We start from the raw sequence: 134,946 nt of genomic DNA on the forward strand, positions 1-134,946 counted from the left end.
TTGTGTGGGGCAGAGGCCAAGGATGCATATATTGAGGGGCTTGTGGTGTTGGAGGGTCTCTGCAGCTGCTGCTCAGGACTGGGAGAGGAGCAAGGAGCAGGAAAACCATCCCATCTCCATGCTTATCTAGCGCAAGCAGCAGCGTCTGGGGATGCCACTGAGCTCCTGGTTCACCCGCACCTTGCACAGCTCTTCCCAGCCTGGTCCCTGCTGCTGCCTGGGAAGAGGGCAGCAAACCTTGGCAAGGTGTATCATGAGAGCCTGGGTGGGAACTGCCCTTCAAAGGCTTCCAGCTCGTTTCCCCAACAGCCATTTTTGAGTTGAAAATGCCAAACTGCTGGAATACCAACTTTTTGCAGAGCATTAGAGTGCCTTGAGATGTTTTTGTAGCAACAAAGCCCTCCACAGCTGTTGTGCATCTTGATAACCATCACTTTGCTAAGATCAGGGTGGACATCACTGGAATATTTTTGTCAGGGGTGGGGGGAGGGAAACCCTGTGACTCTGAATTTGAGCCTCATCCCCTCTCTGCTAGCCCTTTCCCAGTCCCTCAGCTCTCCCAAGAACCACCTTTGGGAACTGACAGCTGCATTTCTGATTTAAAAACAACCCCAGGGAGGGGGAAAAAAGCCTGCAGGTCACTTTGTTCAGCATTGCCACAAGGTTTTGGCTAAAAATTAAGCTAAATCTTCAACCTTGATTACTTTTCCATTTGCTTCGCTTGCTGTCACGTGTGTATTTCTCCAGATTATATTCTTTTTTGTAGCTGCTGTCTCCTGGATTAAGTGTAGCTGGTGGGAAGGATGTGTTGGCCAAGGAGCAGATGCATAAGGGCAGTGTGGCAAAGCTGCCTGTTCCTCCCAGCTGCCTGCACCTACTGGGGCTGGTTACTCCTGCCCTCACTCCTGGGGCAAATCATCCCCCAGTTTGCACCCCAAGATGTTTTGCATCCTTTTCCCACCTCCTCCAGGCTGTTTCCCACTGCTGTGGGACTGTCACTCTGCACCCATGGCACTTGCTGGGTGAGCCCTGGGCAGGATCTTGCCATTGCCATGGGGCTGTGGGGAGGATACTCTCGTGGTAGTGTCCCCAAACCAGGGACACTTGTTCCCAGGCTTGCACCAAACCAAAGCTTCCCTCTTCCCACCCCTCCCAGGTTGCACAGGGCGGGGGCAAAACCAAATAAATCTGTAAGATTTGGGCAAAGGATTGGGCTCAACTGATTTACACCAGCGAGGAGCTGGCCCTTTGATTTACCCCAGGAGGAAGCAGAGATGTTTGCATCCTGTGGGGGGGACGCAGAAGCATCTTGGTCTCTGGGCTTCCCCCTAAATCTCGGCATGGGGGCGTGGAGGGAGCAGCTAAAACCCAGCTGAGCTGTGGAGAGCTGGGGAAGAAGGGGGCTGGGTCGAGCTGCCTCCTCTCCTGAAAAGCTCTGCCTAATCAAAGGGAGAACAGAGCACGGGGTTGGTTGTTTTTAATTTTCTAAACCCCGGGGTGGCCCCCAGCCAAGGCCTCCTGGCGATGGAGGGGATAAAGTTCCCTGAGCCACCGCGAGCCTCCGCTTGCTTGCCGGTGCTCTGAACTTTGCCTTGAAGCTCGCATGGCCGCATCCGTGCTGGGCTCCCATGAGCGGATGCTTTAGACCCTGCTTAGCAAGGCCACGCTTCTCCCGAGACCCCATCAACCCAAGCCTCTGGGTGCCTTGCAAGGAGGTTGCTGGCTGGAAGAAGGTAACTTTTTTTTTGTCTTCTCCCCGTTCCGTCCCCCCCCCCCGCCCTTTTTGTCATCATTTCTTGCAAACTTGGCGTTGTGTGGGAAGCCGGGCTTAACCAACCCACGGAGTTGATTGCTCCAGGTTGTAATTGCGAGCTTCAATCTGCAGCCTGTTTGCTTATGGTGGGGCAAATCCTGCTCTGGGGGTGCAGGAGCCCCCAAAAAATTCAAGCTCTGCCCTTAAGCAGGGATTTCACCTCCCTCTTGGGAAGCAATCCTGGGGGGGCTTTTCCTGGGAGATGCTTGCTCCCCCCTAGCATCAGAAGAGCTGAGATTATGGGGTGCTTTGCCCTGAACCCCCCAGTGCTGCTTTCTGTACTGATGTATTACTTTATCAGCAGGTTTTGGTGCAATCCTGCAAACTCCTGACTTCCCCTTCTCTGGCTTGCGGGGGGGGGCTTCATGTGCAGCAGGTGCTGCTGCCTTTGCTTTGAAATGAAAGGGGGGGCGGGTCAGGAGCCTAAAAATAACCTTAAATAGCCTCCTTGGCTTAAATGTTTAAGCTGCCTTTGCTTTTAAAATGTGAAAGGGGCTTCTCCTTTGGCTTGCTGATGTGTTTATGATCTCTGTGGTGGATTTATTATCTGCAGGCTCCAGCTTTGCAGAGGAAAGGATTTGTGAAGAGCTGGCAAGGCTCCTGGGCTCTCCCTAGGGTGGTGGAGGTCGGGGTGCAGGAGGAATTTGGGGGAGAAGGGGGTTGATTTGGATGAGAACTGGCCTTGCTGTGTCTGAGCTGGGAGGAGGGAGGAAAATGCCATCTGAGCAGGATGGCTGGATGGGATGAAAAACTTCCTCTGGACCTTTCCCTGCCCCAGACAGGGGCTTTCCCGAGGGGATGAGGAGAGCCATGGGCTGGGGTGCAGCGAGTTCACCAGCCTCAGGGTTTCCTGCATGAGCTCACCAGTGCAATGAGTCTGGCGTCCTCAGTCCCCTGGGGCTGAGCCTGTCCCGGGGCGAGAGTGGGCAGTGACTTCCCGGAGCTCCCAGCCTCTGGCTGGATGGTCTGGGGCGTGCATGAGCTCCTCGGCACTTGTGTTTGGGGAACCTGGGGACAGCATGAGATCTTCACACTGGAAAAAGCTCTGCTTTTCCAGAAAGATGATCAAAGCCTTCAAAAAGCTCTGGGCAAGGGCTGGCCAGAGTATCTTTGGTGCTTGGAGGGCTCCAAAGTCACTGGTGGAGGGAAGGGATGAGGCCAACTGTCCCCTCACCCTTCCCAGCTGAACACAAGTGGCTGCAAACCAACCTTTCTCATCTTATTCTGGGACTGGGACACTGAGTTTGGTGGGCTTTGGGGGCTGAAGTCGGCTGGCTTGGCTTGTGCTGACGTGAGACCAGGCTTTGCTTCTCTGAGCATTGGCTGAAGCAGCTTAATCCACCTTTGGGAATGAGCATCTCATGAGCTGGGTCACCAGATCCTCTCTTTGCTGATGTCCTCCAAAGCCATCCCTGTGCAACCTGGCTTGGAAGGCAGCAGCCCAGCAGCGCGGCTCCTGAATGGCAATTGAATTAGAGGAGATCTCGCTTAAACAACTCTTCCCCCCTCCCCGGCCCAAGGGCTCCCTGAACAATTGTGAAATGAGATCTTTATCATTTTTATTAAAAGCTGTACACAAGGCATCACCATTAGGCTGGATGGGAGGAGGGAAGGGGGGGTAATTCCCTTATGGCTCCCCTCTTCTCTTCCCCCCCAGTTTAATTCATAGTGGTGGGATGCAAAAGCTCCCTAGAGAGTGATGGATAGTGGGAAATGAAGAATATGAAGGAGCTTTATTGAACCCATCAATCTCGGACGAGGCTGCTGCGATCAAAGGCCCAGCCTGTTTCGGCAGAGGTTATGCGGAGGAGCAGAGAGATCAGGTTTCGGGGAAACGCAGGGCACAGGGGCTGTGAAGCCGGCAAGCTCCTGGCTCAGCCCCAGCCAGAGGAGCCAGCGCCTGCCGAGCAGGGTGGAGAGCTGTGGCCTTGCCCTGGCTGGGGATGCTGATCCTGATGAGGTTTTGGCACACCTGCCTCTCCTCCTCTGGGACACTAGGATTTGCAGCCTGGGCAGGAACAGGCAGGGTTAACTCTTCCCTGCACTGTGGTGAAGCTGAAGACCCTCATCGCATGCTTCTCACCAGCTGAAATGCCCATCCCCAGTGAGGTCTCTCCAGGGCAATAAGAGACCCATTGGGGTCCAGGCTTGGATGTCCCTGCGTCACACCATCACTAAGCTGGCATTGTGCTGCCATGCTTGCCTGGTGGTGTCCAGCAGATGGGTTGGAGGCTCTGAAGCACATCTTGATTTCTCCAGACCGCTCGTGGATGGTGACCAAGACGTTGCCACTCTGCTTGGTGGACCACAAGAGGGGACTTTCCTCTGGAGGGGGACAGCATCTGTCTCATGAAGATGAGCGGGCTGGGCTGGATGATTTGAAGATCACCTGGTGCTGAGGCAGTGTGGACCCATCTTGGTCCCATACCCAGCCACAGATGGGCAGCAAAGACCTGGGGTCTGGGTGTGCATGATACTCTAAGCAAGGATGTGTTGGAAGGGGACCTAACACACCCCCTGGGGAGCTTGTTGGCTTGGCCTCGTAATGTTGCTGCCCGACATGGATTCAGGCTGCAGCTTGCCTGGCGGGGCTCCCTGACAGCTGTACATACCTCTCGCTGGGCTTTTGTCTCCTTTCCTTCCTGCTTTTCTGGAGCCACCGTGTCCCCGGGCGGCTGAAAATCAGGGCATTGGCAAGGTGGCATCTGCTGGCTTGTTTGGAGGTGCGTCATGGGGCAATGCTGCTGGGCTCGTGGGTAGGTAGATCTTGCTTTCTGCTGGTTGCCGTTCTGTGGGTGACCCCACAGGGAGGTGAGAGGGGAACGGGCAATCCCATGGTGGCTTTTGGAGCTAATTCTTCATCAGAATGCTGCTTGGCAGGGGAAACAGCATCCCTAGAGGGATGCTGCCCCATGGCAGGGCTGGCATGGCTCGCTTTACCTGCCTAAACCCCATCCCCAACTTCCAAGCCCTGCCAGCCTTCGGTGACCTCACGGGAGGTGAAAGGGGCTTGCAGATGTGTGTGTGCACTGCTGCGAACTTTACAGGCTCCTTCTACCTTTTTACGGAGTGCTACATTCCTGGGAGGTGAGGTCAGAGCTGCTTTCCCATGCAGGCAAAACCAAGGGATGGCTGGAGAGTCGATGCCTTGAGGCTAGGATAGGCTCTGGGTGGGTTGAGGATGGGGTCTGGGGTCTGTCTGAGTTGGATGCTTGCCTGGGGCTGGTGGGGTCCATCCTTCCTCTGCTGGAACCTACGCTGGTGGGGAGCGGGATGGTGGTGGCACCCTGACATGGACCAAATGCTGTGGTGGGGGCGACCTGCTTTCTAGCTGAGTTTTGGTCCTCTGGGAAGGGAGGTGAAGGTCCCAGGTGTCATGTCCTGACCTAGAGGGAGTCCCTGGAAGGGACTCAAAACCTGGCTGGGGACATGATATCCAGTCATGATATCCATGATATCCTGACATCCATCAGGCCATGGGGCAGTATGGCCGTGGTGGCAAGTGCCATTTGTCTATCCAGAGACAGGGCTGCCTGCAGGGCCACAGCCCTGATTTGGGGAATCTCTTTGAAGCTGGCATGCTATATCCATCACGGCCCCTGGTGAACACCAGCTGTACAAACAGCAGCCTGGAGCAAAGCTGCTGGCTCAGTCATTCGTCTCCTACCCATCTCCTCAGAACCACCAAGCAGTCCTGGGGGGTTTGGTGATGTCCCCGAGCTGTGGGACGAGGTGTCTGCAGGTCCTGGGCTAGTTCCTGGGGCTTGGAGGCTGTACTGAGCATCGCTGCCTGGCATTTGGGGATGTCTTTGGGGACGTCTTTAGGCACTGCCTTTCCAATAGCAATGGTAGATGAGGCATGTTGCAGCTTGTGTGATGTAGCTCTGAGACAGCAGTGGAGGGTGTGGGGCTGTCTGGGCCAAAGTCATCAAAAAATAATGGGGAGAAGGAGAAACGAGAGCTTGTTGGGTCTGGCACTGCAACAAATCCTTCTTCCTTTTTATTGCTACAAAGAGAGAGGGACTGAGGTTTTCTCCCTGGGGCTGGGGGAGGCTGGATGCTGGGGGGGGCATCTGGTGGCACAGAGGGACAATGGGGACATGGGTCATGGGCTCCCCAGCTGCAGTGAGATCTCATCCCTGCTTTGCCAGCCAGCCCATGCTGCCAAGCCCAAAACTTGACCCTTGCACCGTTTTTCGAGTCATTGGTGTAAAAGCTGTTAAACAACCCAAACAAAGGCTCCGAGTCTATCCGCATCCCATGCGGCGGGCAGGGAGCGGCCGGAGGACAATTAGGTGTGCCCTGAGCGCTTGGGGGGGGTTGAGTGGGTGTCATCCCTTCTTTCTTCCTCTGAGTCCAGATAAAAGCTGGATCCTTGGAGGTACAGCTTGATTTTGACAGCTCCTGGTGTCCCCCCCCCCCCCCCGGCTGCAGGAGTGACCTGAGAAGATAAAGCCTCTTGGCTCAGCACCTCCATCCTTGCATTTCCAAGAGCCCAGGAAGGCACACATTGGGAAAGCCTGGTTGCTTTCTGCCTCCAGCTGCCTCTCACCATCTCTCTCCAGCCTGCCGAGGTAGGAAGGAGACAGCCATGGCAGCCAACAGCTCCGGTGGGATGCATGATGCTCCGCTGGACAACGGCTTTGCCGGCACTGATGACCTCGTTTCTGACTGGTACATCTATGAAACCATGGAGCCGGCTGTGCCACAGGATGAGTAAGTGTCCAGCCTTGCTGGTGGGTGCCACATGTCCCCCTGTCCCTGCTGGGGTCACCCTTGGCAGCTGCCAGCCTCCTGCCCTGCTGCTCTGTCCTCTTTCTGTAGAGCGACGTCCCCTGAGCAGCAGAGCCAGGATTTATTCCAGGGTGAGCAGGAAGTGATTAAAAAGGCTTGTTTTGGCCCCCTAAAAAAGCTTCATTTCTTTAGGGTTCTTCTGGCAAGAGCTGGGGTAAATCCTGCAGCAGGCATCTCTGCTAGTTACACTTCCTTTTGCTTAGCCTTCCCTAAAATGCAAAGTCAAGCACGTGGTGTTAACCTGCTGCCCTGACCCTTCTGAAGCCCCCAGAGCCTTTGCTGGCCTAGAGAGGGCTGCTCTGGCTCCATGCTTCTGGGTTTGAAGACATCCTCACGACACAGCCTTGCAAATCAGTCCCCTGCCTTGATCCCACCCCAGCTCTCCACAAGCAGCTGTGCAGATTTTGGCTAGGGGTAAAGAGAGTTGGCAGCACACCCCAATCTACTGGCAGGGAGGCAGGGCTGGGATGCTCGGCCGGGTCCCTGCATGGCACCGTGACCCTGAACAGGTTTCCTACCTGCAAAATAGGGCTGAGCATGCCTGGGCTTGCATGGATGCCTTTCCCGCCCCCCCTCCCCCAAACTGGTGTATCAGTGGGTCTTGTAAAGCCTATTCCCTCTCCATCCGTGATGATCCGCTCTTTAACTGACCGTACTCCCAAGAGCAGTGCTGTTTGCCCCGAGGATGGGACCCCAGGGCCCAGCCTCGCAGCAAGGACCCAGCATTTCATGCCCTCCTAGCTGAGTGCCCTTCCCAAGGACAACAGAATTGCTATAGGGAGGGGAAACTGAGGCACGGAGCAGTGGGGCAATTTATCCAAGGTGTCCCACAAGGCTTGAAGCTGGGCATCCCAAGGCCCATCTATCAGCATCTATTGTCCCTCTGTTGACTTAGTCCTCTGTGGGTGGGTTTTACACCACTAAGTTGGCTGATACCTAATCCTGAAGGCAAGCAGGAGGAGATCCCAGCGGTAACCAGCCCAAAGGGTTCCTCCTCGTCCTTAATCTTCTGCATTGTGAAAGAGCCTTTGAAATCTCCTTGCCCAGCCCTGGTTTCCCCAGGCAAAGCTCCACCTGCATGACCCACATCTCTGCTGGAAACCTTTGGGGTATTTTCTGGGTGTCCTCCTTTGCAGCAAGCCATGGTCAGTGAAGGGATGGAGGCAGCACCGGCGGGGTTGCCCATCTGACAGCTCCTGGATGCTCTGGATTTAGATGCTGAAGCCCTGGTGATACCAAAAAGGGTTTTGGTATCCTGTGCTCTCAATCTTGTGGGTGGATGCCCTGGATTTCCAAAGCCTGGATATTTTTGGACAGCAGGAATTTTCTGGTCTATCCAAGGCCAGCCATTGGCAGAGAAAAAAAGGCAGAAATCAGAGCTTTGCTAATGGCAGCTGGTCCTGTAAAGCCTTTTCTGGCAGGTTGCTGACAGCCTTGGACATATGATGCCTGAGAAATCCTAATTTTGCTATTGGACCCTTCCCTGCAGCCTTGCTTATGGGAGTTCTGTAGCTGGTCTCCTGTCTCTGCCCTCCCCACTGGCACGGCAGGGTTTGGGAGGGCACGAGGGCTTGTGTGGGTTCCCCCCTGAGAGTTACGAGGCTCAGGGGGTTCAGCTCCCCAGCACAGGGGTTTGCTGCCCAGTGCTGGGTGAAGGTGGCTGGGGAGGATCGTGCCTGGCCTTGGGGAGAGGAGGAGGGCTGCAGCAAAGCAGAGATTAAGGGATGTAATGGAGGCCAGAGGGTGAATAAATAAAGCAAAGCCTGGCACGCCTGCCGGGCTGGCCTTGGCCGGCTGGGGGATGCGGCTCTGGGACCCCATCCCACACGCACCTACCCTGGGCAGCCATTGCCTCCACCATCTCCCAAGCTCTGGGGCTGGTCCTTCTCCCATGGGAAAGGCATTGAAACACCCTACAAGGGGTCTTCAGCCTCCCAGCTGGCATTTAATAAGTGCAGTGCCTTAGGCAGCAAGGAGAACTGCTGCTTTGCAGGCTGCATCCCTTGAAAAGACAGAGCCAGAATGGATATGGGTGTAAAAGAGGTAAAGGGGGGCTTCATCCTGCCTTGCTGATCTCCTGTTCAGCCTTGGTGTCCCTGTACGTGCAGGGAGGTCGCCCAGCCCCTGTGGGAATCGGCTTGGGAATCCGATAACTCCTGGGTGTTATCTCACTTGATCATAAAGTCATCTCGTGAGGGTGACTTCATCCCTGGTTATTGAAGGTTGTGTAACCCAGCTCTTCAAAGGTTTGCCCCTTCTCAGCATCAGACTGAAACATCCCCTGCCGCCGTGTACGTGGGCATTACCACAGTATCTTTGCTTTGCCCTTTTGGGACTAAATACAACCACGTATTATTTTTTTTTTCCCTCCCTCTTTCTAGCATGTTTCCCAGAGTAATCCCAGACTGCGACCCTACTATTTCTCCCAAACTATATCACATCTGCATGGCACCCATCTCCGTAAGTACCTGCCAAGTCCCATGGGGTGGGTTATCTGCCCCGACATTGTATTTGCTGTCCCCCAGCTTGGGTCATGCCCATCTATTCCCAAATAGCAGGTCTGGGCTCTTCAGCTTGTGCTGGAGCAAGATTAGAGCTGGGATGCTCTAACAAGGGATTTGTACATCTCCAGACTTTGTTTTGTGCCTGTAGTCAATGGAAGGCTTTGATTTATTTTTATTTTTTCCCAGCATGGTACCTCTGAGGCATTTAGAGCCCATAACTCATCAGAGCAGGTTGTGAAGCACCTGTCCCTGCTGCAACCATGGCTGGATTTAGGGTGTTGGGTGGAGATGGTGTCTCTGTGGAGGTTCCCATCACATAGCAGCAACCTCCTCCTCCAGACCCCACCTCCCCCCATGTATTTATTGCTCCCTCAATTGGGTTTCTGGCAGCTGGCTGTGCTCGTGGGCTTGTCCTTGCTGGTGAAACGCAGGCGTCTCCACCGGAGCTGCTGGAACGGCATCCCAGGACTGCTCAGGTACCCTGGCCCTGCACCCCGGTCCCCAGGGTCCCTGTCACCCTGCAGCCAAGCAGGCGGAGGGATGCTGAGGTGCAGCATGGGATAAACTAGCTCTGGAGCCAGAGGATGGTGGGGACAAGGTGCCCATGATCTGTCATCAGGCTCATTCCTTCCTTGGCTTGCAGCCCAGCCAACTTTCTGGAGGAGGAAGGCAACCGAGGGCTGGTGGCTGCAGTGTTCGGCATCCTGTTCTCCTCCCTGTGTGTGCTGGTCTTGGACAGGGACCCTCTGCCACTCATCGCCCACTCCTCCCAGAGCACCCGGGGTAAGGCGAGCACCCTCCTGGCCTATGGGCACCACATTCCTCCCCACCCAGGAGGTGTGCACCTTTGGGTGGCAACCTGAGCAGCCTGTTCACCCTGGCCCATACTGAGAGCGCTGCCTTTTCTTGCCTGTTTTGCTCTCCCTCCTGTTTTCCCACCATCCCATCTAGAGTACTGGAAGATCCTGGCTTTGCTCTACTACCCTGCCTTCTACTACCCCCTGATTGCCTGTGCCACTGTCCGGCACAGGGTCAGCTACCTTGTGGGCTGCCTGCTTTCCTGGTGCCACTGCGTGGTCCACATCTGGCAGAAGGTGGATTGTCCCCAGTCACCGAAGGTACATGTCCCACCACCTGGGAAGGGACCAAGGAGGCTGGAGTGGCCCAGGGTTGGAGGTGGCTTTCTCACCACCTCCTTGAAGTGACATTAAGGTGTTACCTGCCCAGGACCAGACCCCCAGGCTGGGGTGGACTCATATGTGACAGCTCTGCTTCTCCCCAGATATACAGGTACTACTCCATGCTGTCTTATGTCCCCATCATCCTCTGCCTTGTGCTCTTAAGCCTTTGGTATCCAGCGCTGCTCATCAGGAGCTTCACTGGGCAGGAGGAGATCTTGGATAAGGAGGTAATGAAAATCCACAGGGTGACTCGGGCAGTGGTAGCATGGGAGAACCCCTTGACGAACCTGCATGGTTTTGGGTACTCTCCTGCCCTGCAGCCCATCTGTCTGCCTGGGGAACCGGGAGAACTGCGGTGCTCCCAGGGCATGTGTTCCCCACTTTGCTCCAGCACCGGGAGCTGTCTCCCCTCCATCCCTCTGACGGCACAGGTCATGGCTCTGTTTATCTCGCTGGATTTGAAGAGGGAGTGAAAAATCCATCTTTGGAATAAACTTCTTAGTACAAGAGGCTTAAGGCATCAATGCGTCCCATTCAGACCGGGACTGGAGTTGCCTTGTTTTCCCGGTAGGCTGGATAATCCCTGGTCCTTTGGGAAATGCTGGGCTTTGTTGGAAAGAGAGGAGGAAAAACCTACTTCAAAAAAAAGCCATCAGCCCAAGTGTGGACTGAAGTGACCCCCAGGCACTTGCTGGGAGCTGGCTGGTGGGAGTGAGGGTTTTCGGCTGTCCTACCAGTGTGCCTGGTTTTGGTCTGCTTTGTTGATGGGAACAAGGCAGATTTATTTCCACCTTTGCGGTGCCGGAAGATTTGCTGCCAGCATCACTCCAACGTGTTTGTTATCCAGACGAGGGCTGGGAGCCCATCACCCGCATCCCATATGGAGGGTGCTGTGGGGCCATAGTGCTAGCGATGGGTGGGTGGATGGGGGTAGCAGAGCAAGGAGATGGCTGCTGGGTGGGATGCAGATGCTCTGGCCCCCCAAAAGGCGGAGTCACTCCTCCCTGCCCCGAATGCCTGAGCATGTCCCTGTGCTCAAATCAGGCAACTTATTACTGCTTTCCTTAAGGTTACAGGGAGAGGTTATTACAAGAAGTACCTAAAAGCTGTGCTGTCCAAACGCCCTCAGAAGGGGAGGTAAGGACGACACCTTCCTGTAGCTCTGCCTGATCAGCGAGTGCTTGTGCCAGCCCTGCCTGACTGCCTGCAATGGGGTCAGAGAGGGTCCCTGCTCCTAAGGGACATGCTTTTCACTCTCTCCTTCCTCCTCCAGCTCCACAAAGATAGAAGAGAGCCTCCTATCAAGGGTCCAGACGTATTTACGCTCCTACATCTACGCTCCTGAGGAAGGTAGGCTGCGGGCAGGCATGGGCTGCGCTCTTGGCTGCAGCAGCAGCTCAGCAGACAGGCTGCCTCCCCCTCCCTGGAGGAGAGCAAATGCCTTTCTTGGCTCCTTCCCCAAAGCATCTGTGCCGCGGCAGCTGCCGCCCGCCCCACATACGATGCCTCGGCTTTGCGCAAACTGTTGCAGTTTGGGATGGGGAGTTGGACTGCCCCCACCATGGGGGCATGGGTAGGCTGAGGCAGTGAGGTTCAGGCATGGATTGTGCTGATATTGCAGCCTGATGCTTGGTAAGGCTACAATAAGGGAATAAAACCTATAAGTGGATAAAATCCCTAACAGCCCAGGAATAGGGAACTATTCCTTGTCCCCTCTGCCCATGCAAGAAGCAGGGGCTGTCCTGGGAGGTGGCACCTCAAGGGACATGGCTCCCCACGCAGCAGGCACCCAGCTGCTGGGGCTCGGCACTGCAGGTGCACGAGGTTTTGTGGGCTTGTGGGAAAGGAGGATCAACAGGAAGGAAATCCATCTAGCCAAAGTACAGAGAAACTGCTGCCAGCTATACATCCTTGCAGGATTTCCCTGGGGAAATCGCAATTAATATTTGACCGCCCTGTTCCACTGCTCTCCCCCAGGCATTTCTTTTGCCTGCTGGGTTGGGTGGACCTGCAGCCTGCTCCACTTTTCCCCTGTGATCCCACGTCCCAGCTCCTCTCTGATACACCCCTCTGATTCTGCCTTACAGGTTTCCGGATCCCGCTGAAGCTTGTCCTGTCCATAACCACAGCCGTGATCGCTGTCTACCAGGTGATGCTGATGGTTAAATGCCAAGCAGAGCCCTCTCCCTGCCTTCTTGGCTGTGTCCTCTTGAGGCAGAGGAGCCCAGAGGTCATTGCCATGCCACAGTTTTGGCTACAGGGATGGTATTAGCATGCCTCCAGTTATTACCGTCCCTCAGCTGAGCCGCAGCAACTGGCCATGTGCTTCCAGGGATCAGCTGACCTTAAGTCTTTAAGCTAAGGCAATAGCTCAGCAGTGGGATACCATGACCTGGGGCTCACATGGCACCGCTCCCTCGCAGGTCGCCCTGCTGCTCCTGGTAGCCGTCGTCCCCACCATCCAGATTGTGCGGGCGGGGATGACGAAGGACATCGTGGTGTTGTTGGTCCAGTTTGGCTTGGTGCCCTCGGAGAGCCCGGCTGTCCCAGGTGACATGGAGAAGGAGCTCAACACTGTCAAGTACTACCTATGGTCACTGGAAGGTGGGTTCCCAGCCAGGTCCTGCATTCATAGGTGATTTTTGGAGGATTTCAGAACTTATCAGAGAGATTTCTAACCCAGAGGATGGTCCAGGAAACCAGTTGGTGATGGGGCAGCTTCCAGGGGGACTTTAAAACAGCTGCTGAAGCTGCAGCCATGCAGACATGAAAGGTGGCCACGTGAGCCTGGTGCCGTGCCAGGCATCTCTGAGTGGCTGCTGTGTGCCAAGACGGTGAGGCAGGGAGAGCCGGCAGCGCCGCGCTGCAGATGCTGCCCTTCGGCTGCAGGCTTTGATATGTGCTGGAATCGAGCAGATGGCCCCCGGAAAAAGCCCTGGATGGGGGGGTGCAGGGAAGGCAGGGGTTCCCCCCTCCCTCCACAGCACTACCTTGGGGTACCACGAGCCAAGGCGGGCCCTTTTTATGGCTTTTCCAGAGTCACCAAGACCCTCTCATCCTCTTTGTTTTTCTGACATCTCCATCTCTCCTTCCCCCCTCTTGCTTTCCCCCCAGCATCCCCTTTTCTGAGAGCATCTTCCTAGACTTTCTTCATAGCACTGCCTGCTTATCGTGGCTTGCTCACTGATTTTTCCAGCACTGAGCTAGCCTAACTGCTTGTATTTCCCCTGGCTGCTTGGCTTTTCCCTTCCTTTTCACTGTCTCACCAGCTCATGTCCACCTGGGAGATGGAAAAGGGTCTCCCTGTATCACAAAGTGGGTAGGGAGGAAAAGTGAGGCACAGAGCCCCGCCAGGGAGTACATCCATGCAGCCCCATAATTCAGGCCCTGCAATGCTCCTGAGATACACTTTACAACAAAATCCTGTTGCTGGGGCTGGCCACAGCCCTGACCCAGCCGTCTCCCCCTGCTCCTCCGCAGTCTGCTACATCTGCTCGCTCGTGTTGTGCTGCCTGCTGACCTGTGCCATGCTCCTGAGGACACTGGTGATGCACAGGTATGGTGTCCTCACTCCTCTGGCCTTGACCTTGTCACGGAGCCAGGATGCAGCTGGTCTCTCTCCCCAGGAACAACCTGAAGGCGCTGTACCAAGGGGCCGTGCTGGATGTTTTCTACAAAGCCCATATCCTCCGCCCGTCCCGACAAGCCGTTGTCTGCTGGATGAGCTTTGCCAGCTTCCAGACGGCTTTTGCCTGCCTGGGTAAAGGGTGCTGGGAGGCAGGAGGGGGCAGATGGGTAGCGGACCCCCACCTTGCACAGCCTACCCTGGGTTTAAGCATCTCTTCTCCCTTTCTTGCCCCATTTTGCAAAGGGATGACTGCAAGGCTTTTGTTCCTCTTTCCCTAAACACAATCTGTCCTTCTGCAGGGAGGACCATGCTGAACACCAAATGGTAGGGAAGAAGATGGGGGGGGGAAGAGGGGGAAACAATGACTTGTTTTGGCTCAAGCCCAAATATTCTGATCTGAGAAGCTGTCTCAGCATCTCGTGCAAAGGACTGTCTGTCTCCTCCAGTCCTGGTCTTCACATCCTGGGTGTCCCTCACTGCACGGCTTCCCCGGCACAGCCCGGGTCTCCCTGGCTGGGAGAGCTGGCCACCCCATGGATGGGTGGAGGACATCAAAGAGGCTAGAAATCCTCACCCCACCATGGTTTGGAGAAATTTTAAGGCCTCTCTGCCCCATGGGAGGTGACTCTGGGCAGCATCTGCAGTGATGCATGTGCAACACCTAACCATATCGGCATGCCAAGGCTGCGCAGGAGAGTCAAGCTGAGGGTCCAGGGGAGTGATGGAAGGACAAGGGGGTACCACCAGCTCTGTTGGCAACCACCCCTCAGGAAAGGGGACCTATTTTGCAGGCAGATTGCAGAGATCAGTGTGGAGGTAGGAGCTGGGGATCACTAGTCCTTGCACCCCTTTGCCAGTAAGGAGCAGCTTTCCTTTGGCCACCCAGTGCTTGTGCATCTGTGGCAGAGCTGGCTGCATCTCGCCGTACTGCTGTGAATCTACCTCCTGCTTAAAAATCTTGGTTTTCAAGTCATTAAAGCAAAGCAGCAGATGTGAAGCACAAACTCAAGCACAAGGAACCACAGCCGCTGCTGATCTTGGTGTGATTTATGATTAGAAATCAGAGCTTGGGCTGATTTTTATGATGAGGAATCATAGTTGCAGCCCCAAGTGATGGCTCGTCTCGGCGGGGATAATGTGGGGAGTGATAAGAAAGGCTCAACTTGTAATTAAATCCCGTGTGGAGCATTGTGTTCGGAGTGGGGGAGGCAGGTAAGGATCTTTCAGGCTTTTTATGGGATTAAAATGAAAGACATGCTCAGCAACAAGCACGGGTTTGGGGAATAAAAGCAAGAACAAGAACCACTTCTCCATCCTCCCCCACCATGGTTTCTCTCCCTGTGTCTCCCTCCCAGGTCTCCTCATCCAGCAAGTGATTTTCTTCATCTGCTCGGTGGGGTTTACCTTCTTCTTTGTCATCCCACTCCAGTCTGGCAAAAACACGCACTTCTTCAAAATGATTCAGAACATGTGGTGAGTGCTTGCAGCCCTCAGGGAGGGATGGAAGACCCAAGTGGGTGCCATGTCCATGGCTATGGTATGTGTTGGAGTACTCTGTCAAGAGGAGGCTCTATCTTGGGCCCTTTCAACTTTGCTGAAGGTTTCTGCTGTCTGGGATGGTGTCTCATGTTTGGGACCCTCCTGGTGTCCATCCTGCCTCTTCCCTCCCACCCAGGCCTTTCTGGTTGACCCTGGTTGTTGCTGTCATCGTGCAAAATCTGGCAGCTCGCTACCAATTCCTGGAGCAGCATCCCCTCCAAAAGGAGCTCACCAACAGGTATGGGGATTTGGGGGCACTTTGGGGCAGATCTGTCCCTCCCAAGGTCCAGGACCCCAGGACTGTGTTGGGTTTACATGTGCCCCTGATGTCGTGGCATCCTCTGTGCCATGAGCTCAAGGGGAAAAGCCTGTGGGTTTGAGGAGTTTAAGTGGCTCCGTACTCCCAGAGAGGTTTCTTTAGATGCTTTAGAGGGCCATGGTCCACTTACAGCCTTGATTTTGATGTGGTGAAGCTCATGAGGCCTGTGTCCTGCTCCACCACCCCCATTTGCCAGCCTCAGAGGAAGTCCAGATCCCTTAGGATCAGCTGGACTGGTTCAGATACTGTCAGCAGATGTGATCCCTCATTCACACATGGTGTGACTGCCTTATGCTGAAGACCAGGGTGACAGGTGGATCTAGGTGTCCTGCCCTGTTCAGCCAAGGCACTTCCATCACCTCCATCACTTGCCCAGCATTGCGGGGAGGCTGCTGTAGGCTCTTCTGGCCTCCACAGGAGCTGGTGTCCTCCATCCCAAACCACCATACTCATGATTTGTCTGATTTCTAAGCCTTCAAGGATAAATGGAGACCCTATGCGTGCTAGAGGCCAAGTTTTGAAGTCCTGACAGTGCACTAGTCTGTTTCTTCTCCAAGAGCCCTGAAGGGTGTTTGCTTCTCTCCATGGGATGGAGACACCTCAAACAGGGACTATGTCTGCTGGGGAGGGAGAGAAGGGCGGGAGGTTTATTTTGGCGGGAGGTTTATTTTGGCAGGGAAGGGCTGTGCTTCCCGTCTCGTGGTGTTTGTGTTCCTTACTCCTCCTTCTCTACCCGCAGGCGAGCTCTCTACATAGTGACCTACCTGCTCTTCCCCATCAATGTCCTGGTGGGTGTGCTGGCTGGGGTGTGGAGGATGGTAATTTCTGGCCTTTATAATGCTGTCCACTTCTGCCAGCTGGATATCAGCCTGCTGAACCGTGGCGTGGAGACGTTTGACCCCGGTAGGACACTGGGGAGTCCCTCTGCAGCACCTCTGTGAGCATGGGGGCCTGTCTCCCACCATCAGGCTCCTGGGGGATGCAGTCAGGGGCTCCTGCATCACCTGGAGCTGCTGGGACCGAGGGTGGCTTCAGGTCCTCGTACTCTGTGTTCAGAAACAGGCAGGTGGGACAAAAGGAGCAAGTGGCTCCTCCTGATGCCCACTTACTCCTGCTTTTCCATCCATCCCCAAGGGCAGGTGATGCCCTGCTGGGGACCCCTGGCCTTCACCAGTGGCTAGACCCTGCGCACACACAGCAGACCCTCATGTCTCCTGCACTAAAGGCAGCAGGGAGGGGACCTCAGCCCTTTCTCTGCTTTTCTGCTGCAATTTTGGGAGCAGAGCTCATCCTCAGCTCTGAAGGCAGAGCAGCTCTGGCAGGGCAGAGATGGACCCTGGCAAACAGCCCTTCTCTTTGCTCCAGGGCAGCAGGGAGGGGGGAACCATGCAGCCTGGCCCCACCACAGGTGTTTACTGTGGGCTGTGTTCTCCCAGGCTACCACACTTACTGCCACTATCTGAAAATCGAGGTCAGCCAGTCCCACCCGGTGATGAAAGCCTTTTGCTTGCTGCTTCTCCAGCTAGCCAGGACAGAGGGGCCACTGGTGGTCCAGGCCAGCAACGTGGAAGAAGGTGAGACCTTCCCACCACCAACTGGGGGATGCACAGCCATCGCCGTGGGGTGGCATTGGGGTCCCCTCTACGTGTTTGCTGCTCCTCTAGAGATGCTGTTGGTGCCTTGGGGTAAAGGGACCATTGAGGGTTGTAGTTCTGCTGCTCCCTCTGCTTTTACGCCACCTTCTCTGATGTATGACCATCTCCATCCCAGGAGCTGCCCTGTTCCTCTGCCCATGCAAGGGCAGGATGGGGATCGTCTGGTTTCACCCCAGGGTGAAATGGCATCTGGACAGTCCCAGCGTGGGGGAGCTGGGGCTGAAATCATTCCCCGCTCCCGTCTCCTTTCAGGTATCCAGCTGATGCAGCCCAAGAAGGCACTGCCAAGCAGAGCCAGGTTCAAGCAGAGCCGAGCCCGGTGGTGGCTGGCCTACACGCTCCTCAACAACCCCTCTCTGAGAGCTTGCCGGAAAACTGCCCTCTCCGACCCCACAGCCAACGGCACCCAGCTCAGCTCCCCCAAGCCCTGACCTCCAGAGAAGCCCCCCAACCTCTCTCTGCCTCCCATGCACGCTCCTGTCCTGTCCCATCCCTGTCTCCTGTTGACTCTCCTCCTGCACTGGCAGGAGTTTTGGGCACCTCTTGCCCCTCTCCAGCCTCCAGTCTCTCTCCAGTGGTGATGGGGGCTAGTTCTTAGCTCTAGGTCTGTGCTGAGCCACTACCAAGGTCCAGAGGTGAAGGCACAGCCAAGGCCAATAGGTCAGGCTCGGAGGTGACCCAGATGGAGAGGGGTTGATGAGCCAAGCTAAACCCTTCAGGCATGTCAGAAACATCTTCTTAAGAGTCACTCCTGCAATGAGCTCACCAGTTCTCAACAGTTACCTTCCCAACACATGGCAAGGCAGACACAAGTCCCCAGCACCAGGGCAGTAAGGAAAGAGGGAGAAGGTGTGTGTTTGTGTGTGTGGAGGGATCCTCAGCCAGACTGTGCACGAGGAGCTATCTGCATCTCAGCATGGTCTCCCTGTGGAGAAGGTCCCAGCTGCCAACCCCATCCCCAGCTTCCCCCTTTCAGGTCTGATCCTGGCTCTTCTCGGGCACTGTACCTAACCACAGGACTTTTTTTTTTTTTTGCTGCTTTTTCTTTTTCTCCTCCCAATACTGTGAAGGCTGAAATCTGTCTGCTCTGCTCTGGGCCATGAGGTTGCAGAGCTATCTGTTTTCTGCTCCCCATAACTCTTGTCCCCTCAGTGCCTCTTGCTGACACCCCGTTTTGTTTAAAGCCAGCGGTTCCCCAGGGCCAGTGACCCTCCAAGTGAGCTGAGCTTGAATCCATAGAAAGCAGTTTTACACCTTGCTTGGATGTGCTGAGTTGGGGAAGGTTAATAAATCACATACCTCATTCCTATGCTCAGGGTGTGCTTGGTCTCTTGGCCATTCCCGATTAAGCCAGACCTGGCAGGAGGGACATGAGGACCGTTGTAGCCATGTCTCGGGGTGGTGGTTGGGACTGACCTTGCTCAGCAGAGGCTTTGTGATAGATCTGCTTGACCTGGGGGTGATGGGACCAAATCTTTGATCCCCCTCCCCACCTTAGGGAAATTTTAACGCAAAGCTGATCAGTTTGCTTTTCCATCAAAATGTTTGGCCCCAAACCACAGCTCCCATGAAGGATGGGAACTGAAACAGGACATTTTGTGGCTAAAGCACCAAAGGTAGGTGTCCAAGGTGTTGCTGGATCGCCTCTTCCCACCATGTGTCCCTTGAAAATCCTGCCTTTGGTGGCTGGAAGGATGTGCAGCATCAGCCTGCTGTTGCAGCAGGGCTCTTGTTGTACTGGTGGCTCCTTACTCTTCCATCTCAACACCATCGCAAACACCTCAGCCTTGCTAGAGCAGGTGCCTTTGAGACTTTGCAGCCCACCCTGCACGGAGCAGGGCTGCTATGCCATCCCTCTGCTTGATGGGGTCAATGAGGTTTGAGCCCCTTGCCCCAGGGGATCTCCTTGGAGGTGAGCAGACCTGCTCTTTGCAAGCTTTCAAGGACCCCATGCCCTCCTGCTGGGGTGCTTGCAGCACCATCAGTATGGTTTGGGGGTGAGTGAGGCTGAGCCCTGTGCTTTGGAGTTTGCCTGGAGTGTCCTGGCATCTGCCCACAACATTGAAGCTCCCTGGGTGCAAGCCAGCCCCCTCCCCAGGAGCCTGACCCGCTCCCTTTCCATTCCAGCGAAGAGAGGGAGGTCCCTGCCTTCATCTGCTGCCTGCAGGCACTGCCCAAACAGCCACCCAGTGCGCTTGGATGCTCAAAGCCCTGCCACATCCGCTGCCCTGACCAACACGGTTTTAATAGTATTTGATTACTGTCTGGCACACAGTACAATGTCACCAAACTGGGTGACAGCAGTGGCACCGGAGGTAGATCTGGGTCATTTTCTTTTTAAGACGGCAGGAGCCCAAGGTGCAATTCCTGCTGCTCTCCCAGCTCTGGGCTTTGTGTCCTTGGGTTTGCATGTCTGAGCACTGGAGAGGTGCGGTGCTGGGTGTCCTGTGTGTATTGGGTGAAGAGATGCCCTAAGGCAAAGGCTGCGCCTTTCCCTTGCAGCCCATCCCAACGCATCTCCAGCCTCCGAGGCACTGGAGCTTTGAAGGCAGCCTTGGTAATCCCTGAAATCTTTTGCAGCTCTGGGCCATGGGTGGAGCTGGATTTCAGCATCTGTTTACACAGCCCTGCCCGAGGCTTCCTGGAGATGTCTTGGCAGGCAGCGGGCAGGGCCGAGGTGAGAGATGACAGCCCTGGGAGGAAGACAGGAGGTGGCTTCATTGATTTGCTTGTTTTCTTTCCCTTCTTTGACATAAGCAGGGTGCCCTGGGGGTGAACTGAGCTCCTCTTCCTCGTGCTGGCTTCTCACCTCCTCTCTAAACCCCCAACATCAGTACAGCCATGGGATAGCTCTGCCCCTGCGCATCCGCAGTCCTCTCCACACAACCTTGAACTGGTGGGGAGGAGGTTCAAGGAGCTGATGTGGCTGAAAACTGTCCTTAACAAAAAAATGCCCACGTGGGGAATGGGAATTCAGGTCTGGGTCATGCTGTGGCTTTGCAAATGCGAGGGACAGAGAGGAGCTGATGGTGGGTTGTGGAATCCCAGACTTGCACTGGCTGGTGACCATAGTGGGTCAGGATGGTGATGCCAAGTGTGGTATCACCTGCAGCATCCAACCCAGGAGCCGCATGGCAAGGTGCCCTGTCTGTTATGAATGAGAGATGCTTAATATTGCTAATAACTTACCATAAAAGCTATAAGTAAACTTGGCGAACGTGGAGGAATTCACCTTACTGGCAACAAAACAGCCATGCACCAGCAAAGCTGGGGGGAGCAGCAGCTCTGCAAGGCAAGCAGAGACTTTCAGGCATGGTTTAGGGCTGCTGGGAGCCTAAATCTTTTTTTTTTTAATTAAAAAAATAACCTGTTCCCAAACCCTGTTCCCAGCCAAGGTTGCAGGAATATGATCCTGTATGCCCCTATTCCCAGGCAGGCAGGGAGGGATAAAATTGGGATAAAATTGATGTTAAAAGTAGTATCCTATGAAATGAAACTGAAACTCTTGTTGGGGCCATGATGTTTTTCATCCCTTCTGCCTGTAATGGGAAAAATATGTGCCTGCTTGTTAGCATCAAAGGCTGTTTGTGTGAGGAGCTGCTGGCTGTTTCTGCCTTAGGACCCCCATGGAGACCTCGGCACCGCACCCGGACAGCGTTGGCCTGTGGCAGCTCCTCGGCTGCCCCTTTCCTTACCCTACAAGCCAGCTGGACACTGAATCATGGAGCTGGAGAGTTTGTGTGGTGGCTTGAGGATCCGGGACAGCTGCTTTTCAGCTGATTCTGGCATCGCTGCCTTCCACTGCCTGCTGCAGGGAGCGATGGGGGGAGTTTTAGGTACCCTATAAATGCATCCTCCCTCCAGGGTCATCAGGGAGAGATGCTACAGCATGGGGAGGGCTTGGGGAGCTGGGGGGAAAGGGGGTTGGTGATGAGTTGTGGTACTCCAGATGATGCTGGGTTGGGAGGATTTGGGGGTGTACAGAGGCAGCATGCACCAGCTTGTTTCAAAAAAAAAAAAAAAAAGGTATTTATTGCGCTTGGGACTTTGTTGTCTGTACAGCTTTGGTTATAAGGCAGGGGTGGCTGCAGGGGTCCGTCCATCTCCTGCAGGTGAGCACTGGCAGAATGCACGAGAGCCAGGCTGCCTGTGCCTCGGGGTAGGGGAGATGGAGATGCTCAGCCCCCCTGCCATAAGACAAGGGGTCCCCCAGCACCCTGGGGCAGCTGGGTATGGTATATATATCCCATGTGGAAATGCTAAAGCACTTAAAGAAAATTGTGTTTATGGCTTATAGGTCAGCTCAGCCTCTTTCTCTCTCATCTGGATTTTCCCAGTCTTTCTTCCTCCCGCTCCATCATACAGCCCCGGCTCGGTTTCCTGTCAGAGAAGAGCACTGGGGACTTATTTTGGTCTCATTGGGCTCAATCCCTCCCCGCCAGTGTCGAAGCCAGAGCGGTGCAGCTTGGTGGGTCCAGCCCAGCTGAGTGTTTTGGACCATAGGCTTCAGCAGTAAAGGGAAGGGAGTGTGGGGGGGTGGAAATCAGCTGCATCATGTCTGGGAGAGGTACTGAGGGTGGCAGGGCCTGATCCTGCAACATGCAGGGAGGGTGCAGGCACCCCGGGTGCTCCCAGCACCCAGCCAGCAGGAGCCCTTTGTGCTCCTGCAGGGACGAAGCCTGTGGAAAAGCTTCTCCTGCTCCACAAAATGGCCTGATCCAAGCCTATGGCACCATCCAATCTGTCCTACTGTACCCATCCTGTTTACAAAGCACCATCATATCCCTGTCCCCCAGAGCCCTGTGTCCTGGGACACCAGGACCCTGTGCCCAGGCTATTCCCCCATTTTCAGACTGGTCCTTCTGCTCCTGGTGCTTCACGTGAGGTTGGTGGCAGGAAGGATGCGCCTGGCTGGCCAAGGGCCCAGGCGCTGGTCATGGTAGGGATGTCATCTTTGGTGCTTCTGGGTGGATGGGATCCTCTTTGCAAGAGATCCCCTCCCTGGTCACAGCTGGCTGCTGTGGGTGGCGGAGGGCTCATGGTGGGCTCTGGGGATTGGTGATGGTCACCCTGTTGAGGGTGGACTTTAATCCTGCAGCCGTGCTTTGTTTTCAGGAGGGAGATAAGTCAGGAGGTGGCAGGTTTGGACGCCTGGAAAGCGGCAGCAGGGTGTGGATCTGCTCTGCAACACCCAAGCTTGTGTGAAGCTCTCAACTAACAGAGCCCAGCCCTGACCCCCATCTAAGGAGGGGTTGAACTACCAGCCCTGGGCCTGAGTCTTGGCCCCCTTTGACTCCTGAATGCCCGCAGTTCCCAGAAGCTCAGCGAAGGCATGGCACTATGTGAAGATAAATGCTACAGAAAGAGGGGGAATCCCCGAGGCACCGTTTCCTTCTCCCCCATTTAACAGCAGAGCATGATGCCCAAAGCCAGCAGGAGGGTCCCCAGGTGGACCTGGGGCACTGCTCCTCCAGCCCTGCTCTTCGACTCCCTTGGCATGTGATAAACGATCACCAGCTTTTCTCCGGCACCGGAGGGATCCATTTCATCCCCCTTGTAGCAGCTCCGACCCCCAAGGTGGCTGGCTTGGGGGTCATCTTGGAGCAGGTCTTCAGCTGGATTCTCCGACCCAGCCAAGGCCACGTTGACCGAGACATCCCGCATGCCCACATCGTTGACAGCGAGGCAGGTGTAGATGCCTTCATCCTCTTTGCTGAAGTTGGGGATGGCCATGGTGCCATTCTTGAAGACCAAGAAGCGCTCCTGGCTCTGCTTGACGTTTCCATCCCGTGCCACGTTGGGCCCGTTGATCTCAACATGGCGGCTGGAGGTCTGGATCTTCCACCTGATCTCTGGTGGGGGGCTGCCTGCCACACTGCAGTGCAGGGTCAGGGTGAGGCCATCGTACATGACAGTGTTGTCCAGGTTGGAGAGGTAGGTGAGCTGCACGGAGGGAGCAACACAGTGATGGTCGGGGATGTCTGTCACCGCCCTGCCCTTCAGTCTGCCGGGAGCCACACATAGGGTAGACCCCCCCTTGGTGATGGAGACGGAGGTGTTCTCAGTCCATTTCTTTAGCCAAAAGACCTTGCAGGAGCAGTTAAAGGGGTTGTTGAAGATCTGCAGCTGGGACAGGGAGGGCAAGTTGTCAAAGGTGCCCTCGGCCAGGGTGGTCAACTCGTTGTCGTTGAGCCAGAGGGAGCGCAGGTCCTTCAAGGAGTGGAAAGCATCTCGGGGCAGCCCAGCTAGGCGGTTGTTGTTCATCTTCAGGATCTGCAGATCACTGAGGTTACGGAGGTCCTGCCAGGGGAAATCCACAATCTTGTTGTGGCTCAGGTCCAGGTTCTTCAGATGCGCCAACAAGGCGAAAGCCCCTGGTTCCACTACCCCGATCTGGTTGTAGCCCAGCCACAGTGACTGCACTTCGGGAACCTCAGCAAAGGAGCCCTGCCCCAACCAGCTGATTCTGTTGGCCGACAAGGTGAGGATGGTCACGTTGGAGGACAATCCCTCGGGTACCTCCTGGAGATCCTTGTAGGCACACTCAGCCAACAGCCGCCCGTTCTTCTTGGTGGAGCAGGAGCAGGCGCTGGGACAGGCCAGGCAGGGCCCCAGGAGCATGGCTGGCCCCAGGAGCACGGCCAGCCCCAGGCAGCAGAGCAGGGGCCTCATCCTTCCTCCTGGGAACAGAGACGGAGGGGGAATGAACGGGACGAGTCTAGCCGAGATGGGGATCTGCTTTTTCTTGCTAAGTACTAAGAGGAAGCAGCAGCAGAGTGAAGCATCCATGTGATTATCCCCAGCACTTCAGCTGGAAAAAGCTGTTTGAAATATTCCCTAATCTGAAGAAGGTATTTCCTCGCCAAGAGCACAGCCTTCAACTACCTATGTGAGTGGGGAACTTCCCCCTAAACCCTTTCCTTCCCCAACTAGACCTTTTTGACCTTTGATGAAATACCAGCACCCCGGAATGCTGTTTTCCCAGGTTTTGGTATGAAAAGTGGGAGCTGGGAATTCAGAGTTAGGGGAAACAGAGCAACCACAGCTCTTTCACAACCAGCCTTCCCCTAAACCATCAAGTTGTTGGGATTTTCAGCACGCTTTCAGACCTCAGACCAACCCCCCATCTCCATATTTTTCCATGTCATGGAAAAAAACAGCTTCTCAAGTGCTTTTTCTCAGCAAGAGAGCATGGGGTCCCTGGCTGCTGGAAGTCTTTAGAGTGAAATATTTCTGAGCTAACTCCTTACTCCCCTTCTTCTTGCCTTGCAAAGGGGACTGTGCACGCTCGGTTCACAGCGTCTGGAAGCTGCATCCCACCAGGGAAGAGGTTAACTGCCGCTCTGCAAGGAGCTGGCAGCAAGACCCCTTTGTCTCTGCCTTGTAGGCAAGTTTTGCTGCTCCTTCCAGTCCCCAACCCTGTCATTTAGAGCAGGGGGGGGAGACATTTCATTGGCAATGTAGCAGCTGAATAAGACCTGCACAACAACTGGGGGGGTGGGAGTGTAAAAGAGGGACACAAAGCGTCCTGTCCTGCAGGGATAGACCACACTGGGGCTGGGGTTCAGGGGATGGGGAAGGAGTCCCGAGGGTCCTGGGGGTGATACAGGGGTGAGAACCCAGCGCGGGGAGGGGGGTGGCGGGGAGTTCTCCTTGGCTGATTCGTTTAATGTCCCTGGCTGGTGTAATGTTGGGGTGCCCCATATCTGTCCTAGCCCAATCTGCCCAGTGAGGCGTTGGTCCCGGCTTGCAGGGGCAGATCCCCATCACCCCGACCAACGCGCTGCGGGATGCAGGGGGCCCAGGGCTGGGTGTGGGATGCACCCCCAGGGCAGCACCGCCGGGGGGAGGGGGGTGTCCCGCTGGGACAGGGGGGTCCCGCGCCGCTTGAGCTCCCGGAGCACCCCTCCACCTCGACTCCCTCCCATCCCAAACCCCCCCTCCACCGCAAGCATCCCCCCGGGGGGGCCCGGCGGCGCTGCCCCCCGGAGGCGCAGTTACCTCTCCCCGCCGCCTCTCTCGCTGCCCCGCGGCCGGGGCGGGCCGAGGCAGCCCCGGGCGGTGTAAGCAGGGCCGGCACGCCGCATACCAGAGCCGTGAATAACCATCCAGCCCTCCCTCCCCGGCCCGGCCAGCCCGCTCCCCCCCCGGCCCCGGCTCTCCCTGCCGGTCCCAGGCCCCCCGCTCCCCTCCCCGACCCCTCCTGCCCCTTCACCGGCAGCTTCAGGGGGACGGAGCCCGGTCGCCCTCGCTCCTCTGGCGGGGGGGGAAACGGGACCGCCGGTTCGCTCGGCCCTCGTCGGGCTTCTCCTCCCCTCCCCGTCCCCCGGGCCCTTTTGTTTTCCATGGCACCGACCCACTCCCGCTGTCGGAAAACGGCTGCGGGGGCCCTTCCTCCGCCCGCCCGCCCTCCCCCGGGGCTGCTGCCGGAGCCCAGCCGCGCCCGGCCCCCCTTCTGCCCCCGGAGCTGGGGGAGCATCCAGACCTCTGCCTCCCGGGGCACCCCAGCCCCGCATCTCGGGGTCCATCATGTCCCCCGCCTTGTAGGGGACGTGGGGGGACAGGGCGAAGGGTGAGCGGCTTCTGGAGGACATGGGGAGGCTGCTGGCCGGTGAGTTGCCTCTGAGAGGGGGTGAAAGACTTCGGGGTCTCGGGGGCGGCAGGATGCCCCCACTGCAGGGCTGTGTGGGGCCGGAGCAGGGTGGGAAGGAGGGTGAATGGGTGGGTGCCCAGAGGCTGCATCGGGGTGGCCGGAGGAAGGAGGGTGAGCCATTGAGGTACAGGGAGGTCACCCGGAACCATCTCTCTGCCCTGCAATAAACTGCTGATAAAAGCTTTTAAAAGTAGATCATGGGTCATTCATTCTGCAGCCACTGTCCTCCCACCTGGCAGGACCACTTGGGCAGAGGTGGGCATCTAGGACCGGGATGCTGAGCGGTCCTTGCTCCCTGCCCTCCCATACTCCTCCCCTGGCCAGACTGGGGCATCTCTGGTAGGAAACCCGCCTTATGCAGGGCTGGCGTTGGAGCAAAGTGGTGTGAATCGCCTGGAGCATGGAAGCACTGAGGCGTCTGCAGAGGTACAAGGACCTCAACCCCAGCGCAAGCCAGACCCTCTTTGGAAAAGGCCCTGAGCATCATGAAGGTGGAGCCGGGGTGAGCTGGAGCTCCCCGGGAGAGCTTCAACTCCATGTATCCCAGCCGCAGCTTGCTATCTTCACACTTGGGCTGACGCCACAGTCACTGAGGCCAGGCTATTGAACAGGATTGGGGTTAAAAATAGTGTCATGCAAGGGAGAAGGGGATTGTTTTGAATCTAGAACAGTTTATCGGGCAGGCTCGCAGCGTGGCTGTTGTGGGATGTGCAGGCGTGCCAGGTGAGCTAGGGATTTTATCCATGGGGGCCAGGACCTGCTTTACAAGGCATTTGTGGGGGCTGTCACTGCCCCTCTTGGGTGTGATGCTGTCACTGGCAGGGCCAGCATGGGGGTTGTTTCCTGACCACCCACCCCCCCCCCCCCCCCCGCCATGGGTTGATATTGTTGGTGCCCATCTCCTCAGAGCAGGGCAGGCTGATGTTCGGCTGGAGGTGGATGGCCCATCAGCCCCTCATGCTGTGAAGCACATCTTGAACAGCTTCAGAGCCCATCTGGAAGGATCTGGGGGCTCTGAACCAGTGGAGGATGCAGAGCAGGGGTGACTGCAGAGGGCTAAGCCTAATTCTGCCCACTCGCACCCACGGAGCAGATGAAAGATGCCGCTCTGACCACTTCTACAGGGACCAGACTCCATCTGGTCCTGAGGCACAACCCCTTCAGCAGGTGAGGGCTGTAGTGCTGCCAGTGACCATACCATGGGGGACATGGTGATGCTCTTTTCCCTTGATTTTTTTTATCTGGGATAAGAGACAATTTGGGGACAGGGGGGATAAAAGCTTCTTTATTCTGGGGCTGTCCTGGGCAAAGGGTGCCAGACGCCTTCCCACAGTTTAGGTGACACCAGAAGTGTGTGACAGCCCAGGCTGCGTGGGCGCGAGCTTGTCATCATCATGCGTGGGCACTTCCCACTCAACCCCTGGGCTGGTGACAGGCTCTGCAGAAGGGTTGATGCCTTAGGAGGGGCTGAGCCACCCTGCGGGGATGCTTTAACCCTTTCCAGGAGAAACCCTTTCCAGGCCCCCCCTTCCCCAGACGTGGAGGGGGTGGGAGGATGCAGAGCTCCATCCCTGACCCCTTCTTGTGCCTTTGGCACTGGGTGCTAATTAGTACCCACCTGAAAAGGAGCAAATCTCAGAGAAATCCAGTGTCGGTAGGTAGCTCATCACAGTGCGATTCCCTGTAGGTATGTTAGGTGGGGAAATCTATTATTCTCTAATTAAATGGAGGCAGAAATGATTGTTCTTTTTCTATTCCTTACATGTTTCTAAGCATGAAACTCAATTATAAGTGTATCCACAGAAGGGGATTTGTCTACAAGAGGGAGTCTCTCTTTGGGGTTTTAAAAGCTGGAGCAAACACCTGGGCTGCTGTGGCAGAGCCTCAAATTCCCAGGATTTAGGGGATTTGGGTGGGCAACCCTGCCTGCCACGTCTTTGCATGCTGCCCTGCTTTGTCTGTCTCCCCCATGCTCCCTGCCGCAGGAGAAAGATGCAAAGGCTGGACTTAAAATAGAAAGCTGTCCTCTGGAGGATGGAGAAACAAATGTTTGCTTGGGGGGGGATCTGCTGGGATGCGGAGGCTGCATTTGGGGAGGGCAAGGGGCATCAGTGGGGCCTCCCGTGGGTGCCAGTGAATGGGTGACCGTCGCCACACAACAGTGGGACGCTGTGTCTCGAGCAGGGATGCTAGGAGGGCATGTGGCTTCATAGCTCCAGATAAGAAAAGCAATCAAAGACAGTCTTAAATCTTTGCCGTGTAATTGGGGGCTTAAATCATCAGCGGGACGAGAGGGGAGCGCTCCCGGCCGGGCTGGGGAGGGAGTGTAAATCTACCGGGCACCTTCTTAGCACCCCCGCTCTCAGGGCTGGGAGCATTTGGGGACCAGGGTGACACTAACCCCTGCCCAGGCAGCCCCGTCCTGCCCCTGGCATGGCTCTGCAGGGTGGCACGGTGCCGGGAATATAGTCATGTATGTACATACGTACAGGGTGTGTATATGAGATAAGCATTGGGTGTATACGTGCACGGAGAAAGACCACGTGTAGTGTAGGTATTTGTGCATATATTGAGCATACATATTGCATGTGCGTAGATACACAGAGCTTATATAAATTGTATGTATATATTGTATGTATTCTTACTGCATATGTATGTATATACTGTATGAGTATTGGTATGTGTGTAGAGAGTGTGTGTGTATGTCCTGGGGGAAAATATTGTTATTTTTCTATACAGTGAGTTTATAGAGAGTATGTCTACAGAGTATATAATATTCGGTTTATTATATTTTCACACATATGCTGTATTTATGTATATTTATATTGTGTGTATAGACTAAGTACATACAAAATGTGTGTGCATAGTGTGTGCATATAACAATTATTTGTGCATATACATAGTGCATATGTATATATATAAAATGAGTGTATACAGCATAGATGTGTATATATATAGTGTGTGTATCTATATATATAGTATGTGTGTGAATTATGTATAATATGCATATACATAAATGCATAAATATAACATATATACTGTATGTGTGCATGGTGTATGGGTAGGAAAAAAAAAAAGTATATATTTATAGGGTGTGTGTGTGAGATCCGCCTGTAGCTGCAGCGATGTGTCTCCGCGCCGTCTCCCACCTCCTCGTGGTCCCCTCGGCCGTGCCGGGCTGTACCGGGCTGTACCGGGCTGTACCGGGCAGAGTCCGGGGGCAGCGGGGGGGGCACTGGGCGCAACCTCCCCCTCGCCCCCATCAAGCACGGACCCGGCTCCACTTTCAATCCCTTTTATTGACTCTTTCACAGACAGAAGCTCGCAGGAAGGCGCCCGCGGCTCTCGCCGGCCCCGGGGCTCCCGGAGACCGGAGTGCGGGGGGGGCGGCGGCGGCGACCCCTCGCCTCCCGGGGCCGGGCCCCCCCCCGCCCGCCCGCCCGCCCGCCAGCAGCACGGGCGCGTCTACGGCACAGACACTTGGCTACAAGGCTACTCTACCCAACACACATCGAGGGGCCCCGCCGGGCCGGGGGGGTCGCGATGGGACCCGAGGCGGGGGGGGGATCGGGCCGCCACCGCCATCCTGGGGGGCGGGCGGGGGGCGCGGAGCTGTCCAGCCCCGCCGGGTGCTGAACGGCGCCGTGGGACCGGCGGGGAGCGCACCGGAGAGCGCACCGGGGAGCTGCGGGGAGCGCACCGGGGAGCTGCGGGGAGCGCACCGCGGAGCCCCGGCACCCACCGGGCAGCAGCAGGGCTCGCACCCCGACACCCACCGGGCAGCGGGGAGGGGATCGCACCGGGGAGCCCTGGCACGCACTGGGGAGCCCTGGCACTCACCAGGGAACGGAGAGCACCGCTGGGGAGCGGCAGGGACCGGCGAGCCCCGGCACTCACCGGGGAAAACAGAGATGCACCGGAGCGCGATGGGCACCCACCGGGGAGCGGCGGGAACCGGACCGAGGCGCGGCGGGGACCTACCGGGAAGCGGCGCGGAGCGGGGAGCGGGGTGGATAACGCCGAGGAGCGGTGGGAACCGCACCGGGCTGCGGCGGGGTTCGCACCGGGGCTCGGCGGGGCCGGACCGGGGAGCGGCAGGACCGGACCGCGGAGCGGAGGGGACTCACCGGGGACCGAGGGAGCGGCGGGACCGGACCGAGGAGCGGCAGGGACCCGCTGGGGACTGAATCGTTTCCAGAAAAAAAATGTTTTGGGATATCGGGCTTTTTTCTTTTACCCGTTTTTTCTCTTTTTTTCGTTTTTTTTCTTTAAGGGGAAAGAAAATACGGGGCGAGCGGAGGGCAGAGGCGGGCGGGGGACCGGGAATCGTTGCGGTGTTGCCGCCGAGGCGGGAGCGAGGACTGACGGTACCCAAAACGGAAACGAAATTGTGGGAGAAACGTCCCACCCGCATCGAGCATCCCCGGGGCGAAGTCTCTTCCCTGGTGATCTGCTGGCTGAGGAAGGAGGAAGAGGAGGAGGAGGACGGTCAGGCGGTCGTCGCTGAGGATGCTTCGGTCTTTCCTCGGAGGAAAAGCAGCGGCGGTGCCCCGGGAGGAGGCGGGGGGCTGGGGGGGCGGTGGGGACCGGGGGGGGAGCGGAGGGGGGGCAAGGAGGCTCAGCGGGGGCGCTGCCGGTAGTTGCCGTTGATCTCTTGGGAAATGGTGACCGCCTCGGCGCCCAGCGGCAGCTTGTCGCTGTACTCAGAGCGGACCTCGAACTCCTCACCATTGGCTTTGGATTGCAACTCCGCCATGGAGCTGGCTGCCACACTCTCCTCTTGCTCCAGCTCCAGAGCCCCTTCAGCTTCTCTCCTCCTCCTCCGCCTGCCTCCTTCATCGTCCTCCTCTTCCTCCTCATCTTCTTCCTCCACATCTGCTTCCCCCACCTCACTGGGATTGTAGTTCTTCTCGGACTCCAGGTAGGAGGCGCGGGGGTCGAAGTCGGCAGCCATGTGCTTCTCCATCTGGTCTGGGTTCTGGGCCTTCATGATGAGCTTGTAGGTCTTCCCTTGGTACTTGGAGAGAAGGTGGCACCACGTGGCCCCCATCAGGGGTAAGGTGGCCAGCACCAGCAAGAAGATGCTCACAACCACGATGATGATGAGTGAGGGGATCTCTTTTTTGGTGGTGAAGACCACTTGGACCTGGCAGTCCTCCCCCAGGTAGGTGAGACACACAGAGTAGTTGGTGCCGGGGTTCAAGCCCTGGAACCAGTACGAGTTCACCCCTTCCTCAATCTTGGACCACTGGACCAAGGCATGGCCCTGGCTGCTCTCCTGGCACAGGTAGAGCATCCTGAGGTGGACCTTCTCAGGCTGCATGTAGGTGGGTGTGAGCTGCACCCGGGCATCACGCTCCGACACATCTAAGGCGATCACCCCCAGGTCAAACGTGTGCTGCTTGAAGTCGCCGCTCTGGTTGAAGGCGTGGTTGGAAATGTACTTGCTGGTTTGCATGGAGCCACACTTCTTCTCAAAGGGTGGAAGCTGGAAAGGGACTTGCCCATCTCCCGTGGGCTTTGTGCCAGCTGCCAAGGATGGTTGGCTCTGCCGGGTGGGACCGAGGGGTTTGTTCCTCTCATCTGGCATGAGCACACTGTTCTTTGCTCCCTTGGCCCCAGGCTTCTTGTCACCTGGTTGTGCTTTACCCCCCAGCGGGTCCCTCCCGGGCTGCAGCGGGTATTTCTGGGTGCCCGCCACAGCCACATTGACTGAGGTCTGGTTGCTCCCCATTTCATTGGTGGCCAGGCAGGTGTAGGTGCCTTCTTCCCGCTTGCTCAGGTGGGGAATCACCAACGTGCCATTCTTGAAGACCAAGAAGCGCTCAGGGTCCTGTTTGGGGAGGTCCTTCCCAGCACTCTCCTTCGGGTTCCTGTTGAGCTCAAGGGTTTGGCTGGAGGTGCGGATCTTCCAGCTCACTTCGGGTGGTGGGGTGCCCGTCACAGCACAGTGCAGCGTCAGGGTGAAGCCGTCAAAGAGCTCCGTGGTGTCCAGGTTGGGGTAATAGGTGAGCTGCACGGTAGGCGAGGTGCACTGCACATCTGGGATCTTCCCCACCGGCACTCCTCGGAGCTGCTCTGGGAGGGCACAAGTGATGGAGTCTTTCTCAGGGATGGAGATAAGTGTGCTGTCCATCCACTTCTTCAACCACTGGAGCTTGCAGGAGCACTCGAAGGGGTTGTTGTAGATCTGCAGGTGGGAGAGGGAACTAAGCGAGTCAAAGATACCCTCTGCAAGGGTGGTGAACTTGTTGTTGTTGATGCGTAGGGACCGGAGGTCCTTCAGGGTGTGGAAAGCCCCCTGAGGCACCAGAGCCATGTGGTTATTGTTCATCTTGAGCAGCTGGAGAGCGCTGAGGTTGTAGAGGTCCTGCCAGGGGAAGTCCACAATCTGGTTGTGGCTGATGTCGAGGTTTTTCAGCTGTACCAGGATGGCGAAGGTACCGGCCTCGATGGAGCGGATCTCGTTGTGTGCCAACCAGAGGGAGGTGACCTGGGTCACCTCCAAGAAGGAACGCCGCTGCAGCGAGGTAATCTTGTTGGCCGAGAGGCTGAGGGTGGTCACATTGGAGGGCAACCCCGTGGGCACCACTTGAAGATCCTTGTAGGCGCAGTCAGCAAACTGGTGGGCGTACTTGTCCACGCAGGCGCAGGGCTCGGGGCACGCCCGGGCCAGGCCAAGCAGGGCCACCAGCCACAGGTACGGCAGCGGGGCCATCTCCCCCTGCCAAGGGACACAGGGAGCTCTCAGGGCTCCCGCCCCCTCTCCCCGCCCCGCTCCTGGCTCCGGTCCCCGCCCGGCGAGAGGCGGCGGCGGGGCCGCGCCCCATTGTCTGTGCCCGGCTCCCCCTCGCAGCCGCCCCCTCGCCCCTTCTCATCCCCTCTTCCCCCTTCCCCTCCTCGCCCCCGTTTTCCTCCCTTTCTCCTCCGGCTCTTCCCACCCTTCTCACTCTCTTTTACTTGTCTTGATTGTGTTTTTCCTTCCGCCCCCCCCCCCCCCCCAAAAAATTTCTCGTTTTCTTTCTTCTCTGCTTTAATTTCTCCTTTTTCTGTGATTTCTTTTGCTTTTCTTTTTTCTTTCTTTCTCCTTCCAGCCTTTTCTCTCTTCCTCTCCCCACTTTCCTCCCTTCCTTCTGTGTCTCCCTAGTTCTCTCCTTCCCTATTTTCCTCTCTCTTCTGAACCCCCCTTCGCCCCTGTCGTCCCGTCCCCCCCTCCGCCTCGCCGCACCGGGGGTGACCCCGCACCTTACCCGCTCCTAAGTGGCGTTAAGCAACACGCAGTCCTTCTCCTCGCCGTTACCGGTCCTCCGCATCCTCCTCCCGACCCCCGTCCCTGTGGCACGGAGGAGCCTCCGCCAGCCCGGACACGACGGTGAGGGGCGCGGCGAGGAGGGGGGGGACCCCACCCGTACCCCCGCACCTCTCCGGGCTGAGCTGCGAGCCGGAGCGGGGCCGTACGGGCACTGGGCTGCCGAGGCGAGAGCGAAGGGAGGAATTAGCATTTCTGCCAGCCTCCCCCTCCGCACGGCTGCCCCCTCCCTCCTCGCCACCCCTTTCCCATCCCAGCACCCACCCACCGCCGTCGCTCGCCAGCCTCCGGCGGGGACGAAGCCGGCTGCTTCCCGGGGCGGGCGCGGCACCCCCCCGCCCCCCCTCCAAAAATACCCATAACAAACGCCCTCCCCGCAGAGCAACGAGTACAACTCACACGCACTTGGCAGCAGCCATAATCCAGCCCCCTCTGCTCCCCGCTTTCCCTCGGGTCGCCTCCCCTTGTCTCCCCCCGGAGGGACCGGATGCCGTCGGGGCAGATACGGGACACGGCTACCCTCGCCCTCCCGGGACATCGCGGGGCCGCAGCCCTTTGGGAAGCGCTTGTGGACGGGGAACCGGTGCTCGGGACCCAGCCCAGCCCTCCCGGTCGTTCCCCTCGGTGCTGCCGACCCCCCTGCCCGGGCGATGCGGTGTTTCTGCGGGGCGATGTGCGGCGTGTGCCGCCGCCCCAGCCCGTCCCGTCGCGGGTGGTTCCCTTCTGCAGGGCGCTAATGGAATGCAAAGAGCTTTTAAGCATTTGAGCGGAGAGGGAAGGAGATGCGGGCGGGGGTAGGCACGGGGGGCTGTCAGGGGTTTCCGGGACGGGGCCGCTCTCCCTCACCTTCCTCCTGAAACCCCGTGGAAAGGCGCGGTAACGGGGAGCCCCGTCTCCCCTCCGCAATTTCGCCTCGACGTAGGGATCTGTTCTCCCCCGCCCCGGCCCTGCCCCTCTCCTCTGCCCCCGCCATGAGAACCCCGAGAAATCATTGACTTTGTGAGCGGGATCGATTCCTGTCTCCCTCCATCCCCCCGCGCCGCATCCCTCCATCTCCGCCCCACCGGCGGCTGCGCTCGGGGGCTCTGCGGGGCAGGCCGGGGCGGGCTCCGCATGGGCTCGGATGGGTCAGCCCGGTCCTCCCGGTGTCCCTGACCCGGCTTTGTCGCGACAGCCAGCGGCCCCGCCTAGAGCTGCGGCGCGGCCCTGCGGGTACCCCCGCCCCCTGCGGGGGCTGGGCACGCCCCGGGGGGTTCCAGGGGTGGGGAGCCCCGGGGGTCTTGGGGGGGGGGGGTGTTCGCCGCCTCCCTGCTTGCTCGTAGGCAGACTAAAAGTCTGGTCACCTTCTCCCTCGGGGGGAGTCCGGCTCCGCATCCCCGCCCCGAGGCCAGGGGGATGGGCGTGTTCTCCCAAGGACGAGGAGCGGGAGGTGGGGAGCGAAGGGCGGGGGTGACGGCTGGAGGGGCAGAGAGGGGAAGCTGCTTGACAGCAAAACGCCAGGTCTGATCCTCGATCCCGGCTCCAGGCACCTCCGTTCTCCCAGGAGCCGTGTCCAAAGCTCCCCCAGCCTGATGCTTGGTGCTCGGGGACCGCCTTGGCCAAAGTGGTCGGCCTCATATGTGCCTCAATTTCCCTTCAGCCCTGCGATCTGAGGGCTGGTGGGTGGCTGACACCCACGGGGTGGGCGAGGTGCTTGCGTGATGTGCGGCCACCAAAACCGCCTTGTTTCCATGCAAGCGAACCAGCACTATCTGAGTTTTGCACCGTGATCACCTACACTGCGGCTGTCACCATGGTCCCTGGCACGGTTTTGGCCCAGCCCAACTGACATCCCTCAGAAAAGCCCTGGGCATGGTCCAGGGGACTGTCCCAAGCAGATGGACAAGGCCACCTTGCTCTGGGGGGCTACCGGGGTCTGCAGAGGGGTCAAGCAGGAGGGAGGCATCACTATCTGCAGGGCAGCACTTCCATGTGTCCCTTCCCGCTGGAGCAGAGTTTGAACTGCCATGGTGCTCTCAGCATCTTCAGGGCTGAGCCATGACTCACTGCTTTCCCATCCCCACGGCTGGCTGGTCGCCCAAGCATGCCCTCACCCTTACCGTGACACTCTCCCAAGCACTAGCAATTTGCAGCTCAGGGAATTACGGCATCAAACATTTGGAGTTGTGGTTTATAGGCTTTTTTTTTTCCCCGTTCTGCTCATTCTCTGAACGCCCATGGGCTGTCAGCCTTTCCCAAGCCCCACAGCAGGGAGTCCTGTGGTCCGTGGGGGAGCACCTGGGGGCTCAGCATCTCCAAGCAAGCCAGATACGTACCCACACTGCTCCTCACCCCTCTCTGCTGTGTTTTGAGTTATTGCAAGTCCCAAGCTCTCCACGCTGCTGTGGGGCTGTGGAACCATGGGCCAGCCCTTGATGGTATTGACCCATGGCAGGGACTTGGGCTGCAGAGCTCAGGTGGGAGACACAAGGCTGCAAGACTGCAAAGTTGCTTTGAGGAGCATGAAAGTAGGTTAAAATGCCACAAGGATGTGGCCAACACGGAAAAGATGCTTGCTTTCTGGCTTGGCTGCTATCCACCGCACTACGCTGAGCTCTTCCCAAGATGCCTTCATTCATCATGTAAGAGGAAGAAACCCAAGTGTCCTAGATACAGTGGCAGCATTTTAGGAGCATTGGAGGCAGCATGTCGTGCTAGAAATGGGTCAGGGGATGAGGCATGTGTGACAGAATGGGTAACACATCCCTCCTCCTGCTCCTGAGGACCAGACCCTAACACTCTGGAGGTCATCGTAGCATGAAGCTGCATGGCGTGGGTTACATCATCCATCCACCTCCCCATTCATGACTCACCAGCGGACACAATGTGTGGGGTTCATGTCACCACTTGTGCCTCAGTTTCCTATGGGTTGAGCGCAGGGAATAACAGTACTCTGTGGTGGTTTTTCAATCCCCTCAGATGAGAGTTCCAAGAGAGGACAGTGGAGGATGGAGGCATGGATGGATGGATGGATAGGTGGCTGGATGGGTGGCTGGATGGATGGAAGAGCAGGCTCTGGGGCTGTCAAACTCTTCTTCTCACACCACACCTGCCTCAGCCCCAGGCACCCTAAGTTTCAGCATGCTCCTAAACATGTGACAAATAGAAGCTGGGCTGGGGGCCAGGTCCACAGCTGGTGTTGACCATTGCAGCTCTGGGGACACGTCTCCCACTGGTATAAATGAAGGCAGCCTCCCAGCTGGAGGAATCACTGGATCACCACTGCGGTTAATGAGGGTTTGCTGATTTACACCATTAATCTCCAACTGGTGCCTGAGGGAGGAGCCCTCCTTGCCATGCTGGTCAGGGGCATTGCCTATTTAAGGAGGAGAAGGCCAAGCCCCCAGTTTGGGCTCTCCTGGCTTTTCTAGCTTCTAGCCTCAAGCCAGGTCCTCCAAGTTCAGGTGAGTGCATCAAGCCACCACCCTGGGAGCATCCTGGCTGCACGACCTGGCTGCCTAGAGACTATGTGGCTTTTTCTTCCATCTAGACAAGGCTTCCCTCAGCTTTGCCTTGCCACTTCTCCAAATATTTAAGAGTCCTGACCACCCTGTCCTTGCTCTCGATGGTCCATGGGATACAAGCCTGTTTGGATGTTAGCAGGCTGATGGTTTTATTAGAAATATAATCCAGGTAACCTTTCTCAGGCTCATTGGGGTGAATCTTCCTCTGCCTTGGACTTCCACCGACCCTGGCTAGCCAACCTGAGTGATCGCACAGGGTGTAATCAAATGCAGAGGAACTGGCCCTTTGGCTCTAATTAGTTTTGCATGATTGCTGGGGGAAGAAATCCATTTTCATAAACAGGAAGGATTTATGCTGCTCCTTCTTGCCTTTTTTTCCCCCCTCCTGAGTCCCAAAGCACTTTGCTTGGGGCTATCAGGGAGTTGTTTTATGAATGGTTTAGATTGAGCAATGCATTATTAATAACAGCCAATCAAGCAAGCAGCATATTATATATCATTTCAGGAGATTTGCTTAATTCAGTGAAGTTACTTATTGCTCTAAAAAAAACAGAGAGACTCTGATTCTTCCTTGTATCTCTGGCTTGGAGGGGGATTTTCATGGGATGGCTGTGTGTGGAAGGGAGGTCCAAGCTGGGCTGTACCAGCCTGCGAGTGTGTAGAAGCTGCCTGTTGGAGGTGGAAGCTGGTGGGACCTTCGGGGAGCCCTCACCCCGCAGAGGTACCCCAGCTGCAGCCCTTTCATCCAGGGCTGGGGCTTGTTGGGTGCTGCTCTGCTCACCCTGCTGTGACAAACCCTTTCCTAGCCGGATGAATGAGCTTTACGGCAGCTCAGGGCGAAGAAACAGCTAATCTGGCTCCTGCAGCCCATTGACTTCGCTATTGTTTTACAAGACTTTGATGAGGCCGGTGACAGCAGACAGATGGGGTCTGCTCTCCTCCCGCTGTGCCCCTTGTAGAGGCTGCTCCCCGCACGCAACCCTGCATCAGACACCAGAGGATCACCAGGGTGAGATGGCATCGTCTGAATTTGGTGATAAGCCCTGTGTGCCACCGTGCAGTCATGGGGGCTCCTTTGGGACCGCTCCCTATGAACTGCTGTGTGGTGCCGGATGTGTCCTGATTCTTCCCTGACCCAAGGAAGGCAGCAGGCAGGGGGGAAGGCAGCCCCTTGCCTACCCCTGCCTCACTGGCCAAGACCCCACTCCAATAGTTCACAGCTGTGTCTGGGCCACTCCTTGTTCCCGGGGGGCTCCCAGAAGATGGGGGTCACATTTTCTCCCCGTCTCCCCTCAGTTTTCCAAGCCTGGCAGCTCCCACCGCACCCTCTCGGAGAGGACCTTCACCACATCTCTTTCCTGCTGGGCTTCACCCACCTCGAGCCACCCAGAGGACTTGTTCATCGCCCCCCCCGTGCCCAATACAGCAGAGCAGACGCCCCGGTGACGGCCGCAGTACCTCCCGGGTACAGGCGGGACCACCGGTAGGCTCCAGGGATGCGTGTGCGTGTGAGGCGCGTGGGTGTGCGTGTGCACAAGTGGGTGTGAGTGTGCGCGCACAAGCACGGGAGCCAGCCCTCGCACGCCCGGCCGTGTGCGGCTGTACAAAGAGGACACCTGGCGGTGTGTGTCCCTCACTGCCTTGTCGCACACAGCCCCGGCTGGGGACACCGCTGGCAACCTCTGCCTGTCACCGGGGGCCGCATCCAGGCTGCGGGGGTTTGGGTGGGGCAAGGTACCTGCTGCTGCCCGGGCAGGGCGAACAGCGCTCGGAGTATCTCCCCTCCCGCCTGGCTGGGAAAAGGAGGGGTGGAGATGCCCCCATAAATTAGGCTGCGCTGCGCTGTGTAATTTATTTTATAAAGATATTAATTGGATTGGGTGGTTTCTTCTCCCTAGAGCTGACTCAGGGTCCTGAACCTTTGAAGCCCCATGCTGGGAGTAGAGAGGGTCTGCGAGTCCCGTTTGATGCCACTGCAAGCATCCCTGCATCCCTGGCAAGCATCCCTGCATCCCTGGCGTGGTTAGCCTGAGACCTGGCCAGCTCAGCTCACCCCACAGTTGCGCTCACACCTCTTCCAACTCCCAGAGGATCAGGTTGCGGCGGGCCAGGATCTTGGCTGCCCTCCTGGTGAGCAGCTTCTCCTGCACCAGGGGCTGCAGGACGGTGTAGCTCTGCAGGTTGCAGTGGGTGAGAATCATCCCTGCATCGGCACGGCTAGGGAGCTCCAAGGCTCCCCAAAGCTCCTGCAAGGCCTTGGCCGTGGCCAGCGCACTGCCCTCATAGCATTGCTGCTGCAGGTGCCTTCTCAGCAGGTTCTTCAGCTTGTAGGAAGGGGCCTTGGGCAGTTTTTCTTTGATCAAGGACAACATATCCACGTAACCACCCACAACATGGCAGAAGTCCACTTTGCTGTCTGTGGCATCCAGGGCTTTAAAGAGAGTGGGCAGCTCCAGAGCCCAGAAGTTATAAACAATGAGGATGGGCCTGGCAAGCAGGGAGAGGTACCAGAGGAGATGCTGCATCCCCACCTCCACGGGGACACCCTGAGAGAGCAGCGCCAGCACTGACTGGGGTGTCTGAATCAGCATCTTGAAAGTGTGCTCTCCATTGGCTGCCGCTACCTCCGTGATGTGCTGGGCTGCAGAGGGGAAAGGATAGGGCTGGAGTAAGTACTTGGAGGTGCCCCTCTCTGCCCCCCAACCCCCTGTGCCCAGGAAAGGCAATGCTCACTTTTCTGGTCAACCTTCAAGCTGAGGAACACCAAGGTGCTCAGCTCTGACCCGTTGTCCCAGGGGCTCATGGGGCCAGTGTTGTGGTGGGGTGAGGTGCCTCTCCTGGACCACGTGGGGCTGGAGGGCTTCTTGCTGTCCTTGGGCTTGCTGGAAGCCTGCAAGAGATTGGAGAAGGGGGCCAAGTCCCGTCTGCCTGCTTGGATCTGGCTGGGAAGGCATGAGGAGCACCCTTGGGTGCACCATTGGCCATGGGCAAGGACCTGGTTGTATGCAATGCCATGAAACCCACAGGGTCTGATGCTCCAGCACTGCCAGGGATAGGTTGAGTGTGTGTTGTGACTCAGGAGTGGGCTGGCCATGGGGACCCCTGCTGAGAGCCCAAAACCAGGGTCTGGCCCAAGTGAGCAAGAGCAGAGCCCTGAATGCAGCTCGTCCTAAGCAGGGGGTGGGATCCAGGCAGTGGCCAGAGGGACACAACATGCAGGTCCAGGGACTTGCTGTCCCTTTCTGCACATCTCATGTGGATGCAGCTCATCCAGGGACATAAACATGGCTGAGCAACCTCACCACATAAGATAGTGCTAGACTTAAAGATCTGGTTGGTGTCTAGAGGAAAAGGGGACTGAATCGGGCCAGGAGGAGGTTTGGTGCCTCTCCAGGCTCAGCAGATCCAGTTCCTACAGCAGTGCTCCCCAAGGGTGAGTAAAAGCAGCCACACCAACCGTCCCCTGCCCAGCTTCAGCAGCGATGGACATCCACAGGGAATATCTCCCTACGGGAAGAGTAGGACAGCAATGCATTCAAGAGGCTCCAATCTTGGTTTTCCTCCCTCTTTCCCCCAGGGACCATCCCGCATCCCCAGCCTGGGCACCCTGCAGCAATGGGGCGTCCACCTGCCTCCACGCCGGCTCTCTGCACCTTGACCTGTAGACCAGGAGTGGTGGAAACATGGCTGGACCAATGTCTGCAGGCACATGAGCAAAAGTCAGTGCTCCCCAGCTCAGGGGATGTGGGATTACTTAAATGCCAGGTTAAAATTAGGTGTTTGAAGGGCAGATGGGGCTCCTCTGTCTGGGAAGGGACAGGAGAAGGATGGTACCAGTGGCTGGGTGGTGGCAGTGCCCCATGTCCCCCTCACCTGGCTGTGCCCAGAGTGACCCAGCTGGCCTGAAGGGAGTTAGATGAACCAAATTTGGCAACAAAATGTGATTGCAGATGCTCTTGTTACCCAAATTGAATTTCTGTGCAAAAAGGTTTTATTGAAGGGTTAAGCAGAGAGGAAAAACATATGGGATTTTTGGGGAGGAAAATCACCCATGCAGAGACACACGCTCGTAGCACCGCGGTGGCCATGGGCGATGGATCCAGGCAGAGCCAGGCACTGGTGATGCTCTTGTGGCTTCAGCTAAGTGTGCTGAGCATGACAGTCCCTAGGTGACCCCACAAAGGTTCCTCCCCAGCCCCAAAATCTCCTTTTAGATGTCTGAGTCTCTAGGCAGATCCTCAGCCCTTGCCCTCCACCCCCTGAAGGCTGCAGCTTCCCTGGGCTGCATCCCGCTGCCTCGTTCCATTGCTCAGCCCTTTTTCTCACTCAGCTGCTATTTCTTCCCCCTTTTCCAGGCTTTAAACTAATTTTTCCCAGCTCTCAAGGTTGCACGTTTCTAGCACCTAGTGTCCAGTGTCCGTTTCTAGTGTCCAGCACCAGACCATTGGTGAGATGTTTATACCCCTGGAACCTCTCTTTTTTCAGCCTGCACCTTTGCTATACCCTTAAATCCACATCGTACCAAAGGACAGCTGATTCACGCAGGGATTTCTCACAGCAAGCTGCTAACATCCCCAAAAGCCCCAGCCTCGGGATTTTTTCACACTAGCAGGGAGTGGGGACAGGGCTTTAGCCCCACAACTCTTTTTTTTTTTTTTTTTTCCCCTCTGTTAAGAGATGAATCAGGAGAGCAAGGAAAAACAGCAAAGGAAAAATGAATAAGGAAGCCAGCAGTGGGCTGGGATTTAATCTGGAAACAGCTTTATTGAAGAGTAAGAAGAGCTTTAGTTATTGAAGAGTAAGCTATTGAAGAGTAAGAAGAGCATTTATACAAAAAAAAAAAAGGGCTGTTAACCCCTCATTAAGCCAGTGCTGGAAAACTAACCCCTCCAGTCCCAAATTGACCATGCTCGTCTCCATTCCCAGCAGGGATCCCATGCCCTTGGTTCATCTAACCACCTCATCCAGCACCATTTGGTTGCAACACACCAGTTTGCAGCATCAATGCTGTGAAAGGTCACTGCACAGGGAGCTTGGAAATATCACTTTGGGAATACTCAGATGGTTCCTACCTGCTCTGGTGGCTCCTGGGAGCTTCTCAGCCTGTGCAGAGGCACAGGACTGATGAACTCTCTGAGCACGGATGCTACATTCAGCTCACAAACTTGATTTTTCTATGAAAATTGATTTTTTTAAGCTGAGAACAACCTTCCCAGCAAGGTGGAAAGGAAGAGGCCATAAGGACCAACTCGAAAGGGTCATCTTGGGGAATCGGCTGGTGTGGGATCCCACATCAGAGCAAATCAAGGTGGGGTTTGCTGCCTGCAAGAGAAGACCCTGGGTGCTCCAGAATATCAGGAGATACTGGCCCAGGAGGACTAGAGTTGGGATGGCCCAGATGCCCTGCCACTTGGAAGCAACTGAAGAGGAAGCGAAAGCTGCAAGCAAGTCTGGCTGATGCTAGGAAGGGAGAAGGCTTGGGTCTGAGAACCGCTTGAGGAAACAGAAAGGCAACCCAGAGATGATGGGGTGCAGCTGTCTCTTCTGCCTGCAACATCGCTTAGCAAGGAGGGAGGTCTGCCGTTAGACTCACCGCCGTGTCTTCCTCACTGTCCTCTGAGCTGCAGATGATGATGCTGGTGTTTTCTGCGGAAGGAACAGGAGGGTGCTGAAGCTTCAAGACTGTGATTTTTGGATGACACCGGTTTTCCCATGGGAGGATTGACCTTATCTCCTGGTTTTTGCAGCAGAGGGCAAACGCTTCTACCAGGACTATGAAACACCCAGCCCTTGCGTGCTCTCGGATTCACCCCAAGGGGGGGCAACCCCTCCACTGCTGCTTCACCCCCATGGACCCTGTGCCAGCCTCTCCAGAAGAGGCATTTCATCCTCCCTCCTGTTTGCAGAGCTGAGCCCAGGACCCCTTGCTGTGGGATGCTGCAGCAGGCTGGAGTGGGGCTGGGTGAGCTTGGGGAAGAAAATGTGTCTGCTAAAAACTGTAGTGTCTTTTGCCCCAGGAAAATCCAGGGCTCCTGGAGCAGGAGGCAGAGGAGTCTCTCTGCACACTTGCCCTGCTGCTATGCTCTTCCCTAGGCTTGGTTTTTGCTGCCTTGGAGGCAGGACATGGAGCTGGATGGAGCATCCACATCCACCCCTGAGCATTGCTCTCGTATGTACCCCCTGGGAACCAGCTCCCACTGTCTGCTTCTCTGACCCAGGGGAGGTTGGCCAAGGCTCTGAGTGCATGGGGGTGCACAGAGGCTGGGAAAGACGGGGGACACCCATAACAGGGGGGAAGAGTTGGGATAACGAGGAGGGCCACATCCCTGGTCCCCACCTGCATCATCAGTGTGGTTGCTGGCGGCAGGGATGCTGCTGCAGTTCTGGCTTGGCATGGAGGTGCTGGGCCCCCTTCTGCCATCCCACTGGTCTGAACTGGGGTTGCTGGGGACTGGTGTGTTGTCATACTCCAGCTTCAGTAGCTTGGGCGAGACCTGGCTGCCCCTTTCCACGCAGTGCAACCTCCGCTTGGGCCACGCAGTGATGGGGAGAGCCTGGAGACAGGGGAGCACGGGGGATGTAAGGTGCCGGGGTGGCATTTCCTGGTCCCCAAAGGCTCCTGCCTGGCTGTGGCAGTTCTTACCGGGCTCGTATGCATCTCCTCGAGGCTGATGGTGGGTGTGCTGCTCTGGCTCTCGGGCTGGACCGCCTCCTCTTGCTGCGGAGAGAGCGTGGAGCAGCATTAGGGTGAACCTCAAGACCACTGACCCCTCTGCAGGGCTGGGGTGTCCCCGAGCAGTAGGCAGAGCCAAGGGGGGCAGAAACATCCTCAGCAGGGGGGAAACTGAGGCACAGCCCGGCCCTCTGGCTTGGTTCAAGGCTTGTGCCTGAGCTGCAGGCGTTTGGCAGTGCTACAGACGGGGAGGCTACGGTTTTCCCTGCCAAAAATGAGGGATGAAGCAGCAGGCTCAGAGAAGCGGGATGGGGTAGAAACACACCCGGGTAGCAGAAAACAATGGCTACAAAGCAGGTTATTCTCTGCCCAGGCAGAAACATCCCTGGGGGTTTGTTGTTAACAAAGAAATGGGAGTGATGGCCTGGGAAGGGGAAGGCAGTCCCTTGGGAAAGGCTTGCAAAGGTGAGAGGAAGGGGGATCCACATCTCAGCTGATGCAGGAGCCCTCCCTGCATGGCAGCACGCCAAGACGAAACACGGACATCTCACCAGGTTGTTCTCCAGGGCAACCTCGACCACGGGGACAGCTTGGGAATTGGTACCTGCAAAGGAGAGAGCAGGGCTGCAATACCGAATCGGAGCCTCTGGAGCTCCCACTTAGCCCTAGCAGCAGCCAAGATGGGAAAATCCTGCCCAGCAGCTGCAGCAAGGAAGGGGCAGCTCTGGTCTCCTTCCCATTTCCCAGCCCTTTGGTTTGGGATGGCCCAAGGGGTTTAGGAGCCTCTGGGGACCCAGAAATCAGCATCACCAGAGCCTGTCAGATTGGTGGGAGACCAAAAAGGGGCTCTGGCCATATAAGCAAAGGAGCAAATCTTGGACCCAGTGGAAATAAGCACCCTACAAGAGTAAATCTGGGCTCATTTTGCTGCAGGGAAGTGGCTCTGAACCCTGCAGGACCAAGAGCTGGGTGATGGCTTTCTGAGCTGGCTCAAATCCCCGCTGCCTGTGGGGTGGCTGGATCCATCCCCGTGACAAGTCCTCACCTGGGTGCCCCATGACACGCTCCACCAGTGCCTGCAGCCTGGCTCTGCACTCAGCGAAGTTCCTGGGCTGCACTCGGTCCCCGGCCACTGGTGCCAGCTGCAGCTGCTGCAGTTCCTCCAGCGAGTCCTTGATGAAGGGCTGCATGTCCATCACCTCCTGCTCCGTGGCATAGAGGCTCATCTTCTCCACCAGCCGCTCGCCTGCCTCCATCCGCTGCAGCACCCCCTCCACACGCTGCAGCTCCCTCGCCAGCTCCTGCCGGCCCTGCTCCACCAGCCCCAGCAGCTCCTCTTCCTCCTGCTGGATCAGCCGCACCAGCTGCTCCACGCGCTGCCGGATCAGCTCCCGCATCTCCTGCTGTGCCTGCTCCAGCTGGGTGGCCTCATCCTGCAGCGCCATGTAGGTGGCCTCGAAGCTGCTTCTCTTCTGCTTCAGCTTCTGGTTCATGGTGCCCAGCTCCTCCTGCCTGCGCTGGGTCTCGCTGCGGATGTCGCAGAAGGGGGCATGCTGGCTGTCCAGCAGCGCGCACGAGCAGCACAGTGGCTTCTTGCACTTCTTGCAGTAGATGCTGGAAGGAAACAGGAGCATCTTTCAAAGCCGGTATGTGAGCAGAGGGAGAAAAGCATTTCCACTGTGCTGGGCATGATTCCCGCTCCCCAAGGGGCAGCTGAGGAGTTTAACGAGAGGGGAAACTGAGGCACAGGGCAGGAAAGGGCTTTGCCTCACATCACCAGCTGCAGATGTGGGCATGAAGCTGGGTGTTCAACCCACCATTGCTCCCCTCCCGCCTCCTGGGGACCTGCCAGCCCCGCATCATACCCTGCTTCTGCCCAGGGTCTCACCAGGGTTGCAGCAATCCCTCTCCAAAGGCAGGTGATAAAACCCCTTTATCTCTGCCCTCTTGGCAGAGTTGGTCCTGGAGCAGCAGCCCCAAAGCCCTTGGTGCAGGACCTGGGGACAAGGCATTACTCTCACCTGGAGATGTGGCCCTGGTTGGCGTGACCAGGAGTGGAGCAAAAGAGGTTGCAGGACTTTCTGGTATCTTCCAGGAACTCATGGGCTGACTCAGCACGAAGGTCCCCCACCCTCCTGGCCTCGTGGCTCCTCTTCTTGAAGAACCACTGGTGGTCCTCAAAGCACTTGGTGCAGAGGAAGTCCTCGCACTCGGAGCACCACACCGCTGCTGCTTCCTCCCGGCACCGGCTGCAGCTTGGGCCACTGCTGTCGCTGATCTTCTTGTAGACCTTGAGCCTGGCCTGCAGGTTGGTGAAGAGCAGGTTGTCCATGTCGGGGATGCCACTGGCCTGCGGGATGGCCGTCCGGCACACGGGGCACTGACCGATGGGCTTGTTCTCGCTCAGGCAATCAAGGCACAACGTGTGGAGGCAGGTGAGAAGCTTGAGGTTGGGCGATTCCTGCCGGCAGCCCTCGCAGAGGATGAACTGGAAGTCATCCTTCTCCGCAGGAGGGTGGGATGATGGGGAGCACGGGGGTGTACCCGGCTGGGGTCCTGTCTCCATCGGGGCAGCGGCACCGTCTCCGTCTGGGTAGGATGTGGGGGAAAGACCTCATTGGAGCACGTGAGATGGAGGGGGATGGGAGGCTCAGTCCCACCCGTGGGGGCCATGCAAGCCACCTGTGGGCAGCCCATTTTACCCACCCCGCTGCAGGGAAGGGGTAAGGGAGCCGCAAGGCGGGTGAGTGGGTCCTCTCCATCCCTCCTGCAGAGGGCGAGTGGGTGGCAGCACCCCGGCAATGCAAAGGGGGGTCTCCCGGGGAGGTTTTCTGCTGGCTGCAAAGGGTTGTACTCCCTCCTGCCCTCAGTGTGGGACCCTTGGAGGCTCTCCTCCCCCTTCCCCAACCTCCTTTCCTTCGGGGAATTTGGGATTTCAAAGGTCAGGGGGGAACGAAGGCTGCAAAGCGATTTTTCTTTCGTTTTGCTGCCACCACCTCTTCCTGCCCTGCGATCAGGGAGAGCAGGGGAGGGAAAGGGAGGGCAGGGGAGGGAAGGGGGGATTCTGGCGACAGTGCCCCCCGGTTCCTGCACAACCTCCCGGGCAGCACCGGGATGCTGGCACTAACCCTGTCCCCAAAGGTGTCCCCCTCCCCACCCCTCGCCCCCCCGGGCCTCCCCCAGCCTGGCAGCGCAGGCAGGAGCCCCTCGAATAAAGCAGAGATCTCCCTTACCACCTCCCCGCCATGCAATGGTTTTGCACCCTAAAAAATAACGTCCCCCACCCAAGCAGGCAATCCCCGCGGCTCCCTTTGGGGGGGCCCTGGACCAGGCTTTGCCCCCCCCCCCTCCGGAACCGCCTCCCCCTCCAGAAAAGCGGGGAGACCCCCCCTTACCTGCTGGGTGGCCGGGGCCGAGCGGGCGGGGGGCGGCGGGGCTGTCGGGCATGCGAGCGACGGGGCCTGGCAGCGGTCACCGTGGACTTTCGTTTCCCCGGCCTGCCTGGGGGAGGAACAGGAGGAGGAGCTGGCGGGAAGAAGGCGGGGAAGGCAGGGGGGTTCCCCGGGCGGGAGAGGTGCGCGGTGCCGGGGGGCTGGTGGGTGGGGAGGGAGCGAGCCGGAGCCGGGGCTCCCCGCTCCCACCCGGGCAGCGCCCTCCGCCCTGCCTGCTCCTGCCTGCTCCTGCCTTCCCTCTGCCCTGGGGTGCCGGTGGCGGAGGAAACTTCGGGGGGGCGGGGGGGGGATGCAGACACCGGAGGGGGATGCTGGCACCCGGGGGGTCGGATGGCAAAGCTCGGCTTCGGCTGCTAGACAGGACCCCCCCGAGCCGTGCTGGGGTGCATGTCTGGGTGCCGGCTTGGCTGCAAGGGCTGCTGCTGTGTCTAGGGCAGTGTCTCAGGCCCTCGCTTCAGCCACGGCGGGCTTTAAACCTGCCCCATTGCCCCCCGCCCCCCCGGCAGCGCTCTGGGCTGCTCTTTGGTCTCCGCTGCCCTTTGCAGGCCGGTGAGATGGCCGGGGGGGGGGTTGGCATGGTGAGAAGGCCACGCCGGAGCAGGAATCGCTGGGAAAAATACCTCTCCCGGTTCCCCGTGGGGCTGGGTACCCTCCGGAGCCCCCCAAGGTGTGCGTGCGATGAGGGGGACCCTGTCCTCCCCATGGCCGGCAGAGCAGTTCCCGGGCAGGGCCCCCGGTGAAACTCACCGCGCCGAGCCGTTAGCCGTCTCCTCCCTGTGCCGTCAGCAGCCACATGACGGGCGGAGCAGGAAGCGCCCGCGGCTCCCTCCTTCCCTGCCGCAGCATCCTCGCCACGGCCTCTGGTCCCCACAGCCGCGGGGCCGGTGGCCGGGGAGACCCCAGGGCTGTCGCCCGGCTCCAAGGGGGTGCGAAGCGGCGGGCGGCTGCGGGACCGCGGCTTTTGTCTCCCGGCTCGGCTCCTGCCCAGAGGGTCGCCGGGAGGATGTGAAGCCCCCAGCCCCCAGCCTGGGTGAGACCCCGGCAAGGAAACTCCCTGAAGGATTTGATTTCTTCCAGCAAGCATCCTCCGTGGTAACAGCAGGGCTTGTCAGCTCTTCTCCGGCATCTCTTTGGTTGCACGTCAGGGTGGAGAGGTTTGCAGGCAGCCGCGCAGGGACGTTGGATCGGGTCGGGGGCAGGCAGAAGCCGTGCTGGCCACAGAGGTGGCTGCGATGGCAGTGGGGAGCTGGGCTTAACGGGCTCCGAGCAGCAGGAGCAGGGTCCCGTGCGAGGCACCATCACCATGTTCAGCCGGTCGGGATACCAGGCCCTTCCCTTGGGAGACTTTGACCGCTTCCAGCAGTCCAGCATCGGGCTCTATGGTGCCCAGAAGGGCTTCTTCTCCTTCGGATCCAAGCAAGACCCTCTGGGGCCGGTCGGGAATACTGCAGGTGAGTCCCGACCTTAAAGGAGAGTTGCTGCCTTCCTCCCTATTGCCACTTTTGCTGTAGGGTGTCACACTGGCTGGGTGCCCCCCACACTGCCGGCTTCATTGGGGTGCAGGGTGTGTGGGGGGAGAGGCTCAGATGGGGGTTCACAGGCAGGGAAGCGGGTTTTGGAGCACGTACATCCCCCTTTCACCCCCCTGCAGATTCCTCCCAGGGTTGGCTGTCCTGGATCTGCCATGGGATTATCACCTCCTTGGTCTTCTTGCTCATGGTTGTCACCTTCCCCATCTCAGGATGGTTTGCCTTGAAGGTAAGGGACGAAAGCAGGCAAGAAGTAGGATGACAACCCATCCTCCGTGGCGGGTACCATTCCTGCCTGGCCCTGGTCCCATTGCTCATGGCACCGCAGGACCCAGGGTTTTGCTTCTGCCCTGGTCTAAACTTTCCCGTTCCAGGTTGTGCCCACCTACGAGCGAATGATCATCTTCCGCCTGGGCCGCATCCGGGCACCGCAGGGACCCGGCGTGGTCCTGCTGCTGCCCTTCATTGATCACTGGCAGCGAGTGGATCTGAGGACGAGGGCCTTCAACGTGCCCCCGTGCAAGGTGAGCTGCCTTGGGCCTCAGGACAGGATGGAGAGACATCTCTAAAATACCCAGAGCAGGTGGATTTTGGGATGGTCTGACCCTTGGTGCTGTGCATGGACACAACTTTCAGTTCCTCAATCCTCACAGCGAGGTGAGGGGGGGTGTAGCTGGTGCTGTGAACCCAGAGTCCTCACCTGCCTGCGGCTGAAAAGCTCCTCTTGACTTTGCACACCTTGTTCAATGCACATTCCTGGCTGGAGACATCTCAAAAACATCAATCCCTGTCCTTCCCAGATGTCTTTCAATAACAGCCCCGTGCTGGAAACTGGCCTCACCATTCAGACTAGCCCAAACTTCATCATTTGGGTTCGTTTTGTTTCTAATAAACCTCTTAATAAAGAGATCTAGAGCTGGTTGCTAGCTGGAAAAGAAGTGAATGCCTTTGCTCCTAGGCTCTATGCACAAGGGTTGGGCCATGGGGCGGAGAGTGGGAGAGATCCTGACTCCCCTCTGCTCCAGCTGACCTCCAAGGATGGGGCGGTCATCTCCATGGGCGCCGACATCCAATTCCGGGTGTGGGACCCCCTGTTGTCCGTCATGATGGTGAAGGACCTCATCGCAGCCACCCGGATGACAGCACAGAACGCTATGACCAAGACCCTGGTGAAGAAGAGCCTCCGTGAGATACAGGTGGAGAAGCTGAGGATCGGGGAGCAGCTGCTGGTGAGGACTGCCCCAGCCCTGTGCAGAGCCCCCCAAGCCACCCAAACCCTCGGGCTCTTGGTGTGGAAGCAACAGTAAGGGAAAATTGTAGCTGCTGAAAGTCCACCTGGCCATGGACCTGGCCAAGGAGGAGAGCTGGGAAGACGTGGTGATTAGTGGGGAGCAGATACCTTCAGCCTGTGGGTCTCTGGAGCTCTGTGGCTTATCTCGAATGGCTTTGGCCACACAGAAAAGCCTACATGTTGTCAGCAGGCTTAAATTCGACCTCCATCTCTCCACCAGGAAAATGTCTGGAGAGGGCTGCAGACTGGAAAAGTCTTTTGGGGAGAGAAGCAGGACAGGGCAGTGGCAGAGGAGCGATGACTAGTGCCTGCAGCCAGCCTGGGCCAGGCCAAGAGCTTGTGGGTTGAATGTCTGCAAGGGAGGATATAAAAGGCAGCTGGGGGGATATACTGGTATCTCTGGGGTGTCTGGGTAGTTTGGAGGTCAGAGAGGCTGCCTGGTGGAGAACCATGCCAGGCCATAATGCCCAGGGGAAAGCGAGGAAAGGGGCCAGCCTGGGAGGGAGCCACAGAAAGGCAGAGCCACAAGAAAGCCACAAGACAGAGCTGTCCTCCCTGTCCCGACCTCCTCCAAGCCGGGAGAGCAACTGGGCGAGCAGGGTTGAACGTGAGAGTGGACAGCTTGGAGGAGATGGACTATTGAGCCTGGTTCAACACCCTGCATTTAAAGCTGGTGGGTAGCAGAAGTATAAGCTATGGGAATGCCCATGGTTGGGGGTGCTGTGGTGGGTGGTCTCCATGGCCATACCCAGCTCTGCCTGGGTTGCCAACACCTCTCCCTTTCTTCCCGGCTCTGCAGCTGGAGATTAACGACATGACCAAGTCCTGGGGCCTGGAGGTGGACCGGGTGGAGCTGAGCATGGAGGCTGTGCTGCAGCCACCCCGGGAGAACCTGATGGGCCCTCTGGCCACCATGCCACCCATGCCCGGGCTGGAGGGTCTGGATGGCACCATTCAGCAGCTGGCTGCCCATTTCTTCAGCAACACTCTGGCTCTGGCAGGCAGTGGGACCGGCACTCCGGAGGCAGGTAACCAACTCAGAGCCACCTCTTCTCTGCTGGGGAATGTCCCTCCTGCCTGATGACCTTTGTGTCTGTTGGCTGTTTGACAGAGGAGTCAAAGTCTAGGAGATATCATGCTCCTACAAGCACAGCAAAAATAGGCTGGTAGGAAGGAGGAGAGAGGACTGCTTTGGGCACAGCTCCATATGGCACATGGCACAACACAACCTTTCTAACAAGACATTGGAGATGGGACTGGGGAGGGCAGGAGCAGAGCTGCAGGAGCCTGGGCTCAAGACCAACTCAGACCTCATCATCTCCATCAGGCAAACCCAAGCCTGAGCTTGCCAAGAGAGTCACATCTGAGTGCAACATGGATTTTTTTCCAGAAACCCTGCACCAATTTGTGCCTTGCTGTTTCTTTCAGGGATGATTTTCCACCCCCTGGTAGCAGGGGAAGAGTAACCCATGGCAGACAGAGGAGCAGGCAATAGGAACTGGCAAAACCATGTTGTCCTTTTCTTGCTTAGCTGGAAACTTGCTGGATAAGTGGGTTTCTTTGCTCTGGAGACCTTTTCTGGTGGGTCCATGCAGACCAGCAAAGCCACCACCCAAAGGTGTCCCCTCAACCCACATCTGTCCCATTGTCCCCAGCAGACAGCATGGAGACCGTGAATGAGGTGGAGCCTCCCACCACTCCCCTCCTCACTGCCGCCGGCAGCACCCAGAGGAAGCCCAGCACGGATGAGCTGCTCTCGGCGGTGGAGCCTGTCCTCTCCGAGGCCCTGGTCAGCCAGGTGGGAGCATCCTACCAGGTCAACATCGTCCTGCCCAGCGGCACCCGGGCCACCTACTTCATAGACCTCTCCTCAGGTCACCATTCTTTGGGGTTGTTGTGTCGGAGGTGGGAGGGTATTTCGTGCTCGTGCCCCCCTTGCATGCTGTGAACCCCACCGAGCTTGGTGGTAGGGGGTCCCAAACCAAGCCTGTTTGGTAGCTCTGTGAAAGGCACCCCAGGGTCCATCAGCTGAGCACTGCAGTTTGATGACTGTGGCCTTGAGACCATGCTCCCTGAAAGTCCGAAGTATAATTTGTTTTGGGTTAAAACCATGAATTTTCCTTCAGAAAGAGAGTATTGATAGAAAATTGACAGCTAGGTCTCCTCGTGGCTGGCCAAGTGGGATGGCTCAGAGACCTCAAGGTTTGTTGGCTCTTGTATGCCACCAACCCAAAGCGGTAGTGATGGAGGGACATGCATGGGCAGCACCTTGGGCCACTGCCATGCTGGAAGATGTCCTCCCAGCACCCTAATCCATTCCCCTATGGATGCTGATGGTTTTCCTGGTGGCCATGTGTGCTGGTTTTGGCTGGGATCGAGTTAATTTTCTTCACGGTAGCTAGTATGGGGCTATGTTTTGGATTTGTGCTGGAAACAGTGTTGATAAGACAGGGATGTTTTCGTTACTGCTGAGCAGTGCTTACGCAGAGTCAAGGCCTTTTCTGCTTCTCACACCACCCCACCAGCGAGTAGGTTGGAGGTGCACAAGAAGTTGGCAGGGGATGCAGCTGGGACAGCTGACCCCAGCTGACTAAAGGGATATTCCATACCATATGACGTGATGCTCAGCAATAAAAAGCTGGGGTAAGAAGGAGCAACAGGGGGGGGCATTTGGAGTGATGGCCCCATACTAGCTACTATGAAGAAAATTAACTTTATCCCAGCCAAAAGCAGCACACCATGGCAAAATTAGGGCAGGGCTTGGAGATGGACCACTGTAACAGGACATTGGTGGAGCAACACAAGAGAAATTTATCTACATAAGGAGAAGGATTCCTGTCTCCAAAATCCCCCTGCCAGGCCCTTATCTGTCATCTGGCCCAACTCAACCCATGTGAAACAGCAGGGGAAACACCAGCAGGCAAGGCTGGATCCTGAAACTTGCTGTTTCTCCCTCTCCCACCCATCATGTCCTGCAGGCACCGGGCGAACTGGCCACGGTGTGCCCGAGGGCAGCCCCGACGTCATTCTGGAGGTGGCAGAGAAAGACCTGCAGGACCTCTTCTTGGGTGACCTACGCCCCTTGAGTGCCTACATGAGCGGGAGGCTGCAGGTGAAAGGCGACCTGCACCTTGCCCTGAAGCTGGAGGAGCTCATCAAGGCGATGAAGCAACGTAGATAGAGCATGTGTGTCTGTGTGCATGTGTCTTTGTAGGTGTGCAAAAGCAGGGGACATATAGGGGTGCTGCACGGTGGAGGCCTTGCCCTGCTGGAGCTCCTGCTGCCCTCCCCATGGAAGGTGCAGAAGTTGGGTGAAGACCTGAGCAGGGAAACTGAGGCTGAGCTCCATTGCCTGTCCTTGTCCTTGGCTTTACCTCCCCTGCCCATCCTTTGCCTACAACGTTATGGGATGGGAACCATTTGGCACCCCAGCATGTGCCAGTTTGTTTCCAGGTCCCTTGGCCAATATGCCACCAGGGCATAGACTGATGTCCTGCTGCCCCTACAACAGGCTGCATGGCCAGGCATCTCAGACTGGAAGGGGCATGAGCTGAGCAGATTGGACTGGGAAGAGCTTGGGGACACTGTAGCCAAGGACGGTAGTCGTGGGGTGGGGTGGGCAGCCAAAGCGGGGCACGATGGCTGGCTGGACCAGGCTGGGATGCCTCCAGTGGGCTCGGGTTGGGGTCCAGCGTGGCACTGCTGATGGGAAGGAGCAGAGGTGGTGATTTGGGGAACGACCTTCCTGGAGGTACCTGAGCCTTCCCGACACAGCGGTTTGTAATAAGTCATTGCGCTAATTTGTGCTTCAAAGTGCTTTTGCATGCATGCTGTGAGGTCTGTCCACAAGGGGCGCGTGGACTGTATATAGGCATATATAGATATTTATTTTGTAAGCTTCCTTTCTATCAACTCTCCATGGACAATAAAGCCTTGTGCTTGGGCAGCGATGGGCTGATGAGTTCTGCAGGTAGACGGGGCTGTACCCCTTGTTGCCTCAGTTTCCACAAGGGACCCCAGGGTTCTGCATAAAGAGGCCATGTGCTGGCCAGGGCGTGGGAGCTGCTGCCAGTCAAGGAGGCTGCATGGTGTGACTCCATCTCACCGTATGGTCACGATGAACACATGAAGTCCTGCCATGGTGAGGAAGAGTTGTCAGGATGCAGCACGGCCTCTCTGGGGATGCTCAGCTCTCCTACAGCACCCAGCACTCCAGGGGCTAAGATGTCTTGGAGCTCCATGTAGCTTTACCAGCCCCCAGGATGTTTTGCTGGACCAGTGGGACAAGCCTGACCGGTTTTACTGGCCTGGCCTGGCCTTGCAAGGGGCTGCTTGCCAGGGCGGGGGCAAGGAGAACTGAAATGTTTCCAGAATTGAAATGTTTCGAATTTAAATGTTTCACGGGTGCATTTGGGCCAAACCACCTGCTGGACGTCTCCTTCAAGGCCTGGGGCTACGTGGCACCAGCCTGGGCCAAGCTTTGGAGGTCCTACAGGCATCAAAAGTCCCGAGGACAGATGACAGTAGTGCCCTACCACGCCCTCTCCTTTTGGGGCTGCCAGGCTGGGTGAACCCCAAGTGCTCCTGGTGGTCCCCTTTTTTGTGGTGGTCCCCTTTTTGTGGTGGTCCCCCTTTTGTGGTGGTCCCCCTTTCATGGTGGTCCCCATGGTGCAGATGGCTGGGGGGTACTGATGCCCTGCAGGAAGGGGCAAAGGAGAGCCAGGACACAGCCAGCCACCCAGGACAAACAAGGATGTGGAAATGCTCTCCAAGGCGGGGGACGGGCACACAGTCCCTGAGCCCCCTCACAGCAGAGCCCTGGGGCCCTGCAATACATTTCCTGGGGGACGCTGCTCCTTGGGGAAACGCCTTTTGGGAGGGGGGAGACTCTTGGGGTCCCCTCCGGGTTTCTTCCCTCCTGGCCGGCCGGGAAGGGCTGGGCCGGCTGGGAAGGGCACTACGGGGGGGTGCCAGGGCTGGGAGCGGGCTCTGCGCAGCTCCCCACCCACCCCGACAGGAAGGAGGAGTTATTTACAGCGCAGAAGAAATCGAAACTGCAGGCAGCGCAGGCAGCGCAGGCAGGCGAAGGGGCTCCGCGCCCTGCCCGGCCCGGCCCGCCATGGCCAGCTCCGGCGCCGGCACCCGGGTGAGCGCCGGCTGGCCCAGGGCTGGATGTCGGGGGGATGCGGGCGCTGGGCTCCGGCGGTGCGGGGGGCTCGGGGCGGGGAGGTCCAGGTCACCAGGAAGTCCCCAGCCCCAAGGCATGGCCTGGGGAGGGGCGATGGGGATAAAAGTTTTGGGGTGTTCCCCCCTCCCCGTTTGGTGGGTGGCAGAGGGGGGGGGCTGGTCCCCAATCCAGCCCTCCCAGCCCTGCGAAAGCACAGATGCAGGAGGGAGGGAGGGAGGGAGGCAGGAGGCCAGAGGGATGGGCTGAGTGAGGGAGGTGGGTGAGATGATGGCTGGGAGGATGGTTCCCACCCTGCCTGGGTGTCATCCACGGGTCTTCAGGTGCTTCCTCCATGCTCCATGCCCCATCCTCTGTGCTGCCCCTCTGCAGCCCTCCCCAGCCTCATAGCCAGGGGGATCGTCCTGTTTCCTCTTTGCCAGAGGGAGAGGAAGCGTTCAGCAGGGCCCCATGCATCCAACCTTACCATGGTGCACGGGCCATCTCTGGCCTGCTTACAGGGCCTGGGCATTGCTGGTGGGATGTGGTTGCTCACTGGTTGCTCCAAGTAGGGTTTGCAGGTCATCTCCCCCCCAAGATGTGGTTTCAGAAGCCCTTAAAAACACACCCCAGCACTCAGTCCTCTTCCTCTCTCCCTCCCTCCCCAAGCTCCTAGAAGATGACTTCCAGTTCATCCTTTGCGAGGGCTGCCGGCAGGAATCACCCAACCTCAAGCTCCTCACCTGCCTCCACACCTTGTGCCTCGATTGCCTGAGTGAGAACAAGCCTGTTGGGCAGTGCCCCGTGTGCCGGATGGCCATCCCGCAGGCCAGCAGCATCCCCGACATGGACAACCTGCTCTTCAGGAGCCTGCAGGCCAGGCTCAAGGTCTACAAGAAGATCATTGGTGGAGTTGACTTGTTCTGTGACAACTGCAAGAAAGCCAGTGAGTTCTGGTGCTCTGAGTGCAAAGAGTTCCTCTGCATCACGTGCTTCGAGGCCCACCAGCGCTACCTGAAGAGGGAAAGCCACGAAGCCAAGAAGGTGATGGACATCAGGGCAGGGTCTGCTAAAGACTTCCTCGAGGGCACCAGGAGGATCAGTAACTTGTCCTGCTCCAACCCGACCCACAAGAGCCAGACTGCAAGGTAGGCCTAAGGAGGTCTGTCCCCATCTGGGTGGTTTCTTGTCACAAATGTCTTTGGGCTAGTCCATGATGCGACTGAGCAGGTTGTCCCTGTCCCTCTGCTGCCCTGATTGCCACCATGTCATGGAACAGATGGGTGGGAAGTAGTGACTGGTGGGCACTAGGGAATGGAGGGAGGGTGTGCATGAAGCCGAGTGTGAGCTGATGATGGGAGAGTGTGGACAGGGTAGACCGAGGGAGGGGTGCTCCTTGCTAGGGTAAGGAGGGTCAGGTTGATGGAGCTCAGGAAGAAGAAGGCCTGTTGCTTCAGCTGCCGTGATGGACAGCAGAGAAGGGTGTGTTTTGCTGATGGTGCTAGACCAGGTTGGAGAGGATTTGGGGAACAGCATGGGTGCAATGCAGGACAAGGTTTAAATGCCCTCAAGGGAAAGTCCAAGCGAGAGGGGAAGCATCCATGGAGGCCAGCGCTGATGCTAGCCATGATGGCCCAGATGCCTGTGTGTCCCAAACCCACCACCTGCCAATGCTGCCTATATGAGGGATGGATGATGATCTCCACTCCCCACTTATATTCTTGCCTTAGGCATCTTATGGAGATAAGATACTCTTTGGTCTTATATTCTTATACATAACCCTTATACATAAAGCACTCATGGAAGGGCAGAGAGCTAATTTCTTCGCTGCCCTTGCAGTGCGTGGATGCATGTCTACCATAATGCTTGCACAGTCAACCACAGTGACTTTAGCCAGCCTGGAAGAGGAGCAGAAACACTGTGGAGATAGTGAACCAACATGCTTTTTTGCAGTTAGGAGAGTGTAAAACCAAATGCCTGGCCCAAACTTGGTGGTAACTTAAATTCAATGAATGAATGAATTTGCAATTTGATAAATTAATTAATTGCAAAGTGCATGGTCTAAATTACTGCTCTGCTTGTGCTTGGCCTGACAGCATCTACTGCAAGAAGTGCGAGAAGCCACTGTGCTGCATCTGTGCGCTGCTGGACAGCCAGCATGCCCCCTTCTGCGACATCCGCAGCGAGACCCAGCGCAGGCAGGAGGAGCTGGGCACCATGAACCAGAAGCTGAAGCAGAAGAGAAGCAGCTTCGAGGCCACCTACATGGCGCTGCAGGATGAGGCCACCCAGCTGGAGCAGGCACAGCAGGAGATGCGGGAGCTGATCCAGCAGCGCGTGGAGCAGCTGGTGCGGCTGATCCGGCAGGAGGAAGAGGAGCTGCTGGGGCTGGTGGAGGTGCAGCAGGAGCAGGGCCGGCAGGAGCTGGCGAGGGAGCTGCAGCGTGTGGAGGGGGTGCTGCAGCGGATGGAGGCAGGCGAGCGGCTGGTGGAGAAGATGAGCCTCTATGCCACGGAGCAGGAGGTGATGAACATGCAGCCCTTCATCAAGGACTCGCTGGAGGAACTGCAGCAGCTGCAGCCAGCACCAGTGGCCAGGGACCAAGCACAGCCCAGGAACTTCGCTGAGTGCAGAGCCAGGCTGCAGGCACTGGTGGAGCGTGTCATGGGGCACCCAGGTGAGGAGGCACTTGGCCAGGCAGGCTGGGGAGAGGAGGACCGAAAGCAGAGTTGAAGGTTATAATCCCTGGTTAGACCATCTTTTCCATGGGGTTTTCAAGTCTCCTTCCATGTGATGACTCGATGGACCTGTGCCTCCAGCCTTTGCTCATGCGGTGGGCACAGTCCAACCTCCCCCAAGGGTGGGATGCAGTTGTTGCATCCATCACTTCCAAAGCAACACTTGTCTCTTGCCCTTGTGGAGTATAGCAGTCCCCCAAATGCAGTTGTACTGGGAGGGAACATGGTGAATCTCTTGGGATGGAGCCATGCCGTGGGTTGAAGAACAAGGGAGGTGAGTGACACTTGGAGATGGGGTGCGTGGAGCAGGGGCTTGCAGAGGCTGGTGTTGGCAAGGAGGAAGCAGGTGGAAGGGTTGGATCAACTCTGCATCCTCTCTGAGAAACGTTTGTGCTGGTGACGTGCAGGTCCTTCAGGGGTCATAACCATCCTCCAAGCCTTAGTGTCCTGCCACCCACTGACCACTTCTGCTCCTCAGATCTGCAGCCAGTGTGTCTTTGCTCAGCCTTTGTCCACAACCACCTGGGGCAATTCCCCTTTTGGGTGGTTGATTACCGCCTTGGGATGGCGTTTCCAACTGGGAAGGCGAAATGTTCCCCGGGAGCACTCCCTGACAGGGATAGCAAGAGGTCCACGACCGCTGCTGGGTTTGCCCAGGTCTTCCCCCAGCTCTTCGGCAGCAGTGCTGTCACAGAGGTGCTGGTGGTTTGGGAATGGTGAAGGCCTTGGCATCTGAGGTGTGTGCAGGGATGGTGTGCTGGAGGATCCAGGTTTGGTGAGAAGGTGGTAGCATCATTCCAGAAAATGGGGGGGAAAAAAGCAATGGGAGGAAGAAACTTTGCGGGGTCTTCTGCTCCATCCCCCTGCTGCTGTCTTCAGACCTGGGCTATGACCAGTGTCCTCCTTGGCCCTCTGTGGGCGTCCACCCCTGAGCTCCCCAGGGCAAGCTCATGGGCTATGGATGGTCCATAGAAAAGCCCAAGGGTGATGTCCCGGATGGATCGTGGGGTTTCCTGGGGATGAGCTGCTTCCCACCCCACTCCTTGCGTCTCCATCGCGTGGTAGGCATCATCCCTCCGTTTCCCCTCTCCACCCCAACGAGGCAGGCTGGAAGGGCCCTCTGAGTCCTGATTCTCCCCTCCTGCTCCCTTCAGCCCCCCTCCTCACAACAGGTACCTCCGCTTCCCAGCACGACTCCCCGTCCGAAGACAAGACCACCCTGATCCTTGACCTGGAGCCTTCCAGGGAGCATTGCCAACTGCATGGAGGTCTCCTCGCAGGGCTGCCTGCCCACCACCAGCCCTGTGCTCCTGTGTTGGACCCCTCTGGCGGCAGAAGACACATGTGTCCAGACCAGGGAGGGGATATGTCCCCCACCCAATCCACACCTCCAGCCCTTCTGATGCAGAGGGATGAAGAAGCAGAGGAAGACGCGGGGTCAGCCCATGGGGACACTGTGCCTCTTCCCAGGAGCATCCAGGACTCTCTGGCCTCCCTGCAGGAAGATTTCAGTGGCTGGGCCAGGTCCAACGTGCAGCAGGTGGACGAGCTCCTGAAGATCGGCAATGGCCTCCTGCAAGCTCAGCACAGGGCAAACAGGCACCTGGTGTCCGTGACCCGGCAGATCCGGGCCATGTCCCACCCCCTGGCCACCATTGCCTCTGCTGTGGGACCCATGCTGCGGCCCATGGCCAGTCCACGGGACCCCCCCACCGCAGACATGGACTGGCCATCACTGCCTTCCAACCTGCTGGAGTTATTCCCTCCCAGCACCCCGCAGAGGCATGAACCACTGGTCCCAGCGGCTGCCACAGCTCTTTCTCCCAGCAGACCCCCTCCTGCCACCTCCCCTGCCAGCCCAGCACGCTCAGAGCCCTCTAGCCCAGCCTCTGAGGTGGAATGCCCCAAATCAAGGCACCCCACCAGGAGCAAGCGTGGTGGGAAGCCCAGCACCAGACTTCAGAAGCGGAGGAAGAAGTGAGGGTCTGCAAACCAGAACATTTGCCATGGACTGTAGCTGCTTGGAAAACCCTTTGAAGGTCCCTATGGAGACCAGGCTCTCCATCTCACCTTGCTATGCCAATAAATCCTCCTGCGATGAACGGTGCATTGGTCTTTTGCTGGCTTGGGGAAGGCAGCATGTCCCCCGCGAATGAGCCCTCGCCACTGCATGGCGATAATTTGCTCAGGAACAGTGTGATCCTGCATCCTGCTAATTTTCTTTTTTCTTTCCTTCCCAGCACGTGTGACCTCCTGGCTTATGGGTCTGGGATGGGTGGGAGGGCAGCAAACCCATATGGGAGAGCTGGAGGAAACGCTTTAGTGCAAGGATGGGTGAATGCGCTGGCAGGTGGCCGGGCAGAATGGGCACCTCTCCAGCCCAGCCTGCAAGCTTACTGCTGGATTTTGGCCTCAGCAGCATCTCCAAGAGGTGACCCTCCAAGGAGGTGGCCCCAGAGCCACCTGCACCTTCTGCAGAGTCTTTTCTTCCTGCTCTCAGACATCCCCAGCCACGCTTGCCCTCCTCTCAGCTTGCTGTGTTTTTCTTTTTTCAGAAACCACCCCAGCTCCAGCCATGGAAAACTCCCACCAGGTGAGGCTTGGTTTTGCTTGCATTGCTCTGAGATTTTTGCCTTGTGGAGTTACCTGGCAGGAATTTGGGGCTATCCCCAGGCCTTGCAAGGTTGCTTGAGCTCTGGCATTTGGTTGCTGCTTTCCAAGTTCTCTTTTGAAAGAGGAGATCAGCCAAGCTGGCTGGGCATAGGGCTGCAGAGCCAGGGCAGACTGTCCCTTTCTGGCTAAGGTGCAAACATCTCAGCGTGAGACATGCCGCTGCATGCACTGTAAACAGCTCTTGTAGGCATGGTGGCTTGCAAGCCATTTCCTGCCTGCACCCTGCCCTGCCCTGCCTACATCCAGGGCTGGCGGGGGAGAGATGCTGTGACTGGTTGTGATGGATTTGGGACCCCAAACACATCTCCCACAAGAAGGGCAGAGCTCCACTCAAGCAGAAGTGGACTTCAACGATGCTGAAGGCAAGGTCTCTTCTGGTTTCCAGTCCCATAGTGCATGAAGGACTTGTCTAGCATCAGACCTGTCTGCCTTTGCATGGGACAAAACAGCCATCACAGGACCAGGGCTGGGGACCGCCAGGCTGCCCCTCTGCAGAGCACGTCCCCAGCCTGGGATCAGAAGGGCTTAGCCCTGCCTGCAAGTCCTGCAGAGCCTGGGGGCCTCAGGGATGAAGCAAGAAGATAAAGATGATTTATTCCCCCAGCTCAGGAAGGGGAGGTTCCCATCTTATCCTTTGCAGCCGTTAAGCAAAGCAGAAAGTTTTCCTGACCCTTGTCAGGCAGAGAGGGGACCTTGACGAAGGCGGTTGGAGTGGCCACAGCCTGGGAGAGCCAGGGGCTTCATGCCAGAAATGCTGACGTGGTGCTGGGTGACCCCAGAGCAGCAGAGACCGTCTGGGCAAGCAGAACGCTTGCTTTGGGCAGGGACAAACCCATGTGGTCAAGCTTGTTCGGCTGTGCTCCAGTGGCAAAGGACATCTCCATCCCTGACCATGCAGAGCCACTCTCACTGGGCTCCTCTTTGCCCACTTAGGTCTCCACCTCCACTCCTGCAAAGAGGAAGAAAGTCCAAAATGCAAAACTCCTGACGTTGCCGGTGAAGGTGATGAAGGTTGAAGATGACAACAATGGGTGGAACCAGCCAAGCTGCTGGGACCAGCCTGGGACCAGCCATTTGGAGTCCCCCATGACTCTTGACAAGGAGGACAACCTGCTGGAAGACGTGCCAGATGGCAACGGTGTGCTGCATGACTCAGGTAAGCGGTGTCCAGAGTGGTGGAGCCACAGGTAGACTTTATGGGGTGTAGGCATCAAGGCAGGGCAGTTTGCAGCATCTCCGTAGACATCCCAGGAGGATAGTTATGTCCCAGCACATTGTCTTGTTCAAAGACAAGGTATTTGGTGGAAATTAATGGAGAACCAGACTTTGTTTCTTCAACTGCTTGCATATTCTTAGGCTACGTGATGCTGCATTTTGGTCCTCTCTCCCCAGTAGGATCTTGCCCAGTGTGTACTCTGTATCTGTGGCTTGAGGGGGAATCAGTCCTTTTTCAGGTGGACCCTGAGGGTAGGGTTGCTCCCTGCTTGCTCCACACCCACCTTTCTGGCTGTCCAGGGACACCTCTCGGCATGGTTGGTGATGCCGATCAGGGGACCATCGGCCCTGGCACTCACTGCACGTGTGGCCAGCCCCACATCCGAAAGGTGACAATCTTTCCTACCTTGACAGATAGCGATATTCTCTACCTGGACAGCTTTGAGGAGGACGGCACTGATGAGGAGTCAATGGTGAGTGCAGCTAAAGGGCCTTCAGTGCTTGGCCCTGCATTGCTCAGTGTTTAAACCATGAAGACTGCACCACTTGGTGCTTCCAGACCTTCAGAACCATCCCATAATCCCCCTTAGAGCCTGGCAAGGAACTTGTGAAATCCTTCATGAATGCCAAAATAAATCCCCTGTAGCTCTTCACTTCTGGGGGAACTGGGCTGCCCAGCAACTTGGAGACCTTGGTAGATACCATCTTGGTGCCAAGGTGGTGAGCAGCCAAAATGAAGGCCAGCAAGAAGAGGCAGTCCAAAACCTCACCTCCTCTTTGAGGCTATGGATGGATGGGGTTTTGTTGTACTTTGCAGCACTGAGCAGTTCCCATGACAGTATGTGTGACCAAAAGCTGGTGACCAGCTCCTCAGAAGAGGTTTTAGAAATGGGCAGCTTCCCTTCCCTGCCTGCTGTTTGCTGGGTTAGGTCCTTGCTCACAGCCAGAGGGGAGATGTTGGGTAGCCCAAACTTCTCTGTCACTTTTGAGCAGAAAGCCAGTTGGGAAGGATCCAAGTGAGTCATCCTGTGTGGACGTGCATGGAGTATGCATGTCACTTTGTTTTGTGGTGCTGGAGGAGTCAAGTCTTCATGACCAACCAGATGGGATTATTACATCCTAAGTCCTCTAGCAGGCAGTTTGAGTAGATCTGAGCTTTGGTAACCTCCAGGACACACGAGTGCCCAGAGCTGCTGCCCTGGTTCTTCCTGTGACATTTATTAAAAGCAAATTTTGTGCTCTTCCAGGACTCCAGTCTGCTAGATGACCTCAGCAACACCCTTGACGAGAGCACCAGCGAAGGCTACCTGGGCCTTCCCATCAGCAGCCAGAAACCACTGGACACGAGACAAGGATCCCTGGTCTTCTTTGATGTGAAGATTTTGAGTAAGATCCTAAGTGGAGAGGTCCCATGTTGCAGCCAGCTCAGATCCCCGCATCTGTCAGTGTCTTTTTTTTTTTTGGGGGGGGGGGGCAGTTCAGGCATGTCCACCATGGCCTTGGCTGTGTAAGGGAGAGGACAATATCCTGAGCTCCCAAGAGGCCTTGCCTTTGAGTTTCAGGACATCTGGAGGAACATGGAGCCTGTAGGGCCATGGGGAGACTTCTCTGAGATTGCTCAGCTGGTTAACCAGCCCTTGTGCCATCATGTCAACATGGGCTCCCTTACTTTTCCTTCCCATGGGCCAATCTCTCTTGGCCGAGGTGGATTTTACTTTTCAAGCCCCTCTCTTTAGTCCATGCTCAAAAAGCTGTAAAAGCCCTCATGTTCCTGGCGGGGCAAATGATCCCACTGCAGGAGGTGTTAGTGTTGATGGGAAGGATGCTCCTGAAGGACGTTGGAGATGCTGGAAACTGAGGATGTGACTGGATGGTGGAGATAGGTGAAATGATGGATCAGTCCCCCAGCTGCTATCAATAGTGAAGGCTGTTAGAGACTGAGCAACTCAATGTTTTATTTTCCTCCTGAATAAGAGACTAATTCTGCCTGTCCTCCCTCTCCAATCCTCCTTCCCTTCCCCCTCCTCTTCTCTAGAAAATGAAAGCATTCAAATGACAGTGGTAGATGGAGAGAAAATATTCCCAGTCCTGATTCAGCCAGTGAGATATTTGTCCAGCGTGATGGCCAAAAATAGTGTCTGCGAGATTGGTCTGAGGAATCTGCTGTGCTACCTCAACACTGTCCACAGGCCCATCCTGGGTGTCTTTGGTCTCTGGTCACTCCCCTTTCCCACCCTCTTGAAAGCATTGACGGTCATGGACAAGAAAGAGGAGTTCAGCTCCATCGTGTATGGTTTCCTGGACATTTTGCCCCTGATTAAGGAGGAGATGCCTGAGAGGGATAACTACAAGCTGAAGAACTTGGCCAGCACTTACCTCTGGTGGCACTTCGGTGACTACAGCACCATGGAGAACGCCAACATCATGAAGTACCTGTGTGAGGTCCTGGACGTCAACCTGGTGAAGAAACCCAGGGTGATCCTCAGTCAAGCCAACCTGGAGTCCTTAATTTCCCTCCAGCCCTTGCTGGCCGAGAAGCTCCTCACCAAGCCATCAGCCCAAACATTGGCCGCCCACAACATTGGCCTCTCTGAGCTCTGGTCCTGCTACCAGCAAAACCCTGAGAAGGGGCTACAGGAAGTGTGCCGCATCATCAACGCTCACCGGCACAGCTCCGAAAACAAAGTCCAAAACCTGAGCAGGGTCAAGGTCTACTTCCAGTGCCAGGAGCAGTTGTCTGAAAGCCAGAAGACCCCGGCAGGCAGCAATTTCCCAGGAGCCATAAAGAGCGAGGAAAAGTGTTGAAAGATGCTGGTGCCTCTCCAGGACTCATTCCCCTCTCACCCACGGGGAATGAGTCCTGGAGCCAAATTCCAGCTCACATCAGTAGTTTTTTCTTCAATATTTCCTGCCTGTTCTTGCCTGGGGTGGTGAGTCTGGGTCTCTGGGGTGTGACAATCTCTTGCTGTCCTCTCTCATCTGAACCGGTGCTAAGGTGAAGAGGTGAGAACACCAGCTTGGCTGGGAGATGTCCTGGCTCTGACAACATCCTGCAGCCACGCCATGCCTTTGTTTCCCCCCTGGATGGATCAAGCCAACTTTTGGGAGAAATCTTTCAAACCATTTCTGGTCTGGGTTTTTTGGGGGGTCAATGGGATCCAAAGTCAGCTGGAGAAACAGCAGGTGGGGAAACTGGCTTGGAAGGACAAGGATGGTGGTCATTGGGAAGAGGTTGCTGGGAAGAGGTTGCACAGAGCTGCTCTGTTCCTGTGAGCTGCTGTGTGGGACACGGTTGTAGTAAGAACTGAAAATCCTCCATCGGTCAGCAGGATCTAACCCCTCTAGCCTGGGATATGAACCTCCTAAGTGGGCACACAGGGGTATGGTTTTCCTACCTCTCCCCCTGCTTTCCAAGCTCAGAGATGAACAGGGAATTGCTTGATCAGGGAATGCACCTCATTGCTCTTTGGCTTCTGCGCCTGCCTACAGATGCAGAAGAAATAAATCATTTTTCTAATTTGTTGTGCATTGCAAATGATTTCCTTTTGCTCTCCATTCCCACAATACCCACCTGCTCAAAAAGGCAGATGTGCAAGGTGATGGGTGCTGCGGTGATGGGTCCTTTGCAGCATGATGGCCCCTTGAGCCCACAACACAGCTGAGGTGAGCACAATGAGCATGGGATGGCCCATGTACGTGAGACATGCAGCTATCCCCAAGGTGGGCATTGGCTTGAAGACAAGCAAGAGAGCACCAAGAAGTCCTGTTTGCTTAGGGAGGTGCCGAGAAAGCTCGTCAGCCTGCACCCCATGGGAACAACCCAAGTCATTTCCCTTCGGATGGTGCATAGTTGTCCTGCCCACTGGCAGCTATCCAGTTTGGATCATGCCAAAACAGCCTGATTCAACCACAGCTATCACCCGAAACTCATGGGCACCTCACCTGGTCCTCACCTGCATGTGCAATCGAAGCAATGAGCACACCAATGTTCACCCAGAGGCAGGGGCAAAGCAAATACGTTTGTGCTGTCCCTAAAACCCTCTACAAGGACTGCTGCCCAAAGCCATGCTCCTCCCCGGTGTCACTTCAATATACAAACTGCTTTTTCTCCTGATTTATAGCCTCTAACCAGGCATGAGGAAGCTTTCAGGGTGATTCAGCTGGGTCAACCAGCCCCGGTCCCCTCCCTCTGTGGACCACAGAGGGGACAACCTGCTGCTGAATCATCCCAGGAAGGGATGGACTGCCCAGACACTGCGGGGACCATTTTGCCCCAGGTCTAATAATTCTAATAATTCTTAGAAATAATTATTATTTGTAATACCTAATAGCTCTAATATTATTCCTGATAAGGATTATTCTATTAATTATTTTACTACCACTCATTTCAACACTAGTCCTGCTGAGGAAGCTGGTGGCTCCAGGGGACAAGTCTGTTCAGGAAACAGTCAAACAGCTATGTGTGCAGAAGCATTTTCCTCCCTTTTGCTAAAATCCCAGGAAACACAAGGAGATACAGGTGGCAGCACCAGTGTGGATGCCACTGTGTGGCACCTGGTCCTGCAGGAGCAGGGATGCAGTTCAGGGCAACCGATGGGGATCTCCTCCGTGATCCCCCTTTTTCCTTTTATTCTTCCACATAATTCAAGTTTAAATTTCCTCTTCTTCCTCCAAAAAATCAACTTTTGCTCAGTAGAGAAGAGCCAGCCGTGAGTCCCTCACATCCTGGAAATCCCCAATTGCCCTTGACATGAGCGGCTCCATGAGGATCATCACCATCTTAAAGGAGCTGGGGATAGGGACAAGTTTGGGCACCTGAAGAGTGGGTTTGCCTTGGGAAAGTGTCACCTCCCATGCCATCCCCCAGCAACCCCGCTGCAGAAGGGCCCCATGATCTGCAGGTGGGACATACAGTCTGAAGGTGGGACATGTCTCTATGGATCTTACAGAGCTGCTTGTTACCAAAAAACAGGGCAAAAAACTGCAGTTGGCTGCACAGCAAACTCAGCATCTCTCCTGTGGGCAAGGGACCCAATCCAGCACCTCATTAGCTCGTTAGAGCCCACCACGATGAGTTCCCCTGGGAATTGGGTGCTCTCAGCTGTTGCTAGTTGCCCTTACAGGAGGTGTGCTGAGCATCACCTGAGGTGGGAGCAGCTGTGGGAGGTGTGGGCTATAAAAGGTCCCTGGGCAGCAGTTGCTCCTTGTGCTGGACCCTGGTAGGCAGGATGAGGCCTGGAAGCAGCCTGGGGTTTGCTCTTTTCTTCTGGGTTTTTGGGGAGGTAGTTGCTTACAACCCGTGGGGCTTCATTAGAGGGGAGGCAGAGCTATGGAGGTATGGAGGGCATCCTTCCTCAGGGCAGCCCCATGCCTTCTCCCAGCCCTCCCCCTGGGCATGGGTAGATGTCTCCCAGCTCCAGGCTGCTGCCCCACTGCACCCTGTGGCTGTGCGGTGCCAGGAGGCGCAGATGGTGGTCATAGTGCACAGGGACCTCTTCGGCACGGGGCGCCTGGTCAAGGCTGCAGAGCTGACCCTGGGCTCAGCTGCCTGTCTGCCTGCAGTCTGGAGCACTGCTGAGACCATGGTGACCTTCATGGCTGGACTGCATGAGTGTGGCAGCACCCTCAGGGTAAGGCTGGAGGGGTCTGGAGCCCTAGGGTGGGGGTCTGACTTTTGGCTTGCACCTCAGTGCCTTGGGATGCTGAGACTAGCAGGTGGTTGTGATGTAGTTGGCTCAGAGAAATGCTCCAAAGCCTTTCCTAGAGGCTGAATGTCTCAGCCTGCTTTTCAAGGGCAACAGAAGCTGTGCTGTCTTGTCTGGGGCTAGCTCTGGGGTTGTGTGAGCAGGGAAGGGCATGCAAGAGGCAGAGAAATTAGTTTTTTCCTGATTGAATACAGAGGTATCTAAATCTTCCAGGACTATTTAAGCTGTTGCTGCCACCTCCAGGGTGGAGCCCAGATGACCTGGTGCTGGGAGCTACTGCAGCAAGCCAGCAGTGGATTCCTACCTTAGGAGGCATCTAGGTGCTGCTTGAGTGTAGCATGAAGCTCCTTCACAGAAAACTTAAATTTGAAGTGGTCTCTCTCCCCTGGGAGAGGCCTGGGGCCATGAGGGTGAGCAGGTACTCCCCCATACTGCAGCCAGCAGATATCTTCATTAAATCCCCCTGAGCAGAAGTCACCTTCTGATATGCTGGGGGACAGACCTTCCTGTCTGTTGTTCTGGGGCATGGAAACTAGAAGAAGAAAAATAAGAGTCAGTTTGAGCACCTCTGCATCCAGCTCTGCTGCTGACCAGAGGCTGTCCTGGGACAGGCTGGAGCAGCTTCCCAGCCCAGAGCATGCCTGCAGCAGGATGAGTGCCACTCACCTGCCTCCAGCACAAATGCTACTGGCTGATGACCAGAAGAAACATCTTGGCACTGAGTCTCCAGACTTAAATGTGCTGCTCTGTGTGTGTGGCCAAAAGAACAGGGCTCTTAGTGACTGGATAATGTGTCTTGTCTTTCCCCAGGTGACCCCTGATGCTCTAGTCTACAGCACAAGCTTAAATTACAAACCAGTTCCTGCTGGCAACCCAGTCATCATCCGCACCAGCCCTGCTGTGGTTCCTATTGAGTGCCACTACCCAAGGTGAGCCAATGCAGATGAGCACCAAGCAAGCCCTTCTGCTGCTGCAGAGCATTTAACCATGGTCATCTCTCCCTCCAGGAGGGACAATGTAAGCAGCAATGGTGTCAAGCCCACATGGGTGCCCTTCCGCTCCACCCTGTCCTCTGAGGAGAAGCTACCCTTCTCCCTGCACCTTATGAATGGTAGGTTTTGGGTGAGGGTCTCCTCTGGTGCAGGGCACCCTGGGCTGGCCTCTGAGATGGCTATGCTGCCACTAGATGGCACAGCTGGTGCTGGTATCACCCCAGTGCTTCTGGAGCAGCTGGGGTTTGGTACAGTTTTGGTGAGTACCCAGGGCCTTGTGCCCGTTGGGGTTTCCTTGGGTGGAAGCAGTGAAGCACAAGCTGGCTTCCCATTCATGAGTGCCTGGTGGCCTCTCCTTCCAGATGACTGGAGTGCTGAGAGAGTCTCCACCATATTTCAACTGGGAGAGGTCCTCCACTTCCAAGCTAGTGTCAACACGGAGAACCATGCACCTCTGAGGCTCTTTGTGGACAACTGTGTGGCCACTCTGACCCCAGACAGGAGCTCTTCTCCCCAGTATGCTTTCATTGACTTTAGTGGGTAAGAGCTGGTTGTTCCCTTAAGAGACACCTTTCTGCAGGTTATGGGCATCTCTGATAGCGGGATCCTGCTGGTCCTTGTTTTTGTGTCTAGGTGCCTGGTGGATGGGCAGCTGGATGATGCCACCTCAACTTTTATATCCCCAAGACCCAGGCAAGATATGCTTCAGTTTGCAGTAGATGCATTCAAGTTTGCGGGAGACTCCAGCAATCTGGTAAATCCTTCCTAAAGCAAGTGAACTCCCTTGCCTAGATGGGGCTATAGCCTCACTCCATTAAGAAAGTTAATGTGGTTTTGTCTAGAATTACATTTCCAAGGCAACTGCCTCATAGCAACATATGATTGAGGTCACCCTGTATTACTGCTTCTGACTCATGGCCCTCTGAGCCAAGGATCTTCCTTGGAGACCAGTTCTGATACTGGTCAAGACAAGCCCTTCTGATGGGCTTCAACAGCTGAACCCTTAGGTGGCTTGAAGGAAACAGGGTGGGGTTGAGCTGCCCTGGGGAGATGGTGGTCCCATTGGAGACCAACTTCATAGTACATGGGAAAGCCATAAAGGCAAATGACAGCCTAACCTGTCTGCTCTGCCTGGCCTCCCCAGATCTACATCACCTGCCACCTGAAGGTCTCCCTGGCTGACCAAGCTCCTGACCCCCTGAACAAGGCTTGCTCCTTCAACAAAGCCAGCAACCTGTGAGTAGCTGGAACAGCAGCTTGCCCAAAGGTGAAGAGCTTGGGCTTCTCATCTGGTGTGTCACCTTCCAGGAAGGTGGGGTTGGCCATCTGGGTGGGAGGGTTTTGGTCTCTCCTAAGAGACCTGAAAGCATGTGAGGGATTCCTACCATAGGGTGGGCTACTCACCAGGCTCTCTTCTAGCTGGGCTCCTGTGGAAGGCACCTGGGATGTCTGCTCCTGCTGTGAGATGAGGAGCTGTGGCTTGGCTGGGCACTCCAGGTGGCTCCATGCTCCCTCCCCATGGCAAGGAGGACGTGCCCGGAGAGAAATGCCCTCCCAGCTTGGTAGGTCTCATTATGCCTCTTGGGCTTTGTCACCATCGTGGCACCTTCCTCAGAGCTGGGTGGCTGGAGCTGCCTCACTACTTGTTGGCTCCTCAGTGCTAATCCATGGCTTGGGAGAGCTAGATTTTCAAACAGGTTTGAGTGCTCAAAGGTCCTCCCTTTCAGATCCCTTGGTGAAAGAAGCAGATGTTGTGGTTGGACCTCTCTTCATCAACAGCTGGAAGGATCACCCAGTTAGGAAGATGCCTTCACAAGGTAGGGCAAACCCAGGGAATGGGAGTGGTTTGTTTGGCAGGTCCCAGCTCTGGCTGTAACCACCTCCTTACTTCTCCTTTCTAGATGCAGGTCACTTGTGGATGGTGTTGGGGCTGGCTGCAGTTGCTGGTGTGGTCATCCTGATCCTTGCTGTTCTAGGAGCTCTCACTGTCTGCTGAAAGCCCAGCAACCCTGTTTAAGTTACTGGTTTCAACTCTTACAGCTGTACAATAGAAAAATAAATTGGAGGACTGAGGGGCTTGGTGTGGGGAGTGGAAAAGACTTTCTGGAAAGACTGAGCTAACCAAATCTTTAACTGTGCTTCTTTGCACCCAATTTGAGTATCTTGCTCTTCTGAACTCCTGTCCTCAGTGGAGCTTTGTACAGCCTTATATCCCCATGAATGTCTTCCAGAGCACCTAACTGGGTACTGATGCAAAAAAAATCACTATCCAGATACTATCATCTTGTTTCTAGAAGCATGGAGTTTTGTTTAGCCTCAATGTTTTACCTTTTTGTGGAGCTACTTGGGTTCACTCCATGCTGGTAACTCCTTACTCAATAAGCCAAGGGGAGCTAAGGGTTTAGTAAAAGTTGAACCACCATCCTCCTGCCTGAAGCTGTTCCTGGGAGAGAAAGCAAGCTTTGCTAGATGAAGGGAGCACAATTTGAGGGTTGGTAGGTTGGGCTCTTCCTGGGACAGAGGCAGGCATTCCAGTCCCTGCCCCAAGGACTGTTTACACATAGTTATATGTAACAAGCCTTGGCTGAAATATATAAACAGTCCTTGGGGCAGGGACTGGAATTTCTGCCCTCACTTCCCCCTGCCCCACCTCCAGAAAGGGGCTTTCTGACATGCCCAAGTCACATTTGCTTTTTCCTACTATGTAAGAAAAAGAAAAATATAAAAGGGGTGGGGGATGGGCCCCCAGGGTCCTGGGAGGGTCTTCTGTGAAATTTGGGCTCTTCTGCTCAGCAGACCAGCTGTAACTGCAAGATATTCCTGCCCCAAACCAAGGACCTGTTGCTCCCCAGTAGCTGGGAGAGGTTCCTACTTCAGGCAGCAGTGGGAAGTGGATGAACTGAACACCTGGGGGTGCAGTGTTTGCTCAAGTGGCTGAATTCATGGAAAAGTGAGACCTGTGAGGCACTGGAGATTGCTTACAGCATGGCTACCTCTTGAGCTGCTTTGCAGGGGCAGGAGGACTCCTGCAACCTCTTAACCTGCTCTGAAGGAGCTTGGGCAGCTCTCTTGGTCATGGAGGACAGAGGAAAGTGGTATCTTGCACAAGCTGGCATATTTTTGGGTGTCATCTAGCACCCTGGAGACCCTCAGCTAGATGTCCTTTGATGGATGTCACCTTGCACTGGGATCAATTTGGTACAAGGTGCCAAGCTGGACTTGAAACTTTGGGTCACCTAAACCACTGTCCCATCCCTTCCCTTGCTATCAAGTTTGGCTGCTCACAGTTCTAAAAGCAGATTAGTCCTCCCTCAAAATTAAAAGATTAGTTCTGGGTTGGATGAGGGAGCTGCACTGACTTTGGGTTGGGGTTGTCAGTAGGGCTTCTTTCCTCATCCATATAATCTGACCCTTGCTGGAGGGGTTTGGTCCTTGTCTTGCAGCAAGGTGGGAGGTAGGAGCTTCTAGGGGGAATATTTGGGAGAAGTCTTCACCATCCCTTTAGAGCTGTGAGCTGTCCTCTCTTTGGGGCAGAAGGGAGAGGAGGAGGGCATGGAAACATGGGTGGAAGGGATCTCGGAAAGTCTCCAGTCCAACATGAAATGTACCAGCCCTGTGCTGGCAATGTCTGTGGATGGAGATCCTCCACCCTGTGTGCCCAGCACAGGGCTGCACAAGCTTCCTGGAGAAGAAATATTTCCTCACCCAACCTGAACCTCCCAGACCATGAGTTGTGGCTGCTGATATGTTAAATCCTCACATAACTGATTCCTTCTTGATCAGCATCTTCTCTAGATGTTCAGTGCCCTGACCATCCCTTGGGACACATGCTCTGAGCAGGGACTATCTCTCTGGTTTGCTGAGACACACAGAGGAGTCTTTTAAGTGAAAACCCTTCTCTATGCCACCCAGCACAGTTGCCCTGCAGCCATTCAACCAAAATACCTCAGCTGGCTCCAGGAAGGAAGACAAATATTGGCCACATCCAGTCTACAAAGAAACTGGGGATGGGGAAATACTCTCTGGCTTTCCAGAGCAGCTGTCCCACTCCACCAGCTCCTGCCCCTTCCTGGGCAGCATCCCCAGGACAGCACTGACCTTGTTATCTGATGAGAGATTTTTGACTTAAAACTTTGTTATAAGGAAAAATGAGATGTGTTTTAAAGTCTCCTTTATACGATAGGGGAAAACCACTGGGTTTTGTGCTTGTCCAGTGCCCTGGGACTTTCTGGTCTCTGCCCCCTCCAAAAAAAATGAGCTCATGCTCTTTCCCAACTGTGCTGGTCCATGGCCAATGTTGTGTTGTGCTTGGAATAAAGATGGGACAGCTGGTCCTGGCAAGGGCTAACCTCGGAGCAGAAATCCCTGTTTTCATAGAGAAATACCTCCTCTCTTCTGAACCTGGGTGTGTTTCTCCACCCAGGATTCACCTCTGCTAATTTGAGCCATGTAAACACAAGGTGACCCATCAAGGGGATTTATTCTCCTGCTGGGATCAAGCCCTGGTACCCAGAAACCCATGACCTAACCCTGGAGCTGGCTGCTGAGCTGCAGCTCTCCAGGATGTGATAGGGTGAGACCAAGCATCTCCTGTGGTCCTTGCAGCCAAGGACTGATTTACTGATTCAGCATTGCCTGCTGCTGTTATCTCCCTGACGCATGAGGCTCAGCCTGCTGGAATCCCTGGCATTTCTACGCAAGTGCCAGTCTCAAGGTATTTTAAACACAAAGGAGAAGTCCTGGACCCACTGACAGCAGCAGGGATGGGGCATTGGCTCCTGAGGGAAAGGCGGAAGGTTTTACACTGGCCTATAAAGCTTCACATGGGTGGGTTTTGGGGATGTTGAGTCAGGCACAAGCCAGTCCCAGCTCCAAACCTGGTGGGATTTCTGCTAGGAGTGGGCTGGCCGTCGTCTGCCCCAAAAACTTTCTGTTTCTTTTCATTTTCCCAGAAATGTCTCAGCCGCTCCAGTTCAAATATCCAAATCAGAGGCTTTCTACTGTCCCTAAGGCTTGCCAGGGACATCCTGAAAGATGGAGAGGGATTTGGGATATGAAATGGAGCATCCCTCATACGGAACCAAAGGGATGCTCGCAGAGCCCTGGCAGGGAAAAAGAGTTAAAGATGCTCAAAAGAAGAGACAGAAACTCCAATAATGAGGCTTGAAAACATATAGGGTTTATTTTTAAGCAGCTTTCCCTGTTCCTCAGCTGTGAGGAGCCAGGCAATGCCCAGCTCTACTTGTGGGGGGTGGGATACAAACCAGGGTGCTGCAGTGGGAAGAGCAGAGCGATGGGTGGAGCGCCTCGCCTTCAGCTTCTTTTACCCCGAGCCCATTTCCTTGAAGGCAACAAAACAAACACAAGCCAAAGAGCTGGGGGAGAGTAGCAGAGATAAAAAAGAAAGGTTGGGGCTCTGCAGCCAATAACCTCACTGCCGAGGTCGAAATCGGGGTTGTTCGGCTCCGGCTGAGAACGGCCGCACTTGTGTCAGTGGTGAGGGCGTTCCATGGGCTGCTGCTGGGTCAGCGGTGGCCGAACATCCCGGCCCCGGCCCCGGCCCCGGCCCCGGCCCCGCTGAGGAGCGGGGGGATGCTTAAAGCCCCTGTTTGGGCTGGAGCTGTGAGCACGTGGGCTCCCGGCCCCCCCGCACATCAGCATCTGAGCGGGAACCAAAGTCCCGGGGGGCCGACGGCGCCGGGCAGGGGTGGTCCCGGCGGAGGGGACGGGAAGCACCCGGGCTGGGATCGTGGACCCTGCTCTCCCCGCTTCTGTCACCTCCCCAGCAGCCTTGAAAAGCCCCTTATCACCTTATAACCTAAACAAGTCACTTTGTACCAGTCTCCCCGTCTCCGGCTTTTGCTGAGTTTTATAAACAACTTCCCCAAAGAGGCTGACGGGGATGTTTTCTCTCGCCTTGGGCAGCCCGGGAACGGGGGGTCCCGGCACCCCGGAAATGACTCGGTTGTGCCTCCCCTCTCCCCGCACCCACGAGGGCTGACCTTTGGGTGCCATTGGTCCCCAAACGGGAGCCCAGGGGCAGACTGCTCCTGCTCCTGGGGGGATATAAAGGCTGGAGGAGCAGCTCCGGCTCTCTGTGCCGGGGTTTGCTGGAAGAAGGAGGGATGGGACCCGAAAGTGGCTTGATCCTCGCTCTTCTCTGCTGGGCGGCAGGCGAGGTGGCTGCCTACCCTCCCTGGGATTTCTCCTGGGGTGACCCAGCGAGCCGGGGGGCGCGGGCAGACCCCCACACCTGGTCCTGGGTGGAGGACCCCCAATCTCGAGCCATCTCCAGCCAGCAGCCGGTGATGGTACAGTGCCAGGAGGCTCAGATGGTCGTGACAGTGCACAGGGACCTCTTCGGCACCGGCCGCTTGGTCAACCCAGCTGACCTGACGCTGGGGCCGGCAGCGTGCAAGCATTCCTCGCTGAACCCTGCCCACAACACTGTCACCTTCACCGCTGGTCTCCACGAGTGTGGCAGCATTGTGCAGGTAAGACCTTCTCCCCCTCAGTGCTTCCCCCAGTCCTGAGATCCCACCTGGCATTCCCCCCCAGAGCAGCTCCAGGCTGCAGGACCGTGCACTGGGCATCCCCCATGATGCTGGGGGAGCTCTGAGTGCTGGACGCAGAGCACCATCGAGGAACACTGTAGGGGAAGGACGAGCAGGTATTTCCCCCGCACTGGAGCATTTTTCCCCAAAGCTGCTTTGCCCTTTCAGCTGGAGACATGCCGGTGGTGCAAAGCCCCCACATCAGACCCATTTCGCTCATGTTTGGGCCCATTAGGAAGTTTAACTTGCTGAGAACGGAACAGGGCTCCTTCTCCATCCCCTTTTCCCTGGCTTTTTCCCCCTTTCTTCGGATTTCCTCAGCATTTCCTAGTTGGGAAAGGATGGCTATGTGGCTCGGTGGTGGTGGGAGGTGGGGTGGCCTCTCTGATGGCTTCTCAATGCTTTTCTGCCCAGATCACACCAGATTCCCTCATCTACCGCACACTCCTCAACTACGACCCTAGCCCTGCCAGCAACCCCATCATCATCCGCAGCAACCCCGCCGTCATCCCCATCGAGTGCCACTACCCCAGGTAAGGGCTCCCTGTCCTCGGTACCCCCACCCCGGTCCGCGGGGACCAGCACGGGGCCATGTCCTGATGCACAGTGGTCCTTGCCCAGGAGGGAGAATGTGAGCAGCAATGCCATCCGGCCCACCTGGGCTCCCTTCAGCTCCACGCTGTCAGCGGAGGAGAGGCTGGTGTTCTCCCTGCGCCTCATGAACGGTAAGTGGGAAGCCATCCCAACCTGCAACTCTTTTCCCAGTGTGGGGGAGCTCAGGGACCCAGCATCCCACTGGGGAAGCCAACCCACCCCATGGCAAACACCAGCACTCCTGCTTTTGGGCTGACCCTTGGCTCTGGTGCCTCGGGAGCTTGGGGATGGCTGGAGCCACCCCCGCTTTGTCCCCCCGGTGCTACCTTGCAGAGGACTGGAGTGCCGAGAGACCTTTCACTGGTTTCCAATTGGGTGACGTCCTCAACATCCAAGCTGAGGTGGGCACCGAGAGCCATGTGCCACTGCGGTTGTTCGTGGACAGCTGCGTGGCCGCCCTGAGCCCCGGCACCGACTCCTCACCCCACTACGTCATCATCGACTTCAATGGGTGAGCCCCGGGGACCCGCTGGCAGCAGTGCTGGGAGGGGACCTGCCGAGATGCTGACCCCCACCGTCCCACCCCAGGTGCCTGGTTGATGGAAGGTCAGATGACACCAGCTCTGCTTTCATCACCCCCCGGCCCCGGGAGGATGTGCTGCGCTTCAGGATCGATGTATTCAGGTTTGCGGGGGACGCCAGGAACCTGGTAAGGCTGCGTGTTCCCCCCCCCCCCGCCAGCCCCAAACCACGCCGGTATCCCCCACGAGTGTGTTCCCACCTCTCTCCCCTACCCTCCCCGCAGATCTACATCACCTGCCACCTGAAAGTGACCCCAGTGGACCAAGCCCCAGACCCCCTGAACAAGGCTTGCTCCTTCAACAAAGCCAGAAACACGTGAGTAGCTGCTGCACCAGGATGGGGCACATCTGGGCAGGTCCCACATCCCACAGCCCTGGCGTGGCGCAGGGATGTGTCATGGACCCAGACTCGGGGGGGGGCACGAATGCTCCGTGGGTGCTGGGGGGGGGGGCTCTGGTGACGATGCTGCCACCCCACTGCAGCTGGGCACCTGTGGAAGGCACCCGGGACATCTGCAGCTGCTGCGAGACAGGCAACTGTGAGTCCCCCGCGCTCTCCCGGAGGCTGAATCCCCTGGACCGATGGCCTGGCCGCCGCTTCCGCCGCCATGATGCTAACGGTAAGGTCTCTGTGGGGATGGAGGGTACACCCCGGGGTCACGGGGCGAGCCTGACTCATCACTCCTTCCTCTCCAGGGAAAGAGGCTGAAGCCGATGTGGTCATTGGCCCTGTGCTCCTCTCGAGGGACCCGGGTGCTGTGGGAGAGCAGCAGGAGGGAGGTCAGGGTGAGTTCCTGCCGGCTGTGGCCCTGTGGCATGGCCCTGGTGACGAGTGCTAACAGACCCCCTTGGTTTTGCAGGTGGGGTGATGGCAGTGCCCGGCATGGGGACAGGCCTGATCTGTGTGGCAGCTGGCGTGGGGTTGGCCGGGGCTGTGCTGGCCGTCAGCGTGGGGCGCAGGAGGTGTGCCCGTGCCTCAGTGTGAGCACAGGGCGAGAGACAAATAAAGCCTGGGAAAGACAAACCGTGTCCCTGGTGCTCCCTCTGCAATGGCACCCTGGGGATGGGCCTGGGCCGGGTGGACTGCCAGGGAGGGAGCATCCGTCCCAGGCATATGGCTGTGAGGGTGCCGAAGCCTCCCAGCTCCCGGGGAGGGTCCCCCACATCTCCACCCGGGCTTCAGACCTCCCTGGGGCTCCGTTCAGGGTTGCCCCGCAGACTCTGCATGGATGACACTGGGGACAGTCCCCTCGCCCTCGAGGAATCCCAGCTGTGTCCCACGGCCTCCACCCACCGCTCCTAGGAGGGGCAGAGCAGGGTGCGGGGGGCTCCAGCTCAGCCAAGGAAGGACCCCGATTCCTTCGGGAGGGCGTGTTTGGGGGACCCTCCTGGAAGGGGACAAGTGACAACCCCGGCACCCCGCTGGTGCTCCGCGGGACCTCTCGCCGGCTCCGCCCCGCCCCTCACCAGCCCCGCCCATCTCTTCTCTCCGCCCCTCTCACCGCCCACTTCAGCGCCGCCCGCCCCGTCCCCGCTGTCGCGGCGCCCCCGGCTCCCCCCGCCCCGCTCCGCTCCCGTCCCGCCCCTTCCCCCGGCCGGCTCCGGGCCCCGCGGGTCCGCCCGCTGCCCAGCGCCGCCCGCCCGCCCTCCGCCCGGCCGGAGGAGCCCCCCACCGCCCCTCGCTGCGCCGGGCCCGCTCCGCCCCCAGCCCGGGGAGCCCCGGGGCGGGGGAGCCGCCGCTCCCCTCGGGGCCCCCGCTGTCCTCGGGGGGAGGTGGCCCGGGCCCTGGGCCGGGGGGTCCCGGCGAGCTGCGGGGCGGGGGCGGAAGGGGCCGGGCCGGGGGAAGGAGCGGCCCTCGCGGCTGCGCGGGGCACAAGCGGCGGCCGGGCCGGGGCCGCTCGGCGGGGCTGCGCCAACAGCCCGGGCGAGCGGCGCCGGCGCCGGGTCCCGGGGCTGCCCCGGGCGCTCGGCTCCGCGGGCCCGCAGCCCTGCCCCTGCCTCCCTCCCGGGCACGGAGCCGGGGCCCGGCGGGGCGGCGCAGCCCGGCGAGGAGGCGGGAGCGGCCGCCCCGAGCCCGGGTGAGGGGCGCCGGGGGCCGCGGGCGGAGCGGGGCCGGGGAGCCCGGCGGGGCGGCGGGGGGTCCCGGGCCGGGCCCGGCTGCAGCGGGGCTGGGCGGGCCGGAGGCCGGCGGGGGGCGGCTGCGGGCTCGGCGGGGGCTCCCCGGGCCGAGCACCGCGGGGAGCTGCGCCCCTGCCCCGGGACAGGCCCCCCCCCCCCTCACTTCCCGGGGGCGGCTGCCGGGCCGGGGGCGGGGGGAAGCTCGGCTGAGCCGGGCCGGGCGGCGCCGCTCGCCCGCGGGGGCTCGGGCAGCCCGGGAGAGCCGGGGGACCCCGGCGGGGAGAGGCGCCTGGCGGGGCTGGACCCCGCGGGCAGAGGCCGGGCTCCCCGCCCGCAGGAGGACGAGGCGACCCCGGGCTCCTGCCCGGGACCAGCTCCTGGCCGGGGACGGCCCCGCCCGGGCCTGGGCCCCTGCCCGCCGGTGCTGCCGTGCGGCCCAAGGACGCCTCCTTACAGCTCCAGCTCGCACACGCTTCGTCGCAGCTCCCGCCTGTCCCGGCTCCGCTGACGGACGCTCCAGCCTGGCGTCGGCTCCGGCCCCGGCCCCACGGTCGGTGGTGCAGCTCCAGCCCCTGGTCTTTATTTCAGCCCCAGCCCCACGGTCGGTATGTCAGCTCCAGCTCTGCATCGTGTCAGCCCCAGCCCTACGGCATTTATTTCAGCTCTAGCCCTGAAGGATTTATTTCAGCTTTAGTCCTAGGGTCTTTATTTCAGCCCCAGCCCTGTGGCCTTCGGTTCAGCCCCAGCCCCAGCCCTACAGTGGCTATTTCAGCACCAGCTCTGTGATGTTTCAGCTCCATCCCCTTCCCCACTGTATTGATTTCAGCTCCAGCTCTGCATCATGCCAGCTCCAGCCCCACGGTCGGTATTTCTGCCCCAGCCTCAGGATCTTTATTTCAGCTCCAGCCCTACAGTATTAGCAAGCGGTAAGACATGAGGAAATGCCCTCAAGTTGCGCCAGGGGAGGTTTAGATTGGATATTAGGAGAAACTTCTTCACCGAAAGGGTTGTCAAGCATTGGAACAGGCTGCCCAGGGAGTGGTTGAGTCACCATCCCTGGAGGTATTTAAAAGACCTGTAGACGTGGCGCCTGGGGACATGGTTTAGCGGTGGGCTTGGCAGTGCTAGGTTAACGGTTGGATTTAATGATCTTAAAGGTCTTTTCCAGCCTAAATGATTCTATGATTATTTATTTCAACCCCAGCCTCTGCCCCAGGCTCTTTGTTTCCCCTCCAGCCCCACAGTTGATATTTCAGCTCCATCCTGTATTTCAGCTCCAGCCCTAGATTCGGCTCTACCCCTGCAGTCCATATTTCAGCTCCAGCCCTACGCCATGCATCTCGCCTCCGGCTCCAGAATCCATATTCCAGCCCCAGCCCTGCCGTCTGTATTTCATCTCCAGCCCCAGGGTCGCTATTTCAGCTCTAGCTCCACCCTTACACATTTTACTTCAGTTCCAGCCCTGCTGTGTTTATCTCAGCACCAGCCCCTGCCCTACAATCTCTATTTCAGCTTCAGCTCTGCTGTTGCAGCTCCAGCTGCACATCTTCCCACTCACTGCCTCTGGGTGAAACTGCTCCTGGTTCTCCTGGCCACTGGGGCTGTTGACAAGGTCATAAATCAATCACTGTCATCGCTCAAATATCAACGTGAGCTGTCATCGCTGTCCCAATATTGCCTTGATCGGTGCATCTGAACGCTGAATAAAGCTTTGGCCCTCCCAGAGACTCACCTCACATGCCGAGTTCGGCCTGGTGCATGCCAGCGTCCCGCGCTTCAGGGACAAACGCGACCAGACCCCAACCTCCAGTGAGGGTCCCACGGCCCTGCCTGCCCCACCCACCCACAGACCCGCCAGCCGGTGTTGAGGGCTGGGAACGGCCGCTCAGCCTCCGGTTCCCAGTCCCAAAAGGCGGCACTCGGGCTGGTGCTGAGCCCCAGAAACGCAGCCCTGAGCCCCGGCCCCCCCCGCTTGTTTTCAGGCCCAGAAACGCAGCACGTGGCTCCGGTTCCACGCTCTGAAAACCCAGCTCTTCGACTTTTGTTTGAGCTGCTGAACCCCGCGACTGAGCCGGGTTTTTCGGCCCCAAACCAGCCCCCGGGCTTGTTCTCAGGCTCTGGCACCGAGTCCCCGCTTGGGGGGCTGCAAACCCCCCCAGGCCGTCCCTGGCCCCGCTGCGATGGCGAAGGAAGGGGGAGCCGCAGCCCGGGGCCCCAGGCCGGGAGTGCTTGGGACCTGGGGGGCACCTCCCGCGGGGAGGAACCGGGGCCTGGGGCAGCACCCGCCCGCCCAGGGAAAGCTCCGTTGCACTGGTCCCGCTTTCCTGTCTTGAAGCTGTGTCGCACGCTCTGTTTACGAGAGTGAAATCACGGTAAGAGTGCCGTTATTACTTTTAGCTGTATTATTATTATTCCAGGCCCCAGCCCCACCATCGCCCCCCGCCCCCAGGGAGCCCGGCCCGGGCCCTCCCGGCGCAGCCCCGACCCCCCGCCCCACCCGGCTCCCGCTGCGGCCCCGGCCCCGCTCGGGACCCCCCCCCCGCCCCCGGTGCCCTTCGCCGCCCCTGCGGGCCCCGCGACCCGCTCGGCGCCGCGCCAGCCTGCGGGGCCGCCGCTGCCCGACTCCAGCAGGGAGCAGCCGGCGGGACGGGGCCCCGCTCCCCCACCAGGCACGGACACGCACCGGACCGGCACCCGCGCCCCGGCCCGCTCGGGCCGAGCCTCCCCCGAACCGCCTCCCGCCCCCAGAGCGCAGCGCGGGGCCGCCCGCGCGAACAGAGGCTCCGGCCCGGCCACACAGATGAAGCGGTCCCGCGGCCGGCCAGCGCTGCCCGCCGCCCCGCTCCCGGCGTTCCCCGGCCCGCGGAGCCGCAGCCCTGAGGACCGGACGGTGCTGCCCCCCCCCCAATCCCGCCGCCGGCCCGCGCACGCGCTCTACAGCCTCCGCCCAGCCCAGCCCAGCCCCGCCAATCCCGGCCCGATACAGCGCCCGGCCCCGCCAATCCCGGCCCGATACAGCGCCCGGCCCCGCCAATCCCGGCCCGCCCAGCCGTGCCCCGCCAGCCTCCGCTCGACCCAATCCCGGCCCGTCCCTTCAATCCGGCTCCGGCCCTCCCGGCTCCCCGGGAGGCGCTCCGGGAAGCGCGGCCCGGCCGGAGGCGCGGGGACCCCGGTCCCCGCCCCCCCGCCCGAGAGCTCCAAGCCCGGGCGGTCCCGCCTTCGTGAACGGGGACCGGAATCGGCCTCACTGCGGAGCCCCGCCCGCCATCCCCGGGAACCAACACCGCCGGCCGGGCCTACGGCAGCGGTGCCGGGACCCCGCGCCCTCCCGAAGCGGCGGCGACGAGATCGGGGCTGCGGGGGACGGGTTGAACGGCCGGGCCGGGATTGGCCGGGCCGGATTGAAGCGACGGGCTGTGATTGGACGGAGCGGAGAACGGATGGGGCGGGCCGGATGCGCCGGGATTGGACCAAGCAGAGATGGGAGGGGCGGGGCCGAGCGGCCAGGCATTGGGTCCGGCCGCGGGACCGCTTCATCTGTGTGGCCGGGCCGGAGCCTCTGTTCGCGCGGGCGGCCCCGCGCTGCGCTCTGGGGGCGGGAGGCGGTTGGGGGGAGGCTCGGCCCGAGCGGGCCGGGGCGCGGGTGCCGGTCCGGTGCGTGTCCGTGCCTGGTGGGGGAGCGGGGCCCCGTCCCGCCGGCTGCTCCCTGCTGGAGTCGGGCAGCGGCGGCCCCGCAGGCTGGCGCGGCGCCGAGCGGGTCGCGGGGCCCCCAGGGGCGGCGAAGGGCACCGGGGGCGGGGGGTCCCGAGCGGGGCCGGGGCCGCAGCGGGAGCCGGGTGGGGCGGGGGGTCGGGGCTGCGCCGGGAGGGCCCGGGCCGGGCTCCCTGGGGGCGGGGGGCGATGGTGGGGCTGGGGCCTGGAATAATAATAATACAGCTAAAAGTAATAACGGCACTCTTACCGTGATTTCACTCTCGTAAACAGAGCGTGCGACACAGCTTCAAGACAGGAAAGCGGGACCAGTGCAACGGAGCTTTCCCTGGGCGGGCAGGTGCTGCCCCAGGCCCCGGTTCCTCCCCGCGGGAGGTGCCCCCCAGGTCCCAAGCACTCACGGCCTGGGGCCCGGGGCTGCGGCTCCCTTCCTTCGCCATCGCAGCGGGGCCAGGGACGGCCTGGGGGGGTTTGCAGCCCCCCAAGCGGGGACTCGGTGCCAGAGCCTGAGAACAAGCCCGGGGGCTGGTTTGGGGCCGAAAAACCCGGCTCAGTCGCGGGTTCAGCAGCTCAAACAAAAGTCGAAGAGCTGGGTTTTCAGAGCGTGGAACCGGAGCCACGTGCTGCGTTTCTGGGCCTGAAAACAAGCGGGGGGGGCCGGGGCTCAGGGCTGCGTTTCTGGGGCTCAGCACCAGCCCGAGTGCCGCCTTTTGGGACTGGGAACCGGAGGCTGAGCGGCCGTTCCCAGCCCTCAACACCGGCTGGGGGGTCTGTGGGTGGGTGGGGCAGGCAGGGCCGTGGGACCCTCACTGGAGGTTGGGGTCTGGTCGCGTTTGTCCCTGAAGCGCGGGACGCTGGCATGCACCAGGCCGAACTCGGCGTGTGAGGTGAGTCTCTGGGAGGGCCAAAGCTTTATTCAGCGTTCAGATGCACCGATCAAGGCAATATTGGGACAGCGATGACAGCTCACGTTGATATTTGAGCGATGACAGTGATTGATTTATGACCTTGTCAACAGCCCCAGTGGCCAGGAGAACCAGGAGCAGTTTCACCCAGAGGCAGTGAGTGGGAAGATGTGCAGCTGGAGCTGCAACAGCAGAGCTGAAGCTGAAATAGAGATTGTAGGGCAGGGGCTGGTGCTGAGATAAACACAGCAGGGCTGGAACTGAAGTAAAATGTGTAAGGGTGGAGCTAGAGCTGAAATAGCGACCCTGGGGCTGGAGATGAAATACAGACGGCAGGGCTGGGGCTGGAATATGGATTCTGGAGCCGGAGGCGAGATGCATGGCGTAGGGCTGGAGCTGAAATATGGACTGCAGGGGTAGAGCCGAATCTAGGGCTGGAGCTGAAATACAGGATGGAGCTGAAATATCAACTGTGGGGCTGGAGGGGAAACAAAGAGCCTGGGGCAGAGGCTGGGGTTGAAATAAATAATCATAGAATCATTTAGGCTGGAAAAGACCTTTAAGATCATTAAATCCAACCGTTAACCTAGCACTGCCAAGCCCACCGCTAAACCATGTCCCCAGGCGCCACGTCTACAGGTCTTTTAAATACCTCCAGGGATGGTGACTCAACCACTCCCCTGGGCAGCCTGTTCCAATGCTTGACAACCCTTTCGGTGAAGAAGTTTCTCCTAATATCCAATCTAAACCTCCCCTGGCGCAACTTGAGGGCATTTCCTCATGTCTTACCGCTTGCTAATACTGTAGGGCTGGAGCTGAAATAAAGATCCTGAGGCTGGGGCAGAAATACCGACCGTGGGGCTGGAGCTGGCATGATGCAGAGCTGGAGCTGAAATCAATACAGTGGGGAAGGGGATGGAGCTGAAACATCACAGAGCTGGTGCTGAAATAGCCACTGTAGGGCTGGGGCTGGGGCTGAACCGAAGGCCACAGGGCTGGGGCTGAAATAAAGACCCTAGGACTAAAGCTGAAATAAATCCTTCAGGGCTAGAGCTGAAATAAATGCCGTAGGGCTGGGGCTGACACGATGCAGAGCTGGAGCTGACATACCGACCGTGGGGCTGGGGCTGAAATAAAGACCAGGGGGCGGGAGCTGCCCCCCCGACCGGGGGGCCGGGGCCGGAGCCGACGCCAGGCTGGAGCGTCCGTCAGCGGAGCCGGGACAGGCGGGAGCTGCGACAAAGCGTGTGCGAGCTGGAGCTGTAAGGAGGCGTCCTTGGGCCGCACGGCAGCACCGGCGGGCAGGGGCCCAGGCCCGGGCGGGGCCGTCCCCGGCCAGGAGCTGGTCCCGGGCAGGAGCCCGGGGTCGCCTCGTCCTCCTGCGGGCGGGGAGCCCGGCCTCTGCCCGCGGGGTCCAGCCCCGCCAGGCGCCTCTCCCGCCGGGGTCCCCCGGCTCTCCCGGGCTGCCCGAGCCCCCGCGGGCGAGCGGCGCCGCCCGGCCCGGCTCAGCCGAGCTTCCCCCCGCCCCCGGCCCGGCAGCCGCCCCCGGGAAGTGAGGGGGGGAGGGGGGGGGGGGGGGCTGTCCCGGGGCAGGGGCGCAGCTCCCCGCGGTGCTCGGCCCGGGGGGCCCCCCCCGGGCCCGCAGCCGCCCCCGCCGGCCTCCGGCCCGCCCAGCCCCGCTGCAGCCGGGCCCGGCCCGGGACCCCCCGCCGCCCCGCCGGGCTCCCCGGCCCCGCTCCGCCCGCGGCCCCCGGCGCCCCTCACCCGGGCTCGGGGCGGCCGCTCCCGCCTCCTCGCCGGGCTGCGCCGCCCCGCCGGGCCCCGGCTCCGTGCCCGGGAGGGAGGCAGGGGCAGGGCTGCGGGCCCGCGGAGCCGAGCGCCCGGGGCAGCCCCGGGACCCGGCGCCGGCGCCGCTCGCCCGGGCTGTTGGCGCAGCCCCGCCGGAGCGGCCCCGGCCCGGCCGCCGCTTGTGCCCCGCGCAGCCGCGAGGGCCGCTCCTTCCCCCGGCCCGGCCCCTTCCGCCCCCGCCCCGCAGCTCGCCGGGACCCCCCGGCCCAGGGCCCGGGCCACCTCCCCCCGAGGACAGCGGGGGCCCCGAGGGGAGCGGCGGCTCCCCCGCCCCGGGGCTCCCCGGGCTGGGGGCGGAGCGGGCCCGGCGCAGCGAGGGGCGGTGGGGGGCTCCTCCGGCCGGGCGGAGGGCGGGCGGGCGGGCGGGCGGCGCTGGGCAGCGGGCGGACCCGCGGGGCCCGGAGCTGACCGGAGGAAAGGGAAGCCCGGAGCGGAGGGAGCCGGGGCAGCGCCGGGAACCGCCACGACAGCGGGACCGCGGGGGGGACGGGGGCGGGCGGTGCTTAAATAGGTGCTGAGAGAGGCGGGACGGGCGGGGGCTGTTGGGGACAGGGGCTGGTGGTGGGCGACAGGAGCTGGCAATGGGGGATAGGAGAAGAGGGGGGCAGGACCTGGCAGTGGGGGCCAGGAGCTGATGGCAGGGCTGTGGCTCCCAAAGCACAAAGGATGTCACCAAGAGCGTGGCCGTGTCCCACACACCCCTGCACAGCCAGGGCAGGCAGCCAGGAGCACGTTGGGGATCGCATCCTTCCCACCCCAATATGTGTCGTGCCCTTTGCTCCCCAGCATCCAGGATTAACGGACAACATGGAAAAGCTAACGGCTTTCCCTTAGGTCACCTCTTGGGAGAGATCCCCATCCCATTCGTGGCCCGAGGACATCCTGGGACATCCCTTGGTGGGCCGTTGCGGTGGCCTGATGCTTGTCATGGTGGTATCGCAGCCTCAGTTAAACACCAAACCCTCAAAAGCAACGTGTTTTAATGATTTCTGGTTTTAAAGCTTGTGAAAATAATAATAATATTAATAATAATAATAAAACAAGACTTCCAGTCATCTCAAGGGCTCCCTCCCTGTTTTTAAAAGCCAAACAGAGGCTTTTAAAAGCCCCCCATTAAGGTGATGGGATTTCCAGCACCTTTGGTCCCCAAAATAACCAGAGCATCCCAGCATGGCAGCCACCTTGAGAAGAGGGGTTGAGCATCAGTGCCAGAGCAGCACCTCCAAATTTGGGCTGTCTTCTTCCCCCCTGGGGAGGCGGGATTGCCGGAGACCCCCCCCCAAAAAAAATGCCCAAGGGGTTAAAGACTACAGAGATCTCTATTGCTAATATGCAATTTACATCATTTATACAGCATTTACGGGCCCCTGCCTTTATTCCAGCTAAAACTTAGCATCGGTTTCCCTTAGGAAATGGAAAAAAAAATGAAGGTTAAAGAAAAGTTAAGTATAAAAAAATATTTCAAAGAGTCATTCTTGCTTCCCCTCCTTTTAACGTGAAGAAATGGGTTTTTTTTCTGGGGGGTCTCAAGGAGCTGCTGATGGGCTCCGGGGTCTCCGGTGGGACAGAGGAGCCAGCTCAGGCGCTTTCTCGAGAGGGGGACAGAGGCTGTGGCAGGTGACGTCCCTCTGGCCCTGCTCCCATCAAGATCTGAAAGAAGACAAAAAAAAAATCCCAGGATTTGGGGAATGCACTTAGGAAGACATTTAAAACCATTACTTCAAAGGTGGGGGGGTGTTGTCTTTTGAAACTCAGCTTCGTTATTTCCCGGAATAACAAGGAAATCCAATATAAACACTCCAAAAGGGAGCGAGACACCAACCCCCAGCTCCACCACTGGCCAAACCCAGCTTTTTTTTGGATACTTGCGCAGAAAACCCGAATGAAGGGGAGGAAAAAAGGAATTAAACTGCTCGGGTCCGACCCCCATCTCTGTTTTTTTTGCCAAGGGAAGGACAGAGAAGGACAGACGGACGTCTCCTTACTGGGAAATCTTGCAGTTTGTCGTGGCGACGTAGCGCCCGGTGTAATGGATGTTGCATCTCACCACGTTGTTGGTGAAGTCTGACTCCAGGACGATGTATTTGGGGTTCACTTGAACCTAAAAATGGAGGAAAGGGAAGGAAAAGCACCCCCCAAAATTAGTAAGAGGGGGGACGAGCAGCACCTAAACCTGTGTTAAAGGAATGGCACCATAAAAGGTGCATGGTCCCAAAGATCCCAAGCTGACCCCAAATTGGTAATGTTTGCCCCTAAAAATCTCCCCCAAAGACCCTGGCCACCTTTAAAACGTAATTCCCTGGCTGCACATCCGTTATATCGATCCACTGGCAGTCGATGTCAGCATTGTAGGTGTCATAGCAGCCCGGGCTCAAGCCCTGCAGGGAGAAAAGGGGGTTCAGGGTGTGCTGGGGGGGCTGGTGAACCCCGAGGAGCCCTTTGAGCATCCTTTGAGCATATCCCCCCAAAGCTACCTGGGTGTGGGCCGTGCAGGCGTAACGCTTCAGGTTGCCGAAATCGCAGGTGGTGTCCTCCAGGCAGAAGCTAGCCTTGTGGCCCTCGGCCACCTTCCTCCCCGTGGTGGCATCCAGCAGGTCGTAGTGGCTGAACTCGTCCATGCTGTGATAGTGTCTGGGGATGGGGTGGGGGATAGAGTCAGGGTGACTCCCCCAAATGGCACCGTCCCCTCCCCAGATGTGATTTTGGGGGCTCCCCGTCAACCCTGGGTCCACACCAGCTTGCCAGCTCCCTCCTTGGGGACATTAATTGCAGGAGCTCGTGGCTTTAGGGACAAAGAGGCGAAGCAAGGTGACACTCCCCTGTCCCAAAGATCTCAAAGCAAAGCCCCAAAAAGCATGAAATGCCATTTTAAAAGCCTTAAAAATGCCATTTAAAAAGCCTTAAAACTGACATGAAAAGGAGGGCTGATGGAAGGGAGGTGGGGACACTCACTGGTGGCAGCTGTGCCACTCCCAGCTGTGCCGGGGCCGGCTGGGCAGAAAGTCGGCCGTGCCCTGGTTCTTCACCCGCTGGGGAAACCGCAGGAGCACCCGCACGTCGTAGTCGGTGGCTTCAGCGGTGTAGGCGGTGCTGGGGACATCGGGGAGGGTCAATGCCAATGTGCCCCCTGCCCTTGGCCCCAGGCCTGGGGGACGGGAGCCCCCCCAGGAGCAGGGCGCAGGTTCAGCCCTGGCACCCTCCGGGAGGAAAATCCCCAGCGAGCGCCTCTGCACGAGAGTTTCCTCCATGGAAAAGGAGATGATGAGAAAAGAAGAAGGAGAGGAGAGAAGGTCCCCTGCCCTGCAGCACCTGCCAGACACATTCCTTTGCGCTTTGCTTTGCTCTTTGCTTTGCCCTTTGCCCTTTCCTTTCCTCTTCCCTCTTTCCTTCTCTTCTCCTCTCCTCCATCTTCCCTCCCCTTCCCTTCCCCTTTCTTCTTTCCCCTTTCCTTCTCCCCTCCTATCCTTCATCCTTCTCCTTCCCTTTCTCCTTCCTTCTTCCCTATCCTTCCTTCCCTTTCTCCTTTCTTCTCTCCTCCATCCTTCTCCTTCATCCTTCTCTTCTTCCCCCATCTCTCTTCCCTTTCCCCTTTCCTTTCCCTCTCCTCCATCCTCCTCCTCCTCCTCTCCCCACCAGCACATCCCCCATTCCCCCACCACCATATCCCGCCACCTGCCTGCTCCCCATCTCCCCCTCGCCCCAGGATGCAACCCACACCCCACGGCTGCTCCTACCTGGCCAGGCACTTCTCCTCAGCTGCACAGCGCAGTGAGTACAGGTGAGCGCGCTGCACGTAGGTGGACGCTTGCACGTAGTTGGGGTCCGGCACCAAGTCAGGGAGACCTGCCAGGAGGATGGAGACAGCCCTGAGGACGGGGATAGGGCTTGGGGACAGGGCATGGGGACAAGGCTTGGGGATGCAGCATTAGCGGTCCCCTTCTTGAAGCAGCCAGCCCTAACCTCGTGGGGAAGGTTTGCTTCAGTGACCGCCACATTTTTTTAATTTTAAGCTGCAGACGGAAAATCCTCCCTTCCCCTCCCCTTCCCCCCCAGCTCCTGCTGGCAAATCCCAATCCTCCATTTTCCTACAGCGGGATTGCTCAACCCATCCTCCTGGAAGCGATTACACCCAGCCCTGGCCAGCCACTGTGCCCAGCCACCCTGCGAGGGGTTACCGGGGTCCCCCTGAGTCCCCTGCCTCCCAGGCATGGGGGGGTGACATGATCCCCAAAAAAGGGGGGTGCCTATTTCCTGCCCTGTCTCCTGTTTTTCACCCCAAAACAGGGGTGAAAGTGGGGGCTCTGCTAACCCCAGGCCCCCCACACCGTTATCCTTCCTGTCCTTTAATTACTGATGTTGCCCTGGACTTGGGGCCAAGGTGAAGCAAGCTGTGGACAGACAGAAAGGCAGACAGATAGACAGCCACAGGGACAGGCGGGGGCTGTCTCGCTTTCCAAAAGCATTGCAGAGCCCAGCTGGAGCCAGCGCTTCCCCCCCCAGCAACGCCCTTTCACACCTCCCCTTCCCAAAGGCTCCTCTGGGACAACCAACCCAGAAAGCATCCTTACATCCGCCCCTCAAGAAGGACCAGGATGGGGGGATGCTCCCCAGGCGCTCCATGCCTCAGTTTCCCTTCTCACAGCCCTCTGCAAAGCCAAGCCCTGCTCTGCAATAACCTCTGCTTAGCATCTCTCCTTCCTGTGAGCTCACCAGCCTGTCCCCATCCCCATTCCCATCCCCATCCCTGTCCTCGTCCCCAACCTCGTCCCCATCCCCAACCTCGTCCCCATCCTCATCCCCATCTTCAGCCCCATCTTCATCCTTGTCGCCATCCTCATCCCCATCCCCATTCTCGTCCCCATCCTCATCCCCTTTCAAGGGACCAGGGGGGGTCCAGCCACATCAGCTCCTCCCTTTGCACCCAGACAGTTTCCAGCATGTTTCCTTTTTTCCCTCCTATTTTTTTATCCCTATTTTCCCTTTTTCCATGGGCAAAAAGAACAATGCCTTCTTGTTTCTTGGTCTGCCTTCCCTCGAGGGATCACGTCACTCCATTGGAGCTCGTTTCCTGCCCCGCTTGCTTGGTCATCGCTGCTGATGTAATACCCAGGGGGGGCTGCACATGCCAGGGGGGAAAATCGGGACAGCTTGGAAAGACTTTTTCCCCCGCTTAAAAAAAATTAATAATAAAAAAAGCGACGGAGAAAGACCCCTGGGCCCCGTCCCGCTTGCGAAAGGAACATTTGTCATCATTTATAAAACAGCTTTTCCTCCCCACTGTTGTTTATAATAAATTCTTGGACGCTCCAGAGAGAAACCCGACTCCTTTACCAATGGGGAGTTTTATTTTCCCCCCATGACGGAGCTTGCCCTGCATGGCCCTGTTGTTATTGTAGGGTCTCACGCCTGATTTTCGGCTCAGGTCCGGCAGCGAAGGGTCAAACCGCAAGTGCCGGCATCGCTGGGGTTAATAGGATGGCAGGATCCAGCCTCACCATCCTCCAAATGTCCCCTTATCACAGCAGGGCACAAAACTGTCCCCATCCAGGGCTGGCCAAATCCTGATCCTTTTTGCTGAGCCAGCACTCTTCCATGTCCTGCAAGTCAGGGGGCCTGGCAGCCCCCCGCTATCGCCTCCGAAAAGGGACAACCACAGCAAGAAAATGTTTGTTTTTCCTCCTCCGCCCCTCAGCCTGCCCCGGGGAGCTGCCAGAGAAGATTTCCTTCTTATTCACCATGAAAATTAGAATAATAAAAAAAGCCAGGCCTGCTCCCCGCCACGCTGTTTGTGCAGGTGTGCTGGGCTTAGCTGAAAAATCCCAGCTCCAGCAGTTTTCCGAGAGGGCGGCTGCTTCGCCGCCCTGTGCCCAGCAGTGCTGGGTCCCAGCCCTGTAGGTGCAGGGACCTCCAAAGGGGGTGGCTGTGAGCAGTGGGGACAGGGATGTGGGGACACCCCTGAGTGACTGAGACACACCCCTTCATCCCCCCATCCTATCCCTGCAGCATCCCTCCTCCAGGACCTCCTGGTGCACCCCTTCATCCCAGCCCGGGCCCACAGCATCCCTCCTCCAGCACCTCCTGATGCACCCCTTCATCCCCCCATCCCATCCCATCCCACCCCCACAGCATCCCTCCTCCAGCACCTCCTGACACACCGCTTCATCCCCCCATCCCAGCCCCACTGAATCTTCTCCGGATCCCTGGGTGGTTGTTAAATGCCTGAAGATAGCAACAAAATCAACCCAAACCCATCCCCAAGCCCACAAAAGGGAGACTTTCCCAGCAAGATTGTAATCTCCTGGCCCAGTTGCCCCATCCATGGGTGACAGCATCCTCAGGTGTCACCACAGCCACCACAACTCAAGCTTAGTGGGTACCAAAATCCCCATCACCCCATGGGATTTCCAAAACCTGCTCCCATTCAAAAACCAACCCCGGGCAACCCGTTCCCATGAGGGCAAGGGAAAAAACCCCGCTGGAGATGGAGCAAAGCAGAGGGGAGGGGTCCAGGTAGGGGTCAGGATGAGGAAGCCCCTGGAGATGCCTCCTGGGGGTTGGTCAAGAGCAGGGACCCCCAGTGGGAACCAGCACCTTGGTCAAACCCCACGAGGAGGGGTGGGCTATCTGCCCCCACAGCTTAGACGCCACGTGGGCTTGGCTTTCACCAGCCAAGACCTCCTTTGCACGAGATGATTCAGCCCCTGGGCAAGACTTAGGTGGCACTTGGGTCCTCTGCAGCAGCTGTAAGCAGGAGACATGAAGACTTTTGGTGTCTCATCCCCATTTCCTTGCCAAAGCCTGGTCTACTGCCTTTACCTCCCTCTCTTGACCAAGCCACATGAGGTGCTCCTCTCCCACCTCCACCATGGCCTGGCCACCTATAGATTTAGGGCTGGAAACCATTTCAACTCTCATCTTCTAAGGTGACTTCACCGCTGGTTTGGATGGAGGGAGGCGGACAATCCACGATGCTCATGCAAGCCCCTATAAACCCCCTCATAAAAGCTGGTGGGATCTAATTGCCTAATTAACCCCCCAGGTGCCCCAGTGAGGGGCCAGGAATGCTGCACATTCCTGAGCCGATTAGGAGGCTCTTAAAGAGCTTAGGTGCATAATTAACATCTGATTTGGCTTTATAAAGTGTTTTGACCAATTAAGAAACCTGCCTGAAGGGTGGCCCCGCAGGTGACAGGCTTGGGGTTTTTTTCTTGGTGACTCCCAGGGAGGTGACAGCTTTCCCCAAACAAAGCTTGGCTGGAGAGAACAGTAGGTGACCCGGAGGAGAGGCCAGGCAGTGGGGTGGCCCCAGAGAACCACTTCCCTGGGCTGGTCAGATGATCTTCATTCCCTTCTTTATTATTAAGGAAAAACGTGAAGAAGGAGGCTGGGAGCTCCTGCACAGAGAGGTGGGTGTCCCGCTGAGGGGCTTGTTGGCCAACGAGGGTTGTCTGTCTGTCCACAGGCACCCCGATCCCCTTGGCAGAGCCATGGCACCATCACCTCCTGGCCCAGCTTCCAGGGATCCTTGAAGGACGCAGCCTTTGCCAACAGGGAGAAGATAAGTTTGGCAGGCATCTTCTCATTTCCCTCTGTCGCCTCGGGTCATCTGCAGGGCAGCGGTCCCCTGGTGTCCCTCCCCAGAGACACAGGACCGCCAGCATCCCTCCCCCCTCCATCCCTCACCCTGCCATCCCTCACCCGGCAGGAGTGGCTGCTCCCGGTGAGGCAGACAGAGATCCGGAGGAAGATCCTCTCCACACAAACCCTGTCCCCAAGCTCTTTCCCACACATCTTCAGTGGGGCTGGCCGGACCTCAGGCTGACCCAGCCCGGCTGCTCTCGCTGTGTTTACTTGCTCACACGCAACGGGGCAGGGCTGAGAGGAATGCTTCCCCCAGTATGAACCCTCTGGGATGGGATTTTCTCAGAAACCAGGGATGGGGCTGGATGGGTTATGGGGTCAGATGGGTCAGAGGCTCCAGCTGAGATGGGTTTCCCAAGGGACAGGCAGGGAACAGATCCCCCAGGCTGCTGCTCCTCACGCCCTCCAGCCTTGCTTCCAATTTCACCATGGAGCAAAAACACTCTTGGCAAGCCTCAGCCAAAAGCCACAGGATTTCATCAGGATCGGGGTCAGTAGGACATGAAATGACAGTGTCCCTGCTGCGGCCTTGGTCCCCTGCTGCAGCCCCAATGTGGCCGGCACGGAGGGGCAATGGGAGCAATTGGCCCTGGATGAGGCAGCATAGATCCACCCTGTGAACTGAGTCTGCCCCGGCACAGGGCACATGGCCAGAATGATCCAGGGCACGGCACTGTCCTACCCCAGGAGCACGGCGTGCCCCCAACCCACGGCACACAGCCACCCCACGGATGCAGGATGACCTGGGACGTGGCATACGGTCATGCCAGGAGCGCAGCGTGACCCCAGCCCACGGCACACAGCCATCCCACACAGGCAGGATGACCTGCGATATGGCACACAGCCACCCCATGCAGGCAGGATGAGCAGGGACATGGCACACAGCAACCTCACAAATGTGGGATGACCTGGAACATGGCACATACACCCCCCCCCCACATAGCACAGTGTCCCCCCATCCCACAGCACAGACCCATGCTACAAGCATGGGATGACCTGGGACATGGCAGAGACCCACCCCACAAGTGTAAGATGACCTGGGACATGGCACATAACCCCCCATCAAGCACAGTATCCCCTCATCTCACAACACAGACCCACACCATGAAGGCGGGATGACCTGGGACATGGCACAGACCCGCCCCACAAATGCCAGATGACCTGGGATGCAGCACAGACCCACCCCACAAGCACAGGATGACCTGGGACATGCCACAGATGCACCCCAAGCCCAGACCCTGCTGGGACTTGCCCCTACGCACCTCTTCCCTTTCCTCCCCATTTTTCACCACCTCAAACATCATTCCCAAAACATGTAGGGTTTCCAACAGCCCCAGCCCCTCAGTGGCCCCTAGGCCACTTTTGTCCCCATAGCACCAGGGCAGCATCCTTGGAGAGCAACTGGCGCCAGACATGGGTGCAGAGGGCTCTGCCCTAAGGGATGCCTTCCCCCTAGGTGATGGAGCACCCAGGGCACCATCCCACCCCAGGGAACTGCCACCCGCCCCAGGGTCCCCCCCAGACTCACCCCGTCCGCCGTGGCTGGGCCTGTAGACGCTGCCCACGCTGACCCGGGCTTGGCTGTCGGGGACGGCTTGTGGCATTTCGGGGCTCCTGGCAGGCAGGTAGGACTCGGGGCGAGGAACCCCGTAAGGCTCCAGCGCCCGAAAAGGTGGCTGCGGCTCGTAGGGTGGGTACTGGCCCCCATACCCTGTCCCGGCAGGAGCCTGCAGGTTATCGGCCGATGCCATGCTGTGGCCGGCAGGTTGCTGGTTGGCGTATGAGTCCGGGCCACTCTGCTCCGGTGAGCCCCCCGCATCGTGATACAAGCTATGGGAGTACCGGCGGTCCAGCCCATCAACCGGCTGGGGGGCGGCGGGCACGTAGGGGCGTTCGGCCGCCGGGTAGTAACTCTGGGCTCTATAGGGGCTCTGCTCCTCCCCGTAGTCCTCGTAGCGTGCCCGGGGTTGGAAGGGGTACACCACGCTGGCGCCCGCCGCCGCCGAAGCCACGGCCGCCCCGCCGGTGCCGGTGCTGCGGTAATAGGTGTATGCCTCGTCGTATGCCCGGGGTGCCTCGTAGGGCTCGTACTGGGGGGCGAAGGGGAACTGGGGGTACGCCGGCTGCCCGACGGAGGCGTAGGCGAAGGATGAGGATGAGGAGGAGGAAGGCTGGCGCGAGCGGCCGGCGGGCCGTACCCGTTGGGAAGCGGTGCTGTCGCCCACCGGTCCCTCACGCCAATTTTCGGGCACCTGCCCGAAACCGAAGGGATGCCGCGTCTGCCCCCGCACCGTCTCGGAGCCCGGCCGCGGCGGTACCGCCGGTGCCTGCCGCCGGACGCTGCCCGTTCCTCCGGTCATCGCTCCCGCCAACAACAACCGGTTCCCTCCGGGTCTCTCTTGCCCCGCCGGTACGTACTCGGCGCCGGTATTAAGCAAGCTGTAAACGCGGCCGTTGTTCTCCCATTGGATCAGCTGCCTCCAAGGCTGCCCGCCGCCTGCCTGCTCCTGCCCGCCCGCCAGCAGGCAGAGCCCGCAGCCCAGCGCTGCCCACAGCCCCCAGGCTCCCCGCCGCGCCATCCCGTTAGCGGTTGCCGCCGGCCCCGCGGCGGCTTCCCCCAGCGCCCGCCGCCCAGCCCCGGCGGAGCGGCTCCCGGGGCGGGCGGAGCGGCCGCGCTCCCCGGCGGCGGCGGCGGCAGCGGCGGCGGGGAGGGAAGCGGCGCGGGGCGGGGGGAGAGCGGCGGCGCCGGGTCCTAGGAACCGCCTCCGGCACGCATCCTGCCCGCCGGGAGCCGGGAGGAAGGGCTGCAGGATGCTGGCTGCGGGCAAGAGGCTTCCACGCGGGATAAAAAGCTGAAGTTTCGTGTTTTTACACTTTATAAAACCCTGGAATGATTCCCGCCTTCAAAATGTGGGGCGAATTCTGCTGGTTTTGGTGTTATACAATGGCCTCGAAATAGGGGTCAGGCTTGTGGAAAGCATTGATGCAATCCTGCCCCGTGCCACTGCTCGGAAGGACACCATTTTCCCCCAAAGGGACTCAAATTCACACCAGGGACTGTCCCACGCCGAGGCCTGATACCACGGTGAGGGCTTGGACAAGCACCTTCACTCCCTCACAAAAGCTTTCAATAGGTTTTAAAGGGGAAACTGTGCCAAAAAAAATGGAACTTTCCTCCAGAATTTGTCTCTTTGTGATGATTTGGGGTTTTTCCCTTGATATTGTACCCCAAATGAGGACAGATCCTGCACAAAACGTTTTTAACAAGCTCCAGGGAGGAATAAAACCAGAGACCAGTTGGTAACTCAGGGCTGGAAATATTAAAGAAAAAGGGAGGACCTGAGGAGCGAATCCAGGGGGTCCCCAACCCTGCTGCCAGCTGGATCTGGCCCATGCAAACCCTGAATCCATCATCACACCAGGGCCATCACCCTGGCTCTCTCCTCCGCATCACCGAATGAAGGGTCTGTGCAAACAGAGCACCAGGGCCTCACTGCCTTGTCCTCCCCGGGGACCCCCTGAACTCCCCCTGTCTTTTTACAGCCCCACCACCCCAGCCTGGCATCCATAGGGGGATATTTTGGGGCAGAAATGAAGCCGGGAAAAAGCTTCCCAGCATCCTTCCCTCCATCTTCCACCCTGGAGAAACTGAGGCACCACCTCAAAAGCCAAAGCGGGCACCCCAACCCCTGCCACCACCCTGTCCCTGGAACTGCCCTTGTGCCGCCCGGCACTTTCCTGTTGCTTTAAGTCCCAGCCGTAGGGATGTGTGTTTTCCACGTGTAGATTTTTCCTTTTCCCCTTCCCCCCCCCCCCCCCCCCCCGCCGCTTTCGTTCCCAGCTCTGAAGCCGGGGATGGAGCCAGGATGAGGCCAGGGGCCAAGGCCAGCCTGACCACGGGGGATCCCAGCACCAAGCCTTACTGGAGGGCCCGAATCCCCCCCGTAGGACCCCCCAATTCCCTGCATCCCCCAATATTTCTTTGCTTTTCCTTGCTCCCCCTGCTCCCGCCCGCGCTCCTCCCTTCTCCCCGCAGGGACTGGAAATACCAGAGTTGATGTAATAGGCAGCACGGCGCTGGCCAGGAAGGAAAGCCTGGCCTAACCTCCTCCTCCCACATCCCCACGGCCGCCTGTCCTGAGTGGGGACAGGGACACGGGGGGCTGGCCGCGGGTCGCTCCACTCTGCATTGCCCCAACCCTGCATACAGCCAGGATTTGGGGGGGGGATAGGACTTGGTGTGATGTGGGGGGGGACACACAGCAGGGACAGGGTTACCCCCACGCCGGTGTGGGGCAGGAGGGGGATGGAGGGATGATGGGGCCAGGGGCTCCCTATAGGTTTGGTTCAAGGGTGGGGGGTCCCACGTGGCTCAGCACCCTGTCCCGCTCCCCAGGCCATGACATGCCACCGGGATGTAGTGGCCGAGGGGACAGGCTACCAGCCCCATAAACCTTAATGGAGGAGGGTTAAGGACAAGCAGGGTCCCACCCCGCACCCCCATGGTACCCACGTGGGTTCAGCATCTCCAGAGAGGATGCAGGAAGGAGGTGGCCAGAGGGCATCTGTCCCAAAGCGGGACCCTGGGCCACCAAGATGTGACAGGAGGGGCCGTGTCCCGCTGTATTGGGGGGTTCTACTCCCACTAGATGGTGCCAGCAGCCCACGCTTACAGTGCCACTGCACCTGGGGTGACAGCGGCGGGGACAGCCACCCCTGCAGTGGCTTCTTCCACCCCAGCCCCACAGAAAGCCCTTCCCGAGGTGGGGTGGGAGAAGTGAGCAGAGAGGCTGGAAACCCTGAATCATTTTCTCCCCCCTTCTTTTTATAAGGATCCCATGGGGGTGGATGTGGGTCCCCATATCCAGCACCAGAGCTGGGGGCATCGCAGAGTGGCTCCCAATAAGACGGCACGGTGCTGGGGAAACTGAGGCAGCGCTGGCCTGGGGCAAGCCCCCAGCACAGCTTCAGTGCCTCCATCCCTCCCCATTGGGCTCAAATCCCAGATTTCAAGTTAACCCCTCAACCTGCCCATTCTGCTTTCCCTTTGCAGAAATAATTACCAATACAATGAATTTGTTTCATTCCCAAGTCTGTTTTTCTATTACTATTATTTTTAGGCAATTTCGGATAACCAGTCATGGGAGTAATTGGGCGTCACCTGATTGAATTAACGGGGACACGTGGTCACTGTGGGGCACGGTGGCACATAGGCTCCTCTGCCTCCATCCGCATAAAACTCACCCAAAAGCTCATTCCCAGGATTTTCCTACCTCCTTTTTAATCCTTTTTAACATGGATTTAGCAGCACTGACTTGATTTTTCAAGACAGCCGGGTGAGGGAAAGCATGGGGGAGAAAAAGGGGAATTTAACTAAACTTGAATCTCCACTTTCTTGCCCCAAAACAGGCCGTTTTGGGGAACAGCAGACTTTTCCCACAAGCAATTTTTAACAGGTTATGGCAGAAATCCCCCTCTTTTCTTCAGTTCCCACCATACCAAGGACCACCAAGCCCCAGGATCAAGGTCAGCATCCCCCATCTCTTCAAGCCCTGTGCTATGGGAATGAGTGGATGGGATCAAGGCCTCCCAGCTAAGCTGGTGACAGAGGACAAGGACAGACACATCTCCCTGCCAGAGCCAGTCTCTTGCTATTAATTTTCCCCCCAAATCAGCCAAACTTAGAGATGCTACAGCCTCACTGGACAAGGAAACCTGCTCACACTGCCGCTGCAGAGGAATCACCTCCTTTCCCCATGATCCAACGGCTCTGCTCTCCCCAGACAAAAAAAAGGGGAAAAAATATAAAAAATAATCAAGATTAAAAGGAAATAATCAAAATTACTTCTCTACATCCCTCCGATCACTGGGAAAGCTGCACGGGGAGGCAGCCGAGAGACCTTGCATGCTATGAGTGTGCCAGGTCTCAGCCCCCCTTTAGGATGGGCTGCAGGGGACCCGGGATGTCTCCTGCTCCATCCTTTCACCCCTATGCCTGGGTGGGTGGCCCTGTATTTACCTCCCTCCTGCCCTGGGCTGCTGGGAAGGGAAACTGAGGCATGGGGGACTTTCCCCTGGCTGGCACAGGGTACACTCATGCTGGGACCTGAGCAAATCCCACAGGGCGTTTTGGCATCCATCAGCAGATGGAGGAGCTGGCAGTCAAGGAAACCTGGTGAGCATCCTCCTCCACATAACTCATCTGAACGCTCCAGCCAGAGCCAGTAAGTGCTTTCAGCAGGGGAATGTGTTTGAAACTTCATTTATCCACCAACCTAAATGGAATACACTTTATTACTTTTATCTCTGCATCTCCATTGAAATACTCACTGGCTGGGTGTAAACAAGCCCTTAACTTCTTCTCAGCCAGCTGCTGACAGCCACAGAGGTCAGCCGCTACAATTGATGCCTTCAATATCTCCTGTTCAACCATCCGCTTCTTGATTTTAAGCATGGGGTAATTTCCAAGGCAGGAAAAGGCAGATTTGTCATCCCAGCTGCAGACCCAGCCATCAAACCTGCCAAACCCTGCTGCCCCACAAAAATCCCCCCAAGCTTTATATTCCTGGTTTTCCAGGGTGAATATAGGAGAAAGAACAGCATGAAGTGATGCTATATATCCTCCAGCAGTTAGTGGCAGAAGGATTTTTTGGATCATCTTGTCCCTAAAAGTCTTTTTCCTCTGTGAATTTGTCTGGCAGCGGCATCCTGTGGGAAGGAGCTCCAAAGCCAAACCGGGGTTGTGCAAGCTCTTTCCTTCCTAGAGCTGGTCTTGAGGCAGGAAGGCAAGAAAAGAGGGAGAAAAAAGTATGATCTGGGGTCATAAAACTACAAATCAAGTTTGGGGTGAGGTGGCTCCTCTCCTCCTTTCTCCCCAACCTGGGCAACACCACAAATAATGCAAAATTCAAGAGCAATTACATGGAGAAACCATATGGGATGGAGCAGGGAGGTCCCAGCCCTGCCACCACCTTGCCTGGGCTCAGCCAGCTCCTTTCCCACCCCACGCTTGACCCAGAGATGGCTGGGGAGGGTCTGCAAGAGGTGGTAGTCCTTCTCCTAACACATGCTCCCCTAACTTGCTTTATGGCTTCCCAGTATTTCTGAATCCTTGCAGCACTCCTTGCTTTCTACGCTGACATTCCTCTATCACATTTAGCAATTAAAGATTATTTTCTTTCCCCCCCATGTTCCTAATGGAGCTTATAATTAACTCACTTCTGATTTGTGTCCCTGTTTGCGTGCCGGCCTCATCAGAGATGTCAGTAAAGTTCTTCAATAACGTTGCCTCCAGGTTTTTTTATAGGCAAGCGCAGCTTGGGATGTGAATCTGGGGGGTTCTTTTCCCAAAGGATGAGAAACACACTGTCCCCAGGAGGTGCTGTCCCTCAGCATCCAGCCCGCAGGGACATCCACAGGCAGGTGAAGCTGGCTGGACTCATAACTTCATCCAAATTCCTGGCTCCTGGTCCCAGCCCAACCCACGCTGACCGTCCCATCCAAAGTGGCAAGGTTTTAGCCAAAGCCAGAGGAGAAGAAATACAGCTTCTGAGACCTGTCTTGGTAGCTCGAATTAGCCTTCAGTGTAGGACCAGCCATTGGGTACATTAAAGGTGACCAGAGGAGCATCCTTTTAAAGCATCCATTAAAAAATCTGCATGGCTGCCTGCTCCCAGCACACGTGCAGGAGCGCCTGCATTTTGCCAGAGGTTCCTCTTAGCTCTTGTAAATTGAATAAAGTTGTCATCACCCTAATCTCAGTGGTTCTGCATGAGGAATGTTCCCTCCCTTATCTCCCCAAAACTCCTGCTTCGGGTTGCCAGCCCATTTGGATTGCTTTAATGCTTTGCAACCCAACCTGGCTCTTAGCTAAGCTGGGAAAATCCATCATGTTCCTCAAGGTGAGAGTAAAGTCCATGAAGCTTTTCACCTTCGCAAGCCTTCCCAAAGGGCATCATCCTCTGATCTCCCGAGCCTGGCCGCCATCACAGTCCCCAAGTGCAAGCCAGCCCTTGCTGGAGGACAACACTTAGCCAGACAGGGAAGATGAGGTGGACATCACCAGGGACATCACCCTCAGCAGCTCTGGACTCCTTGCCTCCCCAGATTCCCATGCTCCCATGGTTGCAGCTGGGTTGGATTCATGGGCAGAGGAGATCTTCACTCAGCAGCCCCAGGGAGAGACATACTCTGCACAAGGTGGGCAGAGGCTCAGGAGCATCCATCAGCTGCTGCTGAAAAAAAAAAAAAGGCATTAAAGCTTCCTTTGGGAAGCCAGAGGAGAGGTTTTCTCTGGCATCTTCCCACCTGGAGGCATCAAAGCAGCCATAGGTGCACCATTGGGTCTGGCAGAGCTGCCTGCACCCAGCTGTGCAGTAGAAGCACCCCAATTACAACCAGCCAGCAGAGCCCTAGGGGAGGTTTTCTGCCTTCACAACATTGCTCTGTTGATTTCCACAACGTAAAACCAAACATTTCCCCCCCACTCACACCCATTCCCCTCCACCAAGGCACCATAATTATAAATCACCTCCAGTGCAGCAGCACCCAGGGACTGAACAACCCCAGCAGTGCCCAGCTGAAGGCCAGCCCTCCCTGGCTCTGCCTGTTACCCCCAACAGCCAAATAACACCCTAAAATAACACAAAACCACTATTCCCATGGGCAAATTAAATTTTTTTTATTAAATCTTAATGCAAGCATCAAGGGTTTCCCTGCCCAGAAGGGGTGACCCGAGGTGGCTCGGCTGTCCCAGCATCGGCAGATGGCAGACTCAGCAGCCTAAAGACAACCCACCACTGTCTCACCCATCCCTGCAGCATTGGCCGGGGGTCTCAGCACCCCCCTGGGGGTCTCAGCACCCCCTGGGTGTTCCAGGACCCACCCCCCGCCAAGGGTCCAAGCCCAGCACACATGCTGGGTACCCTGTGGGCTTTACTCATGGATGGCAGGAGATGGAATTAATTAGGGAGGCAGAGTGGATAATAACATGTTTTTTTAAAGCATGTTGTTTGCAGCAGAATTCTCTGGAGTGGGTTATTTATAGGATGTGTCTATAACCTAAATAAAGCAGCCAAATTTCGCTGCATTGCTCTGGGGGGTGATGCTTGCTGGGTCCTGGGGGGTGCAGACCCCCTCACTGATGCTCCCCAGGCACTCCCAGCCCCTCCGTGGGTGCAGCAGCACATTTAGAAGCAAGTCACCAGCTTGAGGACCCCGAGCATCTCCTTCTCAGCAGTAACACTGGTTAAATGAGCTGGTTTAACAAGGAGACCCTCGTTAGGGCACAGCAGCCCCCCCGTGCCTGATCCCTCCCATGGGACCCCAAGAAGGAGGATGCGATGCTCACTGCGAGCTGGACCAGCAGCTTCACCATGACTTAATCCCAGCCCTGGGCTGCTGCAAGCAGGGAGCAGGAGCCAGGGCCGTATCCTGAGCAGGGTAGAGACAGGGCAGAGCTGTCTCCCAGCCCCAGCTGTCCCAGCCACAGCCCAGTTGGAAACCTGGGTGGGGTGGGGTGTGTCTCAGACCACCCAACCCCAGCCCCTGCTCACTCCAAGAGAGCCTCCCATCCGCCGGCAGGGATGCTACAACCACCTCCCCACACCAGGAGCAAAGAACCTCCTCCCACCACCCTCTTTTTTGTGGTCCTCTTCTTCTTCTTCCTCCTCCTCCTCCTCACCCTTTATTCCCTCTGGCTGCTCTCAGGTGTTTAATATTTGCCCCAGGTTTAACCCATTGCTGCCTTCCTGCCTGCAGCTGTCTGGGCTCTCCTGGGTGGGCTGGGACAATGGTGGCAGTTGCCACCAGCAGAGGATTGTCCCCAGACCTTGCCAGGAAGGTGTGTGCTTGCAATGGCGTCCCCAAACCCCTCATTTAATTCACCAGACATAGTCAATGGTGGGGTTGTGGCCATGCCCCCTTGTGCCTCAGTTTCTCCCCTTGCCTGGGAGAAGCCCCAAAACCACCAGCAGGAACCTGAGGTGATAGCAGGGTGGATAAATAAACTTCAACACGTCCCATGTCTTTCCTACAGCCACTTTAAACGGAGAAACACCACCCACAGCCATGACAAATGTCTTTGTCTGGCTCACAAGTGGAATAGCTAACACCCAGAGAGCAGTGGCTGCTTACACTCTGGAGTGGTAGGTGTATGAATATATAGTGAATAAAATGAATAGTTTTGTTTGTTCTGCTCTTATCTAATTTAATAGCTTCTGGGTGAGCAATTACTCTCTGTAACAAGAGCAAATAAGCAGCATTAGCGTAATTGGTTGAGTATTACTCTGCTTTATGCTATATAATGCAACATTAGGACCTCAGCACTTGCTCTTAAAAGAAGGTTTTTCTGCTCCAGTCAAGGCTGGAGGGATGCTTGGTGTGGGTTAGCCCTGGTTTTACCCACAAAACTCCAAACCCAGCTCCTTTTTGCTATTCCCAGCTAGGAAAACTGCTTTTTTCCCCCTTAATATTTGCTGCAGAAGATCTGCAGGATGAAATCTCTCCTGGAGGAAGGGGTGAGAAGTCTCCATATGAGTCCGGATGCATCTCACCTTGATGGTCATCCTCTCCCCCAGCCAAAACAAGGCTGAAGCTGGCCTGGGCAGCCCAAAAACTGCAGCCCTGCACATGGCTGGGTTTAAAAGAGAAGGAAAAAAATTCACCTGTCAAGAAAGCAAGAGAAATCAGCCCACCATCTTCGGCCGAACCAGCTATGTACACAGATTTAAATGGTCATTAATGCATCCCTTCCTGCTTGGAATCATATCTGGGTTAATGTCCTCGCCAGTGTGCTCCATGATGGACATCTCCATTAGGAGCAATTGAAAAAGTGACAAGAACTGTCTGGGGAAGAAAAGAGAAATTGGCTTTTGGGTTGGGGAGAGGTGGAAATTTCATAGAAATCTGCTTATTTGTTTTGTTGCTGGCGAGGAAACGGAAGTGGCAGCTCCGGATCTGGGTGTGTGTAGAGAAGGAAATGGGAAATGGGAGCTAAAAAAGCCCAAACCACAACAGTTTTGGTGTTTTGCTGGGTGGGTGGAACAAGCACCTTTTTTTCTCCAGCAACCCCAAATCCTTCTCCCCACACCCCTAGGGAACTGTCGCATCTTTGCCCCATGGAGGAGAACTTTCCTCCAGCTGTTCAACCCTGGCGAGCAGAAGTAAAGCCCAATTCTTCCAGATGCCCCCTGTTCCCCTTTGAAACAGTCCCAGCAGCTCTCAGTCTTTCCAGTTGGCCTCACTGGTCTTGGAGGAAGGAACTGGAAAGCTGGAGGGCGCTTGCCCCGGCGATGCCTCAGTTTCCCTCCCTTTGGAAAAGAGAGGAGGGGAAAAGGGGACACGTGGACACCTTGAGTTGTCCCAGGGGGAAAAGGATGGAGCATCCATCCTGTCCCTTCGCCCATACCCCTCTCTGGGTGCTGACCACCCTCAGACACTCTCATCTCATCTCATCTCATCTCATCTCATCTCATCTCATCTCATCTCATCTCATCAACCCATCCCTTCCCAGGGACCCACTTCTGTGCACAGGGATGGGCTGAGCGTGACCATAAACACGGTGTCACCCCTGGAGAGAAGGAACCAAGCCAACCCCTGTATTTGATGCCTCCAAAGCTCCCGCCATGACAGCCCTGCCCCTCATTAAGGAGGAGGGAATAAAATAATGGATGATGAGGAGCTGGGAAGGATGGTTTAACCCCATCGCAGTATCTGTCTACAGGAGGGGTGGCTCATCCCCAGGTCCTATGACAAGAGGGGTATGGCTTCAAAGCAGATATATGTATTGCTCTGCAAAGGGCTGTGTGGAGTGAACTGGTGCAAACTGGTCCCCAGCAGCATCCGACACAGCCCTGAAGATGCAGAGGTCAAGCACAAGCAATTGCTGGACCCAAGGTGTTTTGTCACCATGGGGAAGGGTGAGTCTCAGGTGCAGAGAGACAAGAATTTGTGGCTCCTGTTACCTGCACTGGGAGCAGGTGGGGGACCCAGAGAAAGCCACCCCCTCCCCAAAAACAACGGCACCCCACAAAGAGGCCTTTTGCAAGCAAAACACTCGTCCCCTTTAAACCGTTTAGCAAGGTTAGCTCCCAGCTGGTACAAGGCTGATTATCAATATGCTCTCATTTATCCTGCAAAAGCTGCCTGATGCCATGAAGCCACACGTCCGCCCGTGCCATGGCATCTAAACACAGCCCAGAATAGCATCAACCCCAAATCGGCTCACACTCATTGACTAACCTTGTTAATCCTACAGAGAAAAAAAACTCAACAACCTAGGAGGTCGGGGAATTTCTGCTGCAAGCCCAAAGCTGGCTTCATTTCAATAAAAGCAATTTATACTCTGCTAAATACCCAGAAGCATCTGATGAGGCTGGCAGAAAGAGGTTTGAAACAGCCAGAAAGATGAGCTGGGGTTTGCCGGGCGGGATGCTGCAGGCAGCCAGGACAATGTGGGTTCATCATGGACCAGGCAGATGCAGAAATCACTTTATTCAGGTTGAGAAAGGCAAGCTTTGCAGAGAGAGGGGTGGGGATAGCTAGGTAACTGATACAATGGGGGAAAATATGTAATCCAGAGCCAGAAAATGAAATCTCAGGTACAGAGCCTGTGTTTCAGCAGCAAACTTCTGGCAAGGAGATGGGTTGCGAGCATCCTAGACCTGGGATAACACTTCTACCAGATGAGAGCTCCCGCTTTGGTGCTGTGTTTGTCCAGCTGCTGAACTGCCCTCAACGACGGCGAATCACCCTAAAATGTGACCAGCACCTTATTATCCATGCTGCAGAGCCCACCGGGTCTTGGGGCTTTCCCGGAGCAATCTGTCTGCCCTTTCTCATGTTGGAGGAAAGCACCATCATGACCTTCTCCAACCACAAACCCCATCCATGCCATCATGCTCCTTCCCTTCCATCCTGTCCCGGCTGTGGGTACTCCCCCATGTCACGTGGGCTCCTCACCACTGCAGCCCCAGGGAAATCAAGGCAGCTATTTCTCTGTTGCTGCACGGATGTGGTCAATCACTTACAGTGTGTGAACATTTAAATGCCTCTCAGGGCTGGAGAAAAACCCGCCGCTAAGATGTTTTTGAACTCCTGCCCCGAGTCCCCAGCTCCAGCTCAGGCTTTGCTGCCTCTTCTCCAGGCATGACGAAGTCTCCCCTTGCATCTGCCAACACCAGGAGGCTGCATAGGGATGGGACAGCAAGCACAGACACAAGGACAACCCAAAACAAACCAGTGCCACCCTGGAGAGTCTCATCTCAGGGCCAGGACCACCCGGAGAGGATCAGCATCTGTCTCAGGGATCAGAGGAGAGAGGACCAGCAGCATCCTCCCCTCCTGCCCAGCACAGAGGGAATTTGCTCCTGTAGCAAAAAAAGAGCCACCAAACACCAGCTTCATGTTCATGCACTGGGTCCCACCACCATCTCCAGTGGGTTCCACCTTCCCACCCTCCTGGTGAAACCAGAGGCAGCGCTGCCTATGGAAAAGCAACCTCTTGAGCCCAGTACAGGAGCTGAAGCATTGCCCAGGGAAGGGCAATTCCCCAGGGACTTGTTCCCCCAGCTTGGGGTGACATCCCCCATGATGGATGCCCACCCTGCTGCTCATTCCTCCTCACCAGCATCACAGGGGAACAAAAAACACCCCCAAAACAAATCTGTCTGCACACAATGTGCTTTGAAACAGAAAGGAACGAGGAGGAGGAGAAAGCGAAGCAGCAAGGCTCAGGAAGCATAATCTTGTTAAAAATCTCAGCAGGGATGCAGTGTAATTAATCCTAACAAATTCATTGTGGAACAATCCCTCGGTCGGTTTGGGATAAATCGGGAGCTGGTGCCTGTGGCATCGTCATGAGGATGTAGCAGGTACCTCTGGGTACCTTACGGCAAGTGAAGCAGGATGAATCTTCCTCTTTCTGCTGCTGCTGCTGGGGCTGCCATCGCCGCCAAAAAGGAGGTTGCTTGCAAAGGAGAAGGAGTTTTGCCAGGTTATCAGGTGACAAAAGGGGACAAAGACCCCGTGGACTCCTGGGTACCCAAACCACAGCCCAAGCTGAGACGGGGAGCGGGATGGAGATGCTCAGGTGGGCACGGCCAGACCTCCTCCTCTGCAATGATATTTAGGAAAACAAGGCTCAGTTCTTCCCAGATTTTAGCTAGTGGGTGAAATGAATTGAGTAAATAAACACATGTTGATTTGCTCTGAATTTTTGCGGGGATTGCCTTTTGTCCCTCATTTTGCAGAAGCGCCACTGCAAGCTAAGCCAGTGCTGATGTGACTGCATTGCTCGGCCTTCCCCATCTCCTCTCACCCACACTGCAAGCAATTAATTCCTTCTGCAAGACAATTTTTGCCCTAACAAATACCCCATCCATCTAAAATAGGAAGCGTTAAAAAATTCTCCTGTTTCAGCTGGAGAACAATGTTTAGCTTAAAATATGTAGGGATAAACGTGCTTAGATGTCTCATGAAGATGGAGAGGGACATCTATGCTTCGTCATCATGCTCTGCCTTTTAAGATGTCCCAGACCAACAAAATAATAATGAAACACCCTCAACTCTGCCAGATCTTCCTTGCCAGAGCCTGGGAACCGCTACTTTTAGCATCCTGGTTGGCCCTGGACCAGGATGCTGGGCTTTGGGTACCACCACCATCCTTACACTGCCCTTCCCAGCATGGGAGGGCTTTCCTCCCCGGAGGCTTTCCCAGCTTTCCTCTCCTCCTCCCCACCTTGTCTTATCTCCTAAACGAAGTATGTCAGGCAGCATTAGCTCAGCCTTCCCCTGATCCCTGCCCAGGGAGCATCCCTTGCAAAACAAATTGCTCCGTGTCAGCAGAAGTGTCTGGAGTGATAAAAGCTGTTCAACGGCAGTGGCTCCATATGACCAGCCACTGGACACTCCCAAACTTATTAGGACCTTGAATATATTGGCAGATTTTCTGCTCCACCTGCCACCCTGGCTGAGGATGAATGAATTCCTCACACTAGCTGGAGTCTCTCGCTTCTCCTTCTTTAACCCTCATGGACATTTATGGTCCTTCGGTGGCTTTTGCCTTTCGGGGGAGATGACAAAGTCCAACCCTTCCTTGCTCCACAGCAAGGTACACAGTGGCTGCTTGCCGCAGTTTCCCCACCTGTACAAAAAAAAAGCATGATGATTCTTAGCAGTTTGGGATCTATTTATGTGTTCCCCACATCCTCAGTGCTGGCATGACCTGCCTGACCACAAGAAGACAGAAAAAGCAGGAGGGCTTTGGGAGCTGCTGCCCAGCATCATGTAGGACAGGGAACCCAGGTGGGGACAAGCCAGGGGGTTGAGACATGAGCAGCACATGGAGCTCCTCTCCGAGATGAGCATCTTCTCCTCTGAAGCAGCAGTCACAGTTCAGTGCATCACCATGCTCCGTTTCAGGAGCAATTTTCCTCCTCATGCTTGTTCATTTTGTCATGAGCTTGCCCAGTGCTGGGGAAGATCAGCCTGTCTGGCTCTTTGCAATGCAAAGAAGGAGTGCTTTTCCCTTTTTTCCCCCCTTTTTTTCCTTTTCCCCCCCTTCCCCCCCCCTTCTTTTCCTTTCTTTCCCCTTCCTCCCCCCCCTGCTTTTTTTTTTCCTTTCCCCACTCCTGCCACTCACTGTCAGATTGTTGTTCCTGCTCCTGTTCTCCCACAGGACCTGCTCCCGCACCATCAAGGCCACGAGCATTTGGGAATTTTGGCAGGGCTACCCCGTGAGGAAAACCTGGGGGGGGCAGATGGGAGAGGGGCACAGAAGGAGTTAACATCAGGGGAAGCTTGCAGGCAAAATCTCCAAACCCGGATAACCAGACCCTCAAATACAACTCCCTGAGTTAAACTCCCTGATAAGCTACAGAATAAATAAAGCAGCAACCCAAATTCCTTGATGTTCCTTCTCAGAAGACCCCAAATCCATTCCCTGGGTTATGGGCCTTACAGACCTGGGACAGACCGCAGTGGTCAGAGGGACAGACACAGCACATGGGTAGGTTTGGGGGCCCCACGTTTTTGATGTTTTCCTTCAAAAAAAAAAGCAATTTATGGTTCAGGGACCTCCTGAGCCATGGATGCCTCTGAAGAGGTGATCCCCCATTAGCCGGAGGATAATGAGAGCAAACACCTGCTGCACAGGCTTCATCGAGACAGGAGAACACAGAGAAAGAGTCTGTGCAAATATTGACATCATCAAAGCCACCGGAGAGCAGGGCTGAGGGATGAGCTGCAAGGAGAGAGACCTCTCTCCTTCCTGTGGACCAGGATTTGCAGATGGATGGGGCTGGCTAGAGGGATGCAGGATCCTTGGGGTACCTGGGAAGATGGATGCAGGATGTTCGGAGTACCTGGGCAGATGGATGCAGGATGCTCGGGGTACCTGGGCAGATGAAGGACAGGTAGGGGCGACCAAGAATGGGATCTTAGCACACACTCACCTCCCACAGCTTCCAGACATCGTTGAAGGACTTGAACACTCACTGGAAGGAGAAGCAAAAGCAGGGGACCAGCGACTGAATAACTTGCAGGCCTTTTCCTTCTGAAAGATGAGAGAAGCAAACCCTGGGGCAGAGGTGATGCTGTATTTTAAGGGCAAACAGGAGCAATCATGAGCCATTGGGATGGGAGGTAAAAGCCAGCCTGGCCAGAGGAAATCAGGCTGTTAAACCTGGAAGAGAGGGAACATTTTCCACCCAAGCAGCATCAGCAGGACATGAGAAGGGCTGGCCCGTGGAAGGACAGCTCAGGAGAGCTCAACAGCTGCAGCTCCTTCTTCATGCAATTCACACAGTAAAGGAGACAAATTAAGAAGAGTGAGTGCAAAGGGCTAAGGTCTTCCAGAGTCTCACCACAGAGCCATTTCAGGAGAGCCAAGATGTGTAACCCCTGCTTGGTGGCCCTGACCCATGTCCTCAGCATATTTAGCAGGTTTAGGTGACACCAATCACTGTGCAAATATTTACTCTCCTTTGCTGGCATCCTCTCTAAATGATGCTGCTGGATCTATGGGGGTGTTTTCTGCTGGATCTGTGGAGGTGCTGAGGAAGCTTGGGACACCCAGGTGTTTTGCAAAGGTGGGGTCCATAAATGCAACCAAGGTCTTCAGCATGATGAAGCTCATCACACAGCTGTGCTCCTGGGGGACACAGAAAGCAGGAACCCAGGGCAGGGAAAGCTCCTGTGGCCCAGCTTGTCCATAGCCACAAAGCCAAAAGCCCAAATAATAGGGGATTCAACCCCTTTACTACAACTCCATCCCATGCAGGGATCAGCACTGCCTGGGCAAGTTGAATGAGGGTCACCTCAAACTGATGCTCATGGAGAGGTGGCTGGGAGGAGGGACCATGCCTGGTGGGGGGCAGAGAGGAGCTGAAGGCTGTAGGTGGCTGTGTCCCCCAGGGTGGGAGGACATCAGGCCAGGAGCAATTATGGACTTTCACCACCTGGACTGTTTTCTGGAGGAAGACCTGGAAGAACCAATAGACTTCATGTTCCCTCTTGGTCAGGAGATGGAAGAGCAGGAGCATCTCACAAAAGCATTGCTGGTACTCTGCCAAAAGAGAGGTGCTTGTTATACCAGAGGGCAGAGGTGAGATCAACACTGCCAGATTCCAACAGGAAAGTCCTCCCTGGAAAAGCCCCTCGGGGCCACGTGGGACCTGCTGCCCCCCTGCCAGCTGTCCAGCCTCTGCATTGCACACATAGTTCAGCAGAAGGATCTTCTCCAGCTGCTTCTTGTCCACCACGCTTTGGCCTCATCTCATGTGCAGTCTCTGCAGGTCCAAGCCTGGAGGGAGAGACATCCACCCACGCTGGACATTTGGAGCAGGGTGTTCATACCAGGCTGCTTCACGCCATTACAAGCTGCACACATAAATGCCTTTGGGAAAAAAACTTCATGGGCAAAACAAGCTTGAGACAGGGCAAAGCTGATTTCCTTATCTGGAGGACTCAAGGGGACTCCAAGACAGCTCTCCTGCCCTGATTTTGACAACAGATTTCCTCCTGATCCAAGAGTCCCACCATCCCTGCTGCCCCACGTTTTGCCTGCACACTTGCCTACATCTACAAGAAGTTTTAGCTCCAAGCAATATGCATAACCTCCACCAGCTCTCTAAGCATTTCACTTCATGCAGCAAGTTGGAGAGTGATTTATTCTTCACCCAGTCATGGAAAGAAAAAGGGAGCAAGGAGACGTATCTGGCTGAAGGCGTGACATTTTTCTAAGGTCTTCTCCAGCTGGATGCAGCATCTTTCATTTCTAAAACAGCGACTTTGTCACAGCAAGGCACTTGAAAAAAACCCCAAACCTTACCTTCTTGCTTCAGCTGGGTTGATTTATGCAGGTTACATTGATTTGTAACATAAATTTTGCAAGATCATTTAATATTCCTTTTGTTGTACAACTTGGAGAAACCTAAATGGGAATCTGAATATAATAACACTCTTCACTGAAGTAAGCTCCTTTCATCCACAAAAAAGACGGGCCCGGAGGTTCTTTCCCAGCTCCCAGCTTCTCTCTAATGGCATCTCTATCTCCTGTCTTTCTATATATAATTCCCTCTCTCTGGGTCACTCGACCCATCACTGCAAAGCCGATGGCTCCAAGCAATGCTGTAGCAGATACCATATCTACAGTGAAATGCTGCAGCTCATGGTGAGAAAAGAGGTAGAAAAATGCCATAAATTGCAGCAGCTGTGGGGATTTTAAGGTGTTCAGAAATATAATGACGTGCTGGGGCTGGGCTAGCCAGGGGGTAGCACAGGTGGCTGCTGGTGTGTTGCCATCCTTCACCCTGCCACTGCTGTGGGGCAAAAACACCCATCCTGGTATCTCAGCTGGGTAAAAATCCAGCATTGATAGTCACGGTCCTGCTGCAGCTGATGGAGACAAGGGAGGATTTCATTGCAGCCTCTCTCCCTAGTCCCAGCACACAATTTCAAAAGCAGCTTAAGGTGATGCAGGATCTTCATATGGTCTTTGGTGGCGTTGACCCCATCCCTCCTGCAAGCACTAGTTGCCAGCAGGATTAGGGAGCTGATCAGGCTTGCAGCTAGCTCTATGCACATCTACAGGGTTAGTTATCCTGCAGACAGCTGGACATTGAAACTCAAGTCACTGTAACCCCACCGGGGACCCCACACTCCCCTCCCCGCTGCCACTGGCACTTGCCGATGAAGCTGCAGACGTAGGAGAAACCCCTGTGCGGTGTCTGCAGCAACAGCTAGATTTCGTCATATGTCTTGCACAGACCCTCCTGATTCTGCCTGCAAGGAGGGGCACGGCTGAAAAACTACCCCAGGGTTTGGATGAAAATGGGATTTCTTATTGATTTTTTTTCCTATTTCAAACTCGGGGGGGGGTGCAAGATGGGGGGGGGGTGTGAGCTGGCAGAGAGACTTATCTCCAAGTGCTGTCGACCACGAGCATCTCATCTCGGGAACTGCCCCGCGAGATATTTCCACACCTCTGGCTGCACGGACGATGCCAGGTCCTGGGGATGACAGCGCGGCACCTCAGGCACCCATCTGTGTCTCCAGGGGTGCCTCTGGGGCTGTTGTCTGTTCCTGTGGCCCAACAGACCCTCATGAAGGTGGCAATGTCCTAAATCACGCTACTTGGACAAGCGGTTTCAGGGTTTCCTGCGAAAGCAGTCCCAGTTTACAAGTTCATTTAAACCCAAACAGCTCAGCAGAAGAGTTTTCAGCCCCAATTTGCCCATTCCCAGATGCACTGGGGCTCCCTGGTGTCAGGAGAAGGGAGGGAGCTCACAGATTGCTGCAGGGGTACGGGCAGCGGCTGCACCCCCTTGTATGAGTGGGATGCCCAGCACTTTTTCAAGATAAACCCCATGTCATGGCCCCTCTTGGACAACACAACTCCATTTCCAAGGAGGCAGGAGCAGCCTCTTGCCACCTCCCCATCCCCTGGGTCCTGGAGCTGTAGCTCTGTACACCAGCTGGACAGGGTCTAAGAAGTCACCCTGCCAAAAAGCACCGTCCCCAGCCTCCATGCCACCAGCAAGCCAGCCCTGACCTCCCCAGATGCTTTCCAGACACTGCCTTTAAGCCCAGACAGGAAAATTTCTCACTACCAGCCCAGCAAGGGGGAAGCAGACTGTTTTTGCAGCTCTCTGCAAGTGTGACAAGGTGTCTGGGTTCGTCTCGGAGCTCTCCCGGCTGCTTTCAGGGGAACGAAAAGCTGTTTTTAGAGGCTTAAAAAAACGAGGGAATAAAAAAAAAAAAGTTGTTTTACTGTAAGAATCAATTCTCCCTCACTGGGCAAAGCTGACTAATTTGTAAACTGTGAAAAAAGAATAAAAAGAAGCCAGCGAGCAAGAAATGCCAGGTGAGGATAAGCGCAGAGCATCACTAGGCAAAGGGATGCTGGTTCCTCCAGGACTTATCTATTCTCCTAGAAAAATGGGGAAGAAAAAGGAAACTTTCTGGGGGGTGGTTTCCCCTTCAGATCCCACCCAGGTGGACGTCCTGGTGAGGTTGGGGACCCCCTGGAGACACCCTCTCTGCTGCTGAGCCTGCTCCCCCTGTTGATGGGCATCTTCTTGGCTCTACAAGCAAGAGGACAGTGGGGCCAGCCAGGCAAGGGTAGCAAAAGCTCCCCTGGGTTAACACCATCCTAAATCTCATAAACCACTTGGCTCTGGCACAGCTCCTGTTGACCGCGTACTCCAGCTCCCTCGGTGGGAAAACACAGCCCAAGCCTACATCGTTCCATTTAATTCCAGTCCAAGCCCTCTTTTAGCAGAGGATAAAAGGCAAGTGCAGTGTGGGTTAGCATTGCTAATTAGAAACGACCAGAGAGGAAGAATTAAGGGGATGAAAACCAGGAGGGGAAACAGTATCGGAATCTGAAATTTCTGCATCCAGCAGAATAAACACTTAATAGCTCGACTCCTGGGGTCCAAAGGCAGGTCCTGGAGGAAGGGCTGTGCAGGCAGCGGGGCGCAGGAACACCACCGATGCTGCTGCCTGGCTCTTTGAAGGGAGGGGGAGCAGGGAAATTCACTTTTTTTTTAAACCCAGCACCAAACCAAAGGGAAACAAGAGTGAATTTGTACTTCTTGTGCTTCTGCTCCCTCCTTACAAAGGGGTGGGCTTCAGCAGAAGTTTGGCTATCCTGGGAGCAAACAGACCATGTCCCCATTACTGGCATCCATGTGGCAGTTCTGCCACCTTGGGGCTGTGGGACTGGAGAAACACGGTGCAGAAAACCTGGGCTGGCTCTGGGTGAGCCAGGTCAAGGTGTATTCCCAGACCAGAAGACCTAAACTGGAACATGCTCAAGGTCCTGAGCGATGCCAGCTCAGCCAGTGCTTATCAAGGCACAGGTCAGAGATGCCTGACCTTTCAGATCCTGTCTCCAAAACACCTTTATGGCTTGTTTCAATCACGCTGTGTACATACAGTTGGGCTTTCGTCTCCCAAGGAAATCCCCTGGGCTGGAAATAGCATCTGGGGGAGTGTTATGAAGATGTATGGTGTAAGCTTGCCCAGTTTTTACTTCTCTCCAAGTGGAGTAAAAGACAGGGATGAGGAGGTCTGCCCAGACCCGGGGAGTCCCATCTACCAGCAGGGAGAAGAAGTAGGGTCTGAGCTGAGAGATGTTGGCTGGGAGGAGACACTCACCATCTCCCAGCTCTGCAGTGATGCTGATGCATCACCCACTCATAAGAGGAGAAGAGAGGAGGGGATAACTTGCCTGCAGGGCAGAGATACACTGATGGATGCTGTGAGGTCACAGGGACAGGAGTTCACGTGGTGTTCTCAGCCAGCATCTTCTCCCTAACCCGAATCCAAGCCTCTCGGCAAGGAGCTAAAGGTGCCCAAGTTTAGCATTTCTTGAGTTTGCTGATGACCCATTTACAATGGCTTTGGTAGATCTCAGTCTACATCCCATGTATAATGTGATTACAAGGCTGTGTAATTGCTGCATAATTGTCCTTCTTCCTGAGGCTGGTGCACCCTGGGGTTCCATCCTCTCAATCTTAATTAAAAAGAATAAATCTTAATCTCAATCATAATTTCAGAGCTGGGGGGGCAGCAGGAGGGTCCCTCAGCACACAACCAACCTTTGGGATGTAAGGGGAACATGAACCCATGTGGGAAAATTAGCCTGACAAAGGGTCTCAGAGGTGCCATGCCCCATCATTAAGGATCTAATTGAGGACTCTTTTAAACAGTACTTTAACTCCTCAGTGGCTGATTGTTTGGCAGAGCAAAGCCTCAGGAAAATCCACCTGCCAGCTACAGAGCATTTCCAAGCAGCCAGGCATCCTCTTCCCTGCATTTTACAAGAAGGAAAACAGGGCATGAGCAGAGCTCTTTGCTGTCCTCTGACTGTTGGGAGGCAGGAGCAGATCAGCCTTTTCTTGTCCTTGAGTCAAAGGGAGTGATGCCACATCTTATTTTTCTCAGCAAAAGTTTGCAACAGAAGTTTGAGACCCCCAATTCTCCTTTTGCCGACCCACTCACAGCCCTTTTGGTTGCAGAAATGCACTGACCCATGGGGCCAAGGCAGTGGGATGCAAACCAGCTCCTGCCTGGAAATCAAGAAGCCATGTTAGTGATGGGACAGAGCTAATAAAGCTTTGCCAGGATCTGGCCGCCAAGCTGCTGGGACACAGGGAACCCAAGGATGAGGAGAAAGGGCTTTCCAAGAGAAGGGTTTTCTGAAGCAGGGATCTGGAAAGGACTGCTGAAGGGGAAGCTAGGAGTGAAGGCAGGACTTAAGGACACTGTGAAGGAGAGGAAGCCACCCCAAGGACTTTGCAGACGCCTGCTGAACATGAGCTGCCTCATGCGGAGAGCCTCCTACTGGAAATAAGTCTGTGCCTTGGCCTTATACCTGCTCAAGTGGTGGGTCAGACATCCAGATGATGACTGGGGTGGTTGAATGAAAAAACATGGAGAAAACAAACAGGAATTAGGGTAAGGAGGGAAAAAAAAAAAAAAAGAAAAGAAAAACAACTAAAAAGGCAGATAGATGTAGTTAGGAAGAGTCTGTCTCACTCCCCCAGTGCAGAGCCTGGGTACATGGTGGGAGCCTGCAAAGCCTGGCTGGTTCGGCTGCAGGCAACTGTAAATCAATGTCAGCCCTTGTTATTGCAAATGAACCACCGGTCATCTGAGATACATAGCTGCTAACACCCAGGATGGCATGAGAGATGCTCAGGTAAGTAACACTCAAGGGAAGGTTTGCCCACAATCCCAATCTTCCTCTTGCATCCTCCCATCTAGGGCCAGGAGAGTTGCGCCACTAGCCCTGATACTTCTAGAGAAAAGCCACCCAGAAAAGCAGAGTTTGCACTTGGAGAGCTGAAATGGTGTTAGATGATGCAGCACATGAAAGAAGAGACGTCTAGATACAAAGAAAGGCTCTTTCAGAGCTGTCTTGCTGAGGAATAACTGGCCCAGATCTCATCTCCTGTATTAACTACTTTGTCTTCACTTCTGTTTGTGACTGGCAAGGATCTGCCCCGCTCGGTGTCCAGGGAAACCTAAGCAAGTTGCAAAAGGGCTAAGAAAGAGTCAAATGAGGAGGAAAAGAGAAAAGAGTGATCCCAAGAAGCTATGGAGAGAGCTGATGGAGGAGAACTCCTCAGCTAATTACATCCTCAGAAACCTCACCACTTCCAAATGAATTTTTAATGAAAAAAAAAATGCTCTTTTCCAGTTATTTAACATAGAAAGGAAAAGCTCTGGAGATTACCACACCATCCCCTAACATTTACTGCATCTGGGCATCTCAAGACTACACAGAGAGGTGAACTAGAGCCTTTTCCAGACAGGTCCTGACCTTGGGAGGCAGGACCAGAAATTAATTCAGTCTCACATAGACTGAGAAAATGCTCATTAAAGTGGAGGTGGGGAGATGGGAACTCATAGTGGTCAAGTGGTGATGACACCCCTGGGAGGAGACTTGCTACAGAGGCCCCAGTTGGAGGCTGAGGTGGAGTTTTCTATTTAACACAAGGATGCGCCTCAGGTCCCCAGAGCTCTGCAGGCAATGAGAAAACCTTGCCTAGCACAGGACTGTGGGAAGGCAGATGGTGCCACAAACCAAGAGCAGCCAGTATCCCCAAGCACTGCCTCCGCCATCCAGGGGAACCCCCAGGATTGACTTCACCTCCACACCCATGTCATCTCCTGGCACAGCATCAAGATGGGCATTTAGCATCATGGTACATGAATTCTACCTCCTTGCAACATGCCCTCATGGTCTAACCTCCCTCTCTGAACCACTCCTTCACCCAGAGGACTACAGGGTACTGCAGCTGGGGTCTCAGCATTGCAATTCAGCTCCTTTCCAAGCCCTCTGAGCAAGGTCTGCCTGGAGCCAGAAGAGGAGGTAATCCTTCATGAGCCAGATGCCGTGAAAAACTTCACTCACCCCTGGAGATAAAGCAAAAACTGAGTGTAGATATAGAGAACAAAACCCACTGTGATTTGTTCAAAAAGATGGAGAGGAATTCTAAAACTCCAGCTTTAAAATGAGAGGAAATCAATCCACACCATTTCAAAACAGTCGGACCCACCACCACCAGGTCCTGCCTGGGATGCTTCACCTCTGTGTTAATGCAACGGAGCTGAATGATAGGTAGTGCAAACAAGTCCTGTCTTTGTTTTAAAACTCCTTTCATCTGATGTCTTCTGGTTCTCACCTTGTGAGGAAGAGTAATTGTTCCCTGCTCGCCCTTCCCTACTGCTCAGGTTTTTATAGACCTCTATCACCAACCCCATCCGTCATCCCTTCCCTATGCTGATGAGAGCAGGTTATTTAAGCTTTCCTCATACACAAGCCGTTCCACCCCTGTGATCTCCCTCAACACCTCTCTAAATTGTCGCCCAGGGAGCTCTGATTCTCAGCATAGAAGCTAGGAGCCATGAGACAAACATGAGAAAGGTGCAGGCACCGTGCTACATCTGGCTGAAACCTCTAAAAGTGAAAATATTATTATTTCCACCTTTAACCATCTCACATCCAACCAAGACTACTTTCAGGCAGCATTTAGACCCATGATCTGGAAGCCTGATGTCCTAAAATTGTGTGTCTGCAATCACTGGGCAACTCTTGACTACTCTGCCTGGCGACTTCAGCTTAGCTGTTGTGCTATTCTGTCTGCTGGTTCCCAGAAACCATGAAATATTAAGGGAAAAACCCCCATAAATAAGAATTTCTAAGGGATTTCCAAGGAGCCCTTGTCTCCTGCTCAAGTAGTAAAAATTGGACCCACAGAAATGAGCAGAGAAAGGAGGTGGCGAGTTCTTCTTTGACACAGCTAAAGTCTTTCTTAAAAGAAATTGAAGGCAGGGATACTTCGTGAGGCAGGAAAGGGTGTTGGGATGGAGGAGCCCCTTTGGGCAGCAAACCCACCATCGTCCAAGTAGCTGTTTAGCTTCTCTGACAGCATCTTCCAGCAACCCATTCATCTTCTATGGATGGAGGGCTGCAAACTCTCCCTCCCTGTCCCCAATTTTGTTCTTAAAAACTGTTCTATCAAAGAGATCTATGAAAGGCTCAGTTCCCAGCTGACAAGCTATCTATTTAAAGTTTATATGCCCGGGAACATTCACAAAGACTTATTAATGGGAAACTGCTGAAGGGAGCAAGCCCATATGCAGCCGCCACACAACCATGTCTCCATTATCATTTAATGCTCTCCAGTTGGCAAAACAGCATGTTCTCACTCCTCATCCCATCCTCGTCCCTGCTTCAGTGCTCAGGACTCACTTATTCCCCATGAGCAGGAGCAGGCAGGTCCAAGGATCTGGCAGAGAGGGACAAGATGGCATATGGATGTCCACCTCACCAAGAGGGTGAAGCTGGATGCACAACCCACCCCAGTGCTCCAGGTTTCCGGTTGCAATGACAAGAAGGAGCATCATCTAGGAGATGCCTGCAGTGGATGGCTCACATTGAGGAGTTGCGTCTCCAGCATGGACCATGGTGCTTCAGTCTGCATGGAAGGAGAGCAGCTCCCACCACAAATGAGGTGGGCATGGGAATGGCAGAGTCACATCTCCTGGGGATCAAAGGAGGAGGCAAGTTTAAGACAGAGCAAGGTGAAACCATCTCCAATGCATGCTGACAACTTGGAATATTTTAACCCTCTCTGCAAAGATCCCAGAAGACAAAGAAGGGGCCACGTACTGATGCTCTGGGTGGAAAAAGAGGGGTTGGAGTAAAAAGGGCTGGGGGCAGGTAGAGCCCAAGGCTCACCCCTGCCCCAGGAGGCAGCTGCAGGGCATCCTGCACCCCAAGGTCAAGGCCCTGTGGGGAAAGCCCAGGCATGTTGCTGCCATTGCATGGCAGGAAAAAGAATAACTCGTGGCCCATTCCTCCTCTCAGGGCTGCCTGCTGAGCTAGTCACAAGGAAACGCCCTCGCTCTGGCAGCTCCACAAACCTAGAGAGGGTCCTTCCACCATTCCCAAGCACTTGCTGCCCATGAAAAACCACTGTCTCCAACACTGGCTTCATTCAAGCTGGGAAAATAAAGAAATTAAATAAAAGTGTCCTTCCCAACCCATATCAGCTAAGAAATATAAGCGATTGCATTCACGTGTGCATGCCCTGGGTGATGTTTTACTCTCAGCACACTGAGAAGCAGAGCATGACCTTGGATCCTTGAAATCAAAGATTTATCAGCAAGCACCCTCAAAGCTCATCAAACCAGGCAAGGAGCGGAGCCAAGATGAATGGACAATAAGGGCATTGCTCTTTCCTCTTCCCAATGCACATGTTAATAAATACAGTGTTTCCAGCCAGGTGATGACATATCAAATGTGGACAATCCAAAGTAATTGCTTGTGCTTTTTCTGGCTTAAGATTTCCAACCTTGGGTTTTTCCATGTAGAAGAAAAGCCCTGTTCTTCTGATAAATACCTCTGGCCGTGCACCTCGTGTTTAATTTGACAAGAGGACAAACCAACAAAAGTCTTGAAACGAGAGACTGAAAAAAGGGATATTAAGCATGAGAAGACTTTCTTGGGATGAGAGGTGGAAAAGCCTGGGACTGTGAAGCCCGAATGGCTGAGACTGATGGAGATAAGCAAAGCAATGCATGTTGGAGAGAGTCAGCAGGGAGATGCCAGTCCCTCCATCCCTGACCGCGACCTCACGCTGAGCTCCCTCTGCAGACCAGCATCACCAAGAAAAATTTCATCCTGCCATCTCCATCACCCCCACTTTCTTCAGGCTCTGAGTTTCTGCATCATCCATGACCATTCCTGAGATGGTCCAAATGCCCCCATGCCCACCTCCGAGCAGCTGGCAGATGTTTTGGAGTGATGAGGCAGCAGGGACCAGGATTTTCTACTCTTATCCTTATTCAGCCTTGCACCACTGTCGGCACTGAGCATCTCCATCTCAGGGGATGGAGTCACACACCTCTCCTGGCAGCAAAAGAGCTGCTTCTATAGGCAGGTGAGAGCTCTGCTGAAGGCAGACGGTGCCCAAGGTGCTGCTTAAACCTGTTTCTAAGCCTGTAGAGAGGCTATATAAATGGACAGCAATGCCAAGCCTCATTCTTCCCTGCAGTCAGGTGGGAAAGGCCATCAGCACTAGAAAAAGGCATTCCCCAAACACCCACAAATCCATTTAATGCAACAGCCTCGCATATTGATTACCTGGTGTGGCCAAATTAAGCAGCTGCTGGGAATTCCCACCAAGGTTTCCGGACACTGCTTTGCAGCACGTTGGTTTTTGTGAGGACACAAAGGATGTCATTTTTGGTATCATTCCATTTGTTCATGATCCTTTTATAGGTTCAATAAATTTTTAAAAAAGCACTTTTATTTAGCCATTTCCTAATGAACAACCCTGCCAACTGGCTTCTTGAAAGAAGTCAAGGTAATATTGACACTTTACGTCAATGCAGTAAAAAGCAAAATAATGTTGTTAACTCCTCAAATTCACAGGTCCTCGCCTGCATGGAAATGCCTTGGGACGCAAAGAACAGATCCACCATAAATGTGGTAGCGTGAATCACTTAGCACTGCACACCAGCACGTTCTACGGAGCCCAGGCTTGGATTTCAGTGGAAAATATACAAGCTCAGCTCAGTGTTTACTATGAGGAAAGTTCCCCATCTATTGGGAAAGGTTTTCTTTGCCTCAGGCTTTATAGACAGGTTGGATGTCGTGTTGGGGCTTCCCAGCCTGGAGGTCACTAAAGGGAGATGGGACCAGTGCTGGATCTCACCTAGAGGTAACCTGAAGAAGCAAGCAGACCTGGAGAAGGAGAGCCAGATTTCCAAAGGAAAAGGAGAAAATTTCCAAAGGAGAGCCAAGGACCAAAGGAAGACATGCAAAATGGGGTCAGACATAGCAAGCACAGATCAAAAACCAGCAGGAGAGAGTGGAAAAGGGGAGTCAGAGATCCAGGCAGCCTTCCAAGTTCACTGTCTCACCTTGCAGCATCGCCGACAGACAGCCCATCTGGCTCAGCCCCCAGCCGTGGGGATGGGAGAAGATGCTCTGGTCCAGAAAAGCAGTCGGGGACTGAGAATAGACAAGAACAACTGCCCTCAGCTTGGCTTACGAGCTCAAAAATAGCCACTCACCACAATTAAATCATTGGCAGGTTATTCACTGACATTGTCAGCCCAGCACAAACTCCTCATTTGGAGGCTTCAGTCATTGGAAATAAGGTTTATTTGGGGTTAGATGGAAAATTACAGGGGGCAAGGAGACAAATCACACTGAGATCACCTATCCTGTTGCTTGCTTGCAGTGAATTACACTGGTTTAAATTCAGACATGAGGTTATACCCAGGACATATTTCCTAGATAAATAAGCCACTAGCCTTTTCCACTTGTAACCAGGCAACATGCAGACATGTGGGTGTAGGACGCCAATGAATGTTTATATTGGGTATTATAACCTTTATTTACTGTTGGACTGGCGCTATTCTCTCATTCTGAAGAAGAAAGGAAAGTTTATTGCCAAGCTGAGTGGACATGGCCTGCCTTATAGCCAAGCCCCACATCAAAAAAAACAAGAGAAGTATTAGATCTCCATCCTCCCCACGCATCAGATCAAGGGTCCCTGCCACAGCTCCTGGCGTGGGGAGCAGCTCTTTAAACATTTAACATGCTAAAATGAGCAGCGAGTGAGACGGAAAAATAAAAAACAACACCCAGAGCAGCCTGATTTTCAGCCTTTAGAGACACAGAGCCATTAAACTTTCATGTCCACCCTTCGCCTCCTCACTGCCTGGCTCTGATCTGATTTAGCAAACACGTGGTCCCAAGGACCGAGACCTGCTGTAGGCAAGGTAGGGAAGATAAAAAAGGCATTGACGCCTGGGCACAGGATGCTGAGACACAAGATGCTAAGAAAAAGGTGATTTCTTGGGGTTAGACTTTTCAGGATGACTTTCTTTCTGTGCCAGGAGATCTCCCTTCCACCAGCCCTGCAAGACTGTCACGGGTAAAGGGGGCATCACTGGGGCTATTAGAAGGGTAACCAGTATGAGCATGTATAAAAAAACTATATAAATTATATAAATAAAAACATATAAAAGATATAGAAATTAAAAAATATATAAATAATATATATATGTATATTTTAGTGACATTTTCTCAAAAGGATCTCATGGGAATGATTAAAAATAAACTTCTTGGTACCCTAGCTACTTCAATAATACAAAACACATCAAGGAAAAAAATAAATCTCCAGAATGGTTCAAATTAAGGTCCTTTACTTTTTTTCCTCCCCCACACCTTGTGTTCTGCAGAAGGTGTCCCAAATTCCCCATTTCGCCCAGGTTTCTGACACAGGGCAGCAGATTTGGGCTTTTCCTTTGGTGGAGTAAAACCACATGTGACAAGCAGATACATTTTCTGGAGGTTTACATCAACCAGCAGTGTCACCAAGTCACCCATATTAAAAAATAACTCCAAAAGCCATGTTTTCTGGCTGTCCTCCCTGCTCTGCACCCCATTGATGCACAGGAGCCTTGGGCTCTGCTGTTGTGCTGTACAGCACAGCACACACCACTTGTACAGCAAAACCAAGGTCATTTAAGCCCTCAACAAGGTGAGGGTCTCCTGTCCCCAGCACCCATGGGTGTCCTGCCACATGACAGAGAGCCTGTGATGTGCAGGATGGTGCCCAAGGGGGAACACACCCTGGATGCAGACCTTCAACCTGCTGAGGTCCACCTGCATGCTCCCCCACCACTGATGCTGTCCCTCCCTTTTACTCCATCTTAGTTAAAAAGCCTCTTTTGGAATTTCTTTCTCCACTCCAGGAAAAAACATTTCCCAAATGAGTGGCTTCAAGAAAACACAGCCAAACCATCCGGCAGAATGTGTTTCCAGATGCAGTGGTGGCTTTATGGCAAGCAAGGTGCCTCCAGCCCCTGGCACAGCCTGATCTCCAGGTCCCACCACCCAGAAGGATGCTTCTCCCATCACTGCACAGGTGACCCCCAAACTCTATGGCAAGTACGAGCACCCCCACCTCCACACAGCATCGCTGCAGAGCCCAGATCTTGGCCAAGCTGGGATCCATGAGGAGATACTCCTGTACACTTGAGTATTTGCCATGGTCAGAAAGTGGCATCTCCACTGCTCCTTCTGACTCAGAGGAGCCACCAAGCAGGCATTAACCACCAGTCTCAAGCTGCTGTTACCCTACTATGGCATCCATGCAATAAATCCATAGGTATTGTTATATACTGAAGCATTACAGTGAAGTCCTGGGGCTACCCAGCCGGTGGGGATGGTGGGTACCAGCTCAGTCATAGTTCTTCTCCTTCCACACCAGCACAGCTGCTCCATGTCCTGGTGACACCACACCGAGATGACCACAGCATCAGGCTTGTGAACACCAACTGAGCATCCTTGCTTGCCTATGTAGAAAACCTGCCAGCCCAGCAACCCAGCGGGGATGTTTGGAGGAGGGTTGGGGACAGACCCATGCTCAGAGGATCTCCTGGAGCCCTCCAGTCTCTGCAGGCAGGCTGGGGGCAGTTAGGGTGGACATCATGTACCTGATACATCTGCAGCAGCTTTAAAGAGTTTAATTTTGTACCACCTTGGCTCAAAATTTTGGTGCAATTCTTCACCTGCTGTTTATCCACATTAAATACGTTTGGCCTACTTCTGAAGAGACCTTTCTGGGACACTTTCCAGCCTTCTGTCTCAGTTTATCTTGCACCCTTGATAGGGAACAGGGAAAAAAAAAACACAACCCAACCTCCAGGCAGGCAATCTGGTCTCTTCGCTGCACATCACATCTTCCTTCCCTTTCTTGCTGACCTGTTCGTTGTCTGTACTCTTCCCCCCCTGCATCGGCTGCTCTAATAAAAAGCGGCCTTTAGGAGATCGAGGGAGGAGCTGGATTTGTTTTGCTGCAGCCCTGAAAGCCAATCTACCTGTCTTCAGTCCACTTAAATAGACCGCTTCACCTCTGCAGCATCCCAAGCCCAATTAATATCGGGCTAAAAACTGCCTCGTGTGCATGTTTGGAAAAAAAAATAAGTAGGAAGGATTTGCTCTCAGCCAGGGATGCAAATCAGGGTGGTGACGCAGGGAGAGAAACTGCTTTTTGCTCAGACCAAATTTTTTTTTTCCCCTGTTGTTTCTGACAGTCCAGAGATCAAACTTCCTCCAGTTCTTCCAAATTCTGTGAATTTTTTGGATGTCAGAATGGGTTTTCTGCAAGAAGTTGATGTTTCCTTTCAAAGTGTTCAAGAAAAGGCAAAAAAGAAAAAAAAGGTTTTTTCCTTTTTTTTGGAAAAGGAGATACCAAAATAATGGACTTTGATGATCATGAACCGCTCTGCTCCTGGGCGTTTCCATCCAGGGATGTAGCCACCAGCAAGGCATGAGGGTACCCCAGGACCCCCAAAACCCTGGGTGGGGACCAGGGCAGTAGACCCCAACCCACAATGGAGGAGCACAGGCTGTTTGCCTTCCTTCAAAGTCTGTTTTTCATCCCATAGCTCTGCAGAGAGATTTAAAAAAAAAAAAAAAAAAAAAAAAGCTGAGTCTTGCCAAAGGCTAGCCGGGAAGGGATGGAGCCACATGCAGTGCAGCAAGGGTCTCGCTGGGGACCTTCTCGCCAAGGGGAGCTCCCATTTTGGGGCTGGGTGTTATAAATAATCCCCAAAACAAGAGGAACCAACTTTAGTGCTTGAATATAAGAATTCAAAAGCAATCACCCTGCAAATTCACAGGGTGTGTGCCCCCCGCAGAGGAAGGGCTCAGGGGGCTGCAGCAATACCCTGAGGGGTCAGGCGGGGGGCGGGGGGAGGCAGCTGCCTGTACCTCTGCCCAGGGAATTGCCCAAAGCTGGGGATTTGCAGCCCTGTTCCCACTCCTGTCTACACCACTGCTTTCCTGGGCACAGAGTTAAACCAGAGCCTCTTGGGCTGGGACAGCAGAGGAGAGCAGGAGAGGTGAAATAACAACATAAAGAGGACAGGGGGGGGATAAATAACATCAAAGGAGCACAAATAATATTTTCCAGGCCACCAACTACAGGGGACAGGGAGGGTTTCCACACTCAGTGTGTCCCTCAGGGACATCAGAGGCACAGGGTGAGCCAGGGAGGTGAAGCAGCTCCATCCCTGAGGGATTATTCAGAGGTAAATTACAGCATCTTCCCAGGACAAAGCAGCAGCTCATGATGAACCCTCTGTTGGCTGAGAAAGCTCCCAGCAACCTGCTACCACAGGGAGTAAGCACCTCCACTACTAGCATCACCCCCTGCTGCCTAAGCACCTGCCTCTCTCCACCCCTTATTATCTCCTTTATTAAAGTAATTAAGCTCAGCTTGAAGCAATTGCTTCTTTGGTGCTGGGAGACACCCTGGGTGACAAGACTTGGAGACAAGAATCTTATGAAGTACAATACTCAGAGCTAAACTGCCTTCTGTAGGGTTCAGAGTGAATGACTTACTGCTGTCACAAAAAAAATCTCTAGAAAAGTGGTACCATATCCCAAAATCAAGCATGCCTTTCAGTTTAGCACCGCTGGAAGAAATTTTATGTCCTGTAGGAAATTCCAAAAGGGAATTTCATTTCAATAAGTAACAATGTTCCACTCAGATAACGTTTGAACAGTGTAATCCAACATACAATACGAAGCCTATACATAAGTGAGACAGTAGAAAAGTCCAGATTAAATTAAAGTCATAACATCTCAATGAAACATTTTGACTATCAAAATTAAATGAGATTGAAAAGATCCATTACAACACATTTGCCATAATGGGGGGTTTTTTTGGTATTAATACACTTCCAGGAATTTTTCCAGTTCAATAAAATTGCATGTTCTGCAAGAAAACTGCAGTAGCAACATTGCAAAGTTCCCCTTTGGGAGACTCCCTGAATATGCCAGAGGGTTGGGGATTATTTTCTTTCCTGCAGGGAGGGCTGGCACAGCCAGCTTGGCACATCCCTGGCACAGACAGGGGATTCACTGGCTCATCCTGGGGCCACCATCCCAGCTCCTCGGCCAGGCTGGACACTCTGGTCTTCACAGCACTGAAGAAATAAGAGTGAGAGGAGGAATTGATATCCCAAGAGCCCTCCCAGAAACAGGGAGGAAAAGGGGATTTTTGAGAAGAGACGAGCAATTTTCCAGGCACAAACATGGGCAGGGGAGACCACAGGCTGTGCTGTGCCCATGCCCACAGCTCCCTTTCTGTCCATCTGTCTTTCTTCCCAGCCTCATCAGGCCTGTTGCGGCAGTGGGAAGCCCTCCCCAGGGGCAAACAGAGAGAGAAGAAATACATCCATCCAAATGCATCTGGCCAGTGGAGACATGACACCAGCTCACCAAGATGCCCCCCAGCTGGTGATGCTCCTCCACCCGCCAAGCAGTCCCCACCGCTTGAGCGTGCCACAATTTATCCAGGCTCCAAGGGCGCAGAGAGAAGGGAGGGAAAAATAGAGCGAGAAATCCCTGATGCATTTATTAAAGATCATTTTGGTCACAGCAGAAAATTGCTGGCAGCTCCAGCCCCATCACCGGAGCAGCTGCCATGTGGCCTCCAACACTTCCCTGCTGGAAGCCAGCCTGGAAATGAGCTGGCCCCAGTACCAGAGTCTTACCCGAAGGATGGGAGGGGATTTGTTCCTTGAAATTCAGCCCAGTGAATATCCTGCCTGACTTTGCACAGAGAGATCGATTCACACAGGGTATCCCTGGAGGGGATCACAGCCCTGGAGGGCCAGCCCGGGCTGGCACAGGCACCCCCAAGGGCACTGGGGACCTCCAACAGGGTGAGGACGTGATGGAGGAGCAAGAGAAAAATCAGCGTGCCTGGTGCAATTGTACCAGCCTGAAAACACGGAGGAAGCATCATCTGGTGCACGGGCCCTGCAAACGAGCACAGCAACAAGAAGCAAGGTGGGAGAGGATCGCCTCACCCATCCCTACTGTCTGTCCAGCCTGGCGTCATGGTGCACCCCATCAGAGAAGAAACCATCAGTCAATGCCCAAGTGATGCCCAAACGCTTCCTAATGCTTTGAGGCATCACAGTCTTCAAAGCTAAATGTCCTGGAGGGCTGCAAAAATGTTATGCAAATGGCCAAGCCAGAGCAACTAGTCTTCCATCGATGCCCAGACAGAGGGAAATGTTGGGGTACACCTGCCTGGGTTGAGCCCCTGATCCCCATGGTGGCATGATGGCTCCCCATGCACATTGGGTACCACCTCTCAGCCAGCTCGACACCACCCAGTGCAGGTAGCATCACCCTCCTGCATCATCTGCACCACCTGCTGACACCATCAGCAGCAGTGGCAATGCAGCAAAATGCCACCACCCAGCTGGAGCTGTGTCCCCTGCCCCTTGGCCACTAAACTTCCCTTCTGCTCCCTGGCTCCATCGGCCAAGTGTGGCCCTCGGGAGGGGGCATCTCGTAGACCCACCCTGCGCTCTGGCATCCTGCTGCTGCCCAGGAATCCCAACCAGGTAGGGCTGAGCTGATGTCCCAGTCAGGGGACATGTCAGCTGGTGTGCAGCAGGGTGGGTGCCCCAAGCCCATGGCACTGGCGCTGCCAAGGCAAGTCTCATGCAGATTGCCAGCAAACTGCCTCCCAGCAGGAGATCTTCATCTTTCATCAGACCAACTCCTGGGGATGACTTTTAAAGGAAAAATGAGTCTATGCTGGAGAATTTGAGATCCCTCTTTCATGGCAGGAGACACGACAGCCTCCCTCCCTCCTCCCACCTCCCTCCCTCACCTCCACCTCGCTAAAATCCAATTTAAAAGTCACGGCGTGCGAGCCTGCTATCCCAAGGGGGGCGAGGAGCAATTTCCTCTCCTTTGCACACTTCAAAGTTGCTCGTGATCTGAGAGCATCTCCCTCTGGTTCCCTTCCCCTGCAGCTTGTTTCCTCGTCTGGCAGCCTCTGTACTTCCAGCTCCTCTTGCTCTCTCCCTCGCCCACGTAGCTGGAAGAGAGTTGCGTGTGGATGGCAGCTTGGCTTGGCTTTTAGAGGCGCCAGGTTAGCAACCCTCAAGGGCTTTTCTTTATTTTTTCTCCTTTTTTTTTTATTTTTTGAGCTTTTTCCCTGCTTGTTAACTCATTTCAGCTCCAACGTGCTGGATGCGTGCCTAGCTAATGCTCGGAGAAGATGAATCCCTGTCTGATACTCATAGATGGTGGAACCTTTATGATTTGTCCTAGGATCATGTGTGTTCAAGCTTCAGTCTCCACTCGTTTGTGCAAGGAGACCATGTCCCATTCCCCAAGGTCTGGGCAAGCCCCAACATTGAGCAGGTACATCACTGCACGCCCACCCCAAGAAGATGCACTGAACCTGGAGATGAAGCAGAAGGTCTCACCAGGGCCCTTCCTGCAACATCATAGGAGAACCAGTTCAGATCCACCTTGCAGAGAGGATTCAATGAAGACACAAACTTGGGTGTCCCAAGCCCAGAAGGAAATTTGGAGCAAGGTGCCCCTCAGGAGAAGTTTGGGCTGAAGACAACTGATTGCTTCTCAAACTGCTTTCATGCCCTGGAGCTCATCCACCAGGAAACTTTATTTGTATGTTTGTGATCCTTTTTGTGTCCAAATCAGATGGAAACAGTGAAAAAACACTGGTCCACAATCTGACAAAGCTGCTCCTCCTGCTTCTGTTAGCAGGAGGATAATGGGTACAGGCGCAGCCTGAGTAGGAGAGCATCCTGAACAACCCTGGCATGGGCAGCCCATGGCTTTCCAACCAAAATGCCCTCCTTGCAGGCACAGGTTTCTGGCAGAGGAGATGAAACAGTTGACAGAAGGTGCTTTCCAGCATCAACAGAGCTATTAATCAGCTTGCAGAGAAACTAAATCCTTTCTTGGTGGCAGGAGGGAGACATGTGTCCTACCATGTTGGAGAAGGCTGACAGGAGAGGAAACCACCCAAAACTGGCGGGATCAGAATAAGCTTGGTTCCCCAGCTCATCCTGGAATTACCTTCTGTGTCAGGACCGAACAACTTGTCCTACCATTGTCTTTCATCCCTCTAGACTGTATCAACCAATAGACTAGGTTAAACCTAGTGTATTAACTGAAAAGGGTAGGAATCAAAAAGCCAAATAAATCATAGACCCAGATTGATTTATATGGTTTAAATAAAGCTTTTCAAATTGAGACATTATCCACTGGAAACCCTTAACGAAAAGTTAGCAATGTTCTCAGAAGCAGAAACATTCTCAGCATGAAGGCAGGACATCTATTAAAGCCAGTAAAATTAGATGAATGGGGCTCAAAGGTAGTGATTTTTAATACACCAGTTGGACATTGCGAATTTAAGCTAATGCCATTTGGAATTAGTTCTGCTCCCAAGGTATTTCAAAGAGTAATTTAGCAGATATTTGAGGGATTAAGAGGTGCTGAAGTTATAGCAGATGATATTTTAATTTGGACTGTGGAACCTCAAGGAACATCATGAAAGGCAGAGGCAACTTCTGCAGACAAGTGAGAGGAAGAAAGTCCTGTCTGCATATTTTAAAAGTTCAAATGCCATGGGTATAATTGGCCTCAGGTGAATCATGTTAGCCATGGTGTTCTCCAGAATAAACGCCAACTGGCTGATGAAACGACCTTTAAAACTATTTCGACATGGAGGCCAAGATGCTTTAAGTCAGCAGTCAGCAAGTCGGGCACTGAAGGCTTCTGGAAAGGTGCCCTTCATTTGCTGCCCAAGTAGGGTTTGGAGATTCAGCTGCTGGAAACTCTGCCAAGGATGTTTTAGCCTCTCTTTCAGAGATCTCCTCAACCCTGATGGACACATTGAGCTGTGCTGTGATTTCTAAATCCAAATATGTGTCTTAGAGGAATTAAGATTAAAGGTTGAGTGAGAAATGAAAACGGTCAATGTGAAGATGCTAGGGAAACCACTTGCAATGAAACCTGTGCCTGTGCTGGTGTCCCCATAGCGTGGCCTTCTAGCAGCCTCCAAAACATGAGTGAGCTAAATGTCACCTGAGGGCTCTCGACTGCTTTGAAAGGACTCCATGGCGTTATACGTGGGAGATGTGAGCTTCCCATTAAAAGAAAAGCTTTAAAAAGTCTAAACTTTAAAATTGCCAGGAACCATTCACCCTCCACGGAGCCACCGAGCCATGTCGCCTACCCAAGGACCCAGGGCTGGAGACAGCCACGGCTATCTTCAACCCACCTGACCAGAGGGATGGAGAGGGCATCTCAGCAGGGAGGAGGCTATAAGCCCCACAGGAACACTGACATGTCCCCACTGAGCAGTGACACTAACAGCTGCTGTTTTTCATTTTGTTGCTTACCAAAAAAAAAAGGAAAAAAGGGGAGGAAAAAAAGTATTTACCCTGTTTATAATACTGCTCTGGATCAGCATATTAATTATTGATACAACTAGAGATGAAAGCATTCTCCAAACACCTCCCATTGCATCAAACTCATGTGCAAGGTTTCCATCCATCAAAATCCCGGGAAGGGAACAGCCTAAGAGCAAGTGTCCAGGTGAAGGAGAAAGCAAAGGGAGAGGGAAGACCACCCTGCCAGGAGAGAGGTCCCAATGTCCAAATCAACTCCAGGAGCAGCAGAGCAAGGAATCGGTTCTCCGAGACTCACCACTGGACACGACTTTCAGCGAGGGGTAAAATGACCCCGCCATGGGCACATGCAAATTAATTTTGGGGGGTGAAGGTGACAATATAAATACAAGCTCCTGCTGGCTGCAATAAATCTGCTCTGCAGTGGGTGCTCCAGAATTAGGCAGAGTGCTGCTCCGAGAAATGCTGGCTACGAATTAATAATTCATGTTAGAAATCTGAGCCAAATTCCTTGATGTGAGTTTGCAGCCTTCCTGTGCAAGCCAGCCAGTGCCACCCTGGCCACCGTGCCTCCTCCTCGAAGAGGTGCCTGGGCTGGAAAAAGAAGGAAAACCTCCCGTGGCAGGTGGAAAAACCTAATTTTTAATCCATACAGGCACCATGGTGGAGATCTAGTCTTGTCCCCCTCCCTGAGTCACTCAGACAAGGAGGGGAAGCAAGAAATAATGTTCCTGATTGAAACTCCAGGGAAGGACCGGGGAGACATTGCTCTGCGGTGTAATTACCCACGCTGGATTGTGGCCAGGATGCAGCCCAATATCAGGTCTGGGCCCAGCTGTGCAGCTTCATTACAGCCAAAGCATAGTGGTGGCATTTAGCTGATTCCTTCCTTTGGGGGCAATTAAAGGTCAATTTGAACAGCAGGACGAGAAAAAGCTGGAGCAATTCTCGTTGTCGAGGGCAGCTGTGCTGCGGTAGTCCCCAGGGAAGTGCCCACATCATGGGAGCTCCCTGATCACCATCGTGTGGCACGGAGCTGCCTTTCCCTCCTGCCTGTGCATTCCCAGGTGTGGCAGACCCCAAGTATCAGTGGTGATGAGGCTCACCCCAGACCAGCTTTGTGGTGACAGTGGGACGGGGGACCACACCACCCCAGCATGGCTTTGCAAGGGGCATGGGGACACCTCATCTCTCTGTTAAGCTTAAGAGCATCTTGCTGGAAAGGCAGACAAAACATGTTTTATTTTCTGCAGTACAGCTGGAGAATTGAGCACCTATGGGTGCCCCAGCCCATGCTGCAAGGAACGAGGCAGGCAGAGGATGTGCTGATTTGTCTTGTCCATTTGGAGGCAGCAGTCCAGGTCCTGCTCTGATACCTGGCCGCCCACTCCAGTGGGTGTCAGACCGGTGGGTCCATCGGTTGTGAAGGGACCTGTCATCACCGAACCACCAAGTGCCAGGGGAGAGAACCAGAAGTAGAGGGGGGATTTTAAAAGGCACCTAAGGGAAGAAAGATAAAGGTGTCTTCCCCATGGTGGGAAGCTTTTGAGTTGAGATTTTCGTTAGAAATGACTGCTGCACCCTGAGGACCTCCAAGCAGGGAGGATCTCCAAGAGATTGAGAGGAGGCTTCCTCCTGCAAAGGACTGTCCCATGCACAAGCAAAGAGCCTCGCAGGGAGGAGCTGTATGGTGGCAGGGGAAGCCCCTGGGGAAGGACATGCCACAGGGGGAGATGTCCTGTGAGGGTCCTCTCTTGCTGCAAGCAAGGCTGTGGGCACACCCTTGCACATAACAGGAGCAACCGGCTTGGCCGGCTCCTCCCAGGTTGTAGCCTTGATCATGAGGTGTGGGGATCCTCCTTTTCCTTCCAACCAACTCTATGAAAGACACAATTATCCCCCTCAAAGAAACCCCTAAAAGACCTGAACTTGCACAGACGTCCAGGTTCCCCCTGAGACCTCAGCCGGTGGCCATGGTCAAAGAGACACAGGCAGGTTTGGATGAACAGGCGCTTGAGTACAGACTATTTTTATCTGCTGTTATTGAGGGTGGCTGCAGGACATCTCCGGTGACAGAAGAAGGGTTTAATCAGCCTTGTTCCACCAAAAATCCCAGGTCCTGTGCTAATTCACGGAGGACTCTCTACCTTCGGGGTTTGTACAATTGCTGAATCTTTAATAGCTTGTCCTCACGCAACCCAACTTTTTTTTTCCAAGTCTGGAAGCTTCCTATCCTGCTCATCAGCAAATCAAATTTCTTAATAGCAAAGTGAAATAACCTGAGAAGTAATGGAAAAAAGGGAAGGATTAAGTTTTTCCCAGGGACCTTGATCCCTTTTATCATCTCATTGTCTTCAGAGGGGTGGTTTTCTTTCAATCTAATTATCTAGTGGATATGTGTTGCTGGCTCTCTCATGCATCCTGGTTTCCATCAAAACAAAAAAAGAATATAAATCCCCTGTTATTGTTTTTTGTTGAGAAATTCATGCTAATAACTTATATTTGGCAAATAATTTCAGCGAGTTTACCTTATTTTCCTGAGAGGTGTCCCACGGGAACTCTGCAGTGGAAGAAATGGCCACAGGGAAGAGACAGCTGTTGCTAAGAAGAAGAAAGGGATATGCATGCCCAATATGCTTCCTGAAGGACTTGACCCAGGTATTCAAAAACTGTAATCCACGTGAGGCTTTCCATGGCTAGTGGCCACTTTTGGGGAGGACTTCCAGCAAGCAGGGTCCAGCCAAGCTCCTTCTGCACTTGGCCATAAAATGGAGATGAGACAACTGCAAAAAAACCAAGTGGAGAATTGCTGAAGACATGAGGGATGTATTACGGAAGAGTTGCCTGGGACCATGGAGGGAGCAACAGTGCAAGATGAAGACCCTGCAGCAAGATGTGATGGGAGCAAGGCAGGAGATATCTGCCCTTGAGAAAGGAGATGGAGACAGCAACACAGGAGATGAGAGTGTGCATGGGGAGAGACGGGGCAGGCCAAGAAGATGGTCCTACTGGAGAATGTGGACTTAAGTGGAAAGCAATGGGAAGGGGCAGCCATGGGGATCAGGACAGCAGGCAGCACATGATGTCCTGCCCTGCCTGGGGATTTAGAGGCAGCAGCATTTGCTAATGCATGTAATTACACAGCTGAGTTTCCCTCTCCAGAAACAGCTCACCATCCCTCTCTCCTCAAGCCTGACAATGTCAGGGTCACGTATGTAAACTAGGAATGTATTCAGTTGTCTGTAGGAAACACTGAGCTTCTCTCTCAGGCAGTAGCTGGGGATTTCAGAAAAAAATGGGGATTTCAGAAAAAAACACCAAGACTGTGAAAATACAGGAGGAAGGGGAAATCTCCAGACACAAACACCCTCTGGAGCCTGTCTCCCTTGAAACCGAGCTCCTTTACTGTCCCAGTGCAGCATGTGTAAGAGCATCCATATCATGAGTACACTAAGTTACCTCCTGGAGGGTTAATTTGCACTCACCTCACACTGATCAAGTGAAGGGGAAGGAAGCCCTTTTTTGTTTTTCTGTTTCCCAAAAGACTCAAATAATTGCCACCAGTGCCAGCCATCTTCCACATGACTGGCACATTACCGGCAACATACCCAAGAGACGCTCCATCACTGAGCTTATTACATAAGAAAGGGGCATCTTCTCTTCTTGATGGTTACTTGTTGCTAATTTAATACAATAACTAGACATTAGTGTATTAAAGCAAACATATTAGTGCCTCTTGACAATACCTGTGACTTTTGGAGATGTGCCTCTTCCTGGGGTCACTCGAGCCCTCTCTCCCTGGCATGAGGAGCAAAGTAGGCTTCTTGGAGAACTGTGTTTAAGCAGCGTCACCTGCAAAGGTGGAAAGGGCATTGATTGTCTGTGTCCAAAGAAAGCATCTGGGGCTTGGAATGGGTTGATTCATCCTCCCCAGGAGGAAGGAGCACTGGGCTGGGCCAGCAGAGGAGACAACATCCTGCTCTGGGCTGACCATGCTGGCATCAAGAAGGTTAAACATAAGCAGGATGCTGGGGACAAGACCTCAGCACAAAATCAAGATATGCTGAGAACAAAATTAATCAAGGGCACCACGGGATGTGGCATGAAAAAATTATTTAACTGCCTGCCCACCAATCCCTGCAGCCTGGTAATGCACAAACAGCACTGAGCTGCTCATTTATAAAAGAGCGTTTGACCCGGTCAGTGCTGCTGAGAGCTGGTGGGAAGCGGTACCTGCCAGGAATGCTGAGATGGCTCTAGGTCATGCTGGCAGGAGCGAGAGGTGGAGGAGGGACATGGCTTGAAAGCAGCCCAACTTGATGTTTGCAACCCCAGTGAGAGCTTGGAGAGAAGGGCTTATTCCTTCCCCAAGACCATGAAGACCCAGTGACATCTCCCCAGGGCTTCACACACCTCCTTGTCACAGATGTTCTTCCATCACAGTCCGTCGCAGGGATGTACCCCAGCTCCACATCACATCCCCAAATGCATAACGTATAATTGATCAAATCCCTCGCTGACACATTTTCTTAAAATGTTCTGTTCAAGAGGAACAGTGGTCACGGTTAGGAAAAGTTGCAGCATGCAACAAGTAGAGAGAGAAAGAGAAACAGTCCAAAAGCCAAAATTTATTCAAAGAAGATGGAGAGAAAGGGAGAGATTTTATAGCTAGATTGATGGTGATACATAAGGGCAAGAGAGATAATGCAGAAAGGAACAGGTGTAGATTTATATTGAAAGATATTCCAGATAAACAGGAGACGGATAGATGAATAGATATAAATGGATTAGATAAATAGACTGTAGGAAGGGAAAGGGAAAAAAAATGAATTAATATATAGAGAGAGCTTTATTTCCCAAATAAATC

The 134,946-nt window shown here is 55.8% G+C and overlaps 10 protein-coding genes across 17 annotated transcripts; 5 read left to right on the forward strand and 5 right to left on the reverse strand.

Moving 5' to 3' along the window:
• Positions 1-6,404: 6,404 nt before the first annotated feature.
• STRA6 (signaling receptor and transporter of retinol STRA6) lies at positions 6,405-17,864 on the forward strand. Its single transcript, XM_072870981.1, has 17 exons — positions 6,405-6,529; positions 8,989-9,067; positions 9,502-9,587; positions 9,755-9,894; positions 10,063-10,229; positions 10,394-10,519; positions 11,362-11,429; positions 11,566-11,642; positions 12,380-12,441; positions 12,716-12,896; positions 13,773-13,848; positions 13,919-14,052; positions 15,276-15,393; positions 15,596-15,697; positions 16,518-16,681; positions 17,215-17,352; positions 17,686-17,864. The coding sequence occupies exons 1-17, from the start codon at positions 6,405-6,407 to the stop codon at positions 17,862-17,864; spliced, it is 2,022 nt and encodes a 673-aa protein (XP_072727082.1).
• Positions 17,865-21,419: 3,555 nt separating this feature from the next.
• ISLR (immunoglobulin superfamily containing leucine rich repeat) lies at positions 21,420-25,787 on the reverse strand. 2 transcript variants are annotated; one of them, XM_072870980.1, is made up of 2 exons: positions 25,649-25,787; positions 21,420-24,113 (listed from the first exon to the last, which is right to left on the reverse strand). In XM_072870980.1, exon 2 carries the CDS (start codon positions 24,103-24,105, stop codon positions 22,837-22,839), a length of 1,269 nt encoding a protein of 422 aa, XP_072727081.1. In that variant the 5' UTR covers positions 24,106-24,113; positions 25,649-25,787; the 3' UTR covers positions 21,420-22,836. The 2 variants fall into 2 exon arrangements, with proteins under 2 accessions (XP_072727081.1, XP_072727080.1); XM_072870979.1 differs by lacking the exon at positions 25,649-25,787 and adding an exon at positions 25,435-25,499.
• A 4,917-nt stretch (positions 25,788-30,704) lies between these two features.
• ISLR2 (immunoglobulin superfamily containing leucine rich repeat 2) lies at positions 30,705-32,804 on the reverse strand. The gene has a single exon (XM_072870540.1). The coding sequence runs from the start codon at positions 32,802-32,804 to the stop codon at positions 30,705-30,707; it is 2,100 nt and encodes a 699-aa protein (XP_072726641.1).
• Positions 32,805-38,753: 5,949 nt separating this feature from the next.
• Positions 38,754-47,860, reverse strand: LOC140655416 (protein PML-like). Of its 3 annotated transcripts, none has more exons than XM_072869934.1 (10): positions 47,771-47,860; positions 46,967-47,072; positions 45,593-46,160; positions 44,617-45,185; positions 44,123-44,175; positions 43,542-43,616; positions 43,236-43,452; positions 42,492-42,544; positions 39,632-39,788; positions 38,754-39,539 (listed from the first exon to the last, which is right to left on the reverse strand). In XM_072869934.1, exons 2-10 carry the CDS (start codon positions 47,016-47,018, stop codon positions 38,965-38,967), a joined length of 2,319 nt encoding a protein of 772 aa, XP_072726035.1. In that variant the 5' UTR covers positions 47,019-47,072; positions 47,771-47,860; the 3' UTR covers positions 38,754-38,964. The 3 variants fall into 3 exon arrangements, with proteins under 3 accessions (XP_072726035.1, XP_072726039.1, XP_072726036.1); XM_072869938.1 differs by having other exon boundaries at positions 46,967-47,068; positions 47,771-47,805; XM_072869935.1 differs by having other exon boundaries at positions 47,644-47,772.
• Positions 47,684-53,789, forward strand: STOML1 (stomatin like 1). 3 transcript variants are annotated; one of them, XM_072869941.1, is made up of 7 exons: positions 47,684-48,474; positions 48,675-48,781; positions 48,927-49,076; positions 49,578-49,781; positions 50,643-50,871; positions 51,499-51,641; positions 52,822-53,789. In XM_072869941.1, exons 1-7 carry the CDS (start codon positions 48,327-48,329, stop codon positions 52,927-52,929), a joined length of 1,089 nt encoding a protein of 362 aa, XP_072726042.1. In that variant the 5' UTR covers positions 47,684-48,326; the 3' UTR covers positions 52,930-53,789. The 3 variants fall into 3 exon arrangements, with proteins under 3 accessions (XP_072726042.1, XP_072726040.1, XP_072726041.1); XM_072869939.1 differs by having other exon boundaries at positions 47,693-48,474; positions 51,499-51,717; XM_072869940.1 differs by having other exon boundaries at positions 47,699-48,474; positions 51,502-51,717.
• A 1,079-nt stretch (positions 53,790-54,868) lies between these two features.
• LOC140656040 (protein PML-like) lies at positions 54,869-65,106 on the forward strand. Of its 3 annotated transcripts, XM_072871235.1 has the most exons (8): positions 54,869-54,989; positions 55,677-56,155; positions 57,104-57,684; positions 60,301-60,338; positions 61,352-61,574; positions 62,048-62,106; positions 62,881-63,019; positions 63,669-65,106. In XM_072871235.1, the coding sequence occupies exons 1-8, from the start codon at positions 54,963-54,965 to the stop codon at positions 64,436-64,438; spliced, it is 2,316 nt and encodes a 771-aa protein (XP_072727336.1). In that variant the 5' UTR covers positions 54,869-54,962; the 3' UTR covers positions 64,439-65,106. The 3 variants fall into 3 exon arrangements, 1 of the variants encoding a protein (XP_072727336.1); XR_012043941.1 differs by lacking the exons at positions 62,048-62,106; positions 62,881-63,019; positions 63,669-65,106 and adding an exon at positions 58,900-59,784 and having other exon boundaries at positions 61,352-61,441; XR_012043942.1 differs by lacking the exons at positions 62,048-62,106; positions 62,881-63,019; positions 63,669-65,106 and adding an exon at positions 58,918-59,784 and having other exon boundaries at positions 61,352-61,441.
• Positions 65,107-66,861: 1,755 nt separating this feature from the next.
• ZP3 (zona pellucida glycoprotein 3) lies at positions 66,862-70,326 on the forward strand. Its single transcript, XM_072870421.1, has 9 exons — positions 66,862-67,263; positions 68,149-68,267; positions 68,346-68,449; positions 68,693-68,870; positions 68,964-69,084; positions 69,475-69,566; positions 69,750-69,892; positions 70,058-70,147; positions 70,232-70,326. Exons 1-9 carry the CDS (start codon positions 66,862-66,864, stop codon positions 70,324-70,326), a joined length of 1,344 nt encoding a protein of 447 aa, XP_072726522.1.
• Positions 70,327-74,370: 4,044 nt separating this feature from the next.
• LOC140655612 (uncharacterized) lies at positions 74,371-79,913 on the forward strand. The gene is made up of 13 exons (XM_072870351.1): positions 74,371-74,824; positions 75,299-75,417; positions 75,506-75,609; positions 75,812-75,989; positions 76,067-76,187; positions 76,284-76,375; positions 76,543-76,679; positions 76,756-76,845; positions 76,920-77,040; positions 77,530-78,137; positions 78,661-78,782; positions 79,004-79,103; positions 79,452-79,913. Exons 1-13 carry the CDS (start codon positions 74,456-74,458, stop codon positions 79,871-79,873), a joined length of 2,583 nt encoding a protein of 860 aa, XP_072726452.1. The 5' UTR covers positions 74,371-74,455; the 3' UTR covers positions 79,874-79,913.
• A 2,858-nt stretch (positions 79,914-82,771) lies between these two features.
• LOC140655613 (uncharacterized) lies at positions 82,772-85,500 on the reverse strand. Its single transcript, XM_072870352.1, has 4 exons — positions 85,481-85,500; positions 83,904-85,045; positions 83,583-83,682; positions 82,772-83,233 (listed from the first exon to the last, which is right to left on the reverse strand). The coding sequence occupies exons 1-4, from the start codon at positions 85,498-85,500 to the stop codon at positions 83,080-83,082; spliced, it is 1,416 nt and encodes a 471-aa protein (XP_072726453.1). The 3' UTR covers positions 82,772-83,079.
• A 109-nt stretch (positions 85,501-85,609) lies between these two features.
• Positions 85,610-95,017, reverse strand: LOXL1 (lysyl oxidase like 1). Its single transcript, XM_072870510.1, has 7 exons — positions 93,811-95,017; positions 88,376-88,484; positions 87,594-87,731; positions 87,116-87,272; positions 86,924-87,019; positions 86,627-86,742; positions 85,610-86,291 (listed from the first exon to the last, which is right to left on the reverse strand). Exons 1-7 carry the CDS (start codon positions 94,859-94,861, stop codon positions 86,285-86,287), a joined length of 1,674 nt encoding a protein of 557 aa, XP_072726611.1. The 5' UTR covers positions 94,862-95,017; the 3' UTR covers positions 85,610-86,284.
• Positions 95,018-134,946: the final 39,929 nt, after the last annotated feature.

The sequence above is a fragment of the Ciconia boyciana genome, chromosome 8 (assembly GCF_034638445.1).
Source record: "Ciconia boyciana chromosome 8, ASM3463844v1, whole genome shotgun sequence".
NCBI classification, from domain to species: domain Eukaryota; kingdom Metazoa; phylum Chordata; class Aves; order Ciconiiformes; family Ciconiidae; genus Ciconia; species Ciconia boyciana.

What these genes read in the sequence shown, in the direction of transcription:
- STRA6 (XM_072870981.1), top strand. Translation starts at nt 6,405, where the DNA reads ATGGCAGCCAACAGCTCCGGTGGGATGCATGATGCTCCGCTGGACAAC. An exon ending in CTCCTCCCAGAGCACCCGGG is followed by an intron (nt 9,895 to 10,062) that starts GTAAGGCGAGCA and finishes CATCCCATCTAG; the next exon opens with AGTACTGGAAGATCCTGGCT. An exon ending in CCGTGATCGCTGTCTACCAG is followed by an intron (nt 12,442 to 12,715) that starts GTGATGCTGATG and finishes GCTCCCTCGCAG; the next exon opens with GTCGCCCTGCTGCTCCTGGT.
- ISLR (XM_072870980.1), bottom strand. Translation starts at nt 24,105, where the DNA reads ATGAGGCCCCTGCTCTGCTGCCTGGGGCTGGCCGTGCTCCTGGGGCCA.
- ISLR2 (XM_072870540.1), bottom strand. Translation starts at nt 32,804, where the DNA reads ATGGCCCCGCTGCCGTACCTGTGGCTGGTGGCCCTGCTTGGCCTGGCC.
- LOC140655416 (XM_072869934.1), bottom strand. Translation starts at nt 47,018, where the DNA reads ATGCCCGACAGCCCCGCCGCCCCCCGCCCGCTCGGCCCCGGCCACCCA. An exon ending in CGGCCCCGGCCACCCAGCAG is followed by an intron (nt 46,161 to 46,966) that starts GTAAGGGGGGGT and finishes CATCCTACCCAG; the next exon opens with ACGGAGACGGTGCCGCTGCC. An exon ending in CAACCACACTGATGATGCAG is followed by an intron (nt 42,545 to 43,235) that starts GTGGGGACCAGG and finishes TTCCTTCCGCAG; the next exon opens with AAAACACCAGCATCATCATC.
- STOML1 (XM_072869939.1), top strand. Translation starts at nt 48,327, where the DNA reads ATGTTCAGCCGGTCGGGATACCAGGCCCTTCCCTTGGGAGACTTTGAC. An exon ending in CAGGATGGTTTGCCTTGAAG is followed by an intron (nt 48,782 to 48,926) that starts GTAAGGGACGAA and finishes TTCCCGTTCCAG; the next exon opens with GTTGTGCCCACCTACGAGCG. An exon ending in CTTCATAGACCTCTCCTCAG is followed by an intron (nt 51,718 to 52,821) that starts GTCACCATTCTT and finishes CATGTCCTGCAG; the next exon opens with GCACCGGGCGAACTGGCCAC.
- LOC140656040 (XM_072871235.1), top strand. Translation starts at nt 54,963, where the DNA reads ATGGCCAGCTCCGGCGCCGGCACCCGG. An exon ending in GCTCCGGCGCCGGCACCCGG is followed by an intron (nt 54,990 to 55,676) that starts GTGAGCGCCGGC and finishes TCCCTCCCCAAG; the next exon opens with CTCCTAGAAGATGACTTCCA. An exon ending in CACAAGAGCCAGACTGCAAG is followed by an intron (nt 56,156 to 57,103) that starts GTAGGCCTAAGG and finishes TTGGCCTGACAG; the next exon opens with CATCTACTGCAAGAAGTGCG.
- ZP3 (XM_072870421.1), top strand. Translation starts at nt 66,862, where the DNA reads ATGAGGCCTGGAAGCAGCCTGGGGTTTGCTCTTTTCTTCTGGGTTTTT. An exon ending in CTCCCTGCACCTTATGAATG is followed by an intron (nt 68,450 to 68,692) that starts GTAGGTTTTGGG and finishes CTCTCCTTCCAG; the next exon opens with ATGACTGGAGTGCTGAGAGA. An exon ending in GCTTTCATTGACTTTAGTGG is followed by an intron (nt 68,871 to 68,963) that starts GTAAGAGCTGGT and finishes TTTTGTGTCTAG; the next exon opens with GTGCCTGGTGGATGGGCAGC.
- LOC140655612 (XM_072870351.1), top strand. Translation starts at nt 74,456, where the DNA reads ATGGGACCCGAAAGTGGCTTGATCCTCGCTCTTCTCTGCTGGGCGGCA. An exon ending in CTCCCTGCGCCTCATGAACG is followed by an intron (nt 75,610 to 75,811) that starts GTAAGTGGGAAG and finishes GCTACCTTGCAG; the next exon opens with AGGACTGGAGTGCCGAGAGA. An exon ending in GTCATCATCGACTTCAATGG is followed by an intron (nt 75,990 to 76,066) that starts GTGAGCCCCGGG and finishes GTCCCACCCCAG; the next exon opens with GTGCCTGGTTGATGGAAGGT.
- LOC140655613 (XM_072870352.1), bottom strand. Translation starts at nt 85,500, where the DNA reads ATGGGGATCTCTCCCAAGAG. An exon ending in ATGGGGATCTCTCCCAAGAG is followed by an intron (nt 85,046 to 85,480) that starts GTGACCTAAGGG and finishes TCCTCCGGTCAG; the next exon opens with CTCCGGGCCCCGCGGGTCCG. An exon ending in CAGCCCCAGCCCCACGGTCG is followed by an intron (nt 83,683 to 83,903) that starts GTATGTCAGCTC and finishes TATTGATTTCAG; the next exon opens with CTCCAGCTCTGCATCATGCC.
- LOXL1 (XM_072870510.1), bottom strand. Translation starts at nt 94,861, where the DNA reads ATGGCGCGGCGGGGAGCCTGGGGGCTGTGGGCAGCGCTGGGCTGCGGG. An exon ending in GAGGAGAAGTGCCTGGCCAG is followed by an intron (nt 87,732 to 88,375) that starts GTAGGAGCAGCC and finishes CGATGTCCCCAG; the next exon opens with CACCGCCTACACCGCTGAAG. An exon ending in CAGGGAATTACGTTTTAAAG is followed by an intron (nt 86,743 to 86,923) that starts GTGGCCAGGGTC and finishes CTCCATTTTTAG; the next exon opens with GTTCAAGTGAACCCCAAATA.